Source organism: Rissa tridactyla, chromosome 3 (genome assembly GCF_028500815.1).
Source record: "Rissa tridactyla isolate bRisTri1 chromosome 3, bRisTri1.patW.cur.20221130, whole genome shotgun sequence".
Lineage (NCBI taxonomy): Eukaryota > Metazoa > Chordata > Aves > Charadriiformes > Laridae > Rissa > Rissa tridactyla.
Genome location: NC_071468.1, coordinates 26,267,602 through 26,391,387, shown reverse-complemented (window position 1 = coordinate 26,391,387; position 123,786 = coordinate 26,267,602). Strand labels below are relative to the sequence as shown.

Sequence of the window (123,786 nt, the reverse complement as noted above, 5' to 3'; positions counted from 1 at the left end):
TTGTCACCATTGGACCTTTGAGGTCTGAGTGAGGAGGTAGCAATGGAAATCACATTGCAATTGCATGGAGGAGGGAAAAGAAATGTAAAGGTTGCAGTGGGATGCTTTGTAACCTAAGGCGGAATTCCATATATTGCATATCCTCATCCTGCTTTTACCAGGTTTTTGGACTGCACTTGAACATGCTGTAACATCATATAGGCTATACAAAAATGTACGTTTCTCAGGGAGGGGAACACATTTAGAGACGAACCTTTCAGACTGAGTTAATTCTTTTTGAATTTAAACTCTTTCCTATGGTTTCCATTGTGAGGAGTTTAGTGTTAAGAACTGAGAAGTATTAAAGAGAATAATGAGCCATACAGGTAAAAGGAATGTAGTAGAGAAGAAAGAATTTGCAGGGTGGTGCTGTCATCTACTAAGTTATTGCTAGAGGAATGAGGCTAATGAACATAACTTCCCATATTTTCCTCCTGTGATCCTACCAGGGTAACACATGCCCTTCCTGATGTTGTATACCAAGGTCCTTGTCGTGTATCTAGGTGTTTGAAAACCTTTCGTTTTGTCCCTGCATCTCCCGAGTGTCTCTGAAGTGTCCCGAGTTCTCCAGTGTTTCTGACAAGATTGTCCTCCCTCTCTTTCCTCATCTGCCAGCTGTTTGGTTGGGAGCAGGCAGCTGCATCTGCATGTGCTGTGCGTGGATTTATTGGCTGGTTGACTGTCCCTGTGTTTTGTGTCTGTATTGTATTTGACTGCTGATTTTTTTATGAAACATAGAATCCTAGAAGTATTAAGTTCTTAAAACTTTCTGTCAATTTTGCCTTCAATTAACCAGTGAATTTGTAAGCAATAGAAGGATGGGGCAGGAAATTGAACTGTTTCATTATATAACCCTCATTGCCTTGTGAAACAAAGATGAAAATTACTGAATGAACCTACTTTTTGTTTATGGGTATGAGAAGAGAGAGGATTTAGAACACTGCGTCCTATAGGTTATATGAAAACTATGTCTAGCTGCAAATATCCAGAATGCAGAAAGGAAACAGAAGAGCAATGAGCTGTGTGCAGTTCTTAGGTATTATATGTGTGGCTCATAGGTTGAATCTGGCGTAGGGAACAGCTTTGTCTTGACTTCCAAGTTATCTGGGATATTCAAGCGTCTCTACAGCGTATACTATTAGGGTGTAAGATGACACAGAGATCCTCAAGTTAGCGCTGACCTGAATTGGCCGTAGTGCTTCTGAGTCCAGGTTGGTGCAGCTAGGGCAGGGGTTGAGCAGCAGCAGCAGTATTAAATAAAGCCTAAATGTAAGAAGCTGTATTTTGTACTTAGGTCCACATTTAAACGTTTGTTAAATGTTTAACAAATGCCCACATTTATTAAATGTGAGCTGGATCAAATGTCAGGATATCAGATTTGATCAGCCACACACAGTCTGTTTAGTGCTGTCTTATGCTCATTCGCTGTCTGTAGTGGAAACTATTCAGCGAGTGTTACTCGGTATTAGGTTTTTTTATTGTCATTGTAAGGAGGATTCTCTGCATTATTTGCTGATGACAGTAAAACCTTGTGCCACATGCAAAATTACTGATTTCTTGGTTGAATTTGTGTTACATCATCATCACTGTAGTGTTACACATCTATTGAAATAAAGAAAGCCATTAGGTGTCTATTGCCTTTTAGGTAATAGAGTGGGCTACCTTTTAAAAAAACCACAAAAAATCAAACCTCTAACGCTTTACAGACTTCTTTTTGACAAGTTCCTTGTGGGCTGAGGTGAAACTATCATACTGGATACAAGAACAGTTGATATGTGAGTGAAATTCTTCTTGAATTCTGTTCGTTTTTAATGCTTAGCACTTCTGCAAATTGTAACTCTTGGCATTCGAGATGGGCATGCAGGAAAGCAAACACACAGTCACTGCCTGATTGGAAATGTTAGCTTATATTACTGCCCATCGAAATACAGGGGAACTGAAAGAGAGGAAGAAGTCTTGCTGTCTTCTGGAGAACTTTCAACTACTTTAACCATTAGGTCATATTTTCTCTTCACATTATTCCCAGCCTGATTCAATTGCAGTCTTCCAGCTTTTGTAATGAATGATGTGAGGGATCCACAGATGATACTCTCAGGCTTTTTCCTGAGTATTTTCAGGTTTTGGACTGCATAAGGCAAAGGTACTATATTGTATATAAAACTAAATGTGAGATTGAAGTGCACATTTAAAGTCAGCATTTAATCCTTACACTTGGCTAATTTTTGAGTGTTTAGCTCTTGGTGGGAGATCTTTCCTGATTTCTGTGTAAACCTGTCTCTAGAGTGACATGGAGAAACTTTAGGTTTGTTTTGAAAGTTAACTGTAAGGCAGCAAATGAGTGTTTAGTTTGTGAACTAATAGGTCACATTCAGTGGAGGAACATGTTCTTTGATGAGAAAAGTGGTACGTTCAGTATGTTTGACACACATCTTACAGGTATTTTTTTTTTACTATTTTTTTTTTTTGCTAAATTAGGCAGTTTGCCTACTACCTGGCATCTTTTGAAGTATAATTTCTTGTAGTAATTTCCCTTTGTATCACAAACTTACTGTTTTATCTGAACTATGAGAAATACATTTAGTGGTACTATTTCTGTGAGCATATTTTTCTCACAATTTCTTTGAGTAACTAAAATTATTAAAACGTACACTTTTAAAATAAATTATACATGGAAGTCCATAGATCATTAATCATTTTTAAAAAAGAGAAATATTTCTTGGCTTACTTTCTGTTGTGAAACTTTGGTCTAGAGTGGTGATTCAGTGGTGTTACCTAAAAACTGTAAGCATTAGCTAAAAGTCATTCTAATATTTTATCCCTTTTTTGCTATCCACTTTTGTTGTTGACCTCTTTCTTTTTATTTCCAGAACACTTGATAGCAGTGTACATTGCTTGGCAATGTATATTTAATCTTGTCATTTGCAGTGAAGTAACAATTCTTCTTGTAGCTGCTGGTTCTCTTTCTGTTCTTATTTAAAAATTATCCACAGATTTTATATCAGGTCAGATTTGAACCATTTATACTTAATGTTTCTGTTGCTAGTTATATTTACTGTATCTCTTCATTTCCACTAGTAAGATTTATCTAACGAGATATTTAAATGAGAACAAGGTAAAATAAAGAACTTACTAGTCTTTTTAAAGTGGTAATTATATTTCAGTTGTCAGAAGAGTAGGGAAAAGAGAAGTGTCTTATCATTCTGGGTAGAAAGGAAGCTGAGATAATACTAGTTTCATGATGGGGGAGAAGGTCCCTGAGAACCTCTCTACTTTATGACATAGTCAGCTTAGAAAATCTGTGCTATCTCCATTTCTTTTTTGCTTCTGTACGTCCATGGAGATGTTTCCATTTATTTCTGTGTGGGTAGGATCAGATGCAAAATTTGCTTGAGAAATGGAAATGGCTATTCTATTTTTGATTATTTGTCACTGATTGCTAACTCCTTGATCAGTGTCGTGGTTTCTGTTGATTAGAAATGTAATTAAAAATGTAAATATTTTCCATGTGAAAAAAGTTTTAATGTTTGTTACTGCTTTTAAGGTCAGATGATAACAACAAACTAAATTCTTAACTTAGGACAGGTAGATGACCCTATCTTTAGGCTAAGAAATTAATAGATAGCAGTCATTTTAAATGATGCTAGCAGAGGAGATAGTCTTTGCAGTAGGAGTTTGTATTATAAAACCAGAATACTGATTTCTAACTTTTCCTCTTGAAAACATCTGGTCTTGAACATGTCTGCTGCTAATTTAATCCGATACTTGTTTCTCTTATTAGTGGATTGGACAGTAAATAATTGTTCTTTATTCACCTGCTTACGTCCACCATCTGTTGTGTCTTTTTTTTTTTTTCAGGTCCAAGAGCCTTAGTCTATTAAATCACTCCTCATATGGAAACCATTCACATTTTATCCATTTTTATTGACTTTTTTTGTCTTTCTCTCTGACCTCTGTGATTCTATTTTATTCTTTTAAGTGGTACGACAGAGGAGACCAAAACTGCAGAAAATACACAACATGTGGGCACATAATAAGCATATAGAATAGCAAATTTGTTTTTTTTTAACTTGCTGTCTCTTTTCTAATAAATTCAAACATTTGCTTTTTGACTACTTACAAGTGTTCAACTTTAAACATTTCATTTTTTACATATGTAATATTATTTGTAGACCAAAATTGTAAAGAGAGTACTAAAGGAATGCAGTGGTGATTTTATACCATAGGTGAGGATGGGCTAATGATTGTTTGTAACCTTTTTAGGAAAAATACCATACCGATACCAGCTGAAGAGTTGCTATTCTGTGAATGTCTTTTCAGCTTTGTTTGTTGCCCTTTACAGTTATCTGTCTGTTCATCTAAAACCAGATTCTTCCTTAAAATCAGTTCATGGCATGAGGCAATTTTTCAAGGAGTAGTTTTGTTGGTATATGAGAGCCAGAACACTTTAATTATAGTTGTCTTTTAGAATAAGTTTGTACATATTGTTCATAAGTTACATGAAACAGCTTAGCATAAGAATGGGTTTCCTAAGTGTCTTGTATTCATAGTGAAAGCATTAGTATTTCCACAAGCTTCAGACATGTTAACGTTAACAGTGGGGTAGGCTTTTTCACTTGTATCCCATAACATAGTTTCTGCACCATAACACCTCTATTTTATGCATTTTCTGCACAGCACTGTTGTTTGCTTCTCGTTTGACAGTCCTGCCTGCTCGATGCAGGTGGCAAGCCTTACCTGTGATCTGTCGATTGACTATGACTGTGTCTGATATGGGGTCACAGAGCAGGAGTGAAGGAGCTCTGCTGAAATGCATGTCCCTTGCCATTGCCGTGCGTGGGCAGCAGCTACTCCTCTGTAATGTGACAAGATGGGTCTCAAGGGCTGCAATGAGGGCTGTGTCCCTCACCCTTCACCCTGCCTTACTTAACCTCTGTGGCATTGTCATTCTGCACTGGAATTTCACGGATTTGTCAAGGGAGAAAATAGTTGTCTTAATGTTGAATAAGATGTTAAGTGGATGTTTGTTGAATGTAGTCCAAACTTAGGAAAATGCTAATTAAAATACAGTACTCAGCAGGAAAGTAATTTATCATATAAAAAGTATGTCCCAAGTTACACCTGATGAGAAAGACTTCTGTGATACAGCGTAATGTTCTGCTACAGCTACTAACATGGATTTGTTGCTGAACTGAAGAGTGATGTATTTTATACGCAGTACCCTAAGTTGCACCACAGTATTGATGCTGGAACTGAGACTGTGTGACACATTTGTTGAAGGGGTGGAATGCACCCTCGCTGAGTTTGTGGGTGATGCCAGATAGGGGAGCAGTTAATGTGCTGGAGGGCAGGGCTGCTATCTGGCAGGTGCTCAGCAAGCTGAAAGAATTGGCTGAAGGGAACCACATGAACTTCAACAAGGACAAAGGAAAAGTCCAAGCCCATGCAGCCCTACAAGCTGTGGACAGACTGGGCAGGAGCAGCTTGGCACAAAAGAACCTGAGGGTCCTGCTTAAGAGCAAGTTGAATGTGGACCAGCCACATGCCTCTGACCCTGTATCTGGCTGTGTTAACCCAGTATGAGAGAGACTCACAAACTGGAGAGACTCCAGCAAAGTGCTGCTAAGATGATGTGGGAACTGGAGTACATGGCCTATGAGGAGAGGCTTGGAAATATGTTTGTGTAGTCTGGGGAAACCTGAAGGGGACTCCTATTGCAGCCTTTCACTACAGAACAGGGTCCAAGAAATGGAGATGAGTTCGTCAGGTGCACAATGAAAGTACATGAGGCAATGCGTGTGAGCTACATCAAGGGAAATCTTCCTGACAAGGAAGAAATGCTCACAGTGAGGGGTGACACCTTCCCTGCCTTCCCCTCACAACTGGTTGTGCCTGGAGAGGTCATGGAACCTTGGTCCTTGCAGAACTTAGTTGGTTGAGGCCCAGAGGAACCTCCTGTAAAGGTGTTCCTGTTCTGAAGTCTCTAACTCTAAGAGCGCCAATGTTGTTCCCAGCCTAAATCACACTATGATAATACCTGTGTTAAATTTCCTAGTCAATTATTTTCAGCACCTAGTAGTGGAATTTCATCCAAAGTCCAAACATAGAACTTTGAATTTTGAGTTGTACTAGTTTTAGAAAGAGATGAAATTTTACAATGTAATCAGTGCAAAATTTAGGTGGTGCATTATCTTCTTTGATGTACAACTTTTCATCTTTTTGGTGTAATAATCATCTTGGCAAACAGAGACGTGGAATACAAAATCTCTTTCTTAAATTGAGAAAATTAAACTTCATGAGGTGTTTCAGCTGCCTCTAAAACATCTGGCCATTCTGTTTGTGCTAAATGTTTGAATGATTTAGATTTTAGGGCCACAAGGTGGTCCTTCTTGCTCAAGAAAATACAAATGTTTTGTCAAAGTTGCAATTCTAGTATTACTTCATCTTTTGTTGTTTCTCATTTTATTTCCGTTGTCTGAAATTATGAAAAGATTTATGTCCTCAGGTGGGTTTTTTGTATTCTCAAATTGCATTTTGGACAAAGTATTATGTAGTTTTATATGCAAACTCACTTAAAACTTTAAACTGCTAAATAGGAGATCATGTACATGGTCAGGATGAAATAGAATTAATAATAATTTGTATCTAAATCAAACTTAAATTTTATTTAACTATAAAACTATGGTGACCTACCACTATATTAAAATCAATTAATTTAAACTACTGTTTAAAGACTGTAAAATTTAAGAGGGTCATACCACTGAACCTTTGGGATTTGTGGGCTAACCGACACAAAACCAGTCTTTCCAGGATGAAATGCTAAATTAGCAGTTGACATCTTGCTGTCATGCAAAATGTTTTCATATTTTCAGATTCGTTTCTTTCAATGACTAGGCTATTCAAAGCTGAGAGGCTTCTTGGGAGTTGGAAAGACAGGAAAACTTGTTTTCATTTGTTAATCTGTGAGTAAAAGCAAGGTGTTCGATAGACTATTAGCTCCACTGTTTTGAAGAGCACTAGGGAAAAGAAGAATCTGCCCATGCCACTTGAGGATAATATTTCATGGGTTTATTAAATTGGTTAATTTAAAATAAAAGATGTTTTCTGCAACTTTATTTTCAAAGCATGTAGGTCACTTGATGTATTTTTATTTAAGTTGATTTCCATCCAAAAGCAGTTTGGAAAAAGAGTAGTACATTAATCACCTATTAAATAAGAAATATCGTTCATCATTTTTTAACAAAATAAAAAGGAAAAAATTAAAAGCCTGAATTAATGCATGTTAAATTGTATAATTTTATTATGTAACCTTGTGGTCAATAAAAAGTAACATCGGGATTAATGTAAAGGCTTTATTTAGTGGAACACCATCATATTTCAGCATCTAAGCAATTGAAAAAAGATTCCTTTCTTTAGAAAACAATAGGTAGCAATGCAAAATCCAAACCTAATGTTAGTATTTTTATGGTGAGATTTCAAGCTGGTTCATTTCATTGAGGGCAGTATACAATTAAAATCTAATGCTGCTCACTGTTCTTCTCTCAATTGTTTCTAGGTGAATTTTTAACTAACTGTCTAGCATCCTGTGTAATGAAAAATTCCTTTATTTTTTTTCAGTGATTTTTATTCTTTCTTCACCGATGAATTTAAGTCTACTGGGGGAAGAAAATCGAGGGAGAAGAGTTTCAGTCATGCTTTTAGTTTTTCTTTTGTAGACTGAAGATGATTATGATGACTAAAGAAGATTGTAGCCTTCTCCCAAAGTTTGTTTTTTTTAAAATGCCTTGTTGCAAAACCAGATTATTTTTTTTTTTACATAGTTTTTGTTATGTTTTCCTTCCAAAATGTTTTCTGAATGAAAACAGTATTGGACAACTTCTAGAATGCACTGAAAAGAGTGAGTTGTTATATTGCTATTGTTACTGGGTTTTGTAATGGGAATGACTATACAGAACTCATGGGATCATCAGACTCACTGATACTTGATTTCCCATTCAAGAGTATCTTTGAGGCTTGTATTTCACACTACTGAATATGAAAAAAAGTATGTTGACATAAAATGAGGATTCTTTTTAACTTCATACCTCACAGACATTTAATTTTATTTTAGAATAGTTATGTTTTACTCCATGTTTTTTGAACCCCTTTTATCCTTTTTTACTCTAATATATGCATTTCCTACAGTTATTTCTTTAAAATGTAAATTCAACCACAGATACAGGTATCTTCTTAAAACTTTTACACCACCATCTATTAATGTTACTAATTATGAGTTTTAAATATTACTTGATATTATATCATAATATCCTTTATTATATGGTATAATTCCTTTATTATGGAATGAAGGAGAGTAGTAAGTGCTATAAAATGTATTTCCACATTTTTGAGATGGAAGTAATTTTGTTATCTAAAGCTTGTTTTAGAGTGAAGTGTTTGAAACCCTGTAGTGATTAATGCATATGGAATAGATGTTTTGTGAATTTTTGGAACTGTCTGTGTTGTATTTTCATGTGGTTGCAGAGAACTGGGTATGAAAACCTAGGCACGTCCCTTCAGTTCTGTGTTCATATACGTGCAGTCTTTTGTTGTCAGTGGAAAAAGGCTTAGTGGGCATTAGGGTATGGTTAAGATAGGCCATAGCTTCATGTAGCTTAGAATTTTAAGGTTTGATTCTGGGGTGTGTCATTCCAAAATATATTAATTTAAAAGAGAAGAGGATCATGAATACTGCAACTATATTCAATATAAAGTAATCATAATAAACAAATAATCAACTATTTCAATAATTTCTAGAGACCGTTAAAAGAATGTCTTCAACAGCCTGTAACTGCCCGTTCCTTCTTCTACAAGGCTTAGCAATAGCTTGTTTCGTGTCCTGTATCACTCCTTCCTCTTTCAGCATAGTTGACTGAATGTATTCTCCTTCCTTTGAGGATTCCTTCATTGTCCTCACTAGGTATATTATGTGTTGGTGTTTTGTTTATTCCTGTAATTCTAACATTAAAACTTTTTTTTATTATTAAAATGTAAAGTAAAGCTTAATATTTCTAGCAGCAATTTTGTTATTCTCATATAAATGTCTCAAATTCTGGACAGCTTTTTTTTTTTTATTTAATTAAAAAAAACGCTTAAGGAGAAATTCCAGGTAAACCCAGCCTTTAGTAAGAGACTTTCTCTTTTTTTACCATGGAAGATAATCATAACGTTATTTTGGCATTCTATTATGTAACAAATATTTTTGATATTTTCAGAATTCTGTAGATGGTAGTACCCTCAGGAAATTATGTTTTATACTTGGAAAATATTGGTGTGGCTTCAGTTAATTTGCTTGCATTTGTAATTTTATCTGTATAAATTCTATTTACAACTTTTCAAACTACACCATCATTAGCAGTATTAAGCCAAAGGTTCATTTATTGTTTTCTCCAAAGGATATCATGTATAAATTGAAAACTTGTTAAATCAATCTTTTGCATTTTTATAAAATGACATGGTTTTACAGCTTTTTCATTTACGCTGTTTATAAGCCGTATTAAGAAGCCAAATAAATTTTATTTGTTAATATTTTCTAATGATTTATTTCCACATAGGTGGAGAACGAACTTGCGGTGTACATGAGCTAATCTGCATTAGAAAAGGTAAGCAATGATTTGTGAAAGTTTTGTATTCACAACTTCTTAGCTTGTGAATAATACTGGTGAGAAATCTGCTACATTTTTTGTATCTTAGTGTTGCGTCTTTGTGTTGCAAAATCTTTGATGTTGACAAAGTGAATGAAGAAAAAAAAGAAAAAATGTGAAATTCAAAAATAAAATTTGAATTTTCTCACGAAGGAAAAATGTGCTCTTCCAATATTCATTGAGTTACATGGAAGTTGTTAATGTTGTTCAGCTGTGGTAGGAAACCACAAAAAACTTCAATCTTTGCCTTGTCCAGATATTTGTAGGTTCATTTGTTTTTTAGTAGTAATAGAAATTTGTGAGGGCATTTTAAACAACTGATGTAATGGACTGGTAATCTCTGCCTGTGTTTTCAGCTGAGACCATAATGACTCAAACTTCTTTGAAAACAACCATATCATAATGAAACCAGTAATTGATAGAGGAAAAACAGAGCTGTGCTCAAGAGAGGACTTTTATAGGTTTAAGGCTCAGTTACAATAACTGAAGTTGGAGTTTGACAGTACAGCTCAGTTGATGTGAGTAGATACAGTTCTGTTTTCTGTCCCCTTTGCCAGCGCTGTGCTCCTTTCTGCGGTATTGCTGTTGAATCCCTGTGTTCTGATCTGAAAGCTAATCTTAACCAAAAAAAAAAAAGTTTCTTCAAGGATTAGTTCCTTGCATTGACTCACCGTTAGGTCAGAAAAGTCACAATGCTTTCAAGAGGAAAGGAGTAAGAAAGTGTGGCAGGAGAGGAGAAGGGCTGCGTGACTCTTTCGACAACTAAGTGTTAGACTGTAAACTGGCTTAATAGTATTGTCCAACACATCATACTTGGTAGGAAGAAATTTTGTTTGGCCTCTGAATAGAGCTTAGTTTGCATTGCATTCACTTAAAGGGGCTTAAGTAAAATTAGGGTTTTTTTGAGACATTTACTTAATATCTCCTAACCTCAGAATTAAGTCTACTGGTTAAGGTGAAAAATTTCTTTATGGTCACAAGTTCTCTTTTCCAAATATCTGTTAACAGAATAATTGAGTGTTGTGTGTGGCTTGACAGTATTATAATTAAAAATAGTTTTCTGCTTTTTTAAACTGTGAATCATTTCATTCTTTCATTCATATCAATTCATACTGATATGAATCATTTCATGAATGAAATGATTCTCACTTTAAAAAAGCAAAAATTAATTAAAAAAATTAAAATTTTAATAATTTCAGTAATTGAAGTTACTTAAAATTACTAAACTAAATTTAGTAATTGAAAAGAAAAAAGTAATACAATTTTTATTACTTCTTTCTCATTTGGGGGAAGGTTACTTTTTCCTTTTTATGTTTTGGTGGTGTTTTTTTATTAGTTGTTTTTCTTTTTTTAAACTTCTTTATTGCTGTCTCTGTTTTTCCATTGATGGATAAGTCAGTACACACAGTGCCCTGTATTCCTGCTGTAATAGGCTCTGGTTTTGTTTCTGAATTATGAAGCTCATTGGAAGTTCAGGAAGCCTACTGATAAACTTTTAAAATCTATTATAATCTTGCTAATCCCTATTTATTTCAGGGTACTGTAATGATTTTAAGAAAAACAATTTTTCTATGTTATTGGAGGCAGTGCTGTATGGTTCCTAATGTTATCTCTGGGAAGCTAGTTTGAAAAGACACGTATTTATTTTAAGGTTCTGTGTTATGTTTGAACATTAGATTCTAAGCTCTGTTTGTTATTGATATGATATTATAAACATATTTTTTTTAATAACAGTTGCATGGAACCTGTGTTTTAGCACTGGTGGTTATAAATTATCCTAAGGATAAGTGTGATTAAGAGAACTATCTTCTTAGTGCCATTTATATGTGCAATATGCTGGGTTCCTTTTTTCCTCATATGAGTTTCCATGTGTATTCTAAGCGTGTGTGCCCCTATGCCCAGCCACGTTAACTGACAAATTTCTCCTTGTAGTGTGTGGAGTGGGTGCATTCTGTTCTGTCCTCTCTCCCTACTTGAGGTGTGCATATAAAGCAGAAGGTGCTTGCCACCGTACTACAAATCTTCCAGTCATCTAGTGTTTTGGTTACTTTAAGACTACATCATCTCCTATGCATTCAAGATGTTTTTATTGTTTGACTAACGGCCAGGCTCTTAAGAATTACTTTATTTGCCAGTTGTCCAGGCCTGCTTGTTTGCCAGGATCAGAGTACATGCTTATATATTGACCTCCTCAGAATAGGAAGGCCTTTCCAAGCCGAGAATTTCTGTCTGCCAGCAGTCTGGAGATGGTCGAATCAGACGTTCTAGCTCTTCCTTAATGCCACTGGGTACTCATTTCAAGCTTCTGCGGGATGGATTTGAAAAGTTTTGTGGCATAGAGGTCTTCCCCTTCACCATCGCTTGGCTGTGCTGTGAAAGCCAAGCCTTTTTTGGTCCGTGAGCTCACTGTGGATGACTGATGGACAAATGAAGTATTCACATTGACACATGGATAATTCTCTCTGGTCTTGTCTGGTGCTATGTGAGTTTGCGCTGTCCCCCTCTCCTTTTCCATTGTGTGACTGTTGTACCAGGGGAGTACAACCTGGCACTCCTAGCGTTCATTCACTCGTTTTTATGGAATGCTGTCTATGAGGCTTTGAGAGTTGGTGCAGTGTTTGACAAAATGGCTCTGCGTTTGCTATTTGCCTGAAAGCCTCTGGTGCTTTCTGCCAGGTGACGATAGGTAACCGCAACTGCCGGGTGACTGTATTGAGTACCCTTGTGGAACCTCTGAAAGAAAGATTAGTAGTAAATAGCTAGCGTAAACACCTGGAGTTCTTGGAGATGTCCAGTGTACGTTTGTGCTTTGCTTGTCTGTCCATCTTTCTCATAGTCCTTCCAAGTACGTTGTTGTGGAGAAGCAACTAATACAATAAACAGCGATGTTCCATCTTATTTGTCCTGTACTGAATAGGGAACAGGGAAAAGCAAGCATGTGTCTTCTATGAATAATGCAAAGGAAAACTTTCCGCTTTCAAGTGATGGAGTGTAATTAGAATTTATATGGGGATTATAAGACTTGAAGAACACCTGTTGCTGGGGATTAATTTTTTTTTCTGGTTAGCAAAGTGACACATTCCTGAATTGTCTTTTTCTTGCCTGCCCATTCCTTTTTTGCTAGGATAATAGGAACCTTGGGGTATTGGATGATGAAATGTGGAAAGGGAACAGAAAGGTCTGCAAGGCTATGTGTGACCACACACCGTTTAGCTCAAATTATTTAATGAAGAGTTCTTACCTATATATGAAGGCATAACTGTAAAAACAAGCCCCAAAGCTTAAAAAGGAAATGTCTGCTCTAAGAATACTCAGCTGTTACAATGAAAATAATGTGAAACCTCACTTTTCATTTTTTTGAAGTTCGGCATTTCTCAAAATAGCCAAAACCCTGGAGGGTTTTTTTAAGTTCATTATAGTCAGTTTTTTAGGTACTGCAGGCTGCAGTACTTGGACTGCAAACAGCAGTTGCGTTCTCATTTAAAACAGTTGCATTCTCATTTAAAAGCATCATTAAAGGATCTTTGATGTTAACGATGCTTCCAGTGGAATAAATAAAACGAATTTGGTTTGTAGATTTATTTTTAGCTTTCTAAGACTCAAAGATTTGCAAGTACCAGTTATAATGCTAAATGAACACCTGAGATTATCGGTATTCTAGTGTAAATGTGATACTGATACAGTATCGATACAGAACTCAAATTTGTGAACCAGAGATGTAGGAATTGAGTAGCACTGGGCCTGCTCCCATGTCACGTAATGTTGTTACAACTTTACAGTGGCCCAAGACATACTGTGGTGGGTCAACTTGTAGTCTGCACTGGAAGGTTTACAGTACTTTTATAGTGTTTTGCTTGTTCAGTTTCTTCTTAGCAGATTCATGTATTTTTGAGAAGAATCTACAAAGAGCTGATCAGGAGTAGGAGTAAGAAAACTTGACAGGCTTTTCTGGAAAGCCTTAAAAACTAATTTGTATGTGTTTTTACATAGTGGCTTCTTCTAAATGCATAAATATGGGGGGGCGGGGCATGTGTCTTGAGAATGTGCATATATTGTGGCAGTTTATATAACATCTAATAGCTGCAAAATACAGAACAAGTCACTTTCCAGCTATAGAAAAAAATTGAAGAAGTGTGATAAGTTACTACAGAAGTTTGTTAGTACAGCACTGAAATTTGTGACTCCTGTGTTTAACATAGCTAAGTGGTTGAACTGTTTGAGTGGTTTTGTATTTAGTCATTGCTGAATACTGGAAATTGGAGAAAGGAAAAAGATATTTTTGCTTTTATTATAAATGAACTTCTTGTTTTCTTCTATTATTTAATGCGAGTTTATTTTATGTAGACACACACATTCAAATGCTTACTTCTTGTCTGACAATACAAATTGAAGACTTGGCTAAGGAGAGTCCTGCTTAGTTTAGTTAGTAGTGACTGTGTCGTTTCATTCAGTCACTTAGGATTCTTGACAGCAGAAGAAGGTAACAGGGTTTTTCTTAAATTACTCAGTTAAAGATTTGCCATTTTGCTGACTGTCTTCCTAATACAGATGTTTTTGAGAGAGTCATGAGAGTTACGTTAAGTTGTTCCTTCGGTTATTTGCTATGGACTTAAAAGAATTTAGGGAACCAAAGATCAGACTTCAGAAAAATGTATCTTTTTTGTCTGTGTAGTGCACTGTAGCTAGGCTGCTAGTCTAACTTGGAATTGGCTGTTGCTAGATGTACTAATATTTTAATTAAGGCTGTTTTCAGGTTCTGTTTGTACAGACCAGACAGACTTGTGATAAGTGTTTACAATATTGAGCTGTAACTGAAGAAGAACCCTGTGTAATATATTCTGATATGTATAATGCTCACTGTGTGATATAGAAGTGACATAAAAGCAGAAAATGCGTGGCCATCTTATTTTTAGGTTTCTTTCACCTTTCATTGCTCCTTTGTATATTTTTGAAGTAATGCAAAGTGATACTTCTAACTCAGCAATGTATTTTGTATTTAATTCATGGAAATGTAGATTGAGTATCTGGGTAAGGTCTGGGTTGCACAGATTTTTAAAAATTATTTTTAAGCCCCTTTTTCTTTTGCAAGATGTTCTCTTCTATTGTCACGGCAGTCTCGCAAACAAAGGAAATTATTCAGCAAACTGCCATTGTGACTAATAATGGAACAGAAGTGCTCTTTAATATGCAAAAGAAAGAAGTTGCAAAAAGATAACGTCTTTGGCTGACAATGAATAATGTCACTTTTAATAATAATTTTGAAAAGTTAAGAAGGTATGAATTTTTGTTTTGTCAGAAGTATATTTTAACTAGAACGATGTCCTCTTTAATGTTCTGGTCAACTGTACTTATGCATTTGCACTTATCTGAATGTTAAGTTGCCAACTTCATTTAATTCAAACAAAAAAAATATTCATGAGTTTCATTTTACAAGTAGAAACATTGTTTTATTGAAAGTTAACTGCATCTGATATTTGAGTTATGTTACAGTTTTTGTGATAGTCTGCACTAAGTAAGTGCCTCTGAAAAAGAAGCAAAATAATTTTTCCGCTTTCTCTCTGCCGTCATTCTGTTCGTAGAACTTCTTGTTCTTCATCATGAGAAAGGTGATACTGCAGATGGTAACAAATGTCTTTAAATGAGGTAACCTCACATTAATGTAAAACATTGTAAATATATGTTGTTTCTACTCATTTAAGGGTTCAGATGTGGACAGTACAAAGTAAAATGCATATTCTCTTTTTACAGAGATAGGAATAAAACCTCTTAATTAAAAAGTAAACACAAAGCTACTTTTATAATATATGCAGAAAATAGTAATTAATCTGTTCATAATCGTGCACTAGTTAATTTAAAATAGACAAATAAGTATTTTTGTCCAGGCTGGAAGAAATTTATGTCCTTTATCCCATGAACACTAAACTTAATAGATCTGTGAGATATTATAAAAGCATGGCTACATATTAAAAAATGAAAGTAATAATGTTAGAATTAACAACTTCAGAATATATATTAAATTTTGCACTCTGTTGGAAAGCTAATCTGTATTTATTCACTTCGGACTGGAGAAAATTTAACGTGAAGTAAATATTTCTCTTTGAGGTTATTGATGCTCATACGGGACACAAAGTTACATTTCTGTGTGTTCTCCTGTGTTTGTACTCTTCTGGAAAGCAGCATCTACTGGGATCACTGAAGTCCAACTATCGCACTACCTTTTCTTTCTTAGCAAGTTTCGTGTGTAAGAACTTTGCTATATCTAAACCCTGGCATTTCTTTACTTAAAATGTTCATTTAATCATTTTGACTGCACAGTACTTTGTTATGTATCCTAGTTAATCAGTTTGCTGTTCAGAAATCTGGATCCTGGATTGTCTCTCGCTTTCTTGTTAATTGTAGTGGCTGATACGAAAAATGTGGGTTTAAAATATTTTTATTACAAAGATTCTTGTTCCCCAGTAGTGCAGCACTACTTTGTAGTAGCTATGAACTTTTAAACCGTAAGCCTCTAGACCCCTGCAGGTCTTTAATACTTTTGCACTGGGAGTATTATTTGAGACTGCTGTTAAAGGTCTATAATCACACCCATTGCGTGGAGAATACAGTCGTGTAATATGCTATGTAATTGGAACAGATTATTGGGATTTGGAGGTAATCAAGATGATTCCATGATCTATGCCTATTCCAAGTAGCAATGCGATGTTTCCTTTGCTGTTTCTTTTCAGAGATTTCTGTTGTGAGATACTACTCAATAGGAGATGAATTCCATATTAGAGAGAAAAGACATTGAGGGACTGGTAAATCAGCAGGAGTGTCAGGCTGACAACTTCCTCAGCCCATATGGATTTAGGAATTAAAAGATTTCTGTCAAAAGTTTGAATCTCCATCTCATAGTATGGCTTCTGTTATTCCTACGTTCTTTCTTAGATCAGTGGTGTTTTGGAGCCCAGGGTCCTCTTTTTCCTACGATTAAATTTATCTCCAAAAGACAGTTTCTGCATGGTATTTTAAAAGAAAGGGAAAGAAATCCTGTAAATGACAAACTGCAGAGGCAGTACTAGAGTTGATACAATTTTTTTGTGTGCAGTTTTGTATATGATTAGTTAACTTGTTGAACCAAGACCTTTTTAATACAAACTGTAATTTATGAAGTATATTGAATTCTACTTGATGTAAATATTTAGTCAAGTAATTTAATTGGTCATAATAAAATTAAATAAACTGATTTTTAAAATTAAAATACATTCTGGACTTTCTTCCTGTGTGAAGGAAGTCCTGGAACCTAGACGTTAAAACATATTTTTTTCTTATTAGTTCCTGTAATTTGATATTAAGAAAACAAGGGGGGAAAAAGGGTCCTGATTTATCTCTGTATTAGTTCGGATTATCCTTAAGCCAGTGTGAAGTGACATAAACCAAATGATGAAAAAAGTTATTATTCCTGATAACTTTCCACTGGAATAAAGTGACACTGTAGTTAGACCAGTGTAGCTGTTGTGATAATTCTTCTGCTAAATTATTGTGAAACTTGGTGTATTGAGTTTACCTTGTCAAAGAAAAGCTGTTTAGAAAGAGCACAAAATCTGAGGTAGCCTTTAAGTTCACTTACTTACTTTTAGAGAAGAGACCATCCTATGTAATTAGCCATAAAAGAAAAAAAGGTAGTTAAGCGTAAGTTGACAATTCCTTTTGAGTGATCAGTCAGACCAAAGTATTTTACTTCCAAGCTGACTCTGAGGTATGGAGAGTTTTGTTTTGTTTTGTTTTGTTTTTCATTATGACATGAGTTGTCTGAGAGAAATGAGATGTATGAGAAATAAATATATGCTGTTTGGAGATAAATAATTCAAGCATGGAGAAAAGGCAATCAAGGCATGAATCTTATGTTGTGGTTCAGTAACCTGTTCAGCTTTCTGAAAATATGTTAACTTCTCATGCAAGTTGGAACGTTGGTATGAGGTGATAAGTGCAGTGAATAGCATTTGAATGAAAATATTTTTGAGCTGGACAGTACAAGTTATTTTCATGTAATGTCACCGTGTAATGATGTAAAAACTAATAACAATAAATAATTCTTCAGTACTAAATACAAAACAACAGTCCTCTTTGTTTAAAAGACATTAAAAGGCTAAAATATCTTACATCAAGTTGTAAAAACAAACAAACAAAAAAGCCCAAATAAAACAAGTTAAAAATTAAAATCAAGCTTACATTTTTCATTTCAAATGTTTTTGTGCTAGGATCTTAAAGCTAATTGAGATACTTTGGGTCATACCCCTAGTTACTTAATTTGTGCACAGAAGAGATAGTATTGCATTTGTAAATAAATAATTAAAACATCACTAAGATAACTATGTGGCTTTGTTCATTACTGGCTAAGTGAGCGGTAAGATGTGGAGTGTGAGAGCTCCAAAAATAATTGACTGGATATTAAATAGAATTGGGAGGGATAGGTACATATTAACAATTAACTGCTTTTAAATTTAATATTAAAAACATTAAATGCTTTTATTATGTCTGAGGATTTTTGTTGTTTTGGTGATATTTATTTAAAGTTGTCATTGTTTTCTGAAGAGTTTGAAACATCTTTTGGAAAAGAAAAATTATTTAATAACAGGGAAGTTGTTATTTGAGAAAGAGAAGCTAATTTGATATTTAAGATGAAGAGACGGTAAGTTTCCATATTCTAATAATTCTAATTCTAGTGATGATAATAATAAAAGTGAATTAGTGATGTTAATGTAATACTTCTGTAATGAGTATAGCTTTCTATGCCATTTCCATAGCCAGCAGTTCAATTAGTCTTAATAACTTTGTAGCAAGACATTTATTATTTTAGTATTTCTGAAACTGTGTTATATTATTATGAATTTCAAACATTCATAGTTGTTTTTCTTAAGAACTGAGGATAATTATGAAGTTTATAAAAATAGGATATTTGAATTTGAAATACGACTATTGGGAAAGTATTGCCTTTCTACTGCTTTGTGATTATAGAAGAAACCACTGGGAACCTCTGGGAGTTGTTTTAAAATTCTTTTCATGCTACAATTAATACCCAAATCAATCAGAATTTATGACAATGTGTTTTGAATCAAAATAATTCTAGTGCTGAATGTGGCACAGATGTATTTTATATGCAAAAAAGTGCATTTATTTTTCCTCTCTACGAAGATTATGCATAATGATGTATAAAACCTTTATTCATAGGTAGGAATCTGTACACATTTATATGTGGAAAATTGAAGTACAATTTTATTTGGCTTTTTTTCTGACTTTGTAATGGTAATACATTAAAGGTTTTTAACTTGATAATATACTTAATCTGTGAACAAGCATTCTAAAGTTCTTTACATGGATGCAAATTGATATGGAAATAAAATTTTCAAGTCCTATGTTCACACTGAATTACATAAATAATTAATTAGTCTTGCTGAAGCTAAAGTTTCATTCTTTTTGTAAGGTATCAGCCAGTGGTTTTTTTTTACTCCAGAAAGATGTCATCAGATACTGTGTTTCCATAGAGACCTATACAGTTTGCATACAGTGGCTTTTTAACTAATTAGTATCCAGGAAATACTTGAGAAAAAAACCAAAAAATATTGTGTTTTCAAATTACTTTTAGGGTGTGATTAACTTCAAAGCCTCTTTGATTGCTGAACAATGTAAGCATAAGTTAAAAAAAAATTAAAAAAATTAAACATATAGTTTTAAAAGATTAAATGTGAAATACTTCAAACTGCACTTTTCTCTGAAGATGCTGTACAGCTAATCTATCGTATTAAAAAGAAACCCAGCAACAGGACAAGAGGCAATGGGCACAAACTGGAACACAGGAAGTTCCACCTGAATATAGGGGAAAAAACTTCTTTGCTTTGAGGGTGACAGAGCGCTGGAACGGGCTGCCCAGAGAAGCTGCGGAGTCTCCTTTTCTGGAGACATTCAAAACCCGCCTGGACGCGTTCCTGTGCAACCTGCTCTAGGTGAACCCGCTTTGGCAGGGGGGTTGGACTAGATGATCTCTGAAGGTGAAACGTTTACTGTCCTTTATTGTGAATCATAGAATGATTGGAGTTTAATCTCCTGCTCAAAGCAGTGTTGACAATGAATTCAGGCAAAGCTGCTTAGGACAGCCTGCTTCAATAATAAATCAATTATCCCCATAGATAAATTTCTGTGGTTCCGTTTTCTTTATCTGTGTAGTCTTCCTAATCTGTCATCTTTTTCTGCCTTTTCTTCACTTCCCAACTTGTTCTGTGTATTCAATCCCTGTGCTGCACCTTCTTCGTAACTCATACTTCCCATTTCCTCACTGGATGCTATTAACATGTGCCTAATGGCTATCCTCACTCCCACTTCTGTTGGTCCCTGTGTCCTGGTGTATCACAGTTTCTTCTTCCTGCCTTTTCTGCCACTGCCTCTATGTTTGGTAGGTGTTAGAACTGGAAGTTATTGAAGAATAAAGATTTTTGACTCTTGGCCCAGTCTCCGGTCTCATTTGGGTCAGGATCAGTAGTTTAAAAAAAATAACAAACAAAACCAAACGGGATGTTATTCCAATAGCCCAAGATATTCTCAGTTATCCATATGCAGTCTTGGAGAGGAGGGAGCATGCCTCCTGCCAGCAGAACCTCAGGAGATTTCATCTGTTAAACTTTGAGGTCAAAAATGGATATACACAAACTGAGGCTTTTGTCAAATCTCAGAGCTTTCCCATATTTTGGGAGATTCCATGAAAATGGTAAATGGACATCTGGCACATGGCAAATTTTCCTTGCTCTAAATCAGGGAACTCTAGGGCTTTAAAAAAATAAAAACTAGTCACCACTACAGTAGTAGCTTTTTTTTTTCTTCAGCTCATTCTTGTTTGTGGCTTAACTTTTTTTTTTTGACTTACAAACATGCAAAACCCCTTTAGTATGGGGCAGAGTTGCCATAAACTTCAGCTATAACAAATGATTTTTATTAAATTATGAGCAGCTCTAAACAGACTTCTGAAGGGAATGTCAGGTAATCTTAGTATGATGTGCAGCAGAGGTCTTTTGTGAACAAAGGAATTTCTTTTTCTATTTGATCATGACAATGAAAATATTAAAAAAAAAAAAAAAAAGTTTTAGCTTCCTTTCCTTTCTGGTCTGGAATAGAATTCCACTTTTCTCACTCTATTGCTTGGCTTGATGCAGCAGGACCTCTCATCCTGAAGGACTGATGAGGAACTTAGTAACTATATGTGTCTTTGTATTTCTGTTGAACTGTCTGAAATTGAAAATAGCACATGTGTGCTCCTCCCTGTTGCACTGTTGGTTTGTTGTTTTTTTTTTTTCTTTTTTTTTTTTCATTTGAGCTCTATTAAGCAATTATACTGTGTTCTTATATTTCTTGTTCTGTCTTTGACTTTAGTGGGTTGGAAGGTGAAGGTCAGATTTTGAGGGCTGCCAATTATTTCTAGTTTTGCCTTCAGCTCTTCAAAAGACAGTGTTCCCAGCTTAACTCAACTGAGAGTTGCTCATGTTTTTCCTAACATTTCTGGTATGATTTAATAAAAAAAGGAAAAAAAAATTCTTGGGTTTGATATTGACTAAATAGAGGTTCTAGGCTAGTTGGGTTTCTGTTTCATTCTTTTGTTGTCATTCTTTAGTAATTTTGTCAGGATAGGTGGTTCAAAGCTATTGGCAGCTTCCTTTTCTTGTGAAAATTTTCAGGGTTCTAGGCACAATGTTACATTATCTGTTCTGGTCAGGTAGAAGGTGGAACAAAAATAATTTTCACAATTTCAGATAGGTCTGGATGTCTAGCTCAAAATAGAAGTGCAAATCTAACCAATTCTTTTTGGATTGTGGAAGGTACATTTCTTTTGATCTTTTTTTGATTTTTAAAACACAGCTGTATAATTATTTGAGAACAGCACCACAATCACGGATGTTCCCTATCATCCCAGAAATAATGCCCCCGAAGCAAACTGAGGGGGTTGTGGAACTGTGTGTGTTTCTCAGTCAGCACTTTAACAGAAATGTATGAGCCCAGATTTACAAGGGGCATATGTAGTCTCAGAGACTAATTTAATTTGAAAGGCTCCTTGGCACTCATCAGAGAGCAAAGGCCACAGCTCTGGCTGGGGGGTCTTTACCATCCACCCCAGCAGTGGCTTATGCTTCCACCCAGACAGAGGTGCTGAAGAGGGAGGCTGCAGGGCAGACCTCAAACTGAAGGAGTTGCCTTGACCTTTCTTCTGGGGCAGGGATAGGTGGCATACCTTCCTGCAAAAGGTGTGCCCAGGTGGATGACCTCCTGCAGCAGGTGGCTGAGCTGCAGGAGATGGTGAGGAGGCTGCGTAGCATCAGGGAGGCTGCAGAGGAGTGAGGTATCTGGTTCCAAGCACAGTCTTCAGTGGATCCACAGCCCATGGCCTGCATGGGTGAGCAAGGAGCTCCTGTACAAACTCAAATACAAAAAGAAAGCCTACAGGGGGTTGAAGCGAGGAAAGGTAGCCTGGGAGGAATACAGAGAAAGTGTCCGAGCAGCCGGGGATCAGGTTAGGAAAGCTAAAGTCCAGATAGAGTTAAATCTGGCCAGGGACATCGAGGGCAACAAGAAAAGCTTCTACAGGTACGTCACTGATAAAAGGAAGACTAGGGAAAATGTGGGACGTCTCCATAAGCAAATGGGAGACCTGGTTACCTGGGTTATGGAGAAGGCTGAGGTACTCAATGGCTTTTTTTCCTCAGTGTTCACCACCAAGTGCTCTAGCCACACTGCCCAAGTTGCAGAAGGCAAAGGCAGGAGAGAATGAGGTACCACCCACTGTAGGAGAAGACCATCTAAGGAACCTGAAGATGCACAAGTCCGTGGGACCTGATGAGATTCATCCATGGGTCCTGAGGGAGCTGGTGGATGAGGTTGCTAAGCCACTGTCCATCATATTTGAGAAGTCATGGCAGTTTGGTGAAGCTCCTACTGACTGGAGAAGGGGAAACATAACCCCCATTTTTAAGAAGAAAGGAAAGGAAGACCTGGGGACCTATAGCCCAGTCAGTCTCACCTCTGTGCCTGGCAAGATCATGGAGTAAATCCTCCTGGAAACTCAGCTAAGGCATGTGGAAAATAATGAGGTGATCAGTGACAGCCAATGTGGCTTCACTAGAGGCAAATCATGCCTGAAAAATTTGGTGGCCTTCTGCAACGGTGTTTTAGGGTTGGTGGATAAAGGAAGAGCAACTGATGTCATCTACCTGGACTTCTGGAAAGCATTTGACACTGTCCCGCATGGCATCCTTGCCTCTAAATTGGAGAGACATGGATTTGACAGATGGACAACTCAGTGGATAAGGAATTGTCTGAATGGCCTCACTCAAAGAGTTGCGGTCAATGGCTCAATGTCCAAGTGGAGACCAGTGACGAGTGATATTCCTCAGGGGTCGGTATTGGGACTGGTGCTATTTAACATCTCTGTTGCCGACGGGTACAGTCGGATTGAGTGCCCCCTCAGCAAGTTTGCTGATAACACCAAGCTGTGTGGTGCGGTTGACACGCTGGAGTGAAGGGATGCCATCCGGAGGGACCTGGACAGGCTTGAGAGATGGGCCTCTGCAAACCTCATGAAGTTCAACAAGGCCAAGTGCAAGGTCCTGCATTTGGATCGGGGCAACCCCTAGTATCAATACAGGCTGGACGGAGAATGGCTTGAGAGCAGCCCTGAGGAAAAGGATTTGGGGGTGTTAGTTGGTGAAAAGCTGGACATGAGCCAGTAATGTGCACTTATAGCCTGAAAAGCCAACCGCATCCTGGGCTGCACCAAAAGAAGCATGGCCAGCAGGGTGAGGGAGGTGACTCTACCCCTGTGCTCTGCCCTGGTGAGACCCCATCTGGAGTACTGCATCCAGCTCTGGGGCCCCCAACATAAGGAGGACATGGACCTGTTGGAACGGGTCCAGAGGAGGGCCATGAAGATGATCAGAGGGCTGGAGCACCTCTGCTGTGAGGACAGGCTGAGAGAGTTGGGGTTGTTCAGCCTGGAGAAGAGAAGGCTCCAGGGAGACCTTATTGCAGCCTTCCAGTACCTAAAGGGGGCCTACAGGGGAGACGGGGAGGGACACGTTATCAGGAAGTGGAGCGATAGGTCAAGGGGTAACGGCTTCAAACTGAAAGAGGGGAAATTCAGATGAGAAATTGGGAAGAAATTCTTTACAATGAGGGTGGTGAGGCAGTGGAACGGGTTGCGCAGAGAAGCTGTGGATGCCCCATCCCTGAAGTGTTCAAGCCCAGGCTGGATGGGGCTTTGAGCAGCCTGGTCTAGTGGGAGGTGTCCCTGCCCGTGGCAGGGGGGTTGGAACGAGATGATCTTTAAGGTTGCTTCCAACCCAAACCATTCTGTGATTCTATGAAGTAATTTTCAGTTCAGCCCCCTGCTCACAGCAGGGCTAACGTTGAAGTTGGATGCTACAGCTGTTCTAGGCAATCTGTTCCAGTGCTTAACCCCTCTTATTCTGTTTTTTTTTCCCCCTCATCTCTAACTGGAATTTTCCTTGTCCCTGCTTCTGACTGTTGCCTCTTTTTCTTATGTATTGCATCTCTGAGAATGCAGAGTCTGTTGCCAAGTTTTCTTCAATCCCACTCCTTTTTGCATAGTGAAAGATGTTGCAGCACAGCATTATGCTCCTAAAGTGAAGTACCAAGATTTTGGCAAAGGGAATGCATAAGTCTGATAAATCTTCTACAAATAGAAAAAATTCAACCCCCAAGAATGGGATTTATGGTACCAAGTAGAGGGACATTTAAGAGTCGAGAGAAAACAGTAGGAAGAAAGGGAGATGTGAAATACTAGCTTTCATGCAGATGAAGGCAGCTATATTCACTCCTGAAAGATGCACCTCTGTGTGTTAAGGCCACAGAAAACACTCTGAGTCTTAAGGTGTCTCTTACCTCAAGGTGTTGCTCTCTTACTCTCCCTCTTAAGAATGCAGGTTTGAGACATAACTCATGAGAGGCTATAATGTTTATTAATTGGTCAACACATGACTGGTAAACCAATTAACAGATTAATTAACTAATGAACATACAGCTATGAATCACTATCAGTTTTATAACTCTTTACACTATTGCTAATTGCACACAATTATTGAGTTACTGTTCTATCACTTTGTTCTTATAAATTGCATCCGAATATTATTGAACTATAATTCAGTAACCCTTCACTTTAATCTCCTACATCACTTATCATGGAATCACGGAATCTTCAGAGTTGGAAGGGACCTCTAGAGATCATCTAGTCCAACTCCCCTGCTAGAGCAGGATTGCCTAAAGCACATCCCTCAGGGCTGCATCCAGGCGGGTCTTGAAGATCTCCAGAGAAGGGGACTCCACAACCTCCCTGGGCAGCCTGTTCCAGTGCTCTGTCACCCTCACTGTAAAGAAGTTTTTCCGTGTATTTGAACGGAACTTCCTATGTTCTAGCTTGTGCCCATTGCCCCTTGTCCTGTCACTGGGAACCATTGAAAAGAGCCTGGCTCCGTCCTCCTTAAACCCACCCTTTAGATACTTGTAAACATTAATCAGGTCCCCCCTCAACCTTCTCTTCTCCGGGCTAAAGAGTCCCAGCTCTTTCAGCCTTTCCTCATAAGGGAGATGCTCCAGTCCCATAATCATCTTGGTTGCCCTTCGCTGGACTCGCTCCGGTAGTTCCCTGTCCCTCTTGAACTGGGGAGCCCAAAACTGGACACAGTACTCCAGTTGTGGCCTCACCAGTGCAGAGTAGAGGGGAAGAATGACCTCCCTCGACCTACTGGCCACAGTCTTTCCTATGCAGCCCAGGATGCCATTGGCCTTCTTGGCGACAAGGGCACACTGCTGGCTCATGGATAATTTACTGTCTACCAGGACCCCCAGGTCCTTCTCCTCAGAGCTGCTTCCCAGCATGTCCGCCCCTAACCTATACTGGTGCTTGGCATTCTTCCTTCCCAGGTGCAGGACCCTACACTTGCTTTTGTTGAAACCTCATTAGGTTCTTCTCTGCCCAGCTCTCCAGCCTGTCCAGGTCATGCTGGATGGCAGCACGGCCCTCTGGAGTGTCGGCCACCCCTCCCAGCTTGTTATCATCAGCAAACTTGCTGAGGATGCACTCTGTCCCCTCATCTAGGTCATTAATGAATATATTGAACAAAATTGGACCAAGTATTGACCCCTGAGGGCCACCACTGGTTACAGGCCTCCAACTGGACTCTGTGCCGCTGATCACAACCCTCTGAGTTCTGTCACTCAGCCAGCTCTCGATCCACCTCACTGTCACCTCATCTAGCCCATACTTCCTCAGCTTCCTAATGAGGATGTTATGGGAGACAGTGTCAAAAGCCTTGCTAAGGTCCAGGTAGATGACATCTACGGCTCTCCCCTTATCCAGCCAACCCGTTATAACATCATAGAAAGCTATCAGATTGGTCAGGCATGATTTGCCCTTGGTAAATCCATGCTGACCACTTCCAATAACTTTCTGTTCCTCTACGTGTTTGGAGACGACATCCAGAATGAGTCGCTCCATTACCTTCCCAGGGACAGAGGTGAGACTAACCGGTCTGTAGTTCCCTGGGTCCTCCTTCTTGCCTTTTTTGAAGATTGGAGTGATGTCAGCCTTCCTCCAGTCCTCAGGCACCTCTCCTGTTCCCCGTGACCTTGCAAAGACAATGGAGAGCGGTCTAGCTCTCTCAGCACTCGCGGGTGCATCCCGTCAGGGCCCATGGATTTATGTAACAAATTCGCAATTCTGTCACCCTTAACTTCTTGCATCAAGTCTTTCAGATGCACACCCAGTGGAGAGTCCAGTGGATTGCCCAAGGGGCTTTCTTGTGATATTCTGACAGCCTTGGTTAGTGAAGCAGGTTAGCTTCATTATTGTCTGTGGGCATCTCTACTCCTTCTGCCAAAAGATTTGCCCTCTCTTGTTCTTGAACTGCTTTTACAACTTGCTTTTCTTGCTTTTCTAGACCCTTCTATATCCTTTTCTCTGCCTAGTCTCCTTTCAAATAAACAAGCTGCCCCTTCATTACTCTTCCCCATTGGTCCAATTTGCTACATCTATTCCCCAATTTCGTATTTCTAAAACCATTTCCTAGGTAATCTTGGTCCTAAATGGTATTATTGATGTTGTTGCTTAGGGAGTGATGGATTTGCAGGATTCAACCCCTGCAAAAGATGCCCAAGACTTCCTTTCTGTTATCTGCTTAATATCAATTGCATATTCACTTTCTAAGACATGTCAGTCTGCTTCAGCCTTTTATCCTCTAGCTGGTTTTGATTGTGTGCTTTTATCTCTGTTCCACTTAGCTCTTTCTTGGTTTATACACAAGTGGCACAGATACGAGGGCAAGGAACTTACCTTTATGAGCTTTTTCTCCTTCTGTTTTTTGCTCACACAGTATGCTACTTGTCAGGTAGCAGCAAGGGGCAGCTGGTCCCCAAGGGAAGAGGAGCCTGGAGCCGAGCATAAAAAGGCTGGCAGAGGCAATGTCCCCAGCGGCAAGGGCTCTGTCCTTCCCTAGCAGCGCTATCTTGGAGTTGACCCTGAGTCCAGGTTGCCAAACCTCCAGGAAGAGTGAATGCTCTTAGCTCCTTTCCAGTACTCTCTCTCAGATGTTCCATCAAAAATCATTAGCCTTGGCGTCTGCTGGCATAACTCTCCCCATTTTCCGCAGAGACCCTCTCTTGTTATGGGATCGAGTACTCTGGCAGAACTCCTTGCTCAAAATTGTCTTGCTCCTTTAGATTAGGACCAGATACTTTTCTCTTCTTTGAAAAGATGATTGGAAGTGAAGAAACTGATGAAATGTAAGAGCGTTAAACATTAAGTCAAATTTAAATGGTGGCTTTTCAGTTATATCTTGCTTATATATTTTGAACTTTAGTAGTATTTATTAATGATCAGTTCTGATAAATACAACTTTTACAAGACTTCTAAAAATGTGTTTCTTTCTGTTTCTTTTAGTATCTCCTGAAGCAATTGGATTCCTGTCTGCTGTCGGGGTGTTCATTATTCTCATGTTGCTACTTTTCCTATATATTAATAAGAAGATGTGTTTTGAAAATGTTAGTGGTTTCCCAGATCTCGATTCAGGATACACTACAAGAAAGAATTCACAAGATAAACTTTGTAAGTATCTGAAATACAGTGTACTAAACTGAATTATAAGAATGCACATTTTTACAAGGATGTGTAGAAATACACAAATAATCACTTGCCTCGAGTGATGAAAACACACAGTGTTGATTTCCCATGACTATGCAGTATGTGGAAAGGAAAAAACCTTTGTATTTACAAGCCACAGAAATTCAACAGCTATATTACCAAAGAGTTGTAATTTACTTATGGGAAGATATTTCTCTTGCACTATGAGAATACTCTTGAACATATTTTAAACGTTCCATAATTGTGTATAATTAAATCTTTTCAAGTAAATCTGTGAATGGGATTATGGAGTTTTCACTCAGCCTATTAGAATCCTTCGCCGACCTTTTGGAGAAGGTCTTGCATTTACTCACCTGGAAAAGAATTTTAACGAAGTAAAACATTAGAAACTAAAGACATCTGATTTCTGGCTAACAAATTATTTCTATACTTTTTTAATAGAACAATGTCTTTTAGGATAATGTGAAATTTAAAAAATTAGACCTTGAAAAAGATATAGAGGCTTGATAAAATAACTTCTTTCTATTTCTGGGCTGTGGAAATCAAATGGGTTTTTTTACCTGACTTGGGAGGAAGAGACAGGCACCAGAGAACAGAATGGGAAATTTGAGAGGTTTTCTTCCCTTCTACCTCTTAAAAAGGTGCATCTAAATTTTTATTTTCAGTTTTCTTGGAGACAGAAAAAGTTCTCCCCACTGGAAATTAAGTCTGCATCTTAACTTTATTTTTGCTACAAAACGAGTCTTCATGTTCTGAAATATCTTAACCTTATGTAAAAGACAACAAATATTTTGAGGTGAAGAAGTCTCCATGATGCATGTTTTTGTTCTGCTATTATGTTAAAAGCTTGTTTTAGTGTGACGTTGGTGAAAGGACGTAATTTAAATGTCTCACAACTTCTTCTTTGCAGGTTAGAATAAAAAAAATGTTTCCACCTCACACAGTTGTCTTAGTTTTGAAAATAATTAGTTTTATTATGGCTAGTTGATGCTGCAGTTGATGAAAGACTATGGTTTTGCTGGTTGATGGTGGCTTCACTTCAAGATCTTTACTTAGCTGCTTTCTTAGTATTTTCAATGCATATTGAACAGAAAGAGCAAAGTTGCAACTTCCCCTGGTAAATGTGTTGAGTTTGAGATAGCAAAAGCAAATAGCTCTGACATTGAACTTGAAGAAATGGAGTTGATCGGTTTGTGAAGCAGAGGACCTTTCTGTGTTACAAGTTGTTGCTGAATAGATTGGAGAAATGGCTTTTTTCAGAAACTTCCACCAAAATTTAAGCCTTCCCTCTGTGTCTTCTCTGGTGGACACGCTTAGCAGTGCTGTGGATGATCTGACCAGTGTTGTTGAAGAAGTTGGCTACAGCGTAGCTGATTCAGTAACAGAACAAGTAACAAGCATGATAAATGGCCTTCGTGCAGAAGATGAAAGCTCCAAAATACAGAATGATAAACCTGTGCAAGGGAGAGAGGAACATACACCATCATTATCTCATTCTCAGGATACTAATATGAAAATAAAGAGAGGTACTGCAGAACATAAAGAGACTCATTATTCTAATTCGGTAGGTTTTGTAAAAAAAGATACAAGTCAAGATGGAGCATCTGGCCATGTTGTGGACAGAAAACAGTGCCAGTTAAAAGGCAGAGATAGTGATAATCAATTAAGTGATATAGAAGTACCTCAGAATTTGAAGAATGTAGGAGGACCTTTAAAAAGGGAAGCAGTAGGAGGAAATGAGTGTTTTGTAAATGATAAGTTCTTGAAGGATAGTAACCTGGTTCCCCAAGATTTAGAAACAAAACTTGTCGAAATACAGAAGCAAAAATTATCAGACTCCAGCTTGAAGAAGACACACAATGACCATCCCAACTGCATTAATGAAGTCAGAGAAAAGAAATCTGAAGCCTTTTTTGACAGAAAAGGAAAATCTGTATCAAAGGACGAAGACGATGTGTCAACTACAATTGCAAAAGCGGGTAAAAAGAAAAACTCAAAGAAATCAGAAAAGAATTCAAGAGTGCTATGTAATAAGAAGACAGCAGGAAAAGGTGAGGAGTCCATCAGCAAACTGCATTCTTCGGCTTTTCCTGAAACTTGTGATACTTCCTGCTTTTTTCACCTAATTTACACATTTAATAATGTGTTTTCTATGGATGAAAGTAGGTCTGTGTTGTCAGTGCTTCATTCTCTAATTACATTGATATTTCTTGGAAGTTAATTACTTTTTAAAGTTTTACTTAAAGAAACTGGCTTTCCTGTGTTCTAACTTTTCTTTTTCTATATACAGTTTTTCTTACCTTCTCTGCAGTGCCTTGTGTGGTTTCTGTTGAAAACTATGAATTATTTAATACTGGAAAATAACACTTGTTCTGTGAAAGTGGTTTTTATTTTGTGTATTTTAAAAGCATTGCATAAAATATGATAAGATGATAAAGAAAAAAAACCCTTCTGTTATATTTACATTATAGTAGGTCTTCAGAATGTATTTCTGGGATATGTAAGATAATAATTTCAAGACATAAAACTCAATGACAAGTGGCAATTAAGTGATTTTAAGTATAGAAAGAACAGAATGAGACTTATCTTAAAGAAAGTTGTAGTCTTACAAAGAAAACCTATGCATTGATAATATGGATGCTGTGTGTGCCGTCTTCAACATACAGTCTTACACAATAGGACAATGGGACTGCAATAGCAGCTTGTGAGTAAGGAGTAAAACCTTGCATTTTTACACAATTGTTTTGCAGGCTCTGTAGTGAATTTTTAGAAAGCAACACAGGCTTTTCTGGAATTTTCCTGTAAAGAAATGAATTATTTTTTCAGTGTGTGTGTTTTCCCTTATCTGAAAACTTCCAGTTATTTGTTTTGTTGGCTTTTGTTTTTTGTTTTTATTTGATTTAGGAGGTAGTTTCCATGTTTGTATGATAAACTATCATAATATCTGTTATTTCTTCATATACTATAATATTTATAAAGTATGTTCTGTATCAAAAATGGCATTTTAGGTGCTATAGTAAGCAAATGAATAGCTTTTAATAGGTTAATAATTACATATGACCCATGTTAGCCAAATAAAGGGAAGCTTTTAGTAAGAACATGAATTCTCTTAGGTAAGTTTCCAACTAAGATATGAAAATCAAAAGAGAAGTGGCAAGGAGAGGCATAAAACCCTGAGGATTTTTTTTAATGTGCAGGAAACTATTTTTTCCCAGGAAACTGAAACAGATTTGTATTGTTCATTTAAAAAATGTTTGCATGGAGAGCTTGTGTTTTAACTTTAATGAGCTTTTAAAGTCCTCTGAAGAAGTCTTGTTTCATGACTTGTAATAGTAGTATACATCCTCATTCTTTTCTTTTATGCTAGGAACTGGAGAAAAAATACCTGGTACCACTGAAAACTTCTGGATGCTTACAAACATCAGTGTATTATTAGAGGCATAACTTTCAGCACTTCTTTCAAACGTGTTGCTACAGTGTTTTATACTATTCCATTCTTTAAACTTTATGCAGACTGTTTAATGAACCTTATTTCACACTTGTGAATATGTTTCTCGTAATGATAAATGATGCATCTAATACTGATGTCTGGCACGCACTATATTTTAGTCCTGGTATGCCCTGTTTTTAATCATAGTTGTGGAAATCTGTAGAAGATTCCTAGGTGGCAGGTTTCAACCTGTTGAGGGCTATATGATATACAAAATTTTACTCTGTGTACCAGCAAACGGGCTCCTTTTTCTGGGCAGCTTCTGGGCAGTGAATCTGCTAGCCAGAACATATCCTACCTGGAGTGATATTTTCAATAAGTGATCACTGAAATTGAACTTGCTTTATAGCCATCCGTACAATGGGAAGAACCGTATCTGTCAGACTTGAATTAAAATTGCTAGCCTAGAGTTGAAAGATCTAGTTGCTCATTAGCAGTCTTTTAAGCCACCAGTTTTCCTATAAATACTAAATTAAGATTGCATACACATTGCATGTAGAGCTGGTAGCACCATCTGCAGTTAAGGTTTCCTGAGATTTTCCATTTCAAGACCTTATTTTCAGTTGCTTATAACTGTGTGCCAAATTTGAAATATTTGGGATGAAATTTTGCGTGCTTTCTGTCTAAGACTCTTTTTTTTTTTTTTTTTTTTTTGTTAAGCTATAGTTTAAAATGTTTAGCTGTTTCCAGGAATAGAGTATGGGAAAAACATGCTGGTTATCTGTGCAAAAAAAAAAAAAAAAAACATTTTGCATCAGCTTCACTAAGATGCTTTATCATCTTTGTATGTTGGACTATGTACTTGAAAAGTGGGAGAGCACTTTTCCCATGTTAGAGATGCCGTGTTCTTCTATGAAAAAAGCCCTAAGTTTGATGAAATTGTAAGTCTTTGGAAACCTTGCTTTTGGGAAAGGCATAATAAACACTCATTATACTTTGCTTGTTAAATTCACTGACCATCCCATTTGCACTCATATGCTTCATTGTAGGGGTTGAAGAACAGAGGAGGTCTTATCCTACTTTTGGTACTTAGAGTTACTGAAGGACACTGAAAGTTTGAACAGAAGAATTGAGAATAAACATCACTTACGTGAGGACAGAAACTTCCTGAACAAATGTGACATGATGCAAGTGGTAGGCTGGGATTTGAAGTAGGATGATTGACAGCGATGGAGTGAACTGATAACATTATATGAAAGTGGAGAGACTAAGGGTGAAAGACTAAAGTTACATGACTAGTTGGTTACGTGCAAGTAAAGAGAATTTGGGACCAAATAGACAAAGAGAATAAAGAGGAAATCCCCATGAGAGCCCAAAACTGTGTGCTTGGAGCAGGAACCTGGAGTATGGGTCCAGGTGACAGGAACTTATGATAAGATTCTACTCATATAAATGTAACTTTGCAAAAGATGACTTACCTAAACTTGCAGCACAGGTTTTTCTGTATGAGTACCAGCAAGCAACAGACCTCTGGGAAGGGATTTACTTATCTGCTCCAGAGGCTTACCTAAAAGTGGCAAGGAAGGACCTCTGTAGTAGGAAGAGGCAAACACTTGACTGTAAAAGAGGCCTAAATGGCTGGCATAGGTTGAGTTCCTGAAATTTTAAATGGCTGAATTTTGGGTGAGCTGAATCCCTCCTTTAGTCAGAATATCCAGGCAGAGGAATGAGACTGTCTGGGCATGAAGACAGAGACGAATGGGAGCGGAAATGGAGAACTAGAGCTAGGACAGGGACTGGGAGGAGGGCATAAAAGCAGGAAGGGGAGGAGCAGTTGAGAGTGACTGTGTAGCACATTAGACAGTATTCCCTTGCAGAATCACAAGCTGAAAAACAATGCTATGAGTATCTCAGAGCTCTGCCAGTAATGGAAATCCATTGGCAGATCATATACCATAGGCTTGCACACAGAGTAGTGGTAATGCTGACTTTATTGAGTTTACATGAACTCTTTTAATGCCTATTACAGTTCGAGAGCTACAGAATCTCTGCATGGCATGTTAAATTTGCACAGAATCCGTTTGAAGTTTGAAAAAGAGACGGGGAAGCTTTCCTTTTACAGAAGTAAAAATGCTGCTAAATCTTTGACTTGAGGGAGGAAGTTATACTTGAGATGTAGTTGGAAAAAGCTGGCCACAGGAGTGGGCATTATAGAGGAACTGCTATGAAAGAATTAACTAGATAGTTTCTTATGTGCAATTTTTGCCATTGCCAGATGTCTGCAGTGGGCATCTGCATTAATTTCAGTTGTCGAACAAGGGACTGTTTATTTTAAGTTGCATAAAATCGTGCATGCAAATATCCTTCACTAGCATTTTCCATTTGTTATTGTGAGTTTAAGCACTTCTGACATAAATACCCTAAGATGATTTTGTTGCAGGCTTCTCTTTGTAAATCAGTTTCATTTCTATGCTATACTGCATGCTCACAGCAAAAATCAGCTGGGAATGGAGGAACAGGAGCTGCCTTTTTGATATGTTAGGTATCCAAATGTAATATTGCAGCAGTGTTAGATTTACTTTACATAAATTATTGTGGGCATTTTCTTAATTAATGAAGGGTTTCAAGAACTTCAGTGTGTGCTGCCTTATATAAATGGATCCATTTTCTGAATAAGTTTTAGAATGTTTTTTTGGTGCTTAATGATCTTTCAGTTTTCCTAGAAAATAAAAATAGCTCTCACCAATTCAAAAAATCACATAATACTTTTAATTACAGCAGGTGATATTTTGAAAATATTACAGAAATTTTCATTGAAATAGCTTAAATATCTTCGATAATAACCTCTTATGGTTATTTTCTTGTATTCTATTTTGAGCTGTAGTCGATTTGCTTTATTTTATTCAAACAGACAACTCTTATATGAGTAAAGACCAGCATGGTTCATCATCTGAGAGTGAAGATGAAGCACTGGGTAAATATCATGAGGCCTTGTCTAGAACCCAGAGTTCCAGGTTGCCAGTGGTGGATGGCAGACAGCAAAAAAACTATATATGGGAAACCAGACAAAAATATAGTCCCCTGTCTGCAGAATATGATGGATACAGTAGTGAAGCCTCAATAGATGAAGGTAAGAGTGATTTAAAAGCATTCCTTTTATTCCAAATTTCAGAATTATGTTCTGGATAAGTAAGTCCTAGATGAGGACAGCTTGACTTGCAAATAGTCAGTGTCTGCAAGAAGTATCTGTTATATTTGTGCATGCTCCAAAAAAAATGTCACGGACTTGTGTTCATTCTTCCAGAAAGACTGCAAATGATATAATATCTTGTTATATTAAGTTTAATACAATTTTATCATTAGTCATTTTATTTTGGAGGGAATTTAAACTGTTTTGATTTAGGAAGGAAACATGGCAGCTCTTGATGAATTCTGTGGTATTATAAATATAAAGAAGACATATCATTCCTCTATTGATAAGCTGTCCTAACAGCACAGTAAACAGAATTGGTTATTGGTTATGGTGCATTGCAGTGTGCATTACTGGAATGTTCTGGGTCTTTTCTTCTCTTGAAATCACAGAAAGCAGTTATTAGAAAGATCAGATTAATATAACTTTTCCATGGAGTTAAAAGTTGGATGTTAGCAATGGATGTTTTCTTTTGTAGTATATATTTCTTGATTTTAAGTAAGGGTCACAGCCTAAGGCTGAGAATTCAGCTGTCAATATTTTGTCAATATGCTTTTTGTGCTTAAAAGTAGCTGCATGTCAGAAACATATCTATAGCGGTTTTCTAGCACAAAAAGTAAGCTTTGATCGAAGTTACTTCAAAGTCAGACTAAAACACTGTACTGTAGTAAGATGTTTGTTCGTCTCACTTTAATATGTTAAAATGCAAGGACTCTTTAGAGAATCGTTATTTTCTAATAAAAACTGGATACATGTATTTAAAACCTGTATTTACATGTTCTATACAGTCCAAAAGTGCTTGAAAAAAGTTAATTTTTTTGTAAAAAGTTAAATTTTCTACTATGCGATATGAAAGTCTGTTTGCCACTGAAATTTGGAAGTAGTGCATGCTCATTCATGATTTCAAGTTAAGACAAAGGACATGAAAACCATAATTGAAGCAAGTTGCAGAGTAAAACCAGTGTTCTCTGATCATCAGAATTTTTGGTTCTTTTGCTGTTAAACTGTAGGAAGGCTGGGAGTCTGAGCTCCAGCAAATAGGGAAGGAGATGCAGATGTGAGGTCAGGCAGTAAGAACCGATGCTTGGACACTGTGATGAGAACAACAACAAGGAGGAGGGGTAGTGAAAGATTCGTGTTTGGTTTTCTTATATCTACTGAGATCTATCAACAGCGTTGGTGGGGTGAATATGAGAGATAAGATGCTGATTTTTTGTGTGGCTCATGTCACTGTTGGGAAAGAATGGTGATGTGTATTAACGGGAGTTGGAAAACTCAATTGTATTTATTAGTAAATAATACCAGATACATATTATACAAGAAAAATACTTTCAGATACTGAGAATGATGTATTTGTCTCTTTTCAAACTGAGGCCACTTGTTGAAATAATCATAGAATAATTCATGTTGGCAGGAACATGTGACATTCCTTTTTCTATTTCACAGTTGTTGAGATTTTTTTTTTTTTTATCCTACCTAGTTATTTTCTCAGTGAAAAGTTCTCAGTGCATCTGAGCTTTTTACTTTAGATCTATAAGACTCAAGCTCCAAAGGCTTTGTACTAGCCAGTATCCGGGGGGGTTTGGTGGGTTCTTTTAAATAATTGGCTTTTTTACCATCCTCTCAGATCATAAAAAGTCATAGTCACTGACTTTTATTCTTTTCTGGGGAGTGAGAACTCCAGTCTGGAAATCTATATCATGGTTAGAATCTGAGACAAAAGAACCCTGTTGGCAAGTCCAGGTATTGCATCAGGAAAGTTATAATTCTTTCTCCTACCTCCTTTTTCATTTTTTCTTCTATTGCTAAAGATATCTGTCACCAGCTGCTATCCCTTCTCAACGCTCTTTCCATTCAGGAAGCTGGCTGGATGTAAAACCCATTTATATATATGCACACACGTATTCAATCTAAAATTAGTATGCAAATTGGATTTATTATCGTGAAAGAACAATCACGGTTTGGAAAAAATTTTGAAAGCAAAACTATCAAAACTTCCTAACTTAGAAAATCGAAAATTTTTAACTACATACTTCTACTTGCAAAAAAGCTTTAATACTGTCAATATTTGGCTTTTGCTGCCGCTTGTGAGAGCATTCTCTTCCCATATTTTACAAGGAGTGGAGAATCAGCAACATTATTTATTTGATAGCCTGCAATCATTCTACAGTTTTCTGCAAAATGCTTGCATATTAGAGTGATGATTTTGTCTCATTTTTGTAATTCATTAATCTCAGCAAAACTGTGTTCAATAGTATTAAAAAGAGTTTTGTGGTATTAGACATGGCAACAGATTAACAACGCGGTATTTTTCACTTTTCAGTGACCTGAAGGTGGCACACTAGAATAATTAGTGTTAGTACTTTTTATCTTCTTCCTAAATTATTTCAAACATAAAAGAAAGAATCTTTTGCACAATGATAAAACCGTGTTTGAATAGAGGAACAGACATCATTATCTTATGAGGGAGAGCTGCCCAACCTCGAATTTTGATGAAAGGAGAAGGTGGAAACCTTATGAAGAAAGCCTGCAGTCAAAAATAAATGGCTATGACTAACAAACAGTTCATATGCCTTCAGAGAAACAGTTCACTGAGCAAATGAGGTTAAAAATCTCAGATTCCAAGTGGACAGCATCAACATTCTAGATCTTTCAGTGCAACTTTTAAAAATTCAAAGCTTTACTGTTCCTTAAACTTGCAAAATAAATCTATAGAGGACTTGATGCTGTAGGAATTCTGACATTTTTAATTAAATAGTTGGTTTTTATGACTTTCAAATTATTTTTATAAGAAGTGTAGAGATAAGTGAGGGGGAACAAGCAATGTGTTCCTATTTACTTTATTTACTATGAGAAACAATTGTCAATATGCCTGACTTATAAGACTTAAACATTTCAGCTGTACTTCCAGCTTAAGGCACCAATCAGCCCATACATTGAGCAGGGCTTGACAATGTTACAGTGAAGTGATGAGAGGAGATAATTCATTTTTGTCTCATCTCTGTTTCCCCCTTGCTTATTGCTAATAAACCAGCCTCTGATGATATAATTAAAAATTCCATTAGAGGTAAAGTAATATGAGCAATGAAAATGGTATTTCATTTGGGGAAAATTCTGTGTTATTTTCTCTTCAGCAGTTAATCTCTATTGCATGTTGTATCTTGCAACAGGGTGCTGTGTGTTTTGAAAGGAGTCAATAAACAGTTTTACTAATAACTCTTTACCATGCACTTTAATCTTAAGTTTTAAAATCTGCCCTTAACAGTGCAGACACAAAATTTTACAATGAGACAAAAATATAATCTTGTCTTTATTAATACACCCTGTAAGTTTTGCTTGCATTGCTAAAAACATGTATATTATATGTTTGCATTACTAAGACCATCAAAATGTCTAATCGTATTATTTTGAGGTTCACTTACTATCTTTTATTCACTTATTATCAATTACATAATTAGTTTATTACATCTATTTTCTGGCTGCATGCCTCTGAAAATGTTTTATTCTGGAGCCTGAAAATGTGTGTGGTGTGTGTTCACATCATTCTTTTCTCCTCTAGATGGCCATATTAATCTTTCTTTTCAGTATATATATAGAACTGACAAGGCAGTTTGTATAATGGTTTTTAATAGTTAAATTAAGAAAGCAAGATATTTTGTGGGTTTTGTTGGTGTGCTTTGATGATGGAATGTTCTAGTAGCAATTGAATTCATTCTATGAAATTAAGGTTTTTAAATTTTGATTCACAAATACCTGCTTATGACCAGTGTCTGATCCACTTTATGTATTTGTATAGCACATCTGACGCACTTAGATTTTGATGAGTTTTAATATATTTTTTTAAATGAAAAATAAATTAACGTAGTGCTTAGATGCAAGTATTTTCTACAGACTCCAAGCTATTGTAAAGATATAACTTTTGCAGTAAGTTCCTCATGGACCGGCTTAATTCTGGAGTGTCTCTAAAGGAAAATCTGGTTCATTAGAAAATCAAGATGATGACAAATGTCATCATCAAAAGTAAAATGGTACAGAATGGCATAGTAAATGGTACAGATGGCAAAGTAAAATGGTACAGAATATACTTTTACACCTGAAATTTCCAACTTTTGCACAAATGACTCAAAACTGTTAATCACAGAAAAGAGAGAAACCTGTGTAACTACAGTATTTGTTGATACCTATGTGTGGACTTAACCCAGTCTCTGTGCTTAGACACAGAGTTCTAAGGTTGGCTTGAAGTTTGAAATCTTATTTTTGCCAATAATATTCTTTGTATTCTTCCTCATGTTACCCAATAAAGTATGGGTACTTACTGAAGTGACCTTTTCTCCTTTTCCCTGATACATAGAATAATTTGGGTTGGAAGGGATCTTTAAAGGTCATCTAGTCCAAACCCCCTGCAACGAACAGGGACATCTTCAACTAGATCAGATTGCTGAGAGCCCTGTCCCAACCTGATCTTGAATGTCTCCAGCTATGGGGCATCTACCACCACTCTGGGCAACCTGTGTTTCACCACCCTCATTATAAAAATGTTCTTTCTTCTATCTAGCCTATATCTACCCTCTTTTAGTTTAAAACCATTGTCCCTTGTCCTGTTGCAACAGGCCCTACTAAAATGTCTGTCCCCATCTTTCTTATAAGCCTCCTTTAAGTACCGAAAGGCTGCTATAAGGTCTCCCCAGATCCTTTTCCAGGCTTCCCCAAGTCTCAGCCTGTCCTCATAGGAGAGGTGTTCCATCCCTCTGATCATTTTTGTGGCCTTCCTCCAAACCCGCTCCGACAGGTCCATGTCTTTCTTGTGCTGAGGACTCCAGCGCAGTACTCCAGGTAGGGTCTCACCAGAGCAGCGTAGAGGGAGAGAATCACCTCTCTCGACCTGCTGGCCATGCTTCTTTTGATGCAGCGCAGGATACGGTTTGCCTTCTGGCCTCTGAGCGCACACTGTCGGCTCATGTCCAGCTTTTCATCCACCAGTACCCACAAGTCCTTTTTTCTCAGGGCTGTTCTCAATCCCTTCATCCCCCAGCCTGTATTGATACCGGGGATTGCCCCGACCCAGGTGCAGGACCTTGCACTTGGCCATGTTGAACTTCATGAGGTTCACACGGGCCCAATTCTTAACCTTGTCCAGGTCCCTCTGCGTGGCATCCTGTCCCTCAAGTGTGTTGACCGCACCACTCAGCTTGGTGTTATCAACAAACTTGCTGAGGGTGCGCTCAATCCCACTGTCTGTGTCATTGATGTATTGAGGTATTAAACAGTACTGGTGGTCCAAATAGGGACACTACTTATCAACAATCTCCATCTGGACATTGAGCTGTTGACCACTACCTTCTGGATTCAACCATCCAACCAGTTCCTCATCCTCATCCACCAAATGGTCCACCCATCAAATCCATTTCTCTCCAATTTAGAGAGAAGGATGCTGGGGCGGGGACTGTGTCAAAGGCCTTACAGAATCCAGATAGACAACATCTGTAGCTCTTCCCTTGTCCACTAATGTAGTCACTCCATCACAGAAGGCCACTAGGTTGGTCAGGCAGGACTTGCCCTTGGTGAAGCCATGCTGGCCGTCTCAAATCTCCTCCGTATGCTCCATGTGCCATAGCATAGCTTCTGGGAAGATCTGTTCCGTGATCTTCCTAGGCACAGAGATGAGGCTGACAGGTCAGTAGTTCCCAGGGTCCTCTTTTCTACCCTTTAAAAATGGGTGCAGTGTTCCCCTTTTTCCAGTCACCATGGACTTCCCCTGACTGCTGTGACTTTTCAAGTATCACGGAGAGTGGCTTGGCAACTGCATTAGCCAATTCTTTCAGGACTCTGGGCTGTGTCTCGTCATGTCCCGTGGACTTAGTATGTCTGATATATCCTGATATAATTTCCCTTTCATTTTTTTCTGATGTGCATCCTACTTCTTGTATTATTCCCTACCATTTCAAATGCTCTTATTATCCTGTTGAATATGTAGTAATTGCCTTTATGTGCTTTAATTGTTTATAGTATTTTGGAAGAGGGGATTAATAGGCTGTGATGTTACTCTGTTTCAGAAAATAAAGAACAAAAATAGGAAAAAAAAACTACAAAAAAGCAAAAATAACACTGTAAGATATTTCTGCTAACAAAGAGATTATGAATTGAAATAGTGGTCCAAATAAGGAATTGTATTTGTTTACAAACTTTCAATTTAAAATTGGCATTTTTCCTTGTACTTTGGTAATTGGAAATATTTTTTAGTATCTATATTGGTTGCAATCTTAAATGGACCATGCTTTCTTAGTAACTTCAATTTCAAAAAAATTTCCCGAACTTTAGAAACTCAAGCATTATTCAAGCAAGTTGTTGTGTTTTGTTATCCCTATAAGCTTCATAGGCAAGTACAATGTATTTTATTTCGGGAAACAGTCCCTTAAAGTCCTAAAAATGGAATTTTTTAAACTTAAAAGTGTTAGGGTAAATATATTGAAAGAGTTTTGCAGGCAGATGTCAAAAGCTGTAAGTTCTTCTTTGGTTTTGAAATCAAGATTCTCTAAATCCCTTGAGATAAGAAAAGTAGAAGGGAAGAAAACAGTCTGATTTTTTTTTTTTTATAGTAAATTTGTGATGTTCTTAAACCACGTATTTCCTAAATCACCTCTTTAACAGCTGTGCAAAATTCCAGATCAGCAAGCAGTATTGATCTCAGTTCTGAGGCAGAGTAAGAGACATCATGATGGAAAAAGTAGTAAGCTTGCTTGCTTGGTTACTTAGCACGCTTAGATGTACTTTATTTGGCTATAGATTACCAGTTTAGTACCACCACAGGTTCCATCTCCAACTTATTTTAAAGGCTTTTTCTAACTTCTCAATTGATGAAGCCCTGCGGCTGAAGACATATTTGTTCAGAGGCTCTATTTCTGAGATTGGCCCAAGTGCCTTACATTTCACGAGGTTTTTTGGAAACATATGGAAGCACTAAAAGACTGCAGTGAGAAAACATAAGTTCTCTTAAATGAGAATCTGCTTCTCTAGCAGGCATATGCTACTGGATTTTATCCATCTTTTCCATATTGTGAAGGTAGAGTATGATGTTATTTTTGTAGTTTATCTTCTGCACTTTTATTCTTCTCTAGGCTTTCGGCACTTTATGTTGATGTGTCTGTTGGACATATGTTTGCCTTGCTCCTCAGTGTCAATCTTTGCACGTGAAGGTGACTGTTTTCGGGAGTCTCTTGGATCTGATTCTTTATGCAGCTCTTTGCCTTTTCTTTCTCTCTTGTTCATGTCTTGGGAAAAGTCTCTTCACTGAACTACTTGAAGAGATTTTCTTTCAGTATCTTCCCAACATAAACACCAAAAGCTCTTTCATAAGCATCTCAAAACGGGTATACAGATGAATCTCCCCAGTTTTTTAAAGCAACCTGGGGGAGTTTTCCTCAGTAAGTAGCTTCTGTAAAGCAGGATCCTACTCCTTCAGACTTGTCAAGCTAAGGTGAAAGCCACTGAATCGGCTGAGAGAGGAAAATTGGATCCCACAGTGAACCCCTTGGTAATCATATGTTTTCCATTCTAGTTTCTATCATTACTCCTTGCATATAAGCAGATCTATTTTCAAGCCAAGTGTGAATGAAGACTTACTGTTTCAAAATTACGGAGCAAGGGCCTCAGTGTGAATATATTGTGTTTGGCAAAATAAGGCCACAAGGTTCTTTCAAAATTTGTCTATCTACCTGTACATTTCAGATGCTAAGGATTACAGGCAAAGAAGATGGCTTATGTGGAATAAGAACTATGTACTAATATTCAGACTGGAAGACTGAAAGCTCAGTTGAATACTAGATCATAACTTAAATAGTTATTTCTCTTCTTTTTCCTCTAATGTGCTTCGAAGAAATGAATTAGGAATACAATGGAAAGAGTATTTAGGAAGAAGTGGACACTGATTTTTCTTTGATGTGTCTTTATCAGATTACCTGTGAGATTTCTCTGACGTAATACCTATTGGAAGAAAATACTCTTTTTGGCCTGCAGCTTTGGATAGACCTAGGGCTTCAAATAGTACTTTCATCAAGATATTTTGAAAGACTCTTCAATAAAGACACTTAAGACAAGCCTTAAGTAATCTTCAGAGCAGTACTTCCCAAATGTTTCAAAGTGTATTTTGAAGGCTGAGTCATGTTACGCCTATGAGCTATTCCAGATACTCATACTTGTGTACCACAGCTGATACTACTTGTGTAGCAATTGATATTTGACACTGTTTCCCACAGCACTCTCCTAGAGAAGCTGGCTGCTCATGGCTTGGATGGGTGTAAGCTTCGCTGGCTAAAAAACTGGCTGGATGGCTGGGCCCAAGGAGTTGTGTCAAATGGAGTTTAATGCAGCTGGTGGTCGGTCACAAGTGGTGTTCCCCAGGGCTCAGTATTTGTGCTGGTTCTGTTTAATATCTTTATTAATGACCTGAACGAGGGGATTAAGTGCACCCTCAGTAAGTTTGCAGAAGACACAAAGTTGTGCGGGAATGTTGATCTGCTTGAGGGTAGGATGGCTCTACAGAGGAATCTGGACAGGTTGGATCAATGGGCCGAGGACCTATGGGTGTTGGTCGACAGCCAGCTGAATATGAACCAGCAGTGTGCCCAAGTGGCCAAGAAGGCCAACAGCATCCTGGCCTGTATCAGCAGTAATGCGGTGAGCAGGACTAGGGAAGCAGTTGTCCCGCTGTAGTCAGCACTGGCGGGTACGCACATCAAATACTGTATCCAGTTTTGGGCCCCTTGCTCCAAGAAAGACGTTGAGATTCTGGAGCGTGTTCAGAGAAGGGCAACAAAGCTGGTGCGGGGTCCAGAGCACAAGCCTTATGAGGAGCAGCTGAGGGAACTGGGATTGTATAGTCTGGAGAAAGGAGACTGAGGGGGAGGCCTTATCGCTCTCGACAACTACCTGAAGGGGGCTCGTAGAGAGATGGGGGTCGGTCTCTTCTCCCAAGTAACAAGTGATAGGACAAGAGGAAATGGCCTCAAGTTGCACCAGGGGAGGTTTAGGATGGATAGTAGGAAAACTTCTTCACCAAAAGGATTATCAAACATTGGAACAGGCTGCCCAGGGCAGTGGTGGAATCACCATCCCTGGAGGTATTTAAAAGATGGGTAGACGTGGTGCCTAGGGACATGGTTTAGTGGTGGTTTTGTCAGAGTTATGTTGATGGTTGGACTCAGTGATCTGAAAGGTCACTTCCAAACCAGACAATTCTATGATTCTACAGTATCATTCTTGATGCACTTTTTAGAAATTTTTGGGAGAGAAAAAGGGTATTTTTAAATTACAATATTTAGTTGCTCTAACTTCCTTATGCTCGTATGCTATTATGTGTGTGGGCATCTACCCTTGACAATTCTTATTTTAAGATTAATTTAAAATCTTCGTGTAATACCAGAGAAAGTGCAATGATGCAATACTAATGATACTAGATTCAGTTCCATGATTATGTGTGTCTGCCTCCTATTTATTGGTAAATTGAAGTGAGTCTGCATTGGGTCTAAGCCCTTAAAAATTGAAGAAAGATAATTTCTTGTGGTTTTGAAGCCTCTGGGGAACGTGTCAGTTCAATCCATAGCTGTATCAAGGGAATGTTTTAGAGATATTTTTGTGTAGCACAAAAGATACTGTAAGGATCTGCAGAATACTGCCCAGAGCTAACTTGATTTGTGTTGCTTTTTACTTAATTTCTCTGATGCCGTGGTTTGTTTTGGTTTTTTGAAGAGTTTCAAAGTAGCTTCCTAGTGAATTATGACTGTTCTCTATTATTCTTTTGTAATAGTAGAAAATAGTTCTGTTAAGTATTTGAAATTATGGTGTGTATTTCCCAAAGATAGAGTCAACTGAACATTGCAGAGACTAAGTTGATGTAAAGATTAACTTTTATTCTTTTATTCATTTTTACAGAATTCAGGTCTTTTTTACTTCCCGAGGAAGTGTTACCCTTTGTCTTTTGAAAAGTTCCTGATAGCAAGGAACTTTTCATGTAAGTAATTAATGTCTTGGGCTATGATCATGGTTATTAGGTTATGATTTGTTACCTGCATAAATGGCAGACAAGCATAGTGTTTACAGAGTCTGGAGACTTGGAATGGAGAGAATTCATAGGTAGGGGTAGAAAGTACATGTGTAATTCAATATTATTCTTGTAATTTTCTTGAGGAGTGTTGTAGAGGTGGCAAGATGTAAACATGGGATTTAAATGCAAAGGAGATCTGTGTCTGAGTTTAAACATAGTTTGGAAGAGAATGGAGTTACATTGAGAACTTTTGAGTTGAAAAACCATATAGATGATATCAAAGATGTGCACAATAAGTATCTTGTCAACTAAAGGAAACACATAAAAGTGCCTGATAGAGTGAATTTGAATAATTCTGAAATCATGGCTTTACCCTGTGATTAGCAGCAGAGATGCTGGAAAAAGATGTTGTTAAGGCATGCATGTCATCTACTGCTGAGAGAAGAAAACTAGTAACAAAATTCAAAGTCAGTGATGATAAGATTTTCAACAGGAAAATTTCTTTTCCAGCTAGACCATCTCCAAAGAGGAGGAAAAACTGTCCTCCAATGGCAAAGGGTTTTTTTTTCCTGATGTGCACAAGTGAGCAAAGCAGTCTCACAAATTAGGTTCCTCCTGCCAGCATTTTGAAGACTTTGAAGAAATATCCTTTGCATTGATGTGAAGGCTTTGAAGAAAGTCACCCTTAGCAATGTGATGTCTCTGAAGTGATGTAAATCATACATTAATAATTACAGGAAAGTTTCGATTTTATTGTAAACTTATTATTTTAATAAGCCTCTTGTCTATTTGAATCTGGGATTTATGAAAGGAACAAGATCTGTTATTAACTGGGAAAAGTTCATATACATATTTATGGCATTGTATTTGATATAGATATTCCACATTAAGAAAATGTAGAACTGTGATATAAATGTAGATTTGTGATACAAACACAAGAGGTAGTACTATATCAGCAAAAAAGATCAGTTCCTTGATGAACCTAGGACTTCTGCTGATTCTGAGAGTTCATATTGAAAACTGGGTATTAGATCCAAAAGCTATTGGGTACAGCCATTTTTTTTTTCTTGGTGTTTTGGTAATATCTAGTGATACAGGGGACCGTTTTCTTTGCTCTTTATGCACGTATACCACGAGACATGTCTTATTCTGAAAGACTTGCACAGAACAGACAAAAGAAGGTACAGTTTTCATTAATCTTAGCCTGAACTGGAGAGATCCTATAGCTCTATCATGGAATGAGTGACTAAGAGGATTGAACAGTAGACTGGAAATCTCTGTGTCGACATTTATCAGGGGCATTGGAAAAAGGAATTTTACCCTGCATACACCCAGTACTCTACTTACCTGCTGAGAGAATAGTCATGCTACTTGGTCATAGAGTGGAGCAGTACTTGTTACATAAGTATGAGAACTAAAAATGGTATTACAACTTTACATAAGAATATTACAAAAGAACAGTTTACCAGTTCTTTCTCCGTAGTGCCTGTGGATAAACGGATCACTCTACTTACCTTTAAAGGTTAAACGCAAAAAAAAATTAACTCTAGTCTGAGACTAATCATTGCCTCCCAGTGGTGCTTTTTCCCCCCAGGTTAAAGACCAGGGTACCCTTAGGACTGTTTTTTATAATCTGGTCACATTATATTTTAATTGACTCTTTGGTAAAAGAGGAACAACGGGTTATTTTAGTAACTGTTTGATTAGCAGCTTTTGTTTTGTTACCTAGTCAGTGTAGATTATTATGCATATGCACAGGTATCAGTTTCATAGACATGCCTATAACTATATCATAAGTATTCTCTTGGAGTTACTTAGTGAATATTTTGTCCTTGTTACAAGTTGAACAGTGTTACCGTTTTTATCTAATAACATGTATTCTATCGATAGGATGACTGTTTTCATAGCTACTTTAATTGTGTATATTATTTATTGGGACTGTGTCATATCTGAGTAGACAACATGAAATTGTGTCTGTAGCTGCTCTGGAAGCAAAGATCTGCCTTTATCATTTTTATCTTGTTAAAACAAGCTCTTACATGCTACTTACAGCACTTTTGTGATATAAAGTTATTGTAACTTTTAGGAATTATGAGAATATTGTCCTTGGGGGAAAGGGAAAGCATGATATATTGTATTACACAACTTCAAGTCTTTTTTTTGTTTTGTTTTGTGCTCTTTTGGTTTGGGGTGGGGTGGGGTTTTTTTGTTTGCAATTACTTTTCCTCCACTGTATTTACAAATAAGCTGGAAATAGTCATTAGCTGGTGTAATTGCCATGCTTCTGGTCATTTCTGTGTGGCTAAAGGTTATCTGCTGTGATGGAATCACGGTCTCGTGAAAGCGCGTAGGAAAACTCAAAGGGAAAATTATTTTATTATGGAAATTCTGATTCTGTTCCTTAGAGAGAAACTAGCAGACATGCTTAACTGGGTATAAGATTTTCTGTGTGGAGTCACCTATGCCCAATTCAATTAGAGCTTGATCTTTAAATTTGTAGGTAGGAAATCCTGCTACATTCATCTTCCGCACCACTTAATATTCTTCCAGCATGTGTTTTCATATATATGTTTGTATGTTCTGCTTAAAAATAGCCAAAAAATTACCCAGATCTCTATTTGAAACCTTTGCACTGTCTTGTTGAACCATTCAAAATTTGTCCTTAGAAGCGTTTTTAAAGATTTTCAGTTATCATGATTTTCTATTTGTTTTAATTTTTAAAGAAGATTTATGACATTCCTTTGCAAATATATCAATTTGTCAGATAAAGGTTAAAAATTAGATACATTTTATTCATGTTAAAGTCACACCCAGCTTATTTAAAGGCAGCTTTGACTTAGAGTTGCAAGCCTGAGGATATTGATTTGAATTATGCATGACTGTCTGGTATGCAGTTCCATTAGCCTGCTGGATGGATAATGTAAACATGTTCAGAATTTTAAGTATCCTATATGAGCGGCAGGTTAAAAATAGAGCTGATAAGAGCATGTGTATCTGAAAAATCCAAATCTTGGGAGAATGAAACTACAAAGGGTTCATCTCTTCAAGAGGCTGACTTCAGGTGTGATTTTCCTTTCTTTGAAAATGCTCAGCCCGAACAAATACAGCTTATGTATATGACTTGAACAGGTGACACGATTTCTGTTGTTTACTGCAAAGAGTTGACGTCTGTACCAGAAAACACACTCGTAACTGAAAGGTCAGGGTCAACTCTGCATCTTTTGGCAAAAAAGAGGGGCAGCGTCTGTTCTTGTTTAAATTAGTCAAGATTAACACTAGTGATTAGACTCATTTCTTCGTATCTTCAAGGAATCTTGTTCAGAATGTTACTTGATTTTGTTCAAACTTTCGGTGGCTTCCGGTATCCCACAGTACCTGTTTTTGTTATATCTGATATGTTTGGTTATCCCTGTATTTTAGCAATGTGTAGTTTGGTAGTACGTGTAATGACTTCTGAAACTTTGTTTTTAAATCCTCAGCACTAAAACCACTCTGTTAATAAGATTTTAAAAAGATAGTATCTTTTTAGAATTTTGTCCAAGTTCCTGTGAATTTTAATAGACAAAAAGATGACACTGAAATGAAAAGTACAATGCCATCTATGTTACATTTTATTAAGATTTATTATACTTCAAAGTATTTATTATACTTCAATGTATTTCTGTTGCATATGTAGCATTTGTGGCAATTTGAGGAATTGTATTGCACTTATTTTCAAGATCTGATGGATACAAATCAGAAAACTAGTCTTAATTTTGCATTAATTTGTAACTGCCTTCTCAAAATTATTTTGTTTGGAGTGCTTCATATTTGGCTATGTTAAATTCTGCACATAATTCCAGAATTGAACTATATTTAGATTATAAAAATAACCGGAGAGGATAATGCTGTATTTTCCCTGAACTTTACAGTGTTTATTTGCTTGTGTCTTGCTATAGGAATAATCACATGAAAATTTGCAAGTAAATCCATAACTTAAAAGCTCTTCCTGAAGATGAAGTTGATTGTACTGCTCTGCTATCTTTTTTTTTCTTTTCTTGTCAAATCTTGGATCATGAATTTGTATGTCCGCACATAATTTGGCCAATAGATAACTCTTGAGTAGGTCTGGTAAAATTTGAAAAGATATTTTGAGTTGGTGGTCATTTTCCCTCATATCTGAGGAATAATTTATCTGTTAAGAGATTAGTGTCTAGTGCTCTCCTTCATCGTCCTTGTTTGATAATGACTGTTACCTTTGACTATTTTCAGAGCAATACTCCTTTCCCTGACAATGAGAACCACTGCTTTCAATTGTCCGCTTTTTCTGGTGCCATTTCTTTCCTGTTAACAAGAAGGGGCTTTAAAAGAAGAAAATCTTTGGAATTAAAAATACTAGTTGTCATTAGTGTTAATCTGTTTGCTTCAGAGGTATAGGCAGCAACAGTGGCCATTTCCAGATAACTTTGAGATTCTGTGAAAGAAGAACTTAAGAACCCATTTTATAAAGGATGGTAACAATGGTAGTTATTTCTTAAAAAATACTAGTTTGCACTTTATTTCTACTCAGAGACAAATGGGGGAATCTCTTGTGTGCTTTTGTGCACGTTGCAGATAGTCCAGGAGAATATTATACAGAGGATATAGCATGTGTAAAGGTGAATGGGATGGCAGGAGTACGCAGCCATTGTGTAAATGTCTCCACTGTTCCAGGTGCTAATATTTTTGTGAGTGATTCCAACATTAAACTACATACCTGTATTATCAAAATATTACTAGTTGATTTACCATAGATACCACAATGTAGCAGTCAATTTTGAGTTCCTTTTCATTGTTCTCTAGCTTTCAATTACTTATAAATTTTCAGGGAAAGAAAAAAGTGAGGTTTAATTATAGTTGAACGTTCACAGTAAAAGCATTACGTGGATGTTTTTGGCCCCAAAAGAGAGTATCATAACCTAAGACAGTTAAAAGTTAGATTTAAAAGTGAAAAGAAATGTATGTTACAAAATACATGCAAATCTAAGTCTAACCTACAGTGGCACTATTAGAAAAAGGAAAACATTTAATATGTCTTTAGTTCATATATGCTTTGGAAAACTTACAGTTATTTCATAATGTTAATACAAATGAGTAAGAGTCTGGTTTTTATGCTTTGGTGTCTCTGGCTCAGCTATTATGCTTCAAAATCTCTGTATTTTAGAGCAAGGCTGAGCCTTGTGCATATGAAAAAGTCGGGTAAGGTTTTTTTGTTGAGTGTTTTGCTGTAATACTTAGAGGTTTACATAACTGAGGAAAGGGGGCAAGAAGAGCATTTGCCTACCCGTTCTTCTCTGTCTCTCTAGCTCTTAGTTGCCTTTGTGGCACTCATTTATATAGCTGATGTCTTTCCATAGATTTAATGAAGTGAAAGTTGGGAGATGGTTCTGAATGAATCTATATTGAGTTCATATTACAATAATTTATTTCTCCTTCTGGTTATTCCCATTTACTTCTCATACATTAATTCAGATTATGTTAGTATCAGCATTTGGTTTTTGAATCCTGGGTAAATTTTGCTGCCTGAGTGGGAGAGAGTCTTTTGTTTTTAAGAAGAGGTCAGAATACTGAAACATAATGGGAAAATCAGTTTACTAACTGCCCTCTTCTTCACTGATTAGTACAAATTATTCCCAGCTTGTTGCAATGCAATTTGCATTTGAAAATGCCCATAATAAGTTGGTATGAAGAGGCCTAACAATCACTGTTTAAGGGAGTTTTATTTACTTTAGTTTATGTGTAATCTCGGAATTGCATACAATGTTTCTGCAACTCCTTTCTGAAATCCTTGCTGAAATTTACTGCATTTTACATCTTCAGTGGATATCTCAATCTAGAAACACTTAAACTCTGTCAGCTCAAAATAAACAGCAAACTCAGAATGATTTTGTGTGCTCCTGTTTTCCTTTTATCACTGTTTCAGGGTTCATCAGATTAAATTGTTTTATGTCTGCACCTTTTTTCATTTTGTTTTCCTCGAGAAAAAGTACTAGATTTTTAGATAGAAAAGAACCTGCTTGTTTATGCATTACAAGTGTTAGTGTATGGCATACCTCAATATTTTTTTGGGGGGAGGGGAGTCAGGGAGAGGAACACTTCCAAGAGGTTAGATATTCATCCTGTATAGATGGCTCAGATTCCTACTCTGTCAGTTTTCTGGTGTTTGATAAGGCACACAAAGCAGTTGTGGGAGAAAGCATATCACTTGTATCCATGGTAACTCGAAAGATACTTTGGAACTCAAAGGGATAGAATAAGCCAGAGTAATAGGTCTCATTATAAGGGCAAAATACATAAAAGGTTCAGGCGTATGCTTTTAATTAGGTGCCAAAAATAGCTAGAATCAGAGATGATGCAATGAAACAATAACTCTTAGTGTTAGAAATGGGCAACATTTGAAATCTAAAGATGTGCTCAACTGAAAGGCTTTTATCTTATCATCTTATGGGTATTTGGTCCATGAATACTAATAGATTTGCTGTGGTTCCTTAATCATGCTTAGGACATGAGAGCGCACACTGATGAAAGCTAGTGCAAGTCTCGTATGACTGCAAGTTTCAGAAGTTCCATAGTGATGTTAATTCTCGTGGCTGTGATGCAGCTTCTTATGAATAGCATGGGCAAAGCATTCTCTTACGTTGTACAGGTGCACTGCTGGAAAAATAAATGTGATGAGTGCTTCGATGTAGGGATAATAAAATAAAGTGATTGAAAACGTAGATTAGTTTGAGATCAGATAAAGTATTTTTCAGAATAAGTCACTTTAATTAATTTTAAAATAGGGAGGTAAGCAATGGGGGAAAGTGTGAAAATGTAATCTGAAACTTGAATGGGTGCACTAGAACTGAATCCTGGAGAACGAAAATAGAACAATGTATGACGTACAAGGTATAGGATATTTGAATAACCATTTTAATAGAAATATTTAAATAGAGTGAATAATTTTGAAGTTTTCTATTTGAACAGCAGTGTTTGTAAGGAATCCATCTTGTATTGCAGTGCAATTCTCCACATTATTTCCTCTGTTGCTATAGAAACTAATTCTAGTGCAGCTGTGATCGCTTATCAAAATTCTAATGTTTCAATACCCATTTCTTATTTAGAGTTATTTAAATAGCCTTGTTTTACTTTGAATCAAACTGCACATTTCATCACTGCTGAATTGTTGACTGGTCAAAATGTTAATGCAAAGTGATAGCAAATGCTGGTTTGTGGTGGTTTTGTTTTTTTTTTTTTTCTTCCTGTCATCTAAGCTATCATACTTACTGTTAAAGTTTGAATAACAAGCAAATTAAGGCTTTTTCACTTGATAAATTATAAAGGTCAATATTTGCTGTCTTACATCAGCATTTTGTAATGGGTATTACTTTCCCAGTATAATCTTAATTATATTTAATATTTAATAAACCTTAAATTGTTCCTGTTCCTGATACAATTGCCATGGGCTGTGTGTATGTATATATGTGTGTTTACATATATGTGTTCGTGTGTGTGTAAACTATCGTTGGGATGTTTTTAACTTAAAAAGTCTGTATCTTAACATGTTCATTTTATCAAAGTAAAAATTTCAGTGATACTACATTGTCTAAAACTAGTCAGCCACAAGGTATACTGCAGCAGAACGTCACCAGTCAACAAAGTATTCTGAATCTCTTTTGTTTCTTGTACTGTTTGTTTGTTTGGGGTTGGGTTGTTAGGTTATTGGAGGGGTTTTTTTAGTAGTCATGGGTTTGGGTTTTTTGGTGTGGGTTTTTTTTTGTTTTGTTTGTTTTTAACAATGCAAGTACTATGCTGGCAGGTGTATGTATTTAATGCAGGATGCAGCAATGTAACTAGTATATGCAGAGGAGCTATACTTGCCTCTGAATTGTTAAATCACTGTATTATGGAAGGAGCTTTATAGATATTTGAGATACCTGTATTTGAGACGATCCCCATGCTTGATTATTATAGTATACAATTGAGTTTTTCAATATATATTGTAGAATCAGTGAATAATAGGTTGAAAAGGACCTGTGGAGGTCATCTAGTCTAATCTCCTGATTGAAGGAGAGCTCACTTCAAAGTTATACCAGGTCGCTTGGGGCCCTAGCCAGGAGAGCTGTTAAAACCTTCAAGGCTGTTGATTACATAGCCCCTCTGAGTAACCTCTTCCAGTCTATAGCCACTCTTATTTCTATGCTTTTTTCCCTATATTTAATCAGAATTTCCTTTGTTGCAATGTACACGTGTGTCATTTAAATATTGGTTTTAAATATAGCTTAATAAAACACTTATTAATAAAAGTAGTTTAAAAATGCTGAGATTTGAAAAAAAATAGCATTCTGTTTATGAACCATGTTAAACATCATTCTGCTGAGTATGTTTTCAATTGTAATGTCAAGAACTAAAAACTTTGCTAACACCAAATTATGAGAAAGGGTGGGATCATAGTAGGTCTGGAGAAAAGTTGTATGCTTTCTAATGTTGTAGCAAAGCTACTGAAATGTTCCAGCAGTACTTTTCAAGATAATCACTGACTTTCTAATGAGTGTACACTAATTTCATGTAGAGTGAAATAAATAATTTTCAATTTCGAAATTATCATACAAACATTTTGCAGCTGTAGCTGTCAGACTGATTACTAATTAACTGCTGTGCACCACCTTTAAGTCTCATATTCAACAAGCAGCATCAAACAGTAATTTCAAATTAGGTATATGAATTTTTGCTAGTATAAGAAAGGTCCATGAGAAACAAATTTTGATGGATATGCATGTTTTTACTCTATCACAATGACTGGTAAGTTTAATGTTGTAGGTATAACACCATGTTCATGACAGCACGATTTTCCAGTTAGTGTACTGGGAAATTAAATGGATTGAGAATGATATGCTGCACTCTGATCTCTGATTGTTCCACACTATTGTTTCTTTGGGTGCATGACACGGAAGACCAGTTCCTCTCCTGTTTGTTGAGGGCTGAAGGATCGTTCTGTAGACCTTATGAGCCCTCTGTATGCAATACGCAGTGTGGCCACTGTTCTCTCATCCTCGTAAGTTCTTGCACAGCTCTTATGACCAGTGCTATGGCTGAATGAAAATATCTTCACCAGCCAGACTCACATTCGTCTAGTCCTGTCAAAATATAGAAAATTATCTGTTTTGTGAATTGTATAACAACTATGGAAACAGCAACAACTTATACTACATACGAGCCCAGTAAAGCAGCTTGTCTGTGACAGTGGGAGGTCTCAGAAGCACCGCAAAGAAGCGCAAGAAATTTAGTTTTGAGTAATTGTGTTTCTTTGTGCCTGGAGAAACTTGTTTGAGGCCTTGCTGGAGTGAGTGGAAGAGACTGACATGCTCCCTGCTGCTTAATCCATGCCTTTTCTGCGAATTTGTAGCCTTCTTCCTGGGGAAGGAAAGATGCCTTGGTTTCAAAGCATATCCATTTCCTGTAATTTCACAGTGCCTATTTTGTCTTTCTTTTTCTGGACAGTTGGCCCCAAAAGTGGTACTAGTGCCATTATTCCTAAGCATACTTTCTACAGGCACTAATATCTAAAAGGTTTTAGAGGAATTTTTGAGCATATATAGACAATTTTCTTCTATTGTTGACCTGTTATGTACTCCTGTAAATTCAGATCGTGCTTGGTTTTTCTGGGTTCTAGCTGCTTTTTATTTGGTAAAGTTAGGAGAGCTGTTTCAGAAGCAAAATAATCTGAGTTTTCTAGAATCCTTTTTGCAGGAATACTCTATATACTGCAGGAAATACAGTCTGTTTTACTAAAGCAAGTCACTGAGCCAGTGTGTCAAGGAAAGAAGGGGAAAAGTGCCTGAATAGATAAGAGAAATCAAGGTCCTTTTGAATCTCAGGATCTGAATAAATAATTACCACTGTCTCCCCACTCAAAAGGAAAAATAATACTAAATCTAAAATAAAAATATAAAAATAAATGCTTCTTCTGGGAAACATCTTGCTTCTCCCGGAATGTAACTAGCTGTGTTCTCTAGGTTGTGCAGATTTTCACCTACAAATATGGATATTCCCACACATCAGACATCACTGATTTCTCTTTTATCTCTTTGCTCTGTTGACATTGCTTTTTTCTCAGATCTGAACTACTTTTTTGCATGTCATGTGTTGTTTTATTTTTCCCATTCTTTCACCTTTCTTCCTCTGTCATTTTTGCTTTGTATTTTATCTGTTTGTAATTTTTCATTCCTGTTTGCATCTTGTCTGTTCTTTATTCCTCTCTTTGCTCTTTTTCTCATTTTCTATACAGATCCACTAAACTTCTCTCCCTTTATTTCTTTCCTTTGTTCATTTACCAACAACCTATCACTTTTTTCTGAATCATTTCACCTACTTTCTCCTTTTGCCTTTTATTTTTTTTATTCTTCCCTTTACTTTTTTCCCCACCCTAACGTTGTATTTTTTGTTTTCTCTTCCTTCTCTTCCAGTACAGAGCTGATGATAATGGAAAATTCTGTGGGGGTATATCTCTTAAGAAGCTAGTGTCTTGGAGGTTTCCATGTTGGTGGTGGTACACAATTCAGGTGAATTTTAGATTAATAATAATTTACAAGAATTGAAGTAAAAATAAAAAAAAAATAAAACCCAGAAGACATGGCTAGGGTACCAGTCTTAAAATACTTGATTTCAGTTCCACGCTTCTTTGGAAGCTTTTTGTGATTATGAGCACTTCTGAGATAGATTCACAGCAATCTTTATTGCTTCTTATTTAAACCTGTACTTTAGTTCTCCATCTGTAAAATGCCAAGCACATTAATGTCTACTATTATAGTAGTACTATTATTCACTGTAATATATAGTAACAGTTACAAGCTAGCCAATTTGGGGTCATATAGATATCTTAAGTAGATGGGCAGATAATTTAACTCATGCCCTACTGAAATGGTTCATGCAGAATCATTGTAGTGCTGCTCTGTTTTAGTGACTCACTCTAACAGAGTATCCTTTGCACTCAAAATTGCTATGAAAATAAGACAAAGGAATCAAAGCAAGCTTCGTGTTCCTATTCTGGAAGCAGTTCTTGATGGAAAATATCTTTCCTGGTTCATTTTCACCAGTTAGGGTAGTAATAAATAGAGAGCTAAAATACTAGGGAACTTTACACAATTTTTTGAAAAAAATTACAAAATGCAGTTACCAAGGTGAAGCTGTTTGTAAGAAACCATGAAGTTATTGCATTTTAAGTTGCAGAAGGAGTTCTCACTAAAGGAAGTAGTTGTATCTTATTTAAAACAGAAGTATGGGAAAACAAACGATGGAATTCTGGTAATTAAGGAACACATTTAAGTGCAGTATATACTGCTGAATGGATCTCGTTTATATCACCAAATGAATAATTATTGAGATCTTAGAGGGGGTTCTGTATTGCTTAGAGAACTTTGTATTCTTTTTTTGTCAAATAAAAAATGAATGTGCCTGAAATGAGCTGCAAAAATATTAAAATGTTCAGGAAAATGATACACATAACACATTAATCTTGCTTTCTAATCACGCTTTCTTTCCTCATTTGAGACCAAATAGAACGAGAGCAGGAACATTACAGGAATATTAGCTGTGTGTTACAATGCTGGGAATTCATTTTAGACCTCAGTGGGACCTTTTTCACCTTTTCAGCACTTTATCCTGATGCTCAACTCCTGTGCTTAATACTGCAGCTGTAGTAGTATTAAACTGAATTGGAATTTGAACTGTAATTTAAAGTGAAAATTGTACTCAAATGAAGTATAGCAATGACAGGAAAATATTTTCTAAGCCCACATCCAGCTGCTGTGGTCCAGAGGTATGAGGGGATGCTAGTATGCACACACTGGTCAGAAACAGGGATTCTCAGGGGCCTGAAATGGTTTACAGTGGGTGGAGTTTTCAAAGCTTTTAGCTGTTAAGCTTTGAATTTCTGTTAAGCATCCATAAATGCTGCCGAGATGGCTGAATTTGGATGAATTTTCTGATAAAAGGCATTTCCTTGTCACCAAGACACTCTTAAGATTTCAAAGGTGGTTGTCAATCACCTTCAGCAAGCAGGACTTCTAGTGTATTTTTAAAAAGGAAAAAAAAAAGGGGGGGGAGATTCTGTGGTTTTATTTAACTTAGTGTCTTTTTGTAAGTGGTATTTTTCTAGCAATCCTGATAACTTGTTAAAAAACGAACAGCGAACAGAGGTGCAAAAGAATATCTGTTCGTTTATGAAGTTAGCCAACATAATGATTTGAAAAGTAGTGTAAAGGAAAGAGATGTCCACTTATAAAAACAGTAAAAGTGAAACTAACATCTAAATGGAACTGAAGATAAGTTTTTCTGCCTGAGAAGTTGTGTGAACATACTTAGTACAAATGCATTACCTAAGGAAATATAATTATGGAAATGAAGGCAAACAGTTTTACAGTTTCACTGCTTAAAGATCGTTGTTTCCAAAAAGCTTTAGAGCTGGATGTAGTCTCATAAGAGTTTTTGAAATGTCCTTTTAAAAGTAAAGTGAAAAAAGAAAGAGTATTTCTAGAAAGCTTGATTTATTGATATTTGCATCAATAAGGAGGTAAAATATTGAACCAATAGATTTAAGCAGTATTTAGATTTATTTTGGTCAGCTGGAAAGTATAAATACAGAGCCAGGTAGCAGAGCTCCTCCCTATTCAGATCAGTAGAAATACTGCATAAGGAATCAGAGAATGATACTTAAATTGAAAGAAAATTAATTCAAGAGATGCTAATGTATAATTTTCATTGAAAGGCGAACAAAATATTTGGGAAGGAAACAAAAGAATGTCTTTGACAGTTAGTTCACTATAATGCTTTAATAATGTATTTGTAGTTTAAATGTTCTAATTTGGACTAATTTTGGAAAGAGAAAGCTTGGAATTTTTCAGCATTGCAGCTCTCTTCTGTATTGCTCTGTAAAACAGAACGATAAATTCTTAGAAATCAGAAGTGCTTTAATAAGTGCAGAAAAGCGCAAATTTCTTTTGTCAGCAAACAAAACCAAGCTGTAGTTCTGCAGGCTCGTGATGTAAACAGGCAAATAAAAAAAAAAATGCTATTGAAGCTTTAAGGACTGGACATAAAGATAATTCAGTAATTTTGGTTTAGTTTTATTAAAAAACAAGAGAGAACCTTTTTATTACATGCATGACCAATAAAATTAGCCTTAGAAGGTGAGGAAAATGCAGTGCTAAGAATTTCATGTGACATTGGATGTAAATGGCAGGAGCGCTATTTTGATTTCCGCAGGTCTAGGATTAAGGTCATAGTGTATGGAGTTTTCGAAATATTAGAAAACAAGGGAGGACTATTTTTTATTGGAAAAAAAACCCCAACAAACAGATATGATTACTTTTCTTGTTTACTGGTGAATTGCTTAATGTAGAAGATAGCTCAAGTGTGAGTAGAAGTCTAAAATGTGGCAAATGCAAAAAGAAATCTGATAAAAGATTTTTTTTGTTGTTGTCCATAATGACGCCATACCATTCCATATCCCCCTTTTTTTGTTAGGCAAGACTCATGCCATAGCTCTTTTGGAAAAGAAATAGAATCATGCCAAGATAATTTGTTTTATTGTGAAATAATATATTTTCTTCCTCACAAAGATGCATCTAAGCTTTTACTTTTAAAGGAAGGAGAGCCCAGAGGTTTCATTCAACATTTAATGTTTATATTGTATGCTCCTCGTAATACGGGGTAATTCAGTCAACGTAATATTTTTGGATGGTAGAAAAGTTCAAACATGAAAATTCCATTTGGACTGTCTGTGCTGTGTATCAGAAATCTCTAAGGGTATTTAATCATTCAGAATAAGAAAGGTTTCTTTAATTTTTAAACATGGATTTCATTTTATGTTTTATTTAAATTGTCTTAACATTTACATAGAACCCCTTGAAGGCTTGAAAACTTGAAATTTACGTTAGATTAAAAAATTAAATAATTATGGAGTATAGTGTATGTGAAGATATATTAGAGGAAGAAAAGGTACTGCTGAAGTATGAAGATACTCTGATAATTACAAAATATGACTTGCAAAAAATCATTAATTCATATAGTGATTATTTGCTTTAAAGGAACTGGAAACCAGATTCCCAAAGAAGTTTTGTGGTAATGCTGCCTGCCACAATAGTATGAATATGTAAAGAAGTAATATATATGAGGAACTCCAAGTTGCAAAAGTGTAGTTAATTACGGCTTATGAGACAGGGGAATTAAAACCACAAGGATAGTTTCTTTTCCCATATGTTAAGAGATGAATATTCTTGGAATTACTTAGGAAATATGGGCTAAGATAGCTAGGTTTGTACTACTGCAGTCAGTCTTTGGGAAAATTAATTAAGATAGTAAAGTCTAAATATTGTTAACATGGAAAGGAACATCACCAGCTTCGTGGTGAAACATTGTGCAGCCAAACGTGGTCCACTAGGGACCAGGACAGAGGGGAGGAAGGAGGAGCATTGGGAGTAGAAAGTTCAAATTGTACAAAGCATTTCTTTTAGTAAGTTCATGTATCTTTAAACTGTGATTCCACTCAGAAAAATGTGACTGAAAAAGTTTGTGTATTTTCTCATAGTTACCAATTGTATGTTCCAGGAGTACTCATTTTGGCCATGTTTGCTGCGTCAGGTTTTACTGACAATCCCTTGAGGTTGATGGCAAGAATATGTATCATCGCCCCTTGGCTTTCAGTCAGTTCCTTGCACAGGGACTTCTGAAAACAGATTAACCTTCATTGTTTAACAAACAGTACTAAAAAGAAGGTATTTATTTACTTCTGACTTAAATGTGCTAATGGCTGTTTACATGCTGCGATTTCTGAGTGTACCAGCAAAATGCTAATCTGATTGTCTTTGTAAGGTATTTTGCTTATAATTCTGGTTTCCTCAGCTGTTGAGCAAGGACTTTTACCACTGTATGAGTGTTTTCCCAGCCCACTAAAGAAGGATGAAAATTTTAATTAAAGCAGATAACCCCTAAAAGGTAGATTATTCAAACCTGCCTATTGACAGCAATACGCTGTATTCTCAATTTAGAGTTTACTAAAGATCTGTTACTCAACAGCTTTGTTTCACTCATGTTATGAGAATGCAAAGTTATTTCACGTATTTTGGGTGGAAAACTAGATGTGGCGGTCTTCATTCTGATAACTTTCTTTTGCCTTTCCTCTGTTGTGGCATTTTCTGCCTGGTACAAACCTCAGGCCAAACCCGATTTGGTTTCTCTGTGACTATTCCTTTCTTCCAGGTTTGGAATACATGTTGGCGTTTGTTTCACTCTGTCTAGTCCAAAATGGTATGGTAATTTAATGTGATTTATTTAATTGGAGGAATTGGCAAAATTTATTTTCTGCCTGGTTTGAGAGCAGAAAGTTTCTCGTGAAGCTTGCATAGAGACAGTGCAACAATTAATTTTAGATTTTCATTGTAACCATTTGCTTTTTAAGAGTAACTCTTTCACAGATGTTATTAGCCATGTTCAATGGTCTTTGGAAGGTATTCTTTGGCTTTGCCACAGTATACAAGCATGCACAAGTGTAACCATGTGTAAGTTTATACCTTAAATGAAAGGTACAAGGTATGTTATAGAGAGTGGTTCTATATGTAATTCTGCAACACTTCAGAACATGCTTTTCTTCCAGCTCCAAATGTTTTTCTCCAATACAATCAGTGATAGGCCAGCATGCATTAGTAGTGGTGGTTTTTTTCTAAACTTTTGATACATATGCAAAATGTTGTTTACGGATTGATTGTGGAAGTTAGTTGTTACTTCTGTGTAATTTTTAAGGAAAATACCCAGCATCAGACATTTAGTGTTGCTGTATTCACTTCTGTCTGTGATATCATTTGTCTTTGATATCGTAAGTCATTAGAATGTCTTAATGTAATTCAAATTGGCAGTATTTTCAGAGAGCCGTAACATGAAATGATCCTTTTATTGCATCTACTGTGGGGAGGGGGAAATTAATTTAAAATGAGACATTTTCACTTTAAAAATTAATTTGAAAACTTTGATATCTTTTTACGTAGAGAAACCTTTTGTTCAAAACCAGTTTATGCCTGTGTAGACAGAGGTATACCTAGATTTTTAACGTGGATATTTGTTTTAAAAATATACGTGATATTTTTGTGTGGTAAACTAAGCTTTCAGAAAGAAGTACTTAAAACCAGGCCCAGTGTTTCAGCTTTTTCTGAGATTTTTTTGAATCACAGCTGGTTAATAAGGATTTTCTTCACTTCTTCCCCGCCTACGTTAAGAGTACCTTTTCTGTCACACAGCCGGTGCCGTTTTCCCATAGGGACATATAATGGAGTTCATCAAAATGAAAAAAGTGAGTCACACAGTCATTTATTTACTCATGTAAGACAATAATGGTGTTGATAGTTACCCGGACATGCTTTCATTTCTTTAGATTGTGGAAAAGCTGGGAGTTAAAATGTCCTTGCAGACTAGACTACAAGTGAAAAGAAAGAAATTAAGTCATAGCTGCATGGTGGTTACTGTCTCGTTTAAGGCTGTTTGTTGTCCTTTAGCATCAATGAGCAGCAATGTTGTTGCTTTAAATTTGCTAGAATATTTAATCATACACATTATGAAAAGGAAGTCCTGTTTCCATGGTATAGAGAGTCAAAGGATATTTACTATTATTTTATGATGATTTAAATATCAGTTTATATTCTAAAATTAGGTCTATCTAGTTTCATGGGCACAAGTTATCTAATTCTAAAAGAAAAAAAAAAGTGCTTTACCAGATCTCTCCACGTTTTGCAAATAAAGCTTTCTGAGTGTTCCTTTGTGGCAATTTCAGAATTCTAACTGTCCCACTTAACTCTGTTTCATACGTAAGGTTTTATGTCTATCTGTTGGACTGATGACTACATTTCAAGTATAGGATTCCCTGCCTGCTCTATTTTCCTTTCCAGCCCTGTGGGACTGGAGTTTCAAGAGTTAGTAGCACTGGGCTAACTAACAGCAGAAGACCTTTAGCATGAGTGCTGTGAGAGTGACTTGGAATCACTCTAAATGGTAGGCTGGCTCTGATGGGTTTATCAGAGAAGGGAGGATTCCTGACAGTGGTATCGTCTGGTAGGAGTGCTTTGTGTTGTTTTAATTACTCATTTGCCTTAGCTAAAGCTAAGAGGAGTTCCTAAGCTAAGGGAAGAACCCTACATTCCCCAATTGTCTTTGAGACTTCTGCCTATCTATGCAGTAGATTTGCCCCGTAATAAGCCGGCCTGTCCCTGTGCTTCAGTTGCCGAGCTTGGGGGATTTGCAATTCATATGGACTCCCTTCTGGGTTTCCTTCCTATGGGCAGCGTGCACCAAACCAACAGTGCTTTGGGCTTACATCAAATGCCAGAAGCTGCGAAATGTTCCTGCACGCCACACTCAGGTACAGCCCAGGCCTCCAAAGGAATGGAGAACAAAAGGGAGCCCTTCACAAAGACTGTTTCCCGAGAGAGCCGCATTACTGTGTTTTCAGCCTTATTCCATGAAGGGTAATTCTTACACGTACTCTGTTTATGTGATATGTTGAACAACTGGTAATTACCTCTGAAGCAGTTAAAAGGTTGACGTACTTGATGAGAATTTAGGACACAGGCAGGGCAATCCTGTAAACAAAAATTTGATGATGAAACTAAAACGTAGCACCTTTGTCATGTAGGAAAGATCAGTTTCTTTCTTAGATGAATATGAAATCAAAGCTTATATTCTAATGTTAATACTTTCATTAACTTCCTTGTTTAGTAGGTTTTTTTCTGTGAGTGAAATTGGTATGTCTGACACCAGAAAACATAGTTGCTTTGAAATTTTTGTGTCTAAGTTAATTCTACATGTGAGGGGCATCAAAATCTTCATTAAAACCTCTACAGAAGATGTAAACAAAATGTGATACGGGTTTTACCTATCCTTGGTTTTCCTTTCATTTCAGCTACTACACACCTTGCTGTCTTTTCCGAACTCCAGTCAACTGTGTGATGCTGTTTAGTAAAATATGAGATCAAAAATTGAAATGTAATTATTTTGAATTAACTTTCTGTATCCATAGCCATGGATCCTGGGTTTATTTTCTAAGGAGATGTATAATCACATTTCTGTCTGTCTAGCTAGTCTAAGTGAGAAGCAAAGATAGTCAGCATCAAGTGTTCATCCTAAGTACAAGATTGCTGGTGGTCCTTTTTCCACTGTCTTTAGTGACTGGACCTAGTGTCTAACTTCTAGACACTGGGTATGTACCCTTTAGCTATCCTTAACAAGTAATAAAGAATCTGAGATGTTGCTTCCCTTATAAAATTCACCGGTGATCAGAGTTCAGTTGGGTGAAAAGGCTTGTGTCTGCCTTTATTAGTGCCTCATTTGTCTTCAGAGATTAATTAATATCTCCCTGGGTGAGCAACAGCATGGGAAGTAATCAGAAGTTTGATATCATGGCTTTAGGGAGTGCATTTTTGTTTTTCTTAAGTGGTTTACATTCCAACTGCCCAAAATGTGACTTAAGATATCCTAAGGTTTTTGCAAGGTAAGCATCCCTGAAATTCAAGCGTAGAATTTTTGTCACATCATATTTGTGCTATATTTATTTATATATGGTTTGCACAGTCCATTGTGACTATATATTTAATACCTTGCTTTTCCCCACATCTCTTTCATCTGAAAGATCATTTGTTTCCATTTTTAAACAAGTATTTTTCAGTACTATTTGTAATCTACTTTAAAATGTAAAGTAAAACAAGACATTTGTAGATTTTAAATACTCTGTCTAGATATTTGGACTTACCATTTTCCACAGAACTGCTTTAACGGTAAATAACCAGAAAGTAAGTAAAGAATTTTCACTTATTCTCAGCAAACTGCATTCAGAGGATGAGAAGAACACCCCCGCTAGATGAACTGCAGCCGCCTCCATACCAGGATGATAGTGGTTCTCCTCATCTTTCATGTACGCCTTCTGAAGTCGGAGACAGTAAATGTGAATTTTCCCAGTGTAGCAACAGTCCAAGGTGTTCATATAAGTGTCCAAGTGAAGGAAGCACGGGACACGAAATAGAAAGCTTTCATAACAAAGGATACGAAGAGGATGTACCAAGTGATAGCACAGCTGTCCTTAGTCCAGAGGTAAATGAAAACAGTTGCATGTTCTGAAGTGTGATGCAGTGCAACCTTTTGAGAGAGTGTTTTTTTTTTTTTCCTAAAGATCAATGTACAGGTATATGAACTCTAATATTGCAGCTCCTTCATTAAAACAAAAAATTGTTTGTTAAAAAAATATTACAGTAGGATTTCAGAGTGTTACTTTTATGGCATCTTAACTTTCAAACAAGCTCCTGGTAAGAGTGATTTTTTTTTCTTTTTTTTTTTTTTTTTTTTTTGAAACAAGTCAGAAAACTTCATAGCACTATAAGGACTGTTGTCAAAATTCTTTCTCTTCCACATAATTTTTCAAACAGATCAAATAAAAAAAACGTAAAAATCAGTTAACACTTTTCAAACTGAACACCCCATAATGTAAAACATCTTTTATGAAAAAAAATTATTGCAAAGTTTTTTTTTTTAATTGTTGATGGTAGTATAGAGATTTGTTCCATTTATTTTTCCTTTTTTTTCTCCTATAAACTGTAATTATATCTGCTTATTTTTACTATGAAGAAATAATATTTTCTGACATAGATTTCCTTGAAATATCTTTAACAACCAATTACTGCACCGAGATGTATGAATGAGCCTACATTACTGATGTCATGTGCAGAAGAGGCTCTTTTTGGTATAAATTTGTATTTTTTCTCTACCTGAAGTTTTGAAGTGGGTATTAGGGACCACTCCTGATGTGCCAACAGCTGTTTCTTTCTTAGTAGGTCTCTTGGTAAGTTGATGTTGCATGCCTGGGGTGTTGGTGCAACATCTGGAAGGCCTACCTGATAGGTGAATGCCAGGTTCTCCAGTAGCTAGCTGTCTGCACATACCTGATGATCAGCTAGGACCACAATCTGTGTGAACTTCATTGCTGGTAAAGATATAGTGTGTACATATGGTCCTTGAACCCTAACAGATTGCAGCCAATCTAATCCTAGTTCTTCCCGCTTTGTGTCACACCAGACATTAAAGTAAGCACACCCAATAAGAAGTGACAATACTGGCAACTTTTTTTATAGCCACTCAACAACTTGAAGAACGAAACTTTCGGAGGAATGAATTCCCATAGCTATGTAGCGATCAGTTTAAAATAAGAACATAACATTTTTTTATTCCAAAAGGCTTTATTGTGGCATCTGTTCATTTACATGAAGAAGTGTATCTTTGATAATAGGAAAATGGGTAGGAAATACATTTGTTTTACCTACTTGGAATAACTTATGATACTAACAGTAGGTTGACCTGTACTTGCAAATATTCTGTGTAAATATCACCATCAAGCTAGCTGTTTTAAAATTACAGAGAATCGATATTTTGTTCAAAATTTGAAGTGACAATAAACAATTTTAAAATTAAGTTTAAAATACAGTTTTAGGAATGATGCCATTTACAGAAAGTTCCAACAGTGTGTACAAAACATACACATCTTACACAGTTCTAGTAAAATTACGTTAATAAAGCCATGATAATTTTTGGCACATTTATGGAACCCTTGTGGACTGCAACAAGAGCTGCATGTGCAAACAGGTGTTGTAATTCCTGTGTTCTTTGCTGGCATCTCACTGTGCTCTCAATCACTAGCCAGCTCTTAAAGCACTATAATATCTTAACTTAAAGATGTGTGTGTGCGTGCACGGAAACAAGGTGGTTCTATCGTAACAAATGGGTATGGATTTTAACATGTGGGGCGTGGAAGAAGAGATGATAAATACAGCTTAATTTAATCTGAGCTCTGTCTGATTGGTTCCTGGCTTTTGGCAGTATTGGCCAGGTAAAGTCTTTTGATTTCTTCTTGGCTGCTAGTCAGCCATCTCCTCAGGCTTTCGGTGTTTAATTACCTTGTTTATGAAATGAACAAAAAGATCATAGTCACTTCATATTGCTTAGAGAAAGCCATATATTTCCACGCTAGATTTAATAATAGAATACAATAAATAAATAAATAACAAGCTGCTTTTTCTTCTCCTTTTTCAGGATATGTCAGCTCGAGGATCATCTTCACAGCTTCCTAAACCTTTTGATCCTGAGCCAGTAGCTAAATACGGCACACTGGATGTGACTTTTGACTATGACTCACAGGAACAGAAGCTTTTGGTGACAGTGACAGCTGTCACAGACATTCCCACATACAGCAGGACAGGTGGAAGCTCGTGGCAAGTACACCTAGTTCTTCTCCCTATAAAGAAGCAGAGAGCAAAAACCAGCATCCAGCGGGGACCATGCCCTGTCTTCACAGAGACATTCAAATTTAATCACGTTGAGTCTGAGATGATTGGGAATTATGCAGTTCGCTTTAGACTGTACAGCGTACGTCGCATGAAAAAAGAGAGGATTGTGGGAGAAAAGATTTTTTACTTAACAAAATTGAATCTTCAAGGGAAGATGTCAGTGCCAGTGATACTGGAACCTTCTTACAGTCTGTCTGTGAGTATTAAATGAGGCAGAATAAGAATGCAGTGATATACAGTGTCCTGAATTTTGTAAGAATAGTGTGTATATTTATAGAGTCATCACATCCACTCGATTTTTTTCAAGTTATAGCATTATATTAGCACAACGATAATTTCCTTAGACTTTCTGTAAGTACATTCACTTTCCACCTGCAAAAGCTGCCCATATTTTTCCTTTTAATTACTTAGAAATTTCCAGTCTATAAATAGGGATATAATGGTGAATATATGTAGATTTGTATACATGCAAATACATATATTGTATTTACTAGTATGATCTTTACTCTGCTACCCACAGCATTTCAATTAAAAAAAAAGAGGGGGGGGAGCTCTATTAGCAAGTGCCTTCCATCTGTTGCAATTAAATCTTGGTTGCAATAGGTATTTTCCTTTCAAGAAAGAAAGATAGGAAAGAGGAATCTTGAGAGCACAAAACCATTTTTAATAACGTCAGCTTAGAGCCTTGTAAATAATTGATTTGGTGGTTCAGTCTGAAGTGAAAAATAGTGTGAAAAGTAGTGTGAAAATCCACTGAAATGGATTTTTGTTTCCTGAAAAAAAACCCTACCTATCTGAAAACATGATTTTTTGTCCCCCAAAATAATTTAAATATTTTTAATAGAGCAAAGCAACAGTAATTAAGGTTAAATTTAAGTGTCACTATCAAAAAAGAGATCACTGTATGGGCAGTGATCGGTATCTCCTTTTTCTTTTTTGTAAGTATTTCAGTACGATTTTGTCCAGAAAGAGAATGTTTGTGATGATGATGTTGTGGACAGGGCTTCCTAGACTAGGTGTGCTTGAATGTTCATTGCCTAAGAGCTGTGTACGTGCAAAATAATGGCCTTTAGAGGAAGAGAATGTGATTTAACAAGGGCATCCCTATGTGGATATTGTGTGCTGTTTGTTTTTTTTTTTTTTAACTGTCAATAAAAGAAAAAGAAGATGAAAAGGGAAAGAAAGGAAAAGATTTTTTTCAGGTGAAACAATGCAGTTAATTTGTTCTGCATTTTCAGAAACAGTTTGGATCAATTGAAATGGCATTTCTGTTGAACATTAGTTCATTACAAGGACATTACAAAAATAAATACTCAGAATAAAATGCCATTGTATTTAATGATTAAAAATATATTCATTAGAATTAGTAAAAGCTGAGACTAAAACTTGGATCTGATACAGAATGAACTGACAATAGAACAGCTTTTTTATGATTCTTTAAGAAGTACCAATCGGTCTATTCCAAGGGTGAAGCGGTTCACTTACGTAGTGTGAACTTCCCTAATGCAGACTTTGCTAGTTTCACAGGTAGGGAAAAAAGCACCCCATGAAACAAAATATTGAATATTCTAAATGTACTTGCTAAATTTGTGTGTGTTTTCAATAGGTTCTGTTCTAAAATTGACCAAAGTCAATGAAAGAGGCTTTTGATTGATTGGTATATCTCACACATGCATTGGTTATTCTTCTGTACTATTTTCTTGAGCATTTGCGTCAGGGAGAGTAAAAACAAATTCCAGAAGGCATCAAAGATAAGAAGATTGTTATTTATTTTCTGTGATGGTAAGGGATGCTGTATCTGCATTTTACTCTCCTTATTTTGTGGGGAAGGAACAAGAATAAGGAACATTGGTAAGAAGTCAAAGTATTTTCCAAAGTTTATTGCTGTAATGGGGTTTAGGCAGATCTATCTTAGCTGCCCTGCCTGTTGCTGGAAAGAAACTTCATAGTCTTGATAGCTTGAATGAGGATCCATGGTTTTTTGGAACTACGCAAATCAGTTTTAAAACCTTTGGAAATTCACTCACATCTGAGTTTATGGGTATTTTTCTATTATTATTTATATAATTATGTATGGTATGTTATTTATATCATATTTTTTTCAGTGAGTAGATCTATTACAGGATTTAACATATAGTTATTTCACAAGAGTGTAAAAATTTATTGTGTTTCTGGATGTATGGCTGGAAGGGGGCGGCATCCTGGGTCCCTTGAGTTCAAGCCCGTGTTATTGCAGACAGCCAGGGCATCCTCATCATAAACTTGTGAATTCTCATCTGAAAACATCAGGTTGTTTCATTTCCAACCTGAATTTCTTCATGACCAATTTATAACCGTTTGTTCTTATGCCAGCATGGTCCTTAAGCTTAATTAGTTCTTACCTTTCTCAGGTGTTTGCCCCTGGGTCCATTTATAAGCATTGGTCATATTCCTTCTCAAGTGTCCTTTTGCTAGAACAAACCAACAACAATCTTTATGTCCAAGTAATAATAAATGCCAGGCAGGAGTTACGTAACAGGAGAAGGTAAGTGTTGTTTCAGTTTGGAGAGATCCAGTTGTTCAGGCATTTTTGTAATTATAAAATCCATGATGAGGTACATTGTAAATTCTGAATTAAATGTGCCTTGTTCAGTTGCAGAGTGTTTTGCTGTGAAGTGTTTATATTTGACAGCCTTTTTATGAAGATATTTCTCGGACACATGACAGTTGCCCTGTTTTTTTCACTGTTTCTCATTATATGGATTTTATACCTTAAATATACCTTCTGTCACTGAAACTTCATAATCCGTGGAAACATCTATGTTAATCTCTTCTGCAGAAATTTATTTTATTTGCTTCTGTCTGTGCCTGATCCTATATTAATGTATTTTATTAGCTAATCATCTGCCTTCTGACTGTATAAAAACAGTTCGTATCCTATGATGTTTAGTATTTTTTTCAGTTATACCTTAAAGCTGTTCACAAGGGAATATGGTTAAAGGTTGAGCAGCAAGTTCAGCACCTTTGAAACATAGTGGCATGCTCCCATCAGTGGGGCCTGCAACTCTGTCATTATTGTCAAAATGTGGACGAGTGCATGTCATCCTGAGTACATGATACTAGTATGTTCCTTAAAAGGTTTCAAAGCCGCACATGGCTTCAAATTTACAAGTGTATGCACAAACTCTCTTCCCCACACAAGACTTCACCCTGTTTCTCGCCTTCCTACGTTGCATATAGTGTCTTGCATTAGCAGCTATTATCCACAGTACTGTTGCTGTTTGCCTTTAGCAGTTCTGTGTTGCTGCAGTTCTCCCACGTAACAGGGAATTCCTCACGCAGTATCCTCAGCCCCCTTATTTATCGCACCCTTCCTTCTAAGTTCAGTGTAGGTTTGAATGAGAAAGAAGCGACAGAACCAGTATGGGCTAGCCAGAGTGCAGTTGTCACTGTGATCTGAGACTGTCCCTTTCAGATTTGATAGAAAGTGGCCACTGCATCAAAAGCTAATAGCAAGGCTCTACGTTGTGGTTTTGGCTGAGTATAGTTTGCTTAGGAAGACCTTTGTTGATCCTTTGAGAGAAATTTTCCTTTTAGTCTACAATGGTAGACAAATTTTTGTTCACCCGCTTTGCAGTTTGGAATCCATTGTGATGTTGTTTATTTTTCTTCAAGAAATCCCCATGGACCAGTTTTTAGTTGCTTTTCATTCCTCCCAAGCAAAAGAATTTTCCTGATGGTGAACAACAGCCTCCAGTATGATGTGGTTGTAAAAACACATAAGCAGTTTATTGAGTGAGATCTGTTTGGAAAAGATCAAAAAACCAAGTGTAATCCTCATCACCGTCCCATAGGTTGCTTTTTGGTGTAGAATAACAGCAAACAGTCATCGTTTAGATTTTTTTGATTGATTTTGGAAGTACAATTTTGACAACTGAAACACCACCTCTTCCTGCTAAGCAAATCTAGTAATCGTTCATTATGCATTGTCAATAACAAGATGTTTGCTGTGGATAATTAAATTTATTTTTCATTCTTTCTACAATATTCTCCGTTTCTAACACATTGAAGTCTCAGATGTGATCCATATAACAAAGAATAGATAGTGTAGACATTCATACATGCTTAAAGGCATATTTTGTTATGTTTACTATAAATATTGAGTGTCCAAGAATTATTTTAACTATAATTTTTTTGAGTGAAGGCATTTATGCATGCAGTGTATAAAAATGCTCACTCTTGCACATGCAAGCTCTCTCCGCTTTGAGAGTGATGGTTGATCATCTAGTATACGCTGGTTTATGCATAGTGCTTAAGGCGTTTGTTCCGTGTTGCCCTTTGTGTGGCCTATCTTTAATATTCTTTCTAATGGATGTTTGTTGGTTTATAAACTCATGAAAAAAAACTTTCAGGGTGGCATTTCTTTCTTGCGAATTCTTGGCCATTATAGAGTCAAGCTATCAGGTTTTGTGCAAATTGTAGTATTTTAGGCCTATTTGTGTTCTTATGGCATAGCCTATGCAGGATTGTATTTGGAAGGCTAAATACTAAAATTCATATGTATAAACATATCTTTACTAAATAGGAGCTACCAGTACAATACTTTAAAACAGCTAATGAATGACCAAGACTTAGAATCATAGAATCATAGAATTGCTGAGGTTGGAAGGGACCTTTAAGATCATCGACTTGTCTAGAGGGAAAAAGAAAAAAAAACTCCAAAGACTTTGCTCATAGTATTTTATTTAACTAGAATTCTACCTAAAAGGATCAGTTCCTGTGCGATGGTGCATAAATGCTTTCAGTTAGCTTGTAAAAATTATGTCCATCAAAGTAAGGGGCAGTTACCTTTAAACACTGAGCACATTCTTATCTCGGGAATAGCTTACTGACTTTATTTGAGTTAATGGTGTAAAATATGGAAGATCAGAATTAGTCCTGTGACACAATAAGAAAGATGACTCTTGTGGTTTCTTTGAAGAAAATTATTCGGTGATTGGAAAGTGGTGATCATGTTACTGAGGCTAGAGGAGAATTTCACAATACTTGGCAAATGAAGTGGACTCCGTGTGTTTGGCTGGTCGTGCGGGATTTCATGGCAGTATCGGCAAGCAGCAGTCATTGTCTTCTTAGTGTCATGGCTGCCTCAACTTGCGTGCCTTTGTGTGGTGTTCCCCAAGCACTGCTTCTGGCAGTGGAGAAGATAGGCGCTAACCCATGGCACTCACATATCAGGTCTTCATCAGGGTGGGGGCGGGCAGGGAGAACCCAAAGACAGCTGTGGCTACTGTGCTCTAAAACCAGTGCTGTGTCTGCACTGTTCTGACAGATGCAAGTTTCAAAAAAATCACACAGAGTCTGGTCAGATGATAAGGACCTCCCACTAGGTAAGTTCAGTCATCACAGTTAAAAATAACCTGGCTTTCCAAATCAGTGCTATTTGTTCCTGATTATGTAAATATGTCTAATCGTTCATGGCAAACTTTGGCATGTAATAGTCTGTTCATCAAAGAAGCACTGGACTAGGCATTGAGACTGTGGGACTGTTTCAGTCCCATGCAGAATAACCTTGATGCTTTTTTAGAGCACTTCTAGATAGTTTTCAAGATTTTTTTTTTTACAGTCACAACTTGTCTCAGGTGACTGCAGCCTTTCTGTCATCTCGGGAGCAAAGTGGTTTTCACATGCTGCTTGTTTTTGATGACCGTATTGCCGTCCACAACAGTAATCAATTATTTCTGTCACAGATTGAACAAGTTTCTTGAGTGAGCTATCCAGAAACACTAGAATGTTTCCTCAGCCTGTACAGAAATTCATATTCAGTTATTTGAACGAATCCAGAGTAAGAGGCAATAGTCCTTGCAAGTTGTGTTAAACTCTATAACTACATTCAGTGCTTCAGCCCTATCACTGGTCATTTGTTATCTCCTCTGTGGTCAAGGGAAGGATCTTTATCATCTTTGTCGGTATCGTAGTCCTGGGCCATATTGCTGCTATTTGTCCATTGAAAATCAAGTCCAAGATCAGTTCAGGAAGCTTCCCACAAAGCAACACTTCAGGGTTTGTTCTGCCATGTCTATGCTAGCTAGGGTTGTGATTCCTGTTTTGTCAGTTATTTAAAGAGTATAAACCTTTTCCAAATGGAAAATCCTAATTCTCTGTAACCCAGCTTCTGACTTCTTATGAGGCTGTAGAGCCCTTAGTTGAATCTTGTACATCCACCACATTTCTCAATTAATTTGCTTTTCCTACCTTTTATTGCTGGACTTTTTTGTAAGATACAGGAAGAATATTTTGATTCCAGTTATTGGTGACAGTCATGGATAGTAGAGCTAACAAAAATGCTATCAAAGTAGTATTTGTGTAACATTTCTGGGGTAATGCTGACCAATGTTGCTAGTGAAAACACTCTGAATGTACATGCCTTTGCCATGGCAGAATTAATGAAGTCCATCTGGTCTTCAGGTTTTTAGAGGTTTTAAAAAAAAAAGCCAGCATAACACTAAGGTTTTCTTCAACACATTAGCAAAACCAGAACTTTAATTTAACATCAACTTTCAGCTACCTTGTAATCTCCAGATGGGAGGCAAGTTCCTACTTTGGTAACTAGATCGATTACCATAACGCTGAGGGTAGGACACTGTGAGAATTCGTTGAAGTCAGCAGTGTAAAGAATTTCATCTATTTGTCGAAATCCTTACTTGGTCACATAGCCAGATTAATGATCATACATTGTCTCTCTATTTTAATATCTGTGCACTGAATTAAAATAACAACTAAAAACTGGTATCTTTTGCCTTTAATCAATGAGTTGCTTGAAATATTTTACTCAGTTTGATCCCCACAATCTTTGATATTTGCATGGAAGCCACATTTCAGATACAGTATTACTATTTTGAGTGTATGATGATGGTCTTCAGTCTCTAAAGTGCCCCCAATCAAATGACAGTAGGCTGTGAATGACAGTTCTAGATTAAATCAAAGTAATCCTCTTGATTAATACTTTTATTTCCTCAGAAAGCCAGTCTGTCAATGACAAACACATTGTCTAGAATTGTATGTCTAGTTTTGATGATCTTCCAAAAAAATATAAAATGGGGAAAAAAAAAACCCACCCAAGCTCATCAATACATAAAGCTAGAAAAATAAGAATTTAATTGGGTATCTGTGAGATTCTCAGACTATCATTCTCCATGTCATAAGTATGATCACCCAAGCTGGATTCCAATTTCAAAGAGCAGTAAGGAAAATAATCATACTGTAAATTTCCCAGAAGTGGCTATCTAGAAGGAGTTATAAGTAAAGGTTATCAAGGTTGTCACTAGCATGAAATTTCTGCTTTTGAAGACCATAAGCTGCTGCTTAAATCTTCCTCAAGCAAGTCTTTCAGTGGAGATACATTCTTTTAACTTTTGAATCCAAGTGAAAATTCTGCTTCCCTTAAAGATACTGTGTTTCCAACTATTTTATTTTCTTATAATTTGAATTATTCCTTCTGACTTTTGCTACTGTCTTTCAAGGAAAAAAAGAAAAAGGAAAAACACAGGAATAGTTCCTGTTTGCAGGTTTGAGCACCCTTCATCAAAAGCATGTGCAGTGTTTTCCTCCAATTTATTTCCACTGTGGGGAACCGTAATCAGAGACATTGCACAAACAGACAAGGTTACCTAGTCTGCAAATTTATTACTTAACATGTTTGCAGAACTTTTCAGTTTCAGTTTTTGGTTTACCTACTGGGTGATTCTTCTTCTCCTGGGCTTTGCAGTATAATGTAGGTGTTCTTCATTACCATTCTTCATTTCAGACTTGAAGATCTACAGGTAATCACTTCTTTTGTATACTCAAGCAGCCTGTATTTGGTATCAGATAAACATTTTTCTTCATAGGGTGCCTTTAGCAAGGGATCCTTTTAGCCTTAGCGTGTTAGCCTCTTGTCAGGCTTGGCCCTCATATTGTCTGACCTTGAGCTGCATCTTTCACAGCTCCAGTCTTTCTGTTGGGATTAATCAGCTCTCAGCTGGCCCCAGGAGAATCCATTTTAGCTTCACCTCTTGCTTTTCTTTGTGATGTGGTGCTCTAAGAACTGAAGCAGATTCCTTCCAACAGCAAACATGTGGTGATCCTCAGATCGTGAGATTAAACATGACCTGAACAAATCAAAAAGGGGTACCGCTAGCAGACTTAATTAAACCTGGGTGGACTGTTAGTCACAAATAGTTTAACTGACAAATGCATTATAAACATACCTTTAATGTCATGGATTTGTTCATTGTGAAAAATAATTTCATGGATGTTTATGCAATCAAATACTAGTCTGTAGATTGACTACTCATAAATTATGGTTACTGTTTGATCGCTGAATCTTTTTCTTTTGCCAGTTCGAAAGAGTCTAACCAAGAGAGAAAAGAGAAAAATGAAACTATTTGCCATTGATCTCCCCAGTGAGCATAGAGAGTAACTCCATCTGGACAGAGCATTGTCATTTATAGAAGTCCGTGGTCTTGGAAGCTGTCCCACAGTAACGCCTCCATGGTCTTACAAATTTGACAGGGAGTAAAGAGAGGGGGAGGTGTGAGTGAGTCTGGGTAGGAGCTGTTAGCGTAGCTTTATCAGGAGTGCAGGTAAAATGTCTGCATTTTGTGTCAGATGTTCTTAACTAAATTGCTAGCACAAACATCTAACGGCTTTTAGTGCTTGAACGTTTCTTTATGCTATGTGTCTTGTCTCAGAAAACAGAATTCAGTAGTAAAAGGCCTCTTGCCTCTTTTTCTCCCCTTGCTTCTGGCTGTATAAAAAGCTGGTAGACTTTTGCAGTACTAAAACAGAGCACTTTTGTAAATGCAGTAAATTCCGTTGTATGTTCATTTCCAGCTGCTTCCACCGCTGCTCAGGTTTGCTGTGCAGATTTCAGGCCCATTGGTCTATGGAACTAAGATGACCTTTAATTTAAATACAGACAAATAAAAGTTATAGAAAACTTCATGTGTGTCCCTTTCTGTAGAGAATTAATGTTTTGTTCTGCAGAGCTGATAAATTTAAAAACATTTAGACACAAATAGTAAATTCTCATGAAATATGAAAAGCAACACAGAAATCTCTCTGTGAACTTGTTCAAGATCTTTCAGAAAAGTGGAGTGTTGTTTTGCCATTGTTTAGAATGTATAAATTTTATTTTGTCATTTTCATTTTATGACTAAATTATAGCATCCTAAATTTTGAAAAGAAACCTTATTTTAATAATGGTGTATTTTTCTTATTAGAAAACCTGCAGAGGCTTTAATTTTTATTAAAATTAATTAGTTTTAAATTACTTTACAGTTGAAATTTATGTAGTATCATCATGTATCTAAGGAGGTTTTATAGCTCCGTACATAATAGCATCTATGGTAAATTAAAGCTGTGCATAGAATTTTTAAGGTTTTAGTCCCTTGACTGTAGTAAATGAAAGAATTCTTATTTTTCATTCAATCTTCATTTTCCAGTGTTTCATCTGTGAGAAGACGATGTGTTTTGTAAAATTCTACATCCAGAAGTCTTTTTTTCTTTCTCTTGAGAGTAAAAAGCAAGGTAGAGCAGAAGTTTTTGATGAGAAATGTGAATTTTATCACTTCAGATAATCTGATTTTCTACTACATTAATATTAGTTTAGTAGTCAAAACAGCCCCATATTTGATGTGAAGAATGCCATCAATGTTGAATGTATTTATTTACTAAAGATTTTCAAATTGGAATTTGTGAATAGGAAATCCTGGTAATTTTTAAAGCATGCCATTCTACCCAAAATAAATATTTTAAAAAATCAAATTACATAATGGAAATATTATTAGAATATTTACTTTCATGTTTGTGATTTAAGCTAACTTAGATATTAATACTGTGAAGTGTTAAGTACGTGAATAAAAATGCACATTATACTTAATTGGAACGTGCTTCAGGAAGCTATTAAGCAAAAACCCCAAATAATTACCTGTCATAAATAATGATGCTTTCCTAAACCTGAATCTTTGTGAGATGCCTAAAACTGTATGTTTCAATGTTTGCAAGCTCAGGTTATTAGTTCAAAGCAAAATAGTGATGGTTATATGTTCTCTTCATTTTACTATACAGGACAACCAGCTATAATAGGAACTGGAATTTCCTCCCTATCGTGCTGTGAAGATAGGTAGTTTTGTACAATTTCAAACAAAAGAACGAACCAAACAAAAGAAAACCCAGAACAAAACCAAACCCAAAAAACCCCTAGAACATCCAGATTGACAACCATTTAAAATCAGGTATTTTTTAAAATCACCGAAGCCTCAAAATGACAACAGTATACAGTATAGAAAGAAACCCTTTTTTTATTAAAAAAAAAAAAGCCAAACACCTTTTTTGGCACTTGCTACTTCGTTTAATTCTTCTTTTTCAACATCTTTGCTAAATTTTACTATTATTAACCTTAATAACAATAATATTATTTCAAACTTTTAGTATTGTTTTGAGCATCGTTTAACACTTGAATTCTATATTAGAAAGAAAAAGTTAATACTTTCTGCAGGCGCTAATATATGGAAAGAGTATCAATTCTTTAGTTTAAGGAACTATTTAGTTATGAGTATCCTATTTTTGAGGACTTCCTGTTTTTAAGTATATCAGTCCTCATAGTTCTTCCAGGAGTTAGGAGAAGCAGAAGCAGAAGTGATGAGGAACTGAGGCATACATCTCCTCAAAAGCATCAACGTGTCCAATATAGCATGTAACTGGGATTTAGATGCCAGAATTCAAAATATAAAGCTCCATGCTTTGACATGCCTGATTATTTTACATCCTTCTGTTTTCAGGGCTGAGTTCATAGAATCATAGAATCATAGAGTTGGAAGGGACCTCTGGAGATCATCTAGTCCAACGCCCCTGACAGAGCAGGGTCACCTACAGCAGGCTGCACAGGAACGCGTCCAGGCGGGTTTTGAATGTCTCCAGAGACGGAGACTCCCCCACCTCTCTGGGCAGCCTGTGCCAGTGCTCTGCCACCCTCAAAGTAAAGAAGTTCCTCCTCATGTTTAGGTGGAACTTCCTGTGCTCAAGTTTGTGCCCGTTACCTCTTGTCCTGTCCCCGGGCACCACTGAAAAGAGCCTGGCCCCATCCTCCTGACACCCACCCTTTAAGTATTTATAAGTGTTGATAAGGTCCCCCCTCAGCCATCTTTTCTCCAGACTGAAGAGACCCAAATCCCTCAGCCTTTCTTCATGAGAGAGGTGTTCCAGTCCCCTAATCATCTTGGTAGCCCTTTTCTGTACCCTCTCCAGCAGTTCCCTGTCCTTCTTGAACCGGGTAGCCCAGAACTGGACACAGTACTCCAGGTGGTTTAAGTTTTCTTTCCCAGGAATGATCTTGATACTTTTTCAAAAGTATTTTAGCTTTGAAACATGTTTTTATAAGGTACCTAGTGCTTAAGCCGCTAATGAGGGATGTGGAGCCTCTAGGTTCGGTTTTCTCCTCCTCTCTGGCTCTCAGAGCAGAAGGCAGGGGATGGGCTCCAGGCTAAAAGCTGGTCTGGACCTGGTCTGTTTGGTGTCTGGGTGCTCTCATCACCTCAGCGAGCTTTTGCCTCAAAATGGAACAGTAGCTTCAGGGTTCAGCACCATGATGGTGATTAAGATGAATAATTTTATCTATCTAAAATGTTGGAGACCTGGATTCAATTCCCTCTTTTGCCTACTAGGGTTCAAATTTCCTTCCCTAACCTCTCAGTTGTATTGATAGAGAAGTAGAAGAAGGTAATGTGCAAAAAAGAGATTAGTGGTATAACATTAACATTTAAAATTTGAGAGAGACATTTTGACAAGTAACATGCTGTGAATCAGATTTTTGTTGCTGAAGGATTGTCAGCAAGGTTTCATCTTTCCTGTGTGTATTTTGAAAAGCCAAGAGAATCAGATGTTCTTGTTTCGTAAGTCTACAGATTTTTAACCTGCACAATGAGGAAATGGAACTTTTAACTGCCCCCAGAGCACGGCCACGTTATTCTCTGTGATTAACTCCAGTTGGCTTAAGAGCAGAATTTGTAAGCAGAACTTCAGGGTATAGAAAAGTAACAGTAGGAGATGAATATTTAAGTAACAGATATCCTGTTTCCATGGAATTACGGTGAAGGAAGACAAATAAATACATTTTACATATATTATAATTGTTGCAAATAGAGGGTTCTCTATGTTGTCAAAGAGCAGAGAAAAAGATTATTGCAAATACATCTTAGGGGTTCAGCTCTGACACCATGCATTGTATCTGTTCGCTTCCATTGGCACTGAGGAAAAAAGAGCGTTCTTTTTTTGATTGCCAACTTTTGTACAATAGAAATATGTGAAATCCAAGTACTGCTTAATGGGAATGTTTTTATTATATATTTATTATAAAGTTATGCTTCTTCCCTAGATAATATATGCAAAGAAGTCATCAAGGACAATAGTCTGCAGAATTAGTAATTAAGTTTTTGTAGAATATAAAGCATATTAGTCTTATAATGCAGTGAAAAGCAGTGATTCTTGTAAACCTGCCTAACTTTGTAATAAAGTACTGTCCTGTGGCGTATATGGGAACGGTTTAGGTCCTTTGTACAAAGCCCTAAGTTATAAAATTGAAAAGCTGAACATTTGTAATTTACTGTAATAAGAACAGACCTTTGAACCAAGTTCAAATACAGAATAGACTGTACCTAATGGTTTTTTGCTTGTGTTTATTGTTAATAATATATTTTTGTTATGGCAAAATTGACAAAGTAGGTTAGAGATTTAGCATTTGTATCCTGGAGACAGCCTCAAGAGACAGCTCCTTGCGCTGTGGCCAGATCATCAATATCTTGACAGTTCATCTAAGTCTTAAAAATCTGCAGTTAAGATTTTACAACAGTTCTTACTAGGCTATTCTGGTGCTTGCAAGCTTGGAAAGGCTTTTGCTATTAGGGAACCTTAGTCCTTTTTTCCCCCGCATGTTAAAATACACACAGTTTGTATAGAGAAAGAGAGGGAAGAGTTATAAAAATACATTTACGTAGACAGATTATTTCAAACAAATAGTAACTTTTGGTCTAAATATTACATTTCCCACAGTGAAACTACAGTATCAAAGTGGCCTTACAGATAGATTGAATACAGATCTGTATGGAGATGAAAAGCATCTGGTAGCACTGTAATGTTGTCATGAGATGAAAGCTTCATTGTAGCTAAGTTTATGTTCATGTTGTACCAATTAGCAATTTCAGTGTTAATATTTTACAATTTGGCATGTGATCATGAAGCTTATATTTTGAGCAGGTAGAAATGCAACTTCCTGTATTCCTTTTTTCTTGATTAATTCGTTAGCACTCTTCTTGAATTTTGACTATCTAAATAGAAAAATACCTCTAAAGAGAGACTTGAAAAACTGTTGTCTTCAATTCCAGTGCAGTTTACAGATTTAACAGAAAGTCAGGTTACTTACCAGCAGATGTGATTATCACGGAATACCTTACTTAAAACTATGAGTGGATTTCCATAATAAACTCTGTGCTGGAGAAAATACTTTTGAGAAGACATCTAATAATACACAGTATCCCCAATTTTAACTTTGTCCTGCAATGAAAAGTCTCTTCAGTTGTTGATCTGAGAGCCATGTTGATCTCAGCTGTCTCTTTACCTTCCCTGATTCCTGTTTCTTCTTCTCTTCCTCATAGGATTTGTCTGTTTTCTTTCAAAAGAAAAGTGACAAAATACAGTCTCACCTTCCCCTTTTTCTCATGTCTTTTACCTACTCGTCCCCAAACTCTCTGTTTTCTCCTTTATCATAGACTGAGAAATTATACTTTGGTTTATGTCATTTAATCCTGTTTTTACCCAATAACATCAGTCTGTCTTCTAATCCTCTTCAGACCTCTCTGCTTCATTTTTCGTCTTAACATCTCACTTTCTTTTATATTAGGATTTTCCGGTTCATAACTGAAAAACAGTATTTTTAAAAATACGTTTGGGTCAGCATGAAACAAAATAGTTTGGAATCTATGGTGAAATGGAAAACAAAATATTGTTTAGTTTGTTTCTTCAGTGAATTTTGTTGCTTTATTTTAATGTTTTTAAACTTCTGTCACCACAACATTTTGTAGGAAGGGGATTTATAAGTTTATTATACACGCTTTTGTTTGTTTCAAACCTGACACCTGTTGCAAAACAGAGGCAAAATATTTTGTTTTAGAAAATATGGTAGCAAAACATTTAAGTTAAACCCTCTCTCCAGATTTTCATCAAGGCTGCATCTACCAATTCTTTCTGTGCAACATTTCTAAGGTACAGCCACTTAGTTGCATTTCGATCCACTTACAGATCTCAAGCATCACCCAGGTCTTCTTATCTCACTGTTCAGCTGGTGAGATCCTTTACTTTGGCCGTGACGAACGCAGTCCTGTCCTCCTCACATCCACTCAGGATTCTGTTGTAAAGGAACAATACTTCTAGCCCATCCTTATCTAACTTTGTAATATCACACTTGTTTCATTTTTCAGTTGTTTTCCCCCTCCTCTGTAACATCACACAGAAGCTACTTGTCTTCGCTTTCAAGGTACTTCGGGACTCATTCCCACTCAGTCACCACTCATTTACTGTTTACTATTTCTAGCATTGTAAACATTATTCCAATACGCATTGTAATCAGTTTAACTCCGTCATAAACTGATTTAGACTTGAGTCCCTATTAGAACATCAGTAAACTGTACAAATAAGTCACAATTAGGAAAAAGTCCCATCATCACCTTCTCTCAGCACAGATGTCAAAGCCCTGTGAGGGTTTGCGGGGGAGTGTTACCCACCTGCTCGCTTGTGTCATGTCTCTTTTGTGGACTTGCAGCATGATCACAATCAAATTTGAGACCTAATCTTTGAACAGTATCAGATTGACTGTGGTTAAATTCCTGGCCCAACAAAATAATAAGATGAATAAGCATCATAGAAATAATGTGTTACAATTTTAAAAGACCAGAAAACTTAAGTAGTGTCTGCAGATGGGACATGCTGAGGCTTTCAAGTGTGCAGTGTATACTATGACTGCTGAATCAAGCCATCTTTCTTTTAAACTTTCCATTTTGTATTCTACTGTTGAACTTAGGAATCAAAAGTTTCCTGTTTTGTGAGTGCCAAGAACCAGAGAATAAATGTATACTTGTAATTCATTTTCAGCAGTTTACAATTTGCAACCCATTTGAAATTCATTCTTGGAATTGAATAACGAACTTTTGGAGACATAACCAAAGATGTAAAATTCAGAATTTGCAGCTTGGAGGACAGAAGTCAGAGAATTTTGTTGAGGTCCTTTAGTAGTAAGAATACATTTGCTAACAACAGTGAATTTTTATTAATGAGGAACTGCATTGCTACTTGAAGCTTCTCTCAGACTTTCTGAAAGTGTTCTTTTGAGAAGGGCTAGTTAAAATGTCAATGTGAAAGCTATTATTGTAGGTTCATCATTTCTTCTTGTAGGTATCGCCTCTATGATTTGAGATTCTGTAATGCATTTGGGCTTTATATGTCATATTAAGTTACTTGCTTTTAAAGTTAACTTTCATCTTGATGAGGATTTGTGCTATTTAGATTTAAGGACTGATCTCATGCCCATATCAGCGGTTGCTGGAAATCATAGAGACATTTGGAATCTGGAAGAATCAACTTCACAAAATCATCATGACTCCTTGAAAGAGTGCTGCCAGATTCCCAAATGAGTCAAGCCATATTTGAAAAATCTGTGGATCTAATTTATGTTTTTTCTGAGAGAATCACGAAGGGATGTACTGATAATTCAAAAGTCTCTTCTTGGCTACCAAGCAAATTGTTGCGCCATTGGCTAGATTCCATCCAGTTTCTTGTTTTCAGTGCTACAACTCTGTGTGCCAGTGCATGAAAGCAAGAAATGAAAGTAGGAGCAACTGTGGTATGATTCGCATGGCAGCGTAAAGAAAGTATTTTTTTTTTAAAGGCCAATAATGAGGGGTTAAAATTATAAAAATGAATATTAGAAGCTTCTGTCAAAGATATGACATCAAGGGAATACATGAGAGATCTGAACTTTTTTGGGAGCTTGCAGGCTGGAAATTAAAGCATCACTTGCTGAGCCTTAGGATGCCATTCTTCCTCTCCTACCCAAGACAAATGGTCTATTGCAATTCTGTATCCCTGGAACAATTACATTCCTTGTAAGCTAATTTATTCTAGACAGAGCACATTTTTCTATTTGCATGTGTTCTGTTATTTTGCTACTCATAAATTCTCAGTCTAGAGAATAACCTTTACAAAGGATGAATAAGAATTTCCTGCATTTTATTATCTTCAGAATTCCACTAGTGTTTTCCATTTTTGGAAAGTAAAAGATCCAAGCTTTAATGTTCTCCAGGATGCTGACAAATTATATTACAGGTCTTGTCTTAGCAATTGAAGCAAATAGGAACCATAAAGGCTGCCCTTCATCTGCTATTGTTTCTTCTGAATTATGAAGCAGCGGAAACACAAAGTTAAGAATTACTTTAATTCCTGACCGCTTTGGTCTTTCTTACCTCTAACCTGTGTGAACTGAGTATACATTAAGGATGTACATTTCTTACTGGTTGATTGAATGGAACTTTATTTGTTACTGTCAGTACATTGTTTTCCTAATTTTCTATGTGTTATTCTAAAAATTTACTTCCAGTGACATCGTTGCATAAAATACGTGGAACTGTTTATCTTTTTTATAGGGTTGTGACTCTCAAATGAGCATGTCAGAAGTGTCCTGCAGTGAAAGTACCTCCTCTTGTCAGTCTCTGGTACATGGCTCAGCTCCAGAAATCCTCGTTGGCCTCCTTTATAATGCTACCACTGGAAGATTATCAGCAGAAGTGATAAAAGGCAGCCACTTCAAAAACTTGGCAGCGAACAGACCACCCAGTGAGTGAAAAGCTTTTTTCATCCTAATGCTTCTGTACTGGTGGGGCTCTCAGTAGCAAGGACTTCAATCCTATCATTTAGTCTTACCCAATCAAAATGAAATAGAGCAATCATCAACTAATCTGTTTCATGTTTTATATTTCTAGTCAGTTGGGAAATAGCAAAAATCTAAAATTCAAAATATTAATTGTAAGTTGACAAGAATCTTTTAATTTTTCATGATGACTGACTAATAAATTACCTTTATCATAATGATTAATTGCTAAATTACTAATGCCTCACATCACAGGCCAAGAATAAAAAGTTGGTGTTTAAAGAGAAAGTACATGCCAGCTAATATTAATATAAACACTCTGAGCAGTTATTGCTGTTCCTAGAGGGGTTGGTACTGCGGTCTTTAATTGCTTGTGTGCCTGTGTATATGTGGTAGTGATATATGTAACTTGGGAATGTCAGTGAAGACAACGGAGAAACAAATTGAGGCCTTTGGAATATTTACTGTGTAGAGGAATGTTCATTGTCAGAAAGGACTTGAACTGTGTGTTCAAGCATTTGTTCAAAAATACATTTGCCTGAAATATCTGTGAACTTTATATACTTTTAAATTGTAGCTAGATGGAATGTCACACCCACAGAATGTTTTTACTGTCTCTAATTCTTTGAATTTGAGAAAGTTCAGTAATGAATATTGTTTAAAATTATTTTTTATAGTTTTTTAGATGTTGAGTCTGAATTACATAAGTTGTAGCCAGACATACCTGCCTGTTCTTCTCGATTTTGTCTGGAGGCTCAGGTTTTAGCCCCTCTTTCTGTTTCTTAATCCCCAGATTTGTATGGCACTAGGAGATATCTGACACTACTAGATTATGTTGCAGGCTGCCAACGTTTTATAAGTGGTTCGCACATCTCACTTTGTCTTCCGAGTTAAGGAAATAAGCCAAATGACTTGAGACTGATGCTCTCCTCTTTCTTTCTTGTCCCATGTTTCATTCCATTCGTTAATTACATTTGGCTCAGCTTTACTCTGCTTTGCTTTCTCTATACTTTTCACACTGATGGAGCCAGACTTTGTTAACATGGCCAGAGGAGGAAAGTGAAAGTAGCATCGCTAATACTTTTATATAATTAGGTAGCTGCCCCAGAGTCACCTATTTGGAGGCAAAGTATAGAAATAGATGGGGAAAGCCAAGAAGGCCCAAGGACGGTGGGGTGAGGGAAAGGAATGAACAGAAGAGAAGACCTGGAGAGAAGGGACCATGTGTTCCCTTAAAGCAAAAAACAGTGGGTGGCTTATGCTTATCTTTCTGGAATCTCTAGAGAAAGCGAAGTTTTTCTTGATATTTAGAATATGCAAGTTAGATGGAGGTTCAGTACTTGTTTTGAAGACACGTATGTTCATTCCCTGTTTTGTTCATTCCCAAAACGTGTTCTGTGGGCCCATGCTGTCTAGCTAACCATTGTGTCTGTCACTGGGGTCAAAAATCAGTTTCAGTTTGCAAGAAAGCAGCATAGAACATGGGACATAGCCCTGTAATACCATGTTCTGTCTAACCTTTTTGTAGGGAAGATCTTGTGTGTTACCTTTTGTTATCCCCTGTGAAGGATGGGGGGAAGTTTTGATATTCATAACGATAATAGTCCAGTTCTGTTTAGGCAAATGCAGGTTTGGAGTTTTGTTGTTTCTGGAAAGCTGGAAACTAATGCACTTTCTAGGTCTCGTAAGACTGTGCACAGAGTATTGCGGCATCCAGATTTCTCCTATGGGCTGTTTGGTGCTGTCCCCCTCCCCCCCAGCAGTGGCAGCACCTTTTTGTAAACTCCTGGACCCAGGTGCATAGCACTGCCATTTCCTAACTCCCTGTCAAGTGCATCCTGGACACACACCAGCCTCTCTCTCTGCCATCATTTCCACACAATGAAAACTAAGGCCCATAGGGTTGATGATTAAATGTTCTGATCAGATTTGTTGTTTGGACCATCAGTGGTTCAAAGTCCTCTAAGTACATGCGCAGGTCATAGAATCATAGAATGGTTCGAGTTGGAAGGGACCTTAAAGATCATCTAGTTCCAATCCCGCTGCCATGGGCAGGGACACCTCCCACTAGACCACGTTGCTACACAGACAGATGAGTGTTCATTCAGGTCTTGAGAAACTATGATAGAAAGGGAAGCAACTATTCTTTCCCACATGCGATCCCTTCTGTAGTCTAGGAGTTGTGAACCTATGCAGTTTTGTGAAATGCTTCTGCATCAAATATGGATTGAGTCCTACATTTCTGTTTCTTGGTAGTATATACTCCTCTGCTGCATGTTTATATGTTATATAGTAACTCGTTTAGCAACTGAGTATAGGCAAATAGCCCAAATCCTGCAGGCAATAACATTTGATGTTAGAACGTGTCTTCGTTTCTCTGTGCGATATTTAGTATTTCGTCTGATAAAAAGATGCTTCTTAGTATCCTTTGAAATTTTGTTGAAACAAGGTACAAGATTTTACACATTAAATGCATGTGTGTGTATGCCTGCAAACACACATTAAATCCATAAATACATGGACTTTGACAAGTGAGATCCGTACATTTTAGAGACACATAAGCTGAATTTCAGATGCAAGCGTCCCTTGGCTATTTTTAGAGGTTAGATCAGTCATTTTTGTGCCCAAGTTCATCACTACTCAAGAACTAAAGTATTGCAGTCAAATATCTGCAACTATAAAAGCTAAGGGCAAAACCAGGTTAGTTTTCAGTTCAGTGATTTTTTATTTTGTTGCTTTTAATATATTAAGTATAGTTACTGTGTGCAGTTTTTCTTAATATGCTGGAGTTTGCATGAAAAAGCATAAGCTTTGATAAAAAGGATACAGTCATTTTAACCCAGTCTTCTATAACCTAATTGTTTGCATGGTTCTTTCTATGTTGAGTGTGCTTTAGAACTCAGTAGCTATTAGCGCTAAGATAACCCATTATGAAAGTGGTGTAATTTTTGTTAAAGATTACACAAAAACTGCACAAAATTTTCATTTCATGAAATTTTATCCAACAATCCTTTTGTTCAATCCTTTTTCTGATCTATACTGCTAAGGTTTTGTGTTCTGCCACACCAGTGAATAGTGTTTCCTCTTAAACTTTAACCTTTGATCCTCTCTCACCCAACTATTGACATCTGGTCATTATTTCTTTTACTGCTTTCCACCCCCTGTTGTCAGACGGACTGTTCTGTTGTCTAAAACACTTGATAGGTGGACAGGTTTATATAATCCGAGGTGAGTTCCTGTAGAAACTAATTGGATGTTGTCTTTTTCATGCAAAAGAAAATTTGCCAGCAGTAAAGCTATCCACGGCTGCATACCATGTTGGTTTATAAAAGTATATCTTTATTATTTGTGGCACTCTCTAATGCCAAAGTTGCATTTATCTCTGATTATGGATGTTGGAATTTCAGTCTACCTCAAAGTGAAAATGTTCAATTTGTTTCTTTTTACATAAACTCCAATCTTTTAACAGTATTATTCATTAACATGAATATGACAGGAATAAAGAGTGAAAAAACAGATTGTTTTATACAGTTCTATATTTCCTAAAGTTAGTTATAACTTTATGAAATGCACATCCTTCTGCAGGAGCATGGCTTGGTGCTTCTAGTCAAATGAAAATAGAGCTTTAAAAATAAAGTTTTATACCCAAATACTAACACCCAATGTGTTCTAAACACATTTGCTTGCATCAGCTTCTTATATGTATTTCTAAAGAGCACTGTATAAGCTGTATTTTAAACAACCATATTGAATTATGCAAAAACTGAGTTCTCTTCAAAGGTGTATTAAATATATTCCTTTATGAATCCAGGAATTAAGAGGTTTTTTTATATTGTGTGAACTTCCACCTTTGAATGCACTTTGCTACGTTTTGGTCTTTAAAATAAATAAAATTGAAAAGACCAAAGTGAGAACCACATCCATGCAGAGATTATTCTTAAGCATTTCATTCTGGCTGTTTTGATATCATCACTGCATACCAACGTGGGGTTTTTTATTTCTCTTCATTATTTGCTTTCTTTCTACTTTGTTTATTCTTATTCTCTGAAAATTCAGTGGTATGCTTTACAGTGTTGTGGCTAGTTGGAGCTTGCTAAGTGTTATTGCAATTTAAGTTTGTTTAGAACAAATAAGGGGGGTCAACGGGAAGAGGATTATGAGGTATACCTTTAACTTAACCCATTTAATAGTAGTGAAGCTAGTTAATTTGTTATTGTGTTTGTAATACCTTGCTTACTTGTCATCTTTTCATGTGTCTAAACTAAGCCGTGTTCAGTCAGCCTCGTATACACCATATCCTTGCATCTTGTAAATATCTCAAAAACTTTTGTTCTAAGATATCTGACATTCCAAAATATGATTTATTTTGTAGATACATATGTTAAGTTAACACTGCTGAATTCGATGGGGCAAGAGATGTCCAAATGCAAAACTTCAATCCGCCGAGGACAGCCAAATCCAGTATACAAAGAAACCTTCGTTTTCCAAGTGGCGCTGTTTCAGCTTTCAGATGTGACGCTCATACTTTCTGTATATAATAAGCGCAGCATGAAACGAAAAGAGATGATAGGGTGGATTTCCTTAGGTCTCAACAGCTCAGGAGAAGATGAACTCAATCACTGGACTGAAATGAAAGAATCTAAAGGACAACAAGTATGTAGATGGCATACTTTGCTAGAATCGTAATGGATAGTACGAAGTGCAGTTGTGGTTTTAAGGGAGTTTGGTCTTTCAGGAAGATGATCATCCCTGGTCACAAACAACAGATTTGTTGTGGAAGTAAAGAACGAAAATTGAGGTCAACATTCCATCATAAAGAATGCACAACATGCAAAAATGGCGGGATTTAATATATAACCTTCACTTAATGTCAGACACTTCCTTGGTGTCAGAGAAGCCTTGCTGTACACAGATACGTTAGCGGTCCCTCCCCCGTCCACCTGATGCTGTATTTGGGTTTGTTTTGTGGTTTTCAGAAACATTTTATGTAAGGTTCTCCAAACTAATGTAAGCTCCTCCTTTTGTGCTTTTTGTATTGCTCTAATACTGTAGCTTCTGACCTGCCTGCGTTCAGATTAAAGGTCAATCATTTGCACTTTGATAGAAAGTTAATGATCTGTAGAGGAAAAGAAAAAAAACCCCACGGTGGAGAAGAACACTTAGTAATATACCATATATGGATATACTGTTGTTTTACACTGAGTTTCTTTCCAGGAGCTTAGTACAATTAAGTTTTCATTTTTTGATATGCCATTGGTTTGAAAAATACTAGCATTTGGGCATCAGGTGAACTTTGACATCAAACTAATGTTTCTTCAATCTGTGACAGGAACGAGCTCTATATATGGCATAAATTGGGTTTTTCCCTCTTGCCTGTACTTCTGCCTAATCCAAAGAGACCAGATCATTAGTTTGGTCCCTTCCAAATCTCCTTAGACAGGTTGTACTGTAAAACTATGTAACTTTCTGTTGAAAGCACTTCCTGTATTCATGTATTCCAATGTAGGAAGCTCGTAGAGCACGATTTTACTAAAATATATTTTCGTTAAACAAATTGATACGGATTTCTTTAAAATGTCAGCAGTTGCAAGTTAGGTTGAAAGACTGTGATGGAAGTGGCAGCAGTTGAACTACTCTGAATGAACACAAAATACTGTGACTTTGGTTGAGATAGGTATCCGTCTGAGTCTCTTCTGAGCTGTTTTAGGGATTACCATATGCAGTTTGTTGGAAGTAGAGAGCAGTCCAGGAGTTTTTACTTTTCTTCTTGGAGAAGAGAAGATCGGTAAGTTATTTTTCTAGTGATTTGCGAGCAATTGAATGAATGTTCATACCCAAAATAGAAGTTTGCTTTGCTTATATTCAAGTTGGGAAACACAGCTTTCTAATGACACGATTGAGAAGCCTCAGTATCACAAGAAAGTTTGCCATCAGATAAACACTCATGGCTTCCACCGAAATTAGGGAAATATCAGTGCTTCTGAGATTCCTGTTTGTTCCAAATACTTAATTGGAATCACTCTAATTTAATGACTGCTGAATCTAAATCATATCACTGAAATTGTGGATTATTGAGTAATCATAATTTTAAAAAGCTTCCCAATTCAAATGTTCTTTTTGCCTGTAATTACAAGTTTCATTTACTCTTAGTTGTTGCTCTATGGAAAGCAAGCGATTTTTTCTCTTATAAATGATGGTGACGTCTTACTAATATGAGACCTCAGTGACTGTTGTAGCACTTGGTGAGCAGAAGAGTGAAGTTTTGTAGTTTGTTGAGAGAATTAGTGGTAGCCTAGAGTGTTCTCATTAGGGCAAATGTTTTTCTCTCAATTTCTTTATAATACTTTTGAACAATCCTGGCTTTAGGGTATACAGTCAAGTACAGTGAGATTGGAGACAGTGAGTATGCTATAATAGAGGTGTTTCACATGGTTCTCAAATTCTCACACTACTTAACAATTTCATTAAGTTCTTTTCAGTAATTCCACTACTTGGTTTATTTGGTGCCTTTTGAGGGGTTTATATGCAAAGCCAGGCTTTCAGTTTTTATTGATTTAAGGATTTAAAACATTATTACAGGCCTTTTTTTTTTCCTTCTGGTATTGCGCTGCTGCTTCATTTACAGAGGCTTTATTTACTGAATATACAAATAATGCAAAAACTTTCTTTAAACAGTGGTCTTGCAGTAATACAAGTTGTCTCTTTCCGTCCTTTTTGTTCCTCAATTTGTGAAATGTAATGTTGAGTGTAGAATTTAATAAAAAATCAACATTAATTTTATATGCATAAGGAAGATGCTCAGATTTTCGCAATCCTTTCAGCTTTCCATATAGTAGAAACTCTGACTTAGAAGCTGATCAAAAGCAATTTTTCAATGGATATGGAAGTATTTTTACTCATTCTGTTTGTGGATATTTGGATGCTCTTTCCTAAAGGTGAAAGTTGTCTCTCAATGGTTGTCTCTCTGTACAGGTTTTGCTTTATAAAATAATGTACAGTATTTAGCAGCAAGAACTGAGCAGATTGATTCCAGTGGAGAATATATTTAACATCACCATTGGACAAATGAAGAAGTCAGTTTGGAAGGTGCAGCAAATATCCTCTTACAGAACCAAACTAAACTGTAACAGGGCTTGGGTTTCTGTTTGTAGGTTGCATTGCTTCAGTTTTCCATCTAACCATTCAGATTTCTAAGACACTAAAATCTTACTTTAGACACAAAGATTTATAGTAGTCTGTGTTGGGCACCTTTGGGAAAAAGAATCTTTCTAGATTCTGTGACTTTTCCCAAGGTATCCAGGTCCGGTCTGTGCTTCACAGAAGGAGGTTTGGCTTACTTGGATTTCTGCTGTACAAAGGCTGGGAACTGAATGTATAAAGAATGGAAATGAATGTTTAATTTTGAGGCAGTAGAATACAGATTTGCCACGCAAAACCGGTCACACCAATAATTGGATTCACCCTGGGATTTTTATGATTTAGTTACAGTATCAATAGCTGTCATGTTGTTTTTTCTTCCTAGATCCCATTCTTATGACTTGCTTGTCATTTTGTTTTTCTTATTGCTTTATGGAAACCTATATTTTTGTATTTGAAATCTGCCTTTAGATATTGGGGTTTTTTAAACCCTGTGTAAGGGCTTATACATACAGTGTGGTTTTGTGCATTCAGTTAAATCTTAAGCATGGAACAGAATTTCTAAAGAACAAAGTATCCGAAACAAATTAGAAAGAGGCATTTGTGTTTTCCTCAGAGTTATCTGTGCTTTTTTTTCATAGCTCTTTGTTGTTTGCCTTTGTTCAAAAGTACAGTTAGGAAGAGTTTATCAAATTACTTAATTACTTTTCTGTGTGCCAATGTACCATGTAGAGATGACAATTCTCGAATTGAGTCTGATTCCTGACAGTGTAGCCTTAAATAATTATAGAACAGTGACGTTCTTACAGATTCTATTCTTGAAAACACTGCATCCTTTCTGCATATGATCCATTTGGTTTAATGTTTAGAATATTCCATGAAGTTTGTCTCTTAAAGTATTATAAATATGAGAAAAGTTGGTATGAGAAAAGAAAGTTCCTTTCTGTGGTAAGGGCAGTACAGGCAAGCATGAAATCACTGTGCAGAAGGACGAGAGGTGGTACAGCCTCTGTAGGACACCGCTGTCTCCCACATATGTGGAGGCAAGGAGTCGGCGGAGCCATGCTTCTGTTCCGCGTTCAGCCAGGCAGCACAGGGAAGAAGGATAGCACTGGTGGGATTCAAAGCTTGGTCCCCGTGGTGCTCCCTCGTGCTCAGGACTTAAGACAGCCACGTTATAACCACACTGTGAGGTCTGACTGCAAAGGCAGAACTTAGGCAAGGTGTAGGTTCTGCTGCTGGTGAAATATGACATAATTTCTAAATCCAAGTGAAATCTGCTAACCTCATTAATAATTAAATTTCAAAATTTGGTGAGCCCTTGGAATAAATGTATGTGCACTTACTGGAGCTGAACATCCTTTATCAATTAAGAGAATACTTGAGCTGAAAACAGATTTTATGGCATTTACCGTTGCAGATATTTTCACCTCTAAATTTTTGCCACCACTCCTCATGGCACATGGAGTGCCAGCATCAGTACCTTCCCATTTTTCACACCGTTCCAGCAATTTTTTTTGGTTGTCTAAAATTTGTTTGTGTTACTGATTTATTCTCTTTTCTCCCTAATGACTTGCTCCTGCGAACTTCCCAGACCCTGGGAGGCTGTGTGTGGCAGCCACTGGACCATAGAAGTCAAGGGCACTCCGCATCTCTTACAGTAAGGTACTGGTGCAAAATTTCTACAATTGTCCAACTCCCTAAGATTTCTGAAATGCAAACCATCAGTTTTAAGATAATGAAACAGAAGAAGAAAACTTTTTCTTTGAAGGAGGCATTTTAATGTAGGAATTGAATACGGATCGCTCTTACACATACAAGTTCTAATAAAAAGCCTGTGGTAAAATCACAGAATGCGGTTTGAGGGGGAAGCCTTTTGGCCTGAACTGTTCCAACTTGAAACTAACAACAGAATGCCCTTTCATTTAAATGGGAGTTTTATCGAACCCTTTATTTATTCATCACACTTTTCTGGAGGGGAAAAAATAGCTGTCTTGTTTAAAGCAGGCTTTAACATTATGGCTTGTCAGTTGTAAGGCAGACTGACTTCATCCTGAAGCTGAATTCTCGGTAATAGCTAAACATCCATTTAATTCTCCCACTGATATGCATGCCTGCCGTTAATGTTAATGAGAGGAGCCCATGGGCATCAACAGGAGAGTAGACCTGACCCTGAAAGTGTGAAGTGTAATAGGATCAGCAGATTAGAGTGGTGGTACAGCATGGCACCTGCAGCACAATCAAATGTGATTTCAATTATGAATGGAGGCAAAAAAGGAAATACCAGGATACTGTCACAAACTTGTTATTTAATGATTATCTCTTATTTTTGTTTCTTCTTTTCATCAGCTTCTGAAATATTTTTAAAACTTAATATTAAAAATGTTAAAGCAATCCCCAAACATCTTGATCATTTTAACTGGAGCATTCAGCAAAGTTTATTGTTAGAACAAGCCATCAAGAATGTTCTGTATTTTGGTCTATTTAACTCAACTGCCAGATTTTGTAGTGCATCACAGCTGGATTTCAGACACTTTGTTCTGATGGTAGTTTTTGAGGGGAAAGTCACAGGAGCGTTTGCTTGTCAGTGAATCAATGCCTGATGAAGAGATGTCATCTGAGAGCGAGAGCATTAAAATTAGAGACGGCTTCATACAGTGGCAGCGACAGTGACTCAGACTCCACTCTTGGAGCCTTATGGCCCTTGGAGGGCCCTACTCAGAGAAACTGTGACATGTGAATTGTGGGAGTTAAAACATTCAGAGCAGCACAGCTTTGGGTGAGCACTCCATGGCTTCTAACCTAGTATATTTTACAGATGTAAGCAGGGTAGGTAGATAGTGTTTATTTGCCTAGGGTGAGTACCAGCTTGCCCACAGTGACATGGATTAGTTTAGCCTTAAGAATTTATCACTGCCCCTCCTTAAGTTCAAGCAGGGTTTCTTCCTTTCTGCAGACTATGCAGAAATCTTATGCACCCAGCGTATCTGCTTATGTTATGCCTACTCGAATACGGCACAGTCATATTAATGCTAGCAAGCTCAGTTCACATGTAACAGTGTGTGACTGAATTAATCAATTGGTTGGATACGTGCTGGATTAGGATTTGCTGTGCAGGCTTCTGCTGGTATAATGTAGAAATAAGATCCTTCCGGAGAGGAATGTGCCAGGAGTCAGGAAAGTGGGTGGTACTGCTCCTGTAGGAATGAAGACCAGGAAACAGCTACGCCCAGCAAATGGGCAAGGCTAGCCTGATAGCAAGAAGAATTCACTCACTTTCTTGGAAGCATCTACTGGTAGAGCTGGCATAAAGCCTCCAAAAGCTGCCTGTCTCTGAGGACCTTACCCAGGAGAGCAAAAACAGTAATCCCATACCACTGAAGGAATACCTCATGGACATTCAGGGATGTAATTAATGTCATCCTTTTTTCTCTTATATCTGAAGACAGGAGTCTTGCCCATTGTATCAAATTAATTGTTTTTTGCTGTGTTTTGCAAATCCTGTGGACATTTACTGCATGCCGAGGGTCTAAAGTGGATTGCTTTATAACTTTTCGTTCATTTCCAAAGCATGAGTTTGAATGAATTTAAAGAATTGACTAGAAGCATTATCATAGCTTGGAGATGTAATCTCCAGGCCATAGCGCAAGCAAGGGGCAGGGCTTTGAACAAGTTTTGATAGTAAATTTTGCAAATGGCTTATTATGACATTTTAAGAAAATTTCTAAGTAGTTGAATGTATTAGGGAATATTTACAAAAAAAAACGAGATAGAGCAATGATCTTTTCTTACTGTACAGCTAGTTTGCTGTCCTTTCCAGTAAACCACAAGGTTCATTAGTGCTCAGTACTGTTTCGTTTATGATAACTGTTTTTAATGTGATTTTCATGACAAAGTGTAATTAGTGAAACCTTTTATTCAATTTTTCCCTTTCTTTGCTTTTTTTAAGGAGAGATTTCTCCTTATATAGTATATATACTTTCTTACAGAGCTTTCTTACCTATTTTTATATAAGATGATTTAACAATGTAAAATTAAATGCTCTATGAGCAAGCTATATCACTGTTACACAATCTGAAGTGCTAAGACTTAAGGACCTGAACCTACTGCCTTTTACTCAGGTCCTGGTTTAACCACACGTCTTTCATGTTGTGTAGTACCTTTCCCTGTAAGCAGTTCCATCTCTTTGTCCGGGATGACTCCGAGAAAGGCACTATTAACATGAATAACAGTGGTAAAACTGAGCCTCCTCTCCATTCTTAGCGGGACATCTGTCATGAGTAAAGGCTGCTGGCTCTGTCCCAAAACTATAGTTATAGATTATAGTTCCCTTGATCTTCAGTAATTTTGAACTTGTTTTCTGGTGACTATAAGCTAACAACTGATCTTTGTGAATACAAATACTGAATCGTGCTGTTATCAGCAAGATTATTAAAATGCGTTTCACATTATAATTCATTCTCTCATTGGGATATAAGGAATTGGATTTGTGAAGCATTATATCGCTTAGGGATAGCACACGTTCACCGCATTTTTAGAAGGTATGAAAGATACAGTATGTAGCATTTTCTTGCATACTTTTATACTGCCTGTATGCCACCGATGCACTCGGTGCCTTCTTTCTTTTGTATAAAACAAACATGTGGAGAAACTAAAGTTACCGTGCGTAAGCAATGTCGCTGCAACTGAAGAGATGTCTTAACCTGATTATTCCTAGTACAGGAGGTTTGAAATGGCAGTTCAGTTTAACACAATGCATTTCTTTGAGTTTGAAGACTTCCCTTCCTCACCCCCCTTTCCGAGAAACCTCCCCGTACAACTGTTTATTCTTAATTGATTCCTGTGTCCGATGTAAGTCACATGGTGTTAACCAAAGAACCAAGTCTGTTTCTAATTCTTTGGATAAATAATGTTTGGACTTGCTATTACTTAAAAACAGAAATGGTAGAATGGATCTCTTTGAACAATTATCAAATAGGCATCTGTAAATGTGACTCACAGCTGAGAATTCAAGATACCTCTTTTCTGACTGGTTGTGCATTATTGTATCAGTAGCAAAGTGTTTGAGTTGTATTTATTTGTGCATTTTAATCAAAATACTATCACAAGCAAAAATATAAGTAAATCAGTGCTGTCAAATTAGCTTGTTTTGCTCGTTTTATACCTATATCTGAAGTGTGTACCTTTGAGAACGGATTCAGCTTTTCTGTGTCTGAAGTCCTGATAGTATATAATACCTGTCTAGTGTACGCTGGTCTTACAGAAACAGACTTATGCTGCACTGTGTCTACATTTCCTAATTGTACCCTTTCATTGTATCATTTATGTGATATAACACAGTTTTCAATGACTGTTTCAACTTGAAATTCCTTAAATTTGAGTGCATGTATAGCCTTAAACATTTAAGACACCAAGCACAGTTTTAAAGGGAATAGGTTATATTTGCAAGTCCTGTTTGGCACAGAGATCAGAGAATTATTTTTATATAGCAATCAAAGATTGTAGAAAACGGGCATATTGCAGTCATGTTATCAACCGTGCTCCTAATTGTATGCATTTTTTAAAAAAGCATTTTTGCTGAAGTTTTTAGAGGTGAAATATCAGTGCTCATTTTCTTTCTTGAATTTGCTTGTTTTATTTTCATACTTTCATTTCTATACAGAACCTTGGAGCCCCTAACTAATGTCCGTGAATGAATTCACCCCTATTTTCAGAATTCCTTGAGCTTCTTTTCTTTTCTGCTACATTTTAAAGTTGAATAAGAAGTAATTAAAATTCTATTCTTTTTTTTTTTTTTTTTTTTTTTTTTTTTTTACATTTTGACAGTAACATAATTAGAGCAAATGACTGTTTGCAACTGTTTATGCAGCTTATTAAAGTCTTAGGACTTTGTTTGAAACTGTCATTATAATCCAGATGAAGACATACGTTTCATGGCATTGCAGTCCACAGCAGGTGAAAACAGGAGTTCTGGCGATTAATGTGCAGATCTGCATATTGGGTGTCAGATTGTAAATCCCCAGAGGGATTTATAATTAAGTGTCACATTGTATCTACAATATCTCCGCTTCTGTGTTGTCAGATACTTGTTCTTTTGTTTTCTTCATTATTACCTAGCAAAAAACTACTTTTATCATTTTGTGCTACTGTATATTAATCTTGAGGGTTTCCAGCGTGCAAGATTAGTTAATGTTGTCAGTTCTTTTTCTGTAAAAAAGGGACGCACTTTCAGCATACGCATCCCATTACTGTTCTGATTTTGGGGAGAGGCAAAATGCCACCAGCTGGTTTTAGTTATATTTACCTGTACAGCGCAGGTAACTTTATTCCCATGTAAGTTTGATCAAAACATGCTATAGTATATTTTCAAACCATGGATCTGTCTCAACATTAAAATAGTCATTTTGCGTACCTGAAGCTTTGCAGCTGTGGATTTGTATTCTGTTTGCTCTCTCTATTTGTATTGATTACTCTGTGAAATGTATTTTTGTCAGTTTGAGGACTGGACTGGGTATCCTTCGGTTATTTCAAAGTATTTTCTGTACGTGGAATCAGCTTTTTGCATGTAAACTTAATTGCTGGAAAGTATTTGAAAAAAAGGAAAAATCACTTTTAAAACCGATTGTTGTCACTTTCCTTTGGAATTCATTAGATCGTACGCAAATGTAGTAGACTTCACTGTTTAGAAGATAATAACGCGTGGTCAACCATTTGAACTGCTGTCTGCGTTAAAGAGAAGAAAAACTTTTTTAATTTTGGCAAGCTAACTAATGCAAACCTTTACACACTTTTTGGCTCTGTTTCCAAATTTCCTAAGTTTCCCCAATTCCCTTTCTGTTCCTCACAGTCTTTGTTGATGTCATGAATCTTCTATTTAGATAATTTTCAATTAACCAGTGTGATAACATTCTGACAAATATGATGTGTATACTGGCAAATAAAGACACACTCAGGTGATGGTTCTGACTGACTTTATACAGTTTTCTTCTGAGGTCATCAACAATTCCCTCTTTCTTTGTTCCACATATATTTCTCAGAAAAGATCTTATCTAACATATTTATGCTTAACTTCCACTTTCTAAGGAATAAGTAAGCTGAAATAATTGAGGTTTGATTTAAACATGAAAGAACACTTCCTGTAAGTAACAATTATAATTTTACTCTGTGACCCAGCTTAGATCTTCTGTATTGTCCTCTAATAGCTCTCCGGGCTCTCATGGCAGCTCTGCTTTAGGATGTGCCTGAATATATGTATGGTTTAATACATATTAGCATACAAGAAAAAAAGGAATTGTTACAACAATTAAAGCATTTTTTCCTATCCTAAAGGTCAGAAGACTTAGTATAAAAAGCTTCTGTTGTTTCTTCCCATTTCTGCAGATGAAAGAAGCGTAGCCCAGTGACTTTTACCATGTGAAAGTGGAGAGAGGGGTGCGTTTCTTTGCTATATGATCCCGATCATCTGGACCCATCCTCATCATCTGTGCAAATCCTAGGACTTCTGCAAATAAGATAACATGGTACTTGCTGCTGTTGGGGCTGGCATTTTCAAAAGGCATACGCTTAAAAATAACTTGTCGTTCCATATGGAGACTGGTACATATTTGGTACTTGAGAAACTTCGAGAGGCATGCCTAACGTTGTGTCCATGTTCTTTAGAAGATGTCGCAAGATATTTGGTACCCTTGTCTCTCAGAAAAAAACCTCCCACAAATGTTTTTCTCCAGATTATGAGAGATCCATTAAAAGGTGATAATATGAACTATTAGGTGTTTGTTTAAAAACTGAGGATTTATGAAGCTGGGAAAACACGGCAGAATAAATGAAATACATGTGTTGTCTGTATGGTAATAGTTGTTCACCATTTGTGAACGGCCATTTTCTGCTCAAAGATCACAGAGAAAAAGAGTTAATACAGCTGTGAATCAAAGTCAGCTTTCAGCTGCATGCGTGGCACCTTTCGGTCACCCGTGTTTCATACATGTAGCTGAGCAGAATTAGGTGTAATGCTCGGAGTTGTTCAATAGTTTTGTTGTGCAACAGTAATTGCTTCAGACAGGTAGAGCCAAGTTACGTCACTTCTATGCAGATACAACTTTACCTGTCAAAGGTTTTCTCTGACTAGTTGTCTACATGTGGCAAATTCCATATTAGGTAGTACTTAAAATCTCTTTGAAGTCACTAGTTACTTGTTTACAAGAACTCCCGTGAGTAAGGGCTATTTAGCATTTTCCTGCTGAAATTTGTAGCATGCATTTTCTTTCTCTGGTGTTTTTGTTCCTACAGTCCAGCAGTGCAGTTCTAATTTAGTGCTTGATTCATATTAGACAGTTCATTTTACTTGTAAATTACTCTACTTCCTCAAAATTAAAGAGACCATTCATAAGGCATTTTGTTACCTGCTGATCATTTTGAGTAGCTACATTTCAGCTTCGGCATTCTAAAAACCAAATTTGCTCTTGTATTAAGACAAGTAAGGATAGAAGGAAGCAAAAATTGCAGAAATGAACCAAACTCTCATCAAGTAAGATCATGGAACGAATCAGCTGGGCTTTAGATAAATGATTTATTATTAAATTCAAAACCTAATAGGTTTGTGTGTTCTGAGTGTAGATTACATTGGTTTGTTTTCCACTTAATTAGAAGCCTTACATTTCATCTTATTAATAATGAAAATCCTCTTGTCAAATTGTGTAAGATCATGTTGAACTAATGTGTATATTTTAGAGGCAGAATAAAATCTCTCCTCATGGCCTTTCATATTATTTCATTGCATTATGCAAAAAATGACATTCTGCTTTTAGTTTTGCTAGTGTGAAATAAGAAAACTTCAAATCGTCTTTCGTTCCTGGTCGAGAAAGTCCTGGTTTCAAGAACTGCAATGAAGGTAGCTCAATCTCTGTAGCTGACTGTTTACAATTAAAGATTGACTGTAAACAGAAGATCAGAATACCAGGCCAACTCAGCTTTGTAAATGTAATTAATAAGAGCATAAAAGATAGTAATCAGTCAGTAATCAAAGCTTAAGTTACATCCTGTCGTATCAGTTCTTGTTGCAGTGGTTCAACAGTTCAGAAGGGGAGCAGGCTCAAACGTGCCAAAGGAGACCAAATTCGTACCCCATTTGTTTATTAGAGTTAAGTACACATTTTCCATGATATCACAGCATTTTCGTCTGCCTATGCAAAGACCTAAAGCACCAATAGACTAAAATGTCAGTCACACAAGCCTTTGCTAGTTAATGCCTTCCCCAGAAAATATCTGGCATTCTTAGGAAATCAGGGAGATATAGAACATAGAGATCATTCATATTTATGTACTTTTTTTAAACAGCAGGAAAAGGAGCATTTAATCATCTATTTTAAAAAGCTCCAAATCAGTCAATTAGGCTAAAGGTCATGAAAACATAGCTAGATCTCAGTAAGCCTCAGTGGCAAATCGTTGCACAAGTTGTTGCAGTTTTCCGAGATGGTATAAAACACTTGGGAGCACACAAGACAGGCCAAGAGGCCAAGTGATAGCGTTAACCCCTCAGCCTTCACCATCTGTTGCGCGTACAGCCAAGCCAACAGTTGGGATGGAGTCGTTCTATGTCTTCCCTTATTTCCAAGCGCATGGATTTTTTTAACTGAGCTTCACAGGAGGCTCGCCAGTGAATGCAAGCTATTGCCGTCAGCAGCACCGGTATCTGTTGTGAAGGAGGAGCATTGATTGGGAAACGGCAATTGGGCTGTTTCCAAACTCTTTGAGCATACCTGTTAATAAAGCAGGGTGAGGGTGTGGTGGTATTTGTTGCTCTAAGCATGGAACTGGGAATCGTGAATACCCTTTAATTCCGTGTTTGATGCAAACTGGCTCTGTAGCCCCAGCTGATTTACCTGACTCTTATTGCCGAAATTCCCATTCTCTTCCATGCCATTGATATATCCAGGCACTAAACCACCTGTTGAGATACAAAATGAGTAAAACTGATGCACGTCTTTTCTTCTATTGAAAGATAGTATGAAATGCTCTCTCTAAAGCATTACAATATGGAAATTGCTGCATGTGGTACCATATTCAGAAGAATGCTTTTCTGTTTATGCTTAAACATGCTGAATAAGCATGCTGAATACCTCAGTTATGTAGTCTTCTTGTGATTCTTGCTGTCAACAAGAGTCACTGAAGGACCAGGATAAAGCCTAAGAAGGTTTTTTTTAAAGTTTTCAGTGGGATCAGTTCCCCAATGTGACCAAATTAAAGCCTAAATGAGTGCCAGTGCCAGCACAAGGAAGTGGAAGTGCACAGCTGGAGCTGAGCTGTCATTTCCCTGGCAATCCACCCTGAGCTCAGCTAAATAGGGCAGTGAAACCACTACCTGAGAAAACTGTTAGGAATATGCAGGCATTTTACACTGCTGGCTGTTGCCTGCGGAGAATCTATGCAACCACTTCTCATCTTGTTTTGAAAAAATCTTGTAAAAATTGTTAGAAGTTAAGTCCATAGGGGCGGGCAGAAATGAATCTCAGTACTTTTGAAACACCACAGAGAGTCGCTTTGATGGGACAGAAATTGCTACTTGGTTCTGGTATAATGCATCCTTTAAAAAAATCAATTAGAAAATGTGTAGCGATGTTACAACTTAAAATTCTGAACCGTTAATACAGTTGATGTTATTCTGATCTCCTAAACATCCAACAGCAATCCCTCTTTTTTTTCCTTTTTCTGCCCTCAGAACACTTGCCCTACAGCAGGACCCACTTCAAGGACACTGCTTACCCTTGATATCTGACACGAGTCACTGTAGAAGGATTGCCACCATCAGTGCTTGGACCCCAGGGAGCCCTTTGAGAGAAAGGGTGGTGGTGTGTGACTGAGGTGGGAGCACCACTAGGAAGCTGAGAGAGAGCAATTGCTGAAGGTAATTCAAAAGCAGGTGTTTCCAGACAATCTGTAAAGGTGCAAGGATCCCAAGCCACCGCACATGTTGCATGCAGATTTGCTCCTACACTTCCTTGGTTTTTCCGTGGAGCAGGGTGATCCACCCTTAGGCAAGCATTTCACTGCCAGAAATATTTCAAGGAATTGTTCTTCTCTGAGTGCGTATCCCACCCTCTCTAATTATGCATAATATTTCACTGAAAGCTTTCTCAAAAGGTAGACATGCGGCATAAGAACTATTACGTCAACAGACTGAAATACAGAATACACTGAAACTGTACATTGTCATTCCGGGCAATCCAAGTTAAGCATCTACAGTAAATACTGCCATCAAAAGAACAAAAGCTGTGAAATGATTCAATGAATTTATAGTCCATGTAACCACTGGATGACAAACATTCCTGCCTTGTACAAAAAGTAGAAATGTTGTAGTTTATGCAAGGAGAAAACCTTAAACCATCACAGTGGTCCGCAGTTAGATCTTCAGCCTTCGCTTGTATCCACTGACGCTATTTGTCGGTGGATTTCTCTGCAAGTTATTGCACATAATCTTACCTGGTTTCTTTCCTGGATACAGTGTGGAGCTATGCTTTTCACTTTAATGTTTCCTTTTGTAAGTGGATATTGAAACATTTAATAAATACTAATTGCAGTGTATAGTCCTGTGTCAGGTGAGTGTATTGATGTTCTTAACCTAACCCCAAAAGGAGCCAGTTTGAAGATGAAGCCCAGAAAGCTCTTAGCAGTTCAAGCCACTGCTGCACACCAGTTTAAGGGAGGAGACAAATACATCAATCCTAATTTAATGGGAGAATTTTCAGGTAGGCAGTAATTGAGTTGGAATTTGGCCAAAGCCTTGAGGTTAAAGAACCTCCTCTTATGAAATGGATTAGAGGATCTTTAGTGAATGCAAACAACTGAGATCACAGTTTCATCTCTTCTGCAAGGGACAGCAGAAAATGCTCATTTCCCTCCAGAAATGCTATGCTGCCTGTAACCAGACTGGGGCATTGAAAAAAACATGCCACCTTCTGAAACACCAGAATTGTTTTCTGATCAGCAAAGATCTCAATGTGTTGACCTGTAGGAGGAGTAGCTGGCTCATGGATTTTAGCAATAACCCTCACATCAATACTGAGAAATAGCCATTAAGCAAGTAAAGAAATCCCTTACTAAATTAAGTTGAATTACATTAAATTCAACTAAGTTGGGTGGGTTTTTTCCTTTTTTTTTTTTTTTGGGGGGGGGGGTGTCTCAAAAATCCTGCTGATTTACAGAATAATTTCAAACAAGTTTATTAAGCTCTTCAGATAGGCTGGACAAGAGGAAGGTCTCCAGACTTGCTGCTTTCCACAGACAGATATTTCCATATCCATCAGTTCTTTTGAATTTCTTACATAGATTTATTTCTAAATATAGCTAATGGTTGGAAAAAAAGGAGCGTGACTGGAAGAGTCCTTGGCAGCATAAAAATGAAGGCAAATTGGTGCTTTACAGATACTAGAATTGTTTACCATTGAAGCTGTCTGGGTGAAAAGAATTGTGTCAGCCTGCTTAACCCCAAAATATAAGTTACTGTATATATGGAGGAATTACATTCTGTTTTTTTAAACTACCTTTTATATGTGATACGTTATCAGCTGAAATAATAGAATCACAGAATGGTTGGGGTTAGAAGGGACCTTAAAGATCATCTAGTTCCAACCCCCCTGCCATGGGCAGGGACACCTCCCACTAGACCAGGCTGCTCAAAGCCCCATCCAGCCTGGCCTTGAACACCTCCAGGGATGGGGCATCCACAGCTTCCCTGGGCAGCCTGTTCCAGTGCCTCACCACCCTCACAGTAAAGAATTTCTTCCTAATTTCTCATCTAAATTTCCCCTCTTTCAGTTTGAAACTGTTACCCCTTGACCTATCGCTCCACTCCCTGATATAGAGTCCCTCCCCCTCTCTCCTGTAGGCCCCCTTCAGGCACTGGAAGGCTGCTGTAAGGTCTCCCTGGAGCCTTCTCCAGGCTGAACAACCCCAACTCTCTCAGCCTGTCCTCATAGGAGACATGCTCCAGCCCTCTGATCATCTTCATGGCCCTCTGCTGGACCCGTTCCAACAGGTCCATGTCCTTGTGCTGAGGACTCCAGAGCTGGACGCAGTACTCCAGGTGGGGTCTCACCAGAGAAGAGTAGAGGGGTAGAATCACCTCCCTTGACCTGCTGGCCACGCTTCTTTTGATGCAGCCCAGGATGCGGTTGGCTTTTTGGGCTGCAAGTGTGCATTGCCTGCTCATGTTGAGCTTCTCATCCACCAGCACACCCAAGTCCTTCTCAGGGCTGCTCTCAAGCCATTCTCCGCCCAGCCTGTATTTGTGCTTGGGATTGCCCTGACCCAGGTGCAGGATCTTGCACTTGGCCTGGTTGAACTTCATGAGGTTCGCATGGCCCCACCTCTCAAGCCTGTCAAGGTCCCGCTGGATGGCATCCCTTCACTCCAGCACGTCAACAGTGCCACACAGCTTGGTGTCATCAGCAAACTTCTCAATCCCACCATCCATGTTGCCGATATGGACATATAAATAGAACTCCCTTTAAAAACAACAGCCTCTAAAATGCATATGAAGATATTTACTTCAGAGATTAAAAAAATATGCAATTCAGACTTTATATGAGTGCTTAAATCTTTCAAGATGGAATTTGAAATGCTGATGCATTATGCTGCCTTGCACGAGGATGGCCCCAGAGCAGCAACGATAGGTAACTAGCTTGGTCATTTTGATTGACGAGAATGAGAAAAGAGCAAATCATTTAGATTTTGGAAAATTATCTGTTAAAGCTAAATTCTTGCAAAACTAGCAGAGATAATGAAGGTTTGTTTGTTCCTTCTTTAACTGTGAATTTACGTTTGGTTTTGACCTCATCACCGGTGTGTAGCTGCTAGCACACAGACACGGAAGGGCCCGACATACGAAGTATCACTATGTCCTCTGGAATTATTAAAAGCATTAATGTTTACACCTGCGTGTGAAATTGCTGAAGTGGTACCAGGACGATCAGACTTAGGCTAACCAGTACCCTGCTGCAAAGCGGAGTGGCCCTGAGAGCGAACCCCAGTTCTAAACTCTGCATTCAAATTTATGTATTTAACTTTGGGCTTTTATTAACGTGATTACTTCCTTTGTACAAGTCCACTTTGAAACATAATATGTGTTCCGTATTACCTGGATCAGATTTTGGGAGGCAAAATGAACTATATTTAAAAACACACACAGTATGTGAACTGAGTAAGAAACTTAATTTTAGTGCCCTGCCTGATACTCCCTGCATTGCCCTAATGCTTTCCTCTCCAGCCTCTGTACTTAGAAGCAAAAGAGAGCAAAACCTGGGCGAGTGGTTAATTCCTTCAAGATGACATGGACGTGGAATCAAACTAAATAATACACTTGCTTTTGTATTTGATTTTTGGTTTGGATTATTCAAGGATATTTATCCTTCTCTCTTGGAATAATTTTGCTTTGCAATAATTTCAGACAACAAACACAGTCTACGGTTTAACTTACTGTGACCCACTCTGGCTCCCAGAGTAATTTCTCCTACAAATTTATTTCTCAATTGTTGGTTATGCTCTGCTGTGTTTTAACTCCTTTTGTGCCCCTCAGATTAGGAATTGCTGCTGAGATATTTTTCTTGAGATCCTTTTATTTCTGATTTACTGTGCTTCTCAAAGTGAAGAAATTGCTCTTATTGCTGTAAAGTAGTAGGAAGCTGCTAATGCTTTTTGAGAGCAGAACCACACACAGGAGGCTCATATAATTTACTTTGTAATTGAATGGTACATTTCTCAGTATCCAGATTTTTAGCGGTTGGGATTTCTTTTTTAAGATGATGTATCCTTCAGAGGTTGCGATGTACTCCTATTAAAGACAACTGGGGTGCATTTCCCTGGCTCATCATAATAAACTGCCCGAGCAGACTATCGCCAGCGAATCGCCCTTCCAGTTCTGCGTAATCCTCCGTTAACCTTGCACAAACTTCTCCCGGGCTGTAACAGAAACTTGGCACCTTGCTTCTGGCTGTCCTGGAGTTGGGCTGGTGCCTCTCGGGGCTGTACCCTGCGACGGCGCTGAGAGCTTGTTTTTGTCTTTGGACTGATTGGATCTTTCTTCTCAGGGCCAGGTTCTGCCGGCTTTATTCAGGCTGAGCAGTCCCGCTGTGCTCAGTGGAACTATTCATGGAGGGAGGTGAGCTTGAGGAACTCCTCAATGGGAGCTGGGCTGGCACCCTCCGGTCCTTGGAAGCGAGGAAACTCTGTCCCTCCTTTTGTGAAAAGCAGAGAGCATATGTAACAGAGAGGGATGATGAACAGGAATGCATCGGGCAGAAGTAGACATGGGAAGGAAATTAATCTTTAATTCATTATCGTGGAACAGCAGCTAAGCTGGAGCTAAGAAAATACTTCAGAGATTTAACATGAGATCTAAATTTTATTTTAGAGTTCATATTGCAATTTCATTGCAATGACAAAAATGAATCAACTGAATAACTGAAGATGATCATTATTCAGTTTTTCTTGGTGGTTTGATAGCTGAACTGATACGAAGTTTAAAATCTCTCTCCTTTTAGCAAAAAAAAAGTCACTGTTCAGCTCTGGAGTACCTGGTTGAGAAAGACTGGATATAGAGTGTCTTTGCTATTGTTGCTGGAGATGAAGGTGAAAGTGTTTGTGGGCACCGAGTGAGTCTCAATATACTGTACACAAAGTGAAAATACAAAGGAATACGCAAGTGCTTCCCCGTATCTTCCTCTTTCTGTTTTTTGTAATTTGGGGAATAGCGCATTCCACGAAATCGTGAGAGCAACCTGCACAGGTTTGTTTAAACTAAAGCAATTGCCTGTCCCCAGCCATTACTCATACCAGTAAGAAAACTTCATAGGACTTAGCCTGGGCACCTCCGAAGTCCCTGGCGCTTAGATGTAGTCCAGCACACGCCGTATGGATACACAAGAGGGTTGACGCAGCTGTGCAGCAGCTAGAGGCAGGTTTTTGGAGCAGGCAAGCAGGAATGGCTTTGGGCAATTGCCATTGCACCAGATCCTGCTCTTAAAATGCCTTCCCTACCGCACATCAACAATGTCTTGCTTTCTGGACATGAGACACTACGCAGATCTGTGATGGATGAAGGTAAATCCTCTTCCTCAGCGCTGGGCCCAGCATCTGGTTATCTGCGCTCCTTTTGCCTGAAGCTGAGGGGGTAATTTCCTGCGCAGAGCAGGGTTGCTCTAGTCTGAATGCACCCCTGCTTTCCCCTTCTCCGGAACCTTACCTGCTCCTTCTGCCAGGAGCACGCACGGGACACACCACCAGGGCAAGTGGTCCTTCCTGGTCCCTGGGAACATCATCCACGTTGGACTGCGCTATCCTAATAAATAGCCCCTACTCATGGCAGTAAAAGTGCTCCTGACAAATGCAGTGCTAATAAAGACCAACTTCCAGTGATGGAGGAAGAACCACTTGTGGGGATCACGGAGCTCCGAGTCCCAGCCTTGGTAAGGACACAGGCCTCAAAACAGTTCTCTAAACGAAAATTAATTCTCAGAATAACTTCAAGGTTTTTGTGCTACTGTTCAAGTAAGAGGGATAATCACTTCCTGTCGCACCAGCTAAATAATTGATTGCAGATCCTAGCAGAATATTATCGGCCCAAGGACAGTGGAAATCTAGAGCTCTGCTTTTGCGGTTACAAATTGTGCAGAGGAATGCTTTTCTTATAAATATCTGTGATCTGCTTATATTAACTCTCTGATTACCTCAGCTGCTTTTGCCACCTCAGTTTTTTCTGTGGAAGATTTCTTTTTTTCTCACTTTCCTGGGTTGCATAATTATTTTATATGATAGAAGTACTTTATGTTATTTTTCCCTGGTTCTGAGAAATTACTTTTTCCTTAGCTATTAAATCAATAAGTTGCACTTAAAATGAAAACTGAACTTAAAATGTTTTATTTTTTAAAAAACTTAGTCTTTTGGGGTCTGTGTTGTAAATTGAAACACAAATAAAGCCTTTTAAATTTTAATGATTTTTTTTTTTGCTTGCTTTTATAGATCAGAAATGTTGAAGTCTGAAAACAGAGACACAGGCAAGGAGACTGAGAAATGAATGGACAAAGTCGTGTTAGTAAGAGTCAATCTGAATGCTGTAAGTCTCCAAAAAAAAGATATTTAAGTCAAGTATGAAATTCTGCATCAAAATATGATATTTCCTCTTAGCACTGTAGTTTGTAACGCTACCCTAGAAAGCCTGTCTTTGGGGAGATGTCACCAGCGCACAGGGGTGAATGACTAATCCATTCCTGCCAAAAGTGTCTCCTGCTAATTACAGGTAATTTGTGCTGCCCAGTAGCCTCATGCCCATTGAGCTACGTCGTGCATAAAAAATGGATACTCAACAGCATTAGTATCATAATTTTATAACCTTTCCATTATTTAGGCATTTCTCTATTTCTAATGCACTTTATGTGCATTGCAAATATTTATTATGGAAAGAAAACATTTTAAATTATGTTTTTAAATTAACGTCCCATGTCCCATAGAAAGGTGGGCTCTCTCCCTCCCTTCCCCACCCAGCTCCTCACCACAGACCTGCCCGTGCTGTTGCAGCTGAGGGACCTTTATCCCATAACTAATCCCATCCTTCCTAACCTTTACAAAACAGATGAGAGCGATTCCCAGTATCTCTCCTTAGGAAGGTGCTTCCTGCCGGAGCCTCCACCCAGACGGTGGGTCAGTGCCATTGCCCCTTGTTCCGTCTCTGCAGAGCAGCGAGGTGGAGAAGCGGCAGTGCCAGGGTGGGATCAGATCCCGGTCGTCCTCGTGCAGCTGCGGCTGCTCTGGCCAGTTCGGGGGGGCTTCTAGAAAATGGGAAAAGCTGAGCACCGCAAGAGGCTGAGAACGGGTGTAGGCAAAGTGATTACAGTGATTTTTGACCTGTAGATAACATGTTTTCTATCACATGCTAGCATAATGAATATATTCCTAGTGATTGCTTCCCTATGAAGTCCCTAGATTACAGGATGAAAAACTGAAAAACCTGGGGAGCAACAAGACTTCGACCTTTTTGCCTTTCTTCCCTCTTTCCACTCTTCTTCCCATTTTTCCCCCGCCTTGGCTTGGTGTTTGTCCTTCTGCATCTCCTTCCCCACAGCAGCCGCCACTTCCCAGCTGATCCCTTCTTCTTGTCGCTAAAATGACCAGCCGTGCAATTACGACTATTAAAATTCGTCCATTAACGCAGCAGTGAGGTGGGGTCGGAGGAGCTCCTACCTCCCAGCTTGCTGTGCCACACTGCCAGCAGATTCGGGAAGGCGACACCACACTGGTTTATCCTGGTTTTCTTCCCAACCCTGACAGCTGGTTTCAACTGGTTGAGCCATGGCTGCAGTTCAGCCCGATTCAGATGTCTCAGACGGTCTATATAAACATCATTCCTGCTTAGGGGTCCTATTGGAAGAAGTGTCTGTTGGGCACTTAGTGAATTACAGGCTTAAGAAACTACCTGGCAGTGCTTGGAGACCTTGAACCAGACGCAAAACTTCCACTAAGGCAGCCTGTAGCGTCTTAAGTAGGCACTTGGCTGCGAATCAGTTTTAGGCACGCTGTAAAGGGACTTTCTAAAAAAAACCCCTGACTCTGGACCAGCATCCCTGTTTGTTTCATCTCGATTTGGAGCGGTTAAATAGGAATTTGCAAAGGAAATGAATAAGGGGACCAGCTTCTTTCATTTAAAGGGCTTGTCTAAGTAGAACCAAGCAACAAAGGAATTCAGTGTAAGGTTTGCAATTTTTGTCGCTCTTGTCTAACCAGATTTACATCGTCAGAAACAAAACAAACAAACAAATCCACCAAACCAACATGAGAGAGCACGAGCGTTTTAGAACGTGTGCATTACAAGTGATACAGAGTATGCATTTATCATTCAAAATTTTGAACAGCTGAGAAATAAATATGCAAAGTAGATTGTTCGGTTTGCAGATGGTAATCCCGCCACACTGATTTTGCTCAGCTGTCTGATTTTTCAGTGTCTGCGTTCCTGGTTCCTGGGGTTCCTGATTAAGAAATAAAATATGAGTCACAGTGCATGGTTACCTCCGGCACATCTGAAAGGGTAACGCGGCGGCTGAAAACACACTGTGAGAGGCTGAACCCAACGCAATGTCAGGGGACCGAAAAAATTCTCCGCTCTGCCCCTCATTTTCACAGCTGTAGGATAAAGGTTCCTGCCAGCTCTTGTAGATGGGTTTGTAGTAAACCAGCCGCCCGGCCCGACTCTCCCGGGGGTCTCTGCGGGCAGGGACGGCCATCGGGCAGCATGCTGCGTGGCAAGGTGAGGTACATCCCTCTCCCTCCCTCTCCCGAGGATGACTCAGTCGGTTATTAAAAATTTCCAGCTTCCAGCTAAAAATGGCATCAGAAGCGGTGCCCCAGAGGGAAGAGGGGGAGACGTGAGAAATGGGTTCTGTCCCCGCTTCCTAACACACACACTCTCACACACACACACACGCACACGCGCGCGCAGAGCTGATGTGCAGCCCGTCTGGGAAAAGTTTATTTTGCAATAAGAGGGGTTAGTATTCTGCTAAAGGCTTTTGCAAAGACTGGATCCAATTTTCGGAGCCTGTTGCCAATATTTGTGAGTCATTTCCTTGGAATCCTACCTTTGGTGTTTATTTCCCTTAGAAGGAAACTTGTAAAAGAATAATAATAGCTCTCATTCTTCGCGGAAAGTAGCACACAGCAAAGTGGGAGACAACTCGCTCTTTGTTCCAAAACACTTTTTTGTGTTTGTTTTGTTTACTTTCTTCAGCAGACAAAAAGTGAAGAAGGCAATATAATTAACCCCATAAACCATCTAATTTACGGTGCCAGTGACATGCCTGCGCTGCTGCACGGGAGCGAAAGCTAAGTGGGGAAGCGATTTTAATTGGTACCTCTCGTAAAGAAGTGAGGAGTGCTGCCTTGTGCTTTGGGAAGTCTTCTCATGTACCAGAAGGGCTTTGCTTTCACAGCCCTGCCCGGCTGCTGCGGCCCCTTCTTCTCTCTGACTTCAGTCCCAAAAACAACATCTAGCACCTATTCCGTGTCAAAACCCACTGCAAAGGTTAACTAATCATAAATACTGTCGGTTAGAGTCTGCAGCAATAGGAGCACCTTTTACCATCAGGATGGCGAAGTGTTTTGCAAACCAAACTCCCACGGAGCCGAGTGGATCCTGGACGGAGCTCTGTATGTCTAGCAGGGCCACGCAGCCACCAGCGGGGTGGAGGCAGAGAGCATACGAGACATTTTGGCTAAGAACACTGGAAAAAATATTTATGCTTACTAAAATAAATACCATGGGGCTTTATTGTTCTCCTAGAGCAGGCAGGCGAAGCAGCCGCCAGGAGATGGCTGCAGTAAACTCGATGTCATCTTTTCTCGCAGCTGCCAGAGCCCCGTGGCAAAAAAATAGATTGCAAATTTGCTTGTATTTTCATATATTTGCAAAAATTCTAGCACGAACTATGACTGTTAGAACCACCATTCAAGAGTTGATTGCACATAGGCTGCCAAGAGTACTGATAGGTGACATATACCTACAAGGAAATAGAAGAGGAAACCTCTTTTCTGTCGGTACAGAAACCTCTAGTTCTGCTTCATAGAGACCAGAAGCAGGAGAAAGCACAACTGCTAAGAATTCAAAAGAACGTTTTCTTTTTTCTTTCTTTTTTTTTCTTTTTTTCCCCTCTGAAAAAAATGCTTGCTATGAAAATCAGGGGACTCTCACAGACTGGGACAGAGTAACTCTGAAAAGTCTTTCTCGGAAGAATTCAACTGCAAAGTATGAAAAGAAAAAAAATTATCATGTGGGAATTAGGAAAGCTAGAGAAATATTTGCTTGGAATTCTGTCTTGAGAAACAGGCACTCGAGCATCTGGAGTTGTATAATCTGAATTAGGACAGAAGTTAAGTGAAGATACCTTTGAAACCCTTTCATGGAAAGGCTGCATCTTGACACAGAAATCAATTTCTGATTTCAAATTAATTCCTTTTCCACCAAACAGTGAGTCCAACTCTAGAAAAAGAAGGAAAAAAAAAAAAGAAAAGAAAGCAAAAAGAAAAAAAAACAGTGGGTTCCTTGAAATTCCCTGAAGCAAGGGCCAAGAAATACAGGGAAAAACACTAGACTTGGCAGGTCTATAGTTTATCTATACCTCCAAAGGATGAAGAGCTGAATTGACCCCGTTGGCACACAGACCTGTTGTTCTACCAGTCTAGTTATTTCAGCCAGCCTTAACCCTTTCATGTCGCCCTTGTATCATGCTGATGTCAGACGGCATTATACATGTTTCTGATACGAGGTGCGGCTGAAGGAACAGAAAATGATCACTGCCCGGGGCCCGCGCTGCCTCGCTGCCACCTGTCCTCGTCCCCTCTTCCCTCTGCCTCCTCCTTGCCGTCTCCAGCTCGTGCACCAGGGACCACCCTGCACTGCCGTTCTTCTCTGATGGTTTATATCAACAAGAGAAGGAAGAGATACCTCTCTCTCTCTGCTCCCAACCCATGGCCTGTTTCTTGGGAGTCCAATTTTCAGTTGAAATCCAGCATGGCCAACTCTAGAGGCTTTTCCGCTTCTTGCAGCCTTGCAGCTCGCCTTGCCTCGAGAGCCCTGAGCGCAGGGATCATCTTTGACTCTTTGCTTTCATTCACTTTACTGATTTTTCATTTCATTTACTGATTGGGCTGCCCCAGTGTGCTGCCGTTCGGTGTCCCCGGTGTTTCCACTGCTTCATTCATAACGTTACTATAACTCCATGCCTGTCTACCCAGACAATAAACGTTTCAATCAAGGCCCTCATTATCTCCCATCTCTCTTTGTAACTTCCTCCTCCTTGAACTTGTGACATATCAGCCAGTTTGATCGATTTAAAGACAAGCTCCCAACATCCCCTTCCCTGTCCACTGCTGTGGTCAGAGCCAACCCACCCCCTGCCTTTCCTCCTTACTTGCCTGCACCTAGTCTTCATTGTCGCGTGCTGGGTTGTCACAGCTCTGCCTTAGCTGTCACTGCTCCCCCATCGTCTCTACTGTACCACTCTGCTCCCTTTGCCGGTGATGCTGGCGTCCTCGGGCATTTATCTGCTGCTCCCGTGGAAGTCTTTATGCCCTCTTTCACGATGCGCTTGCCCACAGGGTGCCCGGCCTCCCTCAGCTGAGTTGGCGGTACCAAACTTTGTTGCAGCAACCATAAAGAGTAGGTAGTTTACAAGGAGGTCAGCCTGGAATTGTTTACATGTGATTTAGTCGTGTTCTGTTGGTTTTAATGTAGGTACACCAGTCTGGGTATGTCATTGTGCCTTTCCCCTTCCTCTCTTCGGCTGTTACTTGCTTTCGCAGAGCGTGGGTCTGCACAGCCACAGCCACAGCCTGCAGTGCTCGTGCAGCGGGATCGCTGATTGCTTCGGCAGTGTAAATTTTCTATAACGCCAGGAAGGTAACAGCTACTGAAACGACAGCAATTTTGTTTTCTAAGCGCTGCGATCCAGATGTTAACAATGGCATAGTACAGTTAAGGAATGCTATTCTCTCCTCAAGTCATGTTGTTATGCAACGGAAACACTCCAGAATAGACGATAAAGACTGAAACCGCTGCAGTACTTAGGTACGAACCCAGGAGTTAAGAAAGGAATAGCCATCTTAAGTCTATTCCCTTGTCTTTATTGATCTCGGTGAGACCTGCAGCATTATGGTCACAGGCATTTTATTTTTAAGTTTGGGATTTTAGAGGCATTCTGGAGCTGTATAAAGAGCCCTTTTCACTGACATCGGCATCAGGCTTGTTATAATGTGAATGGCATCATTACAGTTCTCTCATTAACATCATAATGGCTCTGGAGGAATAGTGAGTGAAAACCCCAGCAAATGGAGTAGCGTAGCAATGTATAGTAGTCTTACTGTGTAAAACTGCATACGGAAAAAGTTTGACATTTTAACCTTCAGGCTGCTGTAGATGCCTCGGGGTGTCCTCACACTGCATGCATTTGGCTGACAAAATGGAAAAATTGTGGTAGCCTAAGGATGGAGGGCTGGGTTCAATAAAAAACTGTGCCTGGCTTCCATGCCACTGAAGCCCACACAAGGCTCCCAAATGGATTTTTCAAAATTGAATCCAGCCCTAAGTGTCAACCTTTTGCTGTAATTTTGTATAGTAAATGTATTGTATGCTCAAATGTACATCTTTCATCCTTTATTTCCAGTGGTATTAATGGGAATGTAACAATGTGTGTGCTGTTCTGCAAAGTCTCATTGAAACGAACGGGATTTTGGATGAAATCCCTCCATTGCATACGATAATGTAATATAAATGGGTTGGGCTTAGGGCTGGAGGACGATGAGATCTGGTTCTATTTCTGGCTCTGACACTGATTTGCTGCGTGACTTCTGGCAAGATACTCAGGAGTGGATTTTGCCACCCTTGACGGGGAAAAACGGTAGGCTGGCTCTTCGGGAGCAATGCCAGAGGTCCTGTTTATGGAGATAGGTTCGGCAGCGCTTTTTCAGTAAATACCACCTCGTACCTCAGGCTTTCAGTTTTGCCGTGTCCAACTTTACCTTCGAGGAGGCTGACTTTTCCCATGTGCTGAGTACTCGCAGCTCCCTTCCCACTCATTTGCAGCAGCTGGAAGTCAGTGCTTCTGAAAAATCAAATGGGAACAAATAGCGTGCCCGGAGTCACAAGCCCTTCTAAAAGCCTGGTTCTCAGCTTCTGCGTGCTGAAGCAATTCCTTTGCTACTAAGTGGGGCTTATTTTGTATCTGAGTGCCACCCATACAGCTTTGTAACGCATGCTGAGACCTACAAGCTTGGTTTGAGGCTTTGGCTTTCTGATTTATTTATTTTTTTTAATCTTAGGGAAGCTCTATTATTTATGCTTTGTTTTTACACAGTTTGGAAACATGGAGAATGCGCACGGACAGTAGCTGTTTATAGAAGTTAACTGGCCTGCCTCTATTAATTTTCCATGTTGTAAATAGCAGAAGCAGTTCATTTACTTTACTGGCTGTCCAGAGAACTCGGTTTGTCAAGATAAATCAGCAGCGCTGTGCAGACAGCATCCCGACACTTCCTTCTTTCCTTCCTTCCTTCCTCCCTCCCTTCCTTCCTGTGTGTTTCTGCTTAAGCATAGAAAGACCTATTGCTGATGAAATATGTAAAAAAAAAAAAAAAAAGCACAGTCAAAATCTCCGTTTCTCATAAAAAAATTCCACAAAGAGATGCTGAATTCATTACGTGCAAAGAAATCCTGACTTTTCCAAAGCAGCAGTGAGTTTCTTCCAACCCTTATTCTCTAAGGACAAACACTGAGTGTTGACATCATGCCAACATGAGAAGATTGATGTATCCCTGTGAGTGATTCCTCGGTGCAGATTAATGAGAAGAGTCCGTGGGTGCTTTCTAACGATGGCGTAATCTTTTCAGCCACAAAATATATGACTTTTTAGCTGGTTCTTGGGCCACTTTTTGGCCCTGCTCTTAGGTCAGCAGACTGACCCACTTGTTGTTTTGACCAGTCTTTCCATGCGTTGGTACTCAGCTGGTAACAAAAGCTGTGGGGAATAAATAATATATACTGGCGGTGTCAGGGATAGCTTCCAATGGGCCAGTCTGGTGGCTTGCCACTCCCTGTGTCAGTGTTTCTGTGCCCAGGAAAAGCAAGATGGCATTAACGGGCTACTGCAAGAAGATGACTGAGGGCCGTACGCAGTGCACGATGAGTAAATTAATTGTGAGGAAGGGGTTTAGGCACCCTTCAGTATCAATCATTTAGGCACCTTGTAAAGGTCTTGTGGCCTTTACGAGGGCAAACAAGGATTTGCTAGGGCTCGGGGATTTCCCCTTCGCCTCTCATTTTCTGCCCCGTTGAGGAGCGGAGGGCAGACCCACGTGTGCATCCATCCAAGGAACAGAGAGTTCACGCATGCTGGAAGCCCATTTCTTAATAAAGTAGCAGCCTTATGCATTCTTCCAGGATTTAAGAAAACAACTGGCAGATGTGAATGATTTATTTTTCCTCCCTCTTCTGCTGCGGTCTATTTTTTCCTCTTGTTAGCCAGCGCTCAGCTGCTAAGACAAACAATTGCTGAAATTCCACCTGCCCACCTGCGGCCCCTCCTTCTCGCTGCTCGCTCGGGCCCTCGTCTTCCTCCGGGAGGGCTGCACCGAGGGGAAACTACGTCCCGCTTTCTTAGAGAGAGGAGGAGGAGGAGGAGGAGGAAGGCGAGGGAGGGGCTGGGCCGCGTCTGGGCGCATTGTTCCGCGCTCCTCTGCCAAGAAGTAGGTGACTATGAACTCATCCCTTGCCCCTCGCAGAAAGTTTGCTCCCTCCCCTCCCTTTCCCTTCCCCTCCCCTCCCCTCCCGCCTGCTGTCGCGGCAGGAGGCAGCTCGCAGCCTGGCGCTGGCCCTGGAGTCCCCGCTCCTGCTTAATATTCCGCCCGCTCCGCCGATGTTGTGCTTGGCTCCGGTGGGACTGCAACTCACGGCTTGAAACCGGAGCCAATTTTCTGTCTTAGTCTCGCAGTGTTTTGACTGGAGGCAGATCCAGTTCAGTCCGATCGGGGCTAGTGGAAACAACTACCTAAGTCTCCGCTGTCTTGTTTCGTTTGGGAGGGAAGAAAGAAGAAAGAAACGCGATCCCCGGCTGCCGGGCGCGCTCTCTCTCGCACATACACACCGCACACACACACGCACACACACACCCACCCCACACACACACGCTACACACCACACACACACCGGCTCCCGCACCCGCCGGTGCCGAGCGCGCCGTGCCAACGCCGCCGGGAGAACATGGGAAGCGAGTGAGCGGATCCGTGCCGGTGTGTGAGCGGGGACAGGGACGGGGGGTGGCGGCGGGAGCGGGGCCGGGGCGGTGGCGGGTTCGGGGGGCGGTGGCGGGGGCGGGGGGGGGGCTCTCACAAACTCCCGGTGGCGGAGACCCCGCGCCCTTTGTGGGCGAGCGCTCCGGTCTTTTTCCTGCCATAAGACGTAAAAAAAAAAATAATAATATCGCGTGTCTATGTCAGCTATACGTGCGTATCTATTTTATATAGGTGTGCCTAGAGGTGTGAGTGCTGGGGGGCGGCGGGGGCGGGGGGCGAGGTGCCGGGGGCGGCGGGGTGCCGGGCGCTCACCGCGCTGCTTCGCTTCCAGGTGCCGGCGCCCGCGATGACCCTGGTGCTGCCCATGCAGCGGCTGGGCCGCCCCATCGCCGCCGAGGCAGCCGCCGACCTCGCCGCCTACCGCGGCCTCTGGCAGCCGCCCTGCTGCGGCCGCCCCGCCGCCGCCGCCCCGCCGCCGCCGCCCCCGCCGGCCCCCGGGCCCCCCGCCGCAGGTAGGCACCGCGCCCGGCCCCGCGGCGGCGGGACGGAGCTTGGTTTGTCCGCCGAGGGAGGCTCGGCCGGCTTGCCGGGGGCAAGCGGGGGTGGGTCGCCCAGGGGCGAGCGCGGCGCGGCCGCAGGTGCGCGGGGTTGGCTTCTCCCGGCTCGTCCCCGGGGGACGGTGGGGAAAGCGGCCGCCGGCTCCCCCGGCTGGGAGGGAAAGTTTTCCCCAAGGCGAGCGTCCCGGGGCCGGTCGGTGAGCCCCGGGCTGGCCGGGCCGGCGCTGCCGGCGGGCGAGGCGTTAGTCAGGTGAGGGTTTGTTCCCGATGGCTGAGCATCGATCTGGGAAAAAATATGCGTCGGAGTCCTCCTGTAGCGCGAAGGGGAAATGAAAAGTATTTTGTTTGGAGAACCTCCGGCAAACCGCATGTCATTTGTCGTATCTGATTTATTACCCACAGGATCACATTACAGGGGAATTTCAAATCCTGTAACAACATCCAAGATCACATACTTTAAAAGGAAATATGTGGAAGAAGAGGATTTTCATCCGCCGCTCAGCAGCTGTACACATAAAGTATGTTTTCTAATAGTCATTATTTTTACTCCGAGTTTCAGATGCTTAGTAACACTCGATTGACCCATTTCCAGGAGGCTGAAATACTCTGCTGAAATTAGGAGAATGATCCAGCTGTTTGCTCAGAAACAAATAGTTGTCGCTTGTTCACATTTATTGTTTCATTGTCATCGAATTGCTTAAGAAGCAAAGGCGTTTCTTCGTTTATAACAACTGTAAATGGAAAGGCTGAGAATAACTTTTTTTTTTCCAGATTATTTTGTTCTTAGCTAGTTTATATCATGCTTACAGAAACAGCTACGTAACAGCATTTGAACAGCAGAAACGAAGAACATAAATTAAATGGGCCCATGATTCCCCACTTCATTCAAAACTTTTTCCAGGGGAGAAAATAGTAATAGGTTCCATGTACCCCAAACAGGTTACAGATCCTCTAGAAAAACAGAATGATTTGGAAAGCAAGTACAAGCTCCTTCAGTATTTAATCCTGTTTATTAAAAAGCTAATAACTCCAAAAGAACAGATTAGTAAATGAAAGAATATATTTTTTTTTTTAATGAAAGCTGTCAAGGGGAGGGATTAGAGCAAACATCTCCCAGGCCAGTGAATACACAAATTGAAATCTTTTTTTTTTATGAGAGATTTTGTGCTCCCGTTCATTAAGGGCTGGGTCCTGTAGGGAATTGCATGCCTGGAGTGATGCGCTTAAGGATAGCTCGTGCCTTGAGACACCATCCTTACCTTGCTGGATCATACCTGGCCCATGGCAGTCCAGTGCTACCCAGGTACTGTTGGCGACAGAGAAGACACAACGCCATCTGATCAAAGCACAGCTAACGGGAGGCAATAGTACCACAAGAGACAGCAAGCTAAAAGAGATCAAGATGTGGAGCGAGTTTCTACGTTATCTTTACCTGCACCACAGAGGCAGCCTTCTGAGATGCGAGGAGAACCGAGTGCCTCGTCCCTCCCAGGGACACTGGGCAGGGAGGTCTGCCCAGTTGGGACCCTGTTTCCCTGCAGGGATTTCTACAGAGGAGAAGTGAGTGGTAACGCCGAGCTCGCTTCCCGAGGACCTTAGAGTAGCCGAAGGAATTTTCAGCTACAAATAGTGTTGGCTGGAAGTAAGTACCTGACCGGGAAGGTGAAAAACTGCCTCACCATGAATTCCCGAAGGTGTCCAGTCTGCTGCCAGAGCAATGAATAAATAGCACCGAGGGTGTTGAAAAATGTGCTCTGGTTAGTGAGCGTGTCTCCCACGTCACGTTACTCTCTGATTTCAGCCAGTTTTTTTCTTGGCTAGATTGTTGGATTTTTGTGGAGTGATTGTTTCCCTCGCAAAGAGGAGGAATGGTTGCTTATCCCTTTCTAACAGCAGAAAACCCAGTTGTAGAGGTATTGGTAAGATAGACCTGTCCCAGACATTATTTTGTCCTCTCGTAGAAGTGTATCATGTCAAAAACCCTGGGTCACCAGTTTCTTCTGTTCAGCACTAATGCGTTTTGTAGTTTGTAGCACTGAGCTCTGGGGGAGGGAGGATGCCAACCCAGTTTCTTTGAATTTTCTACACATTTTTATGCCTCCACTGCCCAGTAAAGCGTGAGTTATGTTCTGAGATTCCTTGTCCTGTAAAGGGTATGACGGTAGGGCCCAGAGCCCCTCTCCAGGGCCGTTGGCAAACATTTGTAGTAGAAAGCCTTTGACAACTTGTTCCTACTGGTGGCTCTCCAGGACGTATCTCCAGGACGATCAAGGTTCAAGGCTTACTGGTTTGCTCCAGGTGTTTTTGGGTTTGCTGACTATTGCTGCGGCAGGTATAAAGGACACAAATTAACCTATAGGCTTAAGATAATTTAAAATGAGTCATTTATTATAGAAAATTACTCTCTCTAACAAAGAAGAGCTTCAGCTGTGAACTCACATGAAAACACGGCCTTTTTTTTTTTTTTCACGCGGCACCGCGCTTCTTCTAAGCCCTGCAGACAGGACCGGGCTGTGGAAAGAGCTAGAGGGCTGAGGAGAGCTGAATGGATGTGAAAAGCAGCTGTGCTTTATGCTCTTTCAGTCCTCATAGCTACGACTTCCACTCTGCAAAAATGCTGTAACCATGTGGGAAAGGGAAGAATGATCAAGCCACAGATGGGGGGGATTTAGAGCAGTCTCTCTTTGTGCTGTGCTGCTCTCCTCCTACGCAAACCAAATTCTTACTAAAAATGAAAATTAGTTAATAGTGCTTACAGTAGCATGCGTTGCCCCTCTCTGATTTTGATTCCCAGGGTAGCGATTACAGCGCAGAATCCGGGGCCTCCCGGGGGCAGTAACCTGTTCATGCTGCCAGTGCTGAGAAAGGGAGTCCTGGAAGGACCATGGAAGGGAGAACAAATCTGTGGGCGCCCAGCCAGGATTTCTGCAAATCCCTATCCTCTCTCCATTTCCTGACCTTGTCCCTGCCTATCCGCGTTCCCACCGGTCCCGTAGAGCGCAGGGTGTAGTTTGCAGGCCAACAGCTGCTCTCCAGATGCTGCGATGCTTTGAGATGGGTTCCTCCCTGCATGCACTTCTGTACGCAAGAGCAGAATAAGGGAGCTTGGCAAATGGAGGCCTCCTTGCTGGAGGGCCTCTTCCACTGGCAGTGGATTAAATGCTCCGACACTTGCTGCGTGAGGCGATGGCTGCTGGCTGCGTCTTGCAGACCTTCAGGCTGCAGGAGGGGAACCTTTGCTTGGCTTCAGAGCTTTGTAGAAGCCCCACAGGGGATGGAAACGGGTCCACTGACATCAAAAAGCCCCCAGCCTTCGCTGGAGCTAAACTGCACAACAATTTTATGTTTTAAACCCAAATGCAAATAAAGAGCCAGATGTGTGCATCTGGATTTCGCTCTCCCATCCTGGATCCGTGCCCTGCGATTGCCTCCGTAGTGTAACACTCAGCTACTTATCTCCTAAACCCCGGCTGAATTTTGTGGCCGAGAAAAAGCAGGTTCCCAGCTACATGGGTGTGCAAAATGAAAAGCCAGTTTTAGGTGCCTCAGAAAGAGAATGTGGAAAGTAGTGGCAGAGGGGGAATACTTTGCTTCGTTTTTTTTTTTCTCCTTGCCTGGAACGAAACCGATTGCCTTCAATTCCATATCTTCTGTCTTTTGCATTTTCAGACAATCTCCGTGTTTGAGGAGCGGGCCCATATTCTTTACATGTCTTTGGAAAAGCTGAAATTCATTGACGATCCTGAAGTCTACCTGCGGAGATCCGTCCTCATCAACAACCTAATGAAGAGGATCCATGGAGAAATCATCATGCAGAACAACTGGTGCTTCTCCACCTGTTCCTTCAGTGGCGCGTCGCCACAAGAGTGGTTTGTGCCTCAGGACTGTCCATACAGAAAACGCCTTCGGATGGCAAAGGAGGAGTACGAGAAGCTCCACACGTGCTGCTTCTATCAAGAGTGTGGCAGTCACTATTTAAATCTACCTTACTCTGTTAATGCTAATACAGAAAATACTTCCTCCTCCTCTTCCTCCTCCTCCTGCTCCTCCTCCTCCCCCATTTCTATGCCAAGCTGTTCCCAGCAGGTGGATTATGACATTGGCAGTGCCCCTTCTTACAGGAGCGATGACCAGATACCTGCTAACGAAATGTTCATCACTAATGCCAGGTCTCACGGTAATCAGGAAAAGGCAAAATTTAATGACGAGAAAGGAGGTAACGAACCTGAGCGAGAGAGCGTCGCCCTAAACTGTGAACCTGTAAGAGGCACCCACGCTCTCGAATGTAAAGGCAAATTTTACGACTGTTTTGAGACTGGATGTAATGACAAGAGCAACATAAGTGAATCTTGGAAAAAATCCTTAAGGAAAAAGGAGTCTTTACCAAGTAATAAAATGTGCTGCAGCAAAGGAAGTAAAATATGAGGCATCTTTCTTGCTCTGTTGAAGCATGCGCAGCATGTTCGTTTGTCTGTCAAATTTTTATTTTGAATGGATTTTTTATAGTTTTCTACAAATGATAACAATCATGCCACAAACGTTACGTGTAGTTTTAAATGACTGGAGAGCAGATTGTGTTAAGCATCTCTATCATCTGCATCAGCGGCCTATTTATAAATATGGAGACTTCATAAAGAACGCCGTTGCGTTACTGCTTAGCACCATAGTCTGTACAGCTATGGTGTAGCTTTCGTTACTGAAATTACCAATCAGCCAGATGGGGAAAACATATCGTTTTATATATCCCCGCCCCCAAGAAGTCTGCCATTAATTAAGAAGAACCTCCATTATGTTTACCGAGGAATTAGAAGTCTGGTAAACAAATCGATGCTACCAGCAAGGGTGATGCGCTCCTTGTAACTCAGTGTTTGTTCTGACAAAGGACTGTCTTCCCGGACTGGGAATAAACCATATCCCTACATTTTATACTGATACTCATGAATTCCTGGATTCAGCGTCTTGTTCAACTGACAAAATAGGACGTAGCATAAAGAAATAACCTGTTTATGGGATCTTAATCAGAAACACAACATGCAGCTCAAGTACTTGCACGTTTTCACCTCGGCTGTAATAACTAATGAGGCTTGTTGTTATACAGGGCAGGTTTTTTTTTGGTGCCTTACTTTTTGTCTTAATTTTTGCCAGCGTGAAAATTAAGTATAAATCAGTGATACAGCAGGGATTTAACCTAAACAGAGAAAAAAACCCACAACCACAGGTTGGATCAATATTATTAAAAACCTTTAACCTTTGAAGTACTGAGTTCAACTTCCTATTCAAACATCTCTGTTCTTCCTTTTTGATGCTCAATTGCTTTTTGATTTGCCATCCTTAGGAAGGGATTTAAGAAACAATAGAGAGATGTCTCTTGTAAACAAGCATTCGATGCTTGAGTGTTTCTATGGCAACTGTCTGTTGCTGGGGCTCTTTTTTTTCCTTCTTCGTATAATGAAGTTCATGAACCAGTGGCATGTTTTATACTTTATTCTGTTTCGCATAATTTTTCTCTTTTAGATTGCAAAAGCATGCGGGAATTTTTCTATGACTTTTGCTGTTGATTTAAAAAAGACAAGAAAAGAAAGCAAAAAGCACAATGTTAATTGATAATGTGGCGATAAACATGATTTTATCTGAATGAATGTAAGGGGTTTAATTTTAAAAAAGAACATTTTGGAGAAATGAGCTGAGATTTCAGTGGCTAAGGACAACATTTAGTCATCTCCTAGGTAGGTTGTTTGCAAAAGTGTGCTGCTTAAAATGCCCAGAAGATATTAGTCAGGGTTGGACTAAGAGTATTGTGAGTCTTAGATCCACCAAATTAATTAGTTCCCACAGTCCTCATAACAACTGGCAGGGTACGCTCGGCGAAATAGCCACATCCAAGCCACGGCTGACTCATAATAGATGCTTGTTCCCACAGCACTGTACATCCAAGTGACATCTTCTCCGCTTGGTTCTTGTCCAAAGGGTGAAATTCACCTCTGTGCTGGGGAAACGGCCAGCTTGGTGCAGGGCATGAGGGTCCCCGGGGGGGACACCGCCCCGGGTCAGAGACCTCCTGCTCTGGGTTTCACGGGTTTAGCCTGGGTCCTCCTGGACCATGGGTAATTTGAGTAGCATCCACACCCCGCAGTCACATTTCCAAACTGAACGGGTTTTGTGACTAAGTCCAGCGGTCGCAGGAAAAAGCTTCCCCCTGCCAGCAAAAGTGACCACAAAGAGAGTATCTAGGACGTAAATCAACGATAACCTTTGTGTGGTCAGCTGAGTTGGAACTGACAAGTTTATAAACGTTATCATTGTGAAGGACGACAAAGAGAGTATAAATCCCACCTTATTTCTCCAAGACAGAAACTTTTTTTATTAATAATAATAATAATATTAAATATAGATCTCATTCATACAGTGTATGAGTAGGATCATCATTTAGACATTTGTCCACAAGGACCAATTTTTTAAAAAAACTGATTTTTCTTGTGTTATACCCAGATAGTCTAGTAATGTCTGCTCTTTTCCAATATTTGATAAACACTTGATGTTTTAAGCTTAAATATTAGATGCTTGTATACTAATGTGTTGTTGTAGTAAAGTGAAATTTCCTTGATATATATTTATTAAAATGACCAAAATTCATTTTAATTTTACATCTCCAGTGGCTACTGGGTCCTTTCCCCCATGTTCCCCTCCCTTACCCAAGGAAATGCCATTTAATCAAAGTGCTCCCTGCTGAAGAGATGAGGCTGCAGTTGACTGCGCGCCTCAAGCTGAGTCCGGGATGGAGCTCAGCCTTCTCGGGGTTTCAGGAGACTTCAGGACGGTCTGAAGGTGCACTGAGAAGCAACAGATTTCTCTCTGGATTTGCATGGACAGCCAAGGATAATGCCTGGCCAAATGCTGCCCAAGCCACAAATCAGCTAACGCTTTTGAGGGGGCTGAAAGCTTTTTGACCCCAAGGGGTTCCTTGGTCTTCAAGAGCAAGCCCGTACATATAACCCTTCGCAGAGTCCTCTGAGTTGAATTTGCACCAGCTGAAGTGATGGATCAGCAGAACTCTGTCTACTCCGGCCACTCTAACAGCCTCTTTAATTCCAGGGACACCTAGAAATTAAGTCATTACAGCTCTGGACAGTCTTGTTGAGTGTCAGCAGGCTCTGTAAGGGGCGAAATGTCATCTAATTTATGAAGGCTGACCTACGGGTAAGTGATCTTTTCTGCCTTTCTCCAGACCATGTCTCACAAAATAATGGCAAATACTGAGAGCAGATGTATTGGACTCAGGAGTCAACTAAGTCATCCTCTTTGCTTCAGAAGAGACAGAGGTATTTCATGTTAGAAAAGGGAGTTGGAAACACCCTTGTCCAATTGCCAGAAATGCAACAGACCTTGATAGGATTTCCAACCTGGGCTAGGCTGAATGGCTTTCATG

General features: G+C 38.5%; 2 protein-coding genes across 5 annotated transcripts; both read left to right on the top strand.

Annotated features, from left to right (window-relative positions):
- The first annotated feature begins 9,633 nt into the window (after positions 1-9,633).
- Positions 9,634-98,500, top strand: SYT14 (synaptotagmin 14). 4 transcript variants are annotated; one of them, XM_054196845.1, is made up of 7 exons: positions 9,634-9,674; positions 27,688-27,852; positions 34,230-34,448; positions 63,404-63,672; positions 65,662-66,111; positions 82,622-82,811; positions 87,218-98,499. In XM_054196845.1, exons 2-7 carry the CDS (start codon positions 27,741-27,743, stop codon positions 87,529-87,531), a joined length of 1,554 nt encoding a protein of 517 aa, XP_054052820.1. In that variant the 5' UTR covers positions 9,634-9,674; positions 27,688-27,740; the 3' UTR covers positions 87,532-98,499. The 4 variants fall into 4 exon arrangements, with proteins under 4 accessions (XP_054052820.1, XP_054052821.1, XP_054052818.1 ...); XM_054196843.1 differs by lacking the exon at positions 9,634-9,674 and adding an exon at positions 28,799-29,939 and having other exon boundaries at positions 27,727-27,852; positions 87,218-98,500; XM_054196846.1 differs by lacking the exon at positions 34,230-34,448.
- Positions 98,501-115,671: 17,171 nt separating this feature from the next.
- Positions 115,672-123,530, top strand: SERTAD4 (SERTA domain containing 4). The gene is made up of 4 exons (XM_054197339.1): positions 115,672-115,800; positions 116,135-116,315; positions 116,763-116,878; positions 120,030-123,530. The coding sequence occupies exons 2-4, from the start codon at positions 116,150-116,152 to the stop codon at positions 120,783-120,785; spliced, it is 1,038 nt and encodes a 345-aa protein (XP_054053314.1). The 5' UTR covers positions 115,672-115,800; positions 116,135-116,149; the 3' UTR covers positions 120,786-123,530.
- The last annotated feature ends 256 nt before the right edge of the window (positions 123,531-123,786 follow it).

Bases quoted from the DNA above. Each gene is read 5' to 3' on its own strand.
- SYT14 (XM_054196843.1), top strand. From the start codon at position 29,135: ATGGCTTTTTTCAGAAACTTCCACCAAAATTTAAGCCTTCCCTCTGTG. The intron at 34,449-63,403 runs GTAAGAGTGATT...ACTTATTCTCAG, and splicing joins TGAAGCCTCAATAGATGAAG to CAAACTGCATTCAGAGGATG. The intron at 82,812-87,217 runs GTGAGTGAAAAG...TTTATTTTGTAG, and splicing joins GGCAGCGAACAGACCACCCA to ATACATATGTTAAGTTAACA.
- SERTAD4 (XM_054197339.1), top strand. From the start codon at position 116,150: ATGACCCTGGTGCTGCCCATGCAGCGGCTGGGCCGCCCCATCGCCGCC. The intron at 116,316-116,762 runs GTAGGCACCGCG...TATTACCCACAG, and splicing joins CCCCGGGCCCCCCGCCGCAG to GATCACATTACAGGGGAATT. The intron at 116,879-120,029 runs GTATGTTTTCTA...TTGCATTTTCAG, and splicing joins TCAGCAGCTGTACACATAAA to ACAATCTCCGTGTTTGAGGA.